This window comes from Odocoileus virginianus, chromosome 11, assembly GCF_023699985.2.
Source record: "Odocoileus virginianus isolate 20LAN1187 ecotype Illinois chromosome 11, Ovbor_1.2, whole genome shotgun sequence".
Classification (NCBI taxonomy): domain Eukaryota; kingdom Metazoa; phylum Chordata; class Mammalia; order Artiodactyla; family Cervidae; genus Odocoileus; species Odocoileus virginianus.
Genome location: NC_069684.1, coordinates 19,498,264 through 19,632,264, shown reverse-complemented (window position 1 = coordinate 19,632,264; position 134,001 = coordinate 19,498,264). Strand labels below are relative to the sequence as shown.

The window sequence follows — 134,001 nt, the reverse complement described above, 5'->3', positions numbered from 1 at the left end:
AGTTCAGCATCTGTCAGTAGCTGGTAAACATGTACTTAGTTTCACCTTTTGCTAATGTGTTGATAGAAATAGCCTTGGGATGGCTTTTTTTTTTTTTTTTTTTTTACTTTCTCCAAAGGAGACTGATACTGCAAGGTTTGTCTATTGTCCAAAGACTTGAACTTTAGAATCAGACTGAACTAATGAGTTGCTGGAAAGCAGTGTTGCATCCCCAAGTCTGAAAGATTTGAGTTTAAATCCTGGCTCTGCAACTTGTGAGCTATGCTGCCAGGCTCATAACTTTCTGACTCATACTTTTCTCACCTGAAAAATGGTGATAATAATAGTATAGTAGTAACAGTATAGCATTGTAGTAAAAGTAATAGCATTTCCCATAACATCTTATAGGAAAATCCAAACGAACTTTTTGGCCAACCCAATACTTCCCTTCTAGGACTTCCCAGGTTATCCAGTGGCTAAGACTCCTCAATCCCAATGCTGGCAGCCCAGGTTTGATCCCCGGTCAAGGAACTAGATCCCACATGCCACAACTAAGACCTAGTGCAACCAAATAAATAAATTGAAAAAAAAAGAAAAAGACTTCTCTTCCTCATAAGATCATGGAGTTGAAGACACGAGTTGGTGCCTGCATGGCTTAGCATAACAGCTGGCCCTCAGAAAGTGCCCAGCAGCTGTTTGAAACCTATGTCAAGAGGCACCAAGAAGGACACTGTGTCCACAAATAATAGAGGGAATTCCATCCTCGTTCCCTTGGCTTGTTTCAGTGGAGACCGCAAGACGGAGACCTATTTTAGTGCCCACTTGAGTCACAGGAGAAGAGGAAGGGAGACACAAGGAAACATACAATACTTGAGTTTCTCAGGCCAAAATAACAAGAGCTTGACGCGATCCTATAAAGTCATTCAGTTGCTTTCAGCCCTCAAACAAACCTGCTAAAGAATTTCATGTTCCCAGGTCTCCCCTGGCACAGAGATGGGTTCTTTTGAGCAACAGGGTTTCTGCAAGCTACCAAGTCAACGCCCCGGGAGCAGTTCCCAGGAGAGAGCAGTGATGTCAGAACAGCAGGCTGGCTTAGGCACCAGAGGTGCAGGAAAAACAGATGCTGGGCTTTCCAGGGAAATAATTCTTGGCCACTCAGGGAAATATAAAACCAGAGAGGTAAGACGGTGAAGGACACGTACTAACCAGAAAATGCAGGGTCGGGACAGGGCCCTGGGCAGGACTTCTGGCCCAGCAGGGTGTGGAGTGACTTACCCGGGTTGGTTTCCAGCCTTTCAGTGCATTCTAAGCCGTCTCCTGCTGGGCATGGGGACAAAGTCCCATCACCACCAGAAGACTGGCTTGTGTATTTTATAATCATCGTCAATAAGAATTTTTAAATGAAATTTAGGGTTCTAAAGTAAAGATTGTTTGTGATGGGGCACTGCCTTTTGAGAGTAAGAAACTGGAGTGTCAGGGAACATTCTCTGCCAGCCCGCCTGACCCTCCTGTCTGCCCTTTGCACACATCACTGCTGTCCTCGGTAACCAGCCTCATCCAGGGGCCAGCAGCCCGGTTTCCTGTTCCTGCAGGTTTCTGAGGCCAGGCTCAGCAGGCATCTTCCCGTTTTTCTGTTGGTCTTTTACCACCCTTTCCCCCAAAACAGAATTTGATGGAGCTGGGGGCAGGAGTGGCTTGTGAACACCCCGAGACATGGGTCATCTTTGGGGACTAGAGACCCCTTTAAAAGCCCTGAGGGCAGCACTTCTCTTTGCAGCCCAAAACAGTTTCCTCGCGGTTTAAAATTTTCTTTCAAGTCACCATTTCCAGTCCTGCTGACAAGTCTTTGGGGTCGGAAAGTGGCTCCGGCTGGGAGCAGCAGTTGGGGGAGCAGGCGGCCAGGCCTGGCCTGGGCGTCGACAGCTGGGAGCCTTCCCAGAGGCCAGGCGACCATTTCATGCTGAGAGGGACCACAGGCCAGCGCCCTCCTGCCACGCAGAAGGAAGCTCCAGGCCTCCGTGGTCAGGAGGGCGGCTTCTCGATCATTCTCTGCACCGTCAGCAGGCCCCGCTCAGCTGCCCTTCACCTCACCCCCTCCAGGGGGCTCCGGAGAATTTCCCCTCTAATTTCAAAGACAGCATCTCCCTCCACGCGGTCCCACCGTGACTCAGCAGCTGCAGAGAGGAGTCTTTTCCCCAGGAAGTGACGCTGGACTTGAATCTTGAAAAATGAAGCCAAGCCAGGGTAAGGGCGCAGCATTCGCAGAAATCCAGGGGACAGGAATAGTGGTCCGTTCGGCACTTCCGGTGTGTGAGCTGAGCCTGGAGAGAGGCCCGGAGCCAGACCGGAAGCGGCCATCTGAGTTATGTTTAACAAGCAGCTGGGGGAAGAGTTGGACAAGTTACTGATGTGTAACGTCTGCGCCAATTTCTGTGGTGTAAACACTTCCCTCTATGGCAGATTTCAATCTACCAGTGGTTTGACAACCACCTCACAAGAGTTGCTGAAATTTTAACAAATCAGTTTGCCAGCTGATAAAGGCTAGCTCCAACGCCCTAGTTTATCACAAGTCCCGTATAAACTCTACCCTCTCAAACTTGTTGGCTGCCACAAAATCCCTACAAAGTCCTCAGGTAGAGGGGCAACATTAGGTAACTCAGTCTCCCTCACCTTCCTGCTGATCGTTGTTCCTTCTCCCTACTCCATGGACACAGGCATTGAGCTTAGTCACTTTTCCTGGAGTTCCAAAAAAAATGCTCACTCACATAATGTAGCCAATTTGTGGAAATGGAGAAGGTCTACATCACAGAGATGCTAATTACATCCAAATAAATATTAAATTGTCCATTCTTAAATTTTTCCTTAGCCATTTCCACCATCCTGGGTTTGGTCTCCTTCCATAATTCTTTGTCCCTCTGTCTCCAACCTTGACTGACTCCGTCTGCCCTTACTTAACACCACACCACCCACTCCCCCATCAAATCCTATCACAGAGAGCAATTTGGTTTTTTTGCCACCTCTCACCCAGGCCTGCAACATTCGGTACATATTCAGTCTATCAGTGACTATTTCAACTCCAAAGGGCTTCTGAGAGGAACACTGACTACTCTTTACACCTGATTTAATGCCCATTGATTAATCTTATGAAAGTGTAACCGTCATCTTTCCTCAAACTATCAGAATTCCTTTGAATATTCACACACTACTAACACAGGTAATAAATTAAAAATTCTTTGCAAGCAAAAAGATACCACTACACATCAATCTGGATGGCCAAAATCCAGCACGATGACAGCCCTGAATGCTTGAAGGGTGTGGAGCAATGGGAACTCTCATTCTTTGCTGGTGGAAGTGTGAAATGGTTCAGCCACTTCAGAAAACAGCTTGACACTTTCTTACAAAACTAAATATAGTTTTACCACATGATCCAGCAACTGTACTCCTTGGTATTTACCCAGATGAGTTGAAGCTTTGGTCTAAACAAAAACCTGCACATGAAAATTTATAGCAGTTTTATTCATAATTGCCAAAACTTGGAGGCAGCCAGGATGTCCTTTGTAGATAAATGGATAAACAAGTTGTGGTACATCCAGATGATGGAATATTATTCAGCACTAAAAGAAAAATAATGAGTTATCAAGGTTTGAAAAGACATGGTGGTGGTTTAGTCTTTAAGTTGTGTCCGACTCTTATGACCCCATGGACAGTAGCCTGCCAGGCTTCTCTGTCCATGGGATTCTCCAGGCAAGAATGCTGGAGTGGGTTGCCATTTCCTTCTCCAGGAGATCTTCCCAACTCAGGAATCGAACCCGGGTCTCCTGCATTGTAGGCAGATTCTTTACCAACTGGGCTACAAAGCTTAAATGCATGTTACTAACTGAAAGAAGCCCAGCTGTAAAGGCTGCATACTGTATGATTTCAACTATATGACATTCAGGAAAAGGCAAAATTATAGAGGTATTGAAAGGGTCATGGATTGCCAAGGGCCGGCACAGGGGAAGAGATGAATAGACAGAGCACAGAGGTTTTTTTAGGGCAGCAAAGCTACTCTGTGTGGTGACACAATGGTGATACAGAGCCTTATACATTCGTCCAAACCCATACAGTACAATCCACCAAGAGTGAACCCTAATGTAAACACTGGGCTTTGGGTGATGATGCTGTGTCAGTGCTGGTTCACTGATTACAGTACCCCTACCTACTGCTGTGGTGGGGTGTGTGGACTGTGTGGGAGACTGCATCTATTTGGGGTACAAGGGGTAAATGGGAAGTCTCTACTTCCCACAGTTTTGCTGTGGACCTGAAACTGTTATGAAATTAAATTCTTTTTTTAAAAATTCATTAATTTAGGACTTCCTTGGAGGTCCAGTGGTTAGGAATCCACCTGCCAATGCAGGGGACATAGGTTCTATTCCTCATCTGGGAGGATTCCATGTCCCTCAGGGCAACTAAGTCCATGCACCACAACTACTGAAGCCCGTGTGCCCTAGAGCCCATGCTCTGCAACAAGGGAAGCCACCGCAATGAGAAGCCCAAGCACTGCCACTAGAGAGTGGCCCCCACTTGCCTAAACTAGAGGAAGTCCGCACAGCAGTGAAGACCCAGGGCAGCCAAAAGTAAAATAAATAAATAAAAATTCGTTAATTTAGCACATTGGATTTTCACAAACATTTAACACTGATTGCAAACTTAAAGTAATACCTCCAAACATTTAATTAAATTCACAAATTTAACATAGCAAATCCTCTTTAAAGCTCTCACTGTATTAAATACACAAAATATTACAATTCCAAAGCTGTTTAATACCCTTACATCAAAACCTGTTATAAAAGCACTAATATTTGTGGATTTCACTTGTTTCTTCTCCTGAATTCTGCACCTTCCTGGGGTGCCAGTTTTGACACTTTCCTAGGATTTCAGTGATTTTTACCAAGTACTATTTTTAGCTTTCTAAGGATTTTAACAATTTTACCAGACCACAAGAAAAAGAAAAAGCACCACCTCAAACTGCTGGAGTTGCAAAATCTGGGTGGTTGAACAATTCATTCTAAGTCAGGATGTCAGACTAGGGGTTGCAAAGGAGACGAAATCAGGTCAGGAAGCTTCCTTTTCATAACTGTTCTTTGTTTCTTCAATAAGACTTTTTAAGTTCACACCTTTGGGGAAGGTTTTCTGTTTGACGACACTGAATTTTCCCCCTCAAATGAGATGAATTCTCATCTTGCTTGGCCATCATTGACCTAACCCATTGTCCTGTCATCTTGATGAATTGGCCTGATCTGTTAGCATTATTAAAAATACCCATCTTCTTGCTGGTGTTGGGTTATAATTTATAGAAACCATCTCCAAGTTTCATTCCCTAGGGGAGCAGGCACTGGGTCTGCAGTTTCAGCTCCTCTCTAGGATGCTGTGGAACATGGGGTAACCACCTTTATTCAGTTTCCTGTGTCACCCCAAGGTGGAGAACCTGCAGCCTAGACATCGCCTACTTTTTCTTATACAAGTTGGCTAACTCAGTGTTCCCTGCATTTATTCTTTCCTGCTTTCACAGATAGAAACAAAAATATATCTATCCTCGGTAAACATATATAATTAACAGAAGAAAGAAAAGACCTGTTTACATGAAATGCCCCACTTACTAAAGTCAATCCAAAGCAACATATGCCATTACAGTCACTGCCCTTTTGTTCTCAAACCACTCCTCTATATGCTTAGAGAGTTTTGAGAATTATCTTGAACACATTCTTTCTCTGGCTTGACTTGTTTTAATTAATGCCCTGATGATCAAATCTTGGCCCCAAAACCCGTTTGTTTGGCTCCTTTGTCCTTGCAGCACTGCCCTTGACATTCTTGAAAGCATTCTTGATTTCTGGCAACAACAAGATGTTCCAGACCCATCCTAATTTTTTTCCAGCCTCGATACCTGGAAACAACTGCGTCCGTGGAATCCTCATTCGTGTGAGTGATATCAGAGATCACAGCGCGGGGGGCTTGAGATGCATGCGAGCACCGGGGGGAATGAGGAATGGGGGGATGAGGTGGCAAGAGTGTCATCTCCGGGGTAGCAGACAGAAAAATATTTCTTTTTAAGGTAATGTGTTTATATTACTTTTTCTGACTTAACGCAACACACCTTGTAGCTTCTACCTACTTTTCTCACAGTAGGAGTCGTCAGTGACCACTAAGGCTTTTTCTGCAGCTCTCAGCTGTTCTCCCCACCCCTTCCTGCAAGAGAAAGGGAGGTGGACAGAGATTTACTTCCCCACTGATAGAACCGATGCCCCTGCCTCCCTCACCCTTAGAAAGATGCTGCCCTGCGATGATTTGGTTTTCAATTATTTTCTCCATTGTGCATTCCAAGGGAGTGGGGTGGGGCACAAGATTGACTTTGAGTTTTGGATGAATTCCCCTTGTTTTGAGAATGGACAGGATAGAGGTAGGAAGATCATTGAAGAGTCCGTTGTGGCAGATCAGAAAGAGAGCCTTGAACCGAGGGAGCAGCAGGAGAAGTAAGGAGGAGGACAGGGAGTTGGGGGTTATTTGGTGTCTGGATAATAGAAGAGAAAAGGGTATAACCCGTGTGTCTGATTCTAGCCTCTGAGAGTACGGTGCTACCAGTCACTGAGAGAGAGAGAGAGAGATTGAACACCAGGGGTCTAGGGCGAGTTTGACTTTGACCTATTGAGTCTGAGATGTTTCCATTAAGATGGAAACCTCCAACAGTCAGTTTCAGCTGGACACGTGGGTCAGAATTTCTAACATGAACCTCAAGCAGAGAAAGCCTCCCAAGCTAAAACAGGTGGTTTGGGGCTGTCTGTTGCCAAAGAGTGTTCTCTGGGGGCCATCCACAGCTTGGGCTATTTTCTTGGGAAGACTTGGAAACTTGTCTGTTTTTCTAATTTTCATTTTGTCTGAGTCCTTGCCAGGAATCCCTGATGTTTTTACTTAACACCAGAGTTCCAAAACCAAAATAAGCAAACAGCCCAAGAGGCTGGGACCCAGAGAAGGGGCCAGCCACCTCTCCCCATTGCTAATCCTAGAGAAAAGGTAAGGGTGATGGAGACCTGGAACCAAGGTGGCAGAGGCTTATGGAGCAAATCCTGGCCGTTCCAGAAGCTGATCTTCCCATGTTTGCCTAGTAGGTTCTGGAGTCTCTGGAGGAACCGCAGAAGTGAGGACTAGAGGGGACTTTGCAGAGAAAGACCTTCTCCCATTGTCAAAGCATCCATTGTGGTGGTGCTTGGAACATCATGTGGCCTGAGCATCACCTGCCCCCAAGAGTCTGCCTTGGCTGAGACAAGACACTACAGCTTCTTTCCTGACTCTCTGCAGGACTGTGCTCATCTGAGAGTGTTGTGTGAGTTGAGACAGGCACTAGGCAGCCTGTTCTCCCTCAGGCTCTGGACATAGCAACTTGAATCTCAGCTGTTTGCCTAATCAAGTGTTAGGTTATATTTTCCCCTCTCCTGATTATAAGAAATTGCCACATGTAATCAACGCTCTCACCCTCATTACTGTTCTCTACTCTGAGCCAGAGAAACTCAGACCTGGAGAAGGATCACTCCCCAGGCTAACAGCTAGTCCAGGGGCCCTGTCTCCAGCCTCATTTCTTACCTTTCCCTAATACAAACCCAACCGAGTGAGTTCTGTCTCCTCACTGGCCCCTCACTCACTCCACACATTCCCTTCTCATGCCCATCTTCCTGCCTGAGTTTCCACCATCTCCTTGAGCAAGTTAACTTTCCCCCTTTATATCACCAAATGGGGTCTCACCCACCCTTTGGAGCTGAACTTAGCCCCCACTGCATCCAGCCACTGTGATGGGGACCTCATCACTTCTTCAGACCAAAGTACAGTCCAGACCCCTCCTTCCTACAGCTTCTCGCACAGTTAGAGGTACAACCTCAACTTTAAAAATGACAAATATGGGAATTCCCTGATGGTCCAGTGGTTAGGATTCAGGCCTTTACTGATGGGGACCCAGGTTCAGGTCTTCATTAGACAACTAAGATCCCACAAGCCATTCAGTGCAGCCAAAAGAAATAGATAAAATAATAATAAAATGACTACTACAGTTGGGAGGAGTAAGAAATTTCTCTCGGGTGTTTAGAGGAAAACCCCAAGTACACTTAGCCCTTTGCCTACTTTTTTTTTTTTAAGAAAGATTTTTTTAAAATATTATTTTTTAAATTTATTTGTCTGTGCCAGGTCTTAGTTGCAGCCTGCAGGATCTTTCATTGCAGCATGTGGTGTCTAGCTCCCCAACCTTTTTACAAACATAGGCAAGGAAGAGGGCCGAGTTTTCAGAGCCAGAGACAGTGCAGAAATCTCGAGATGCCTGTGACCTAGGGAAGATGGCTTCCCTGATGGCTCACTTGGTAAAGAATTCACCTGCAGTGCTGGAGACTAGGGTTTGATCCCCGGGTTGGGAAGATCTCATGGAGAAGGAAATGGCAACCCACTCCAGTATTCTTGCCTGGGAAATCCCATGGAGAGAGGAGCCTGGTGGGCTATAGTCTATGTGGCCACAAAGAGTCAGACACAATTTAGTGACTAAACCACTACCACTGTGACCTAACTGCCTATGTGATGATGACTGGGAAGCCAGCTTTGTGAGCTGGGCTGGTGCAGACAAAACTGAGGCAAAAGTTGACCTTCCTCCAGTTTCTGCCCCCCATTCCACCCACCCCTTCACATCTTGCTGCCACACAACAGTGCTGGCCTCTCTGCCCTTCCGAGAGAAATGTGTGGACAAAGATGTCCATCATACGATTATTTATAAAAATGAACATTAATCTTTAACTACGGGGGGACAACTTAACCATGCCTCAAAAATGTGATAGAAGACTCTACAGATGTTAGAATGGATCAGCATGAAGATGAGAGTATGGAAAGATGTCTGTAGGCTACTTCTAAGCAAAATAAGCAGAACACAAAATTGTAAACTCTGATTAGAACTAAGTAAAAAAACAAAGTGTGTATTTCTCTGGCTGAAGGTTAAAAAGATGCATAGACGAACTGTGTAAGAGTAGGTAGGATTGTGCCTTGGACTGTTGTCTCTTTAAATTCTTTCAATGTTACTGTAATGTTGTGTTAATAATAAAAATGTCGTATAAAGTTAAAGTGCCAGTCCACTGTCCCATTCCAAGTAAGTTCATGACAAGCTGATCATGGCCCATGTCTACCTTCCCCTCGTTACGAATTTGGATCAGAAAGAAGCCTCTTAGGAAGGAGAGGAGCCTTCTGAATTGAAGATGAGACACTGGCAAGTGAGGTCTTGGATGGGACAGAGTGCAGCAAGGTCTCTGCTGCCCTCACATGGGGTATGTCTCCTCACAGGGCTGGAGAATTCCGGGGCTCTGCCACCCATAGAGACCGCTGCTCTTTTCTGGGCTCCTCCCATGGGCGGGGTACCCTGGGGTCAAGAGGAATATGAGAGATGGCACCATGGAGGCTACAGACAGACCAGGCTCAATCCAGGCTCTGATAAGGGCTACAAAGGCAGGAAGAGAGTCCCTGCGTCCCAGAAGCTGAGGAGGATTTTGACAGATGAAGAAGAGCTCAGATTTGGCCGAACTGAAATAGGTGAGGCCCGCGCTGGGAGGCAGGTGCTCCAGGAGAGAAAGCACGGACTCTGCAGACTGACTTTAAATCCTAGCGCCATCACTACCCAGGTGATCTGGAGCAAGCTATTAACCTCCCCAAGCCTTAGTTTTCTTGTCTGTAAAATGGACATTAGTGATTCATACAGGATTAATTCTTCTAAGTATTAAGAGAGGCCAAAGAACATGAAAGTACAGTGCCTGCTCATGGGAGGCACCCAATAATATTGGTTTCCCACATACACTACCACGTGTAAAACAGATAGCCAATGGGAATTTGCTGGATGACTCAGGGAACTCAAATGTGGTGCTCCGTGACAGCCTAGAGGGGTGGGATAGGGTAGGAAGGAGATTCAAAAGGGAGGGGGATATATATACCTATGACTGATTCATGTTGATGTTTGGCAGAAATGAACACAATATTGTAAAGCAATTATCCTTCAATTAAAAATAAATTTTAAAAAATAATATTGGTCTCCAACTTCTATTGTTGGTACAGCTGGAGGGAAAACCAGGGCAGGCTGTCTCCAAATCCATGATGCTCCCACAGAACCACTTGATGGGAAGGACAGAAAGAGTCTGTGAATCAGGGCAAAAGGCATAGAAATGCCAGGCGGTTTCCAGGAGAGTGCAAGGTGAGAGCAACCCTGATAATAATCCCTCTAGGTAGGGTTCTTTCTTCTAGATTTTTACCCCACACTTGTTTCTGTTTTGTCACCACTATCTGTGTCATTCTGAGCATCACAAAATCTGTTTCCACTGAGTTGGGTGCTCTCTCCAAAGCGTTTTGCCCTCGGGTCTGACAAAGTCCAGGGAGAGGAGTGGTGGCCCCGCACAAGCTCTCTGATCAAAGTCAAGGGTGATCTTGCAACATCTTGACCAGCTGTGCCAACCCAGTGCCTATAAATGAATGCCAGAGGGAGTTCCCTCCCTGAGTGCTGGCTGCCCTGTGTGATAGGAAGGGCACTGGATTAGGATTCAGACCCTGGAACAGGGTTCATAGCCTAGTCCCATCCCCACCATTTATTACATGTCATCAGGCAAGTACCTTGCCCTTTCTGATTCTGATGAGCTAAATGAGGGCTTTGGGCTTCATCAAGTTTCTCAGCCCCCTGCACATTACTACCACCTGGAGACCTATCAAACCCAACCAGGCCAGGGACTTCCCTGGCAGTCCAGTGGTTAAGACTTCCCACTTCCACCGTGCTTCCCTGGTGCCTCAGACGGTAAAGAATCCTCCTGCCAAAGCAGGAGGCCCAGTTTTGATCCCTGGGTCAGGAAGAGCCTCTGGAGGAGGAAATGGCAACCCACTCCAGTATTCTTGCCTGGAAAATCCCATGGACAGAGGAGCCTGGTGGGCTACAGCCCACAGGGTTGCAAAGAGTTGGACACGACTGAGCAACTAACACACTTCCACTGCAGGGGCATAGGTTCGGTCCCTGCTTGGGAAACGAGAATCCCACATGCCCCGTAGCACAGCCACAATAAATAAATAAAAATTCTTATTCTTGAAAAATTTAAGACATTTAAAACAAAAACAAACACACCCAACCAAGTCATAGAACTCCCAGGCCCCCCAAACAGAGTCTAATTGCATTGTTCTGGGGCAGTCCGGGACATAGGGATTTTTTTTTTAAAGTTCCCTAGCCTTTCTTTCAAACTTGGCCACACCTGAGAGTCTCCTGGGGCATTATTTGTTTGTTTGTTCTTTATTGACATAGAGCTGATTTACAACATTGTGATAGTTTCAGTATACAGCATAGTGATTCAGTATTTTTGCAGATTAGATTCCATTATAGATTATTATAATATAATGAGTATAATTAATTCCCTGTGCTATGCCTTATATCCTTGTTGCTTATCTATTTTAAGTATAATCGCTTGTACCTGTTAATCACATCCCTCTACACCTCCTTCTCCTTTTTGGTAACCACAGGTTTTGTTTCCTATGTCTGTGAGTCTTTCTGTTTTGTATACACATATGTTTTATTTTTTTAAATTCCACGTACAACTGATATTATCATAGAGTATTTGTCTTTCTCTTTTTCTTTGACTAATTTCACTAAGCATGATGCTCTCTTGGTTCACCCACACTCCTGTCCCACCTCCAACAACTCTGCTATGAGATGAAGTCAGGCATTGCAGTTTTCGAAGCTCCCTCAGGTGATTTGAATGTGCAGCAAAACACATCTCACCTGGAGGCCTCTCCACAGGAGGCTGGCATCACACCGGCTGGTGATGCTTTTGGGGTTTTGTCAGATTTTCATTCCTCCTGAGCCTGTGAGGAAACAGAACCAGGAGTGACCAGCGAGGTGCAGCCCAGTGGCAGAGCTGAGATCTCTGTGACCGGCAGAGGGGCCCTGGCTGAGAGAGGGTACCGGTTGCCTTCTGCCTGCCTGCCCCAGGCAAGGTGAGTGCTGGCTGGACACAGGCGTCATGGGGCCATGTGTCTGTGGCCACCATCCCTCCAGCAGCAATTGCAGAAACCCAGAAGGGCCTGAGTACCACACGCAGCTGATGCTGGAGACTTGGGTCTCCAGACGGGTCATGGTTTGAATACTGGGGGAATCCCAGGTGAGTCCCCCACTCTTTCCACTCATTCATTTTTTCATACATGTTCTTGGCCATTTACCAAGCACTCTGCTGGGCCCAGCGAAAACAAGTGAATTGGTGTAAGTGATAGCCAGGCAGAAAGGAGAAAGTTCAGGCAGAGGCGCAAACCAGAGGCCAGGGACTGTAAGTGGTGAGATAAGGATGGTTTGAGGGAGGGAAAGGCAGGGGCCAATCAAGCCTCGGGCACCATGCTAAGGAGCTCAGGCTTTATCCTGGTGAGTCCCGCTTTCCAGGCACAGGAGCCTTGCACCAAGTAGTGTCAGGGTCACAGGACAAACCTCTCTGCCTCCAGCTGCTCTCACAAGATGCCTGCTTCAAGGAACCTTAATGCTGGGAGTCCCTGGGTCTGTCTCCAGGCCTACCAAGACAGCACTGAGGTGCCTGTCCCACCCCAAGGGTGCCTCTCTCCCAGCCTTTGTGAAGGCATCCTCTGTCTAGCACTCCCCAAAGCCCAAGAAGGGTCCCCTGGGCACCTGTGGGTGGCGGCCGAGGCTTCTCCAAGAGGGACCTCGCCACAGGGGCCTCAGCTGTGTGCAGGCCTCTCCTCCCAGGCTGAGTGAGCGCGTGGGGAAATCACAGCATCTCTTGTGTCTGTTGACCTTCCTCCTGGGACTCCCCAGAAGTACTCAAAGCCCCCCTCCCCTGCAGACAGCCACCCCAAGCCCTGCCTCTACCCTCCCCTCCCTCAGGATGAGCTCTCCCCTGAGGGGGATCCACAGCCTGTGCTAGCAGTGGGCACCAGCAGACCCCCCAGCACCCCGAATCCTGGGACCCCCCACGCACTGTTGGCCATTGGGAGCACTCACAACAGGAAGGTAAGCCAGAGGGTGACTTGTGTTTTCCTTTGTAAAAAAAAAAAAAAAATATATATATATATATGTTAAAATATATATACATATATATGTGTGTGTGTATATATATATGTGGGAAATTGAAGATGCTGTGTTACAATGTTATAAATTACAAGTTGCAATTTTTTTTAAGTGAAAAAAAATACAAACTTCAGCAAGTGAGATATGGTGGTATCAGCACCACAGCAACCACCTTCAGCTGTTAGCACTTTGCAGCTTGAAAGTGACTTTGCTGGCCTTTTATCACAAGATTCACAACTAGCCTATGAGACAGGAGTCAAGATTTCCCCCATTTCACAAGTGAGTAAATGGAGGCTCAGAGAGGTTGGGTGATTTGCCCAGGGTTGCACAGCTAGGACAAAGAATGGGAATCTAAACATTTTGGCTCCAACATACTGGCTATATCAAGCTGCTGACAGCCTTTTTAAAACTATGAACTGTTACACAAATGTCAGGCATTAATAATTATTATCACTTCCACCGTGTGGAGCTTGGCTTGAAGCCGCTGCGCAGCCCAACACTTGAGCTCTGCTACGAAGCATACACGCCTCTTTCCACTCGCCTGTCCCCAGCTGGCCCTCGATGAAAACGCGCCATCAGGAGTGGGTAGAGCTATCTTGAGATTCTTCTGGCCAAGGCTCCAGGCTCCCAACAAAATGTGAATCCCCGTCTGGTTTTACATAAGTCTTTGTGCTGTCTGGCTTTGTACTGTCCTGACTCCGAGTGTGTCCAGAAACACTGAGGTCTCGCAAGGTGTCTCCGCTGTTCCAAAGGCAACACTCATGGAGTGGGACACACAGAATGGGTGAGGGCAGCCTGTCTGATGCGGCGTGAGGCTCGGAGGTGACGGACCCTGGAGGATGCTCCCGTAGGCATCTCAGTGGCTCAGAGCCATTCCAGCTTCTCAGCACAGAGCCTTAATGTTTCCCCCATGGTTAGCTTTTGCTGGAACCTGAATTCCCTCTTCTAAAGTGTTGGGAGAGAGGCAGTAATGTAGAAGACAGGGAGAGGCAAGTGGGGGAAGGTTCTGCAGATTGGGGACGTCAAATACTCCCTCAGAAACATTTCTGTGTATAAAGGCTGAGAAACATATGGATTGAATTTTCCCAAAGAATACACAAAGAATTTAAAAATTAAAGGGCTAGGGTGGAGGTTGGATTTTTTTTTTTTTTTAGATGATTGGCTGTTTTTCCCCCAGAGCATATTTTGGGGAATTTTATTGGCAGCCATACCACTTACAGCATCCTGAGATATTAACCAGACATGGAGTCATCCAAGTGACCTATCACCCAGCTCGGCAGTTTAGCAAGCTGTCTGTCTCTCCCTGTTTCTGAGCACACATTCCTGCCTGCTCCACACCCAGAGGCTGAAGAGATACAAGGAGATGATGACTGCAGGTATTCCCACTGCCAGTTGGTACCCTTTGACCGTGGTCTGCAGGGGCTGGGGGTCACCCAGTGTGAGTTCCAGAATATTGGCTAATAAAAGTCAGGCGGTGATGGTGAATCTGGTCTGAACTTCTCCATGGTTCAGTTTCATCATCTGACAAATATGAATAATAAAAGCACTTATCTCATATTTAATTACTAAGAATTAAATGGACATGTAAAATGCTTAGTTCTGTGCCTTGCAAACTTTGGCACTCAAAAAGACTAATAAAAATAATAGCAATTATTATTATTACTATATGATAAGTACATATATATCAATACCTAGAGTGGAGTTCTTCCACTCTACACAACCAAAGGATTCACTGACTATTCATTAAATATTTATTGAAGGCCTGATGTATCAGTCAAGGTCAGTTAGGTTATTTTGCAATAACAAACATCCCCATCATCTCAGTGACTCAAAACAACAAGGTGTCTTTCTTGCCAACATTACTGTGTACCTCAGGTTGCAGGGGCTCTGCTCCACCCAGTCCTAAGGGGTGTGGGCAAACATACAGGATGAAGGGGGCAAGCCACACATTGACTCTGAAACGTCCCTTTTGGAGGCAGCACGTGTCACCTTTAATTCACATTTCAAGGGCCAAAACAAATCCAACGGCCATTTCAGAGGAGTAGCGAGAGTGTGGTTCTACTCTGAGCCAGAAGGGGCAGAACAGGAAGAGGCAGCAAAGACAGCGAAGGAATCTTGTCAACCAGCCGCTCCTCTCGGTGCTGGGGATGTAACAGTGACCAAAACCCTGCCTTCAGAGAGCTTATCATCCAGTGAAGGGAGAAAAAGAATAGACATAGTAAATTGAGGGCTACAGTTTGTTTTAGTTTTTTAATTTTTATTTATTGGAGCATAGTTGAATCATAATGTTGAGTTAATTTCAGGTATAGTATAGTACCTCTGTACACCTGTACAGATTCAGCTATGCATGCATGCATGCATGCTAAGTTGCTTCAGTCATGTCCAACTCTTGCAACCCCGTGGACTGTAGCCTGCCAGGCTCCTCTGTCCACGGGATTCTGCAGGCACAAATACTGGAGTGGGTTGCCATTTCCTTCTCCAGGGGATCTTCCCAACCCAAGGACCAAACTTGGGTCTCTTGCGTCTCCTGCATTGCAGGGGGATTCTTTACCACAGAGTCACCAGGGAAGCCCTATACATATACATATATTCATTCTTTTTCAGATACTTTTCCCATACAGGCTATTACAGAATATTGAGCTTCCTGTGCTATATAGTAGGTCTTTGTTGGTTATTTATTTTATACATAATAGTGTGTATGTTAATCCCAGTTTCCTAATTATTCCTCCCCACTCCCTGCCCCATTTTTCCCCTTTTGTAACCATAAGTTTGTTTTCAAAAACCGTGAGTCTGCTTTAGTTTTGTAAATAAGTTCATTTATATCATTTTTAAAATTAGATTCCACATCTGAATAATATCATGATATTTGTTTTCCTCTGTCTGACTTAGTATGATAATTTCTAGGTTCATTCATGCTGCTGCAAATGGCATTATTTCATTATTTTTAATGGCTGAGTAATATCAAACTATTTTAAGCTAGGCTTCAGCAGTATGTGAACTGAGAACTTCCAGCTGTGCAAGCTGGGTTTTGAAGAGGCAGAAGAACCAGAGATCAAATTGCCAACATTAATTGGATCATGGAGAAAGCAAAGGCATTCCAGAAAAACATCTACATCGTCTTCGTTGACTACGTATTAAGCACCAACTATGTACCAAGAAGCATGCTAGTTCATTTCAAGAACTTCTGCTGAATCAGCTACAAACCCATCTATATTAGTCAATCTGTTGTTCAGTCGTTAAGTCTTGTCTGACTCTTTTTGACTCCATGGATTGCAGCACACCAGGCTTCCTGTCCTTAGTCAACCTAGGCTGCCATAACAAAACACCATGGTCTGAGTGGCTGAAACAATGGAAATTTTATTTTCTCACAGCTTCTGTAGACTGGAAGTCCAAGATTAGAGTGCCATCAGAGTCAGATTCTGTTGAGGCTCCTCCTTCTGGCTTGCTGATAGCCACCTTCTCACTGTGCAGTGAAGAGGAAGAGAAAGAGGGTGTAGCTCATACAGCCAGCCGATGAGCTACCATCACATTGGTGGTTACAGCTTCAACCTATGGATTTGGCAGAGGGACACAGACATTCAGTCCATAACACCATCCAACCAGCTCATTGCCTGCAAGATCATTTTTAATGAGAGTCCTCGTTAAAGTCCATGCTTCAATTCAGAATGTATTATTTCACAGATCCTCCAGTCTGGTGACCACGCTATTAAAGAAATGAGACCATTTCTTTGCTGAAGTCTTACAGATTGTGTATTTAATAATCTTCTCAAAAGGTTTTGCCAAGTTTCAGGTAAGCTGGTATTGGAATCTACCTCTTGTCCCAGTTTTTAAAAACTGGTTTAAAATCTACCCATCTCCTGGCATCTCTTGCCTTTTCCAAGACTCCTCAAAGAGGACCAATCAGAGTTTGGGGATATTCTTTGCAGGTTCTGTCCACGCTCTGGGTGTATCTGAACTAGATTAAAGGTGCCAGGAACTCCCTTCCTTGTGTAACTGGATAATCTCGTAAAAATTTCTCCTTTAAATGTCCTAATTCCAAGATTGGTGAAGGTAGCTGCATCCTTATGTGTTCCTTTCTATGGGAGTTTTGTACAATGAGGCCAACAATAGAAGTACTTACTTGGCTGTCTAGTCCAGAATTGGTTGGAGAGATTATGATAAATACTTTTTTTTTTTTTCAATTTTTGGCTGTACCGTGTGGCCTGTGGGATCTTAGTTCCTGGACCAGGGATTGAACGTGCACCCCCTGTGTTGGACGCACAGAGTCTTCACCACTGGACTGCCAGGGAAGTCCCATGATAAATACTTTTAATCACAATTGGAAGAGTAGGGGACAGAATTCCCTGAGGCACAAAAAAGAATCATCAATCAAGGTTCAAGGTAACAGGACTGAGCAGTGAGGAGGAAGTGATAAGTCCTGGGTGGTTGGCTGCATGGTACCCTTGGAGAGGCTAGGGCACAAATACACAGGTGCCCCAACTCATCAATGAATCCACACCCCACATGTGGCATTACAACAGAGAAAACCAGGCTTCCCTGATGGTCCAGTGGTTGACAGTCCACCTTGCCATGCAAGCACCAGCTTGATCCCTTGTCTGGGAGGATCCCACGTGCTCCAGGGCAACTGAACCCCTGTGCCACACTAACAAGCCCTCGCTGTGCAAGATGCAGCTTCTGAGCCCATGCGCCACAACTACCAAAGCCCGTGCATCCTAGAGCCTGTGCCCTACAACTAGAAAGTAGTCCCACTCGCTGCAACTAGAGAAAAGCAATGAAGACCCAGCACAGCCAAAAATAAAGAAATAACTGTTTTTAAAAAAAACACAACAGAAAACCTTCAAGGGATCACTCTGAGTTCAGACAAGGAGGATATCAGCCACAACCATAATGACCTAGAGTTGTGTGACTTTGAACAAGTTCCTACACCTCTCTGGGTCTCAGTTTCTTCATCTGTGACATGGAGGTGTTAGTATTATTTGTCTCAGGTTTTGTTATGAGGATTAAATGAGTTCCTATGTGCAAATACTTAGAGCAGTGCCTGGTATCTCCCCCAGACTGCCAGACATGAGACTGAGCTCCATCCAAGCCCCATATGACTGCAGACCCAGTAGACATCACATGGAGAAAAAGTACCTCTCAGGCAGGCCCAGTGAGCCCACAGAATCATGAGATAATACAATGGGCTTTGGTGGTGGTTTTTTGGTTTGAGGAGTGGAGGTTAGTATATTAACTTTTTTTTTAATGGAGTCAAAAAATATACTGGGCTGCCCTGGCAGCTGGGTGGTAGAGAATCTGCATCTCCCAGTGCAGGAGATGAAGCTTCCATCCCTGGATCTGGAAGATCCCCTGGAGAAGGAATGGCAACCCCACTCCAGTATTCCTGCCTGGAGAATCCCATGGACAGAGGAACCTGGTGGGCCTCAGTCTATGGGGTCACAAAAGAGTCAGACATGACTTAACAACTAAGCAACAACAACAAAACATACATTATCAACAACAAAAATATACATTACATACAATTTATCATCTTAACCTTTTTAAAGGTACCGGTCAATGGCGTTAACTGCATTCACATTGTTATGCTACCATCACCACCATCCAGCGACTGAATTCTTCTCATCTTCCTAAACTAAAACTCTCTCCTCATTAAACAGTAACTCTCTGTTGCCCCAGCCCTTGGCACCCACCATTCGACTTCGTGTCTATGAATTCTACTACTCTTAAGTACCTCATTCAAGTAGAATCATATAGTATTTGTCCCTTCATGACTAGATTATTTCACCAAGCATAATGTCTTTAAGTATCATCCATGGTATAGCATGTGTCAGAATTTCCTTCCTTTTTAAAGCTAAATAATATTCTCTTGTATGTGTGTGTATACCACATTTCATTTATCCATTCATCCATTGATGGACACTTGGATTGCTTCCACCTGTAGGATATTACTTTAGAATCATACTGCCAGGAACATGTGTGTACAAATATCTCTTCAAGTTTTCAAAGTTCCAGAGTAGAAACCCAGAAGCAGGATTGCTGTATCATACAGTATAATAATTCTATTTTTAATTTTTTGAGAAACTGCCATACTGTTTACCGTAGCAGCAGCACCATTTTACATTTCCACCAACAGTGCACAAGTGTTTCAATTTCTCCACATCCTCACCAACACATGCTGTTTTCTGTTTTTCAGGTTTTTGTTTGTTTTGATAGTAGGCATCTCAGTGGCTGTGAGGTGTTGGGTTGGTTTGTTACGCAGCAGTAGATAACCAAGACATTGCATTTGCTTCCCTAGCTGTCTAGTTACCGTAGGCTCTAACATAGCACACTGACCTCCCCACACAGTCTGCCATCTATTTCCAATTTTTCTTGCTGCCTGAGAAGTCTAGAGTAGGTGGTCCCTGAAGAGACCATTGGAGAAGCATATTGAGAATTTCCCAACACTTTTTTCTGAAGAATTAGACACCCTGCCTCTCTTTACGTGTTCACATATAAATCTAACTTTTCACTGATTCCCACATTCACATGTTCAGATACAAGGTCAGACCCTTATGACACAATTACAGCGAAGTTCAGCCAAGGTCAATCTGTCTAGCCGCCCTGGAGCCCTCAGCAGACCTACAGGCTGGAAAAGATGCCAGCCCCATGGAAATAGAAGGGAAAGTCCTGGGTGCTGGGATCTCTTGAACAGCTTTCATAAAGCTCTATGTTCAGGCCTCTTCCCTGCTGATTAAACCAGAATGTCTGAGTGTGGGACCCAGGAATCCATATCAGTGGGTGACTCCTACGTATACCAGCCAAGTTTGAAGACCAAAAAATATTCATCCATCATCAAACATCTGGGGCAAAATTCACATGACATAAAATTAACCATTTTAAAGTGTACAATACAGTGGCGTTTACTACATTCACCATGTTGTGCAGCTACCACATCTATCCAGCTCATTTTCATCACCTCAAAAGGAAAGCCTGTACACATCAAGCTGGCATTCCCCCCAGCCCCTGGCAATGGCTAGTCTGCTATTTCTACCCATGCCGTGTCCTTCACTTGGAGAGAGCTTCTGCACATGTTTACCAGGTGATTTTGAAGATCAGTCAAATTGCCCAGTCTTCAGAGTGGAATGAATCACTCATCTGATTTCCCATGAAACCTTGTGCACACATTCTGCTATTTGTCTTATTTATTGGGGCTTCTTCGTGGCTTTGTCTTTTCACATTCACATTGGAAATTCCTTTACAGAAGAGTCAGATCTGCACCAGAAACAGTAATAATAACAGAGGCACCACTAAAATTATTTGCCAGCCATCACAGACTTAGAGAACGAACTTATGGTTGCCAGGGGGGAAGGATTGGGGGTGGGGGGAAGAGTTAGAAAGTTTGGGATTGACATGTACATACTGATATATTTAAAATAGATAATAATGAGATCCTACTGTATAGCAAAGGGGAAAAAATTACTTACCAACCAAAAAAAATATCTGTTTCTGTGGAACCTAATCTGGATATTTCATATAAATGGAACCATTTGATGTGACCTTTTGTTTTCAACTTTTTTCACTTAGCATATGTTTAGCATGTTGTAGCATGTATCAGAACTTCATTCCTTCTTATAGCTGAATAATATTCTATTGGGTAGATAGATGACATTTTGTTTATCCACTCATCAGTGGAAGGATATTTAGGTTTTCTACCTTTTAGCTACTAGGAATAATGTGGCTATGAACATTCATGCACAAGTTTTTGATTATCTGTTTTTTATTATTTGGGGGTCTATATCTAAGAGTGGAATTCCTGGATCATATGGTAATTCTATGTTTAACTTTTTGATGATCCGCTAAACCATCTTCCACAACAGCTGCGCTATTTTATATTCCCACCAACAACCTACGAGGTTTCCAATTTCTTCACATCCTCGTCAACACTTGTTATTTTTCATTTTTCTTTTTTTTATTATTACAGCAACTCTAGTAGGTGTGGAGTGGTATCTCATTGTGGCTTTAATTTTCATTTCCCTAATGACCAATGATATCGAGCCTCTTTTCACATGCTTGTTGACCATTTTTATATCTTTGGAGAAAGATTTATTCAAGACCCAAATATTTCATATTCCCCAGTCCTCACAACTGAAAGAAAAGGATTGTGCATGCTTTTAATAGATGAAGAAAAAGAGACTAAGAGAAGTTAGGTTGCCCCAAATCCAACTGGTGGTGGAAAGGGAGGTCTACCTGACCCTGAAATTCACACCACACACATGCCGCAAACATCCGAGTGTGTGGATGCTAGTGCCAAGTGAGAAGCTGCAGGGTGTGGAGGAGGGGTGAGCACACAGCCCTGGCGCCCCCACGGAGATCTTAAGGTGGGAAAGTGGAGAGAAGGTTCCACATGGATTTGCAGTGGCAGAGAAAGACACAGTGTAAGGCGCAGGGCACGCTGAGGAGGACCCCTGTGGCCAGGTCTGTGTCTGCAGCAAAGAAAGACACGGCTGATGTGCACCACTGTCAGCTACTTGAGTTTAATGCTCTGGGCTCCCTTGGGCCCCAGCAACTCTTCGAGCTTGGCCATACTCTGCTCCAGTTCCGGATTCTGGGGTGGACTCAGACAGACCCAGCCGATTCCAGGGTCACACAATTGGAAGCAGTAAGTCAGAGCCCGGCACAAGCCGCCACTGCAGCTGCAGGAAGCCTGGAGGTGTGAGCCGACATTTCTGTTAAACTTCCAGCTTCATCAGAAGCCAGTGCCAGAAAATGGCTTTGCAGCCGCGCGTGTGTGTGTGTGTGTGTGTGTATGTGTACATGGACTCCAACATGGGCCCTTTAAGAATCCAACCTCCACCTCTAAGAGGTGCAAATTGAAATTGGGATGAGGGTCCATGAGGTGTGAGGAGTTCCGACAATCTGAGGCTGAGGAGAAATAAGGACCAGAACTGCCCTCAGGCCCTGGCAGGCAGCCTTCAACTCTGGAAATGATGCTCAAATATTTAAGCCTCTCTCTCCTGGGGCTTCCTGTTTCCTATTTGGTCTCTGGTTTCCAAGCAACACATGAATACCCTGCCCCAACTCCTGAAACGTTCAGGTCTCCAAGTGTCCCTCTTAACACTGAAGCGCACATCTGTAATGAGTTTCCGATCTGCGGGGTCTCCATCCATTTTGCTGTCTCCGGAGGATAATAGCAACCAAAGATGCCTTGTGGTTTGAGTGCGTGTGTGTGTGTGGGTCTGTGTGTGTGTGTGTTTCCCCCTTTGTAAGTTCCTTCAGTTTAATAAATCCTGCAAAGTCAGTTTGGCTGGATCTGGTGTGGGGGTGAGACAGGAGATTTAGGGTTTGATTTAGTAAAGAATCGAGTCTTGGCAGGAGCCCAGCAGCGCAGGGAGAAGGTGAGGGAATAAGTAAGTGGAGTCGACCGGCTGCTGCGCTGTTGGCTGGAAGGAGAGAGGAGCTGCTTTTGCTTTGGGTGACTCTGATGGGCTTCATGGGACATGAAGCCCTTTTATAGGCGCATGGAGAACCTGGTTTCTGAGTCCAGAGCAGCTGGCAGGGTTGCAGTATAAAAGTTAGGGCAATAGAAATTTGGGGAATTGCCTTAGTTTTTGTTTTGAGCACAAGAATACAAGATATATAGTTTTCAAAGTTGAATAGCATCTCAGGGGCTTATCACAAAAAACAAGCAAGAGTCCTCTTAGCCACTTCTATCCCCTTCTAAGCCCCTAACCCCAGGGACAGCCACCTTTATTTCCTATAGCTATTTTTTAATGACCCTCCATATTGAAAAGATTATCTCTTCATTTATTTTTCGTTTTAGACATACTTTATTGACTTCAACCAGAAAAGATAAAGATTTATCTCTCTACATACCCCCTCCACACACATGCACACACTTCTACTCTATCACTTGACAGTAACTTTTGGTTTTTTGGTTTTTTAAATTTTTACAATGTTGTGTTGGTTTCTGTCATACAACAACGCACATCAGCCATAACTACACAGTAAGTTTTATGGCAATATTTGAAAATCAATATTCAATATTTGTATTATTACTAGGTAAATACTGTTCCCAGCTGAGGCTCCTGGCCCCAGATTATATTTTCCCATATATACAGCTTCCTCACATCTGCCCCACCCCTACATTAACAACTGCCTTTTTTGTTTCCTTCTCTACTTATCTATTATTAATTTTTCTCCAAAATGCATTGTGAGCAGCCCTTGGACAATGGGCCACTTCTGTGTTTTCTCTGAATACAGCGGCCTTGACTCTGACCTGGGCCTGAAGGAATACGAGGGGCTGTCATCCAGGGCTTGGCTTCAACCTTACCCTGGAGGCCCCTGTCACCTCCCTCCCAAGAACCTTATACACCCAACATTTCCTTTCTCAGCTTCCTCCCTCATTTTGCTGGAACTCCTGCTCCTGTAGCTTCCTGAGACCAGGGTGCCTGGGAGCTATATTGTCTTAAAGCCTACAGGTTTGAAACGCCTTTAGTCTGTCCTTCCGAGTTTAAGAGTTTGGCTGGAAATAAAAGCTGTGACTGGAAGGCATTTCTCCCATTATTTTGACTATATCACTTTCTTGTCTGCTGGTTCTCAGTGCTGCTGGGAGAAACCTCATCCCTTTCTCACTATTGATCTTTGCTGTGAGTTTATTCCTCAACTTCACAAGCTGATAGGATCCATCTCTTTACTCTGGATGTTCTGATGATTCAAGATTAAGTACCTCGGGGTAGCTCTATTTTCATTCTTGCTGGTGCCCTGTGGGACCTTTCAAGCTGATAATTTATGGCCTCAGATGCTGAAAATGTTTCTTGTATTAGTTTATTGGTAACATCCTCCTCAATTTCCCCTGGTCTCTCCCACTGAAGCTTCTCTAGTATATGATGTTTAACCACCCTGTTTTCCATCTCTGTCTTTTTGTTCTACTTTCTGAGAGATGTCCATGAATTTACACTGTATTCCTCCTACTGAGTTTGACTATCATATTTCCAGAAACTATTTCTTATTCTCTGGATGTATATGTTGTCCTCTCTTTTGTGGACCCTGATCTTTCTGAGGATCATTATAATCATTTAAGTTTTCTTCTGCACCTTATATTATCTTTGTTTCCTTAATTCCTTTCCTGAATTTCTGTTTGTTTTTGTTTGCTTGTTTTGTCTCCATCTTTAAACATTGGGGGTTGTCTGGTATGGATAAAAATACATAAGCTAAAAGAGCAAAACATAAATAAGCCTCCCTTTAGAAGCAAAATATAATAAAATATATATATATATAAGCTCCCCTCTTAAGGAAAAAATTAGGTTTTATTTCAATAAAATACTTTGCTTGGTAAACTCACTAGTGTAAAATTTAAAATCCAAATGAGATTGCATTTTTCTACACACTATATTTTCTGTTCTTAAAAAGTCCTGACACTCAAGGAATAAAAAAAGGAAACCTTGTGTTAAAACTTTGTTTTTTATTTAAGAAACACATAGAAAATACCTCTTATTCTCAAATTAGTCATCAAATTTGTGAAACCTTATTTTGATAATTATATTATTATAAATTTATGACCACATGAACACTATACGTGGTTCAAAATTCATGTAAGCCTTTTTTCATAAAAAGCGTGGTTTTCAAAACTCAATGTAAATTCCTAGCAGATAAGGATAATTCTACTTGTCTTCTGCAGTAAAGTGATAGTTATTTTAAATATGCACAGGCATGCCTCACTTTATGGCACTTTGTAGATACTGAGGTTTTTAAAAATTGAAGATTTGTGGCAACCCTGCATTTTTCAGTGATATATTTTTTATTAAGGTGTGTACATTTTTTTTTTGACATTATGCTATTGCACACTGGATAGACTACAATGTAGTATAAACATAACTATTACATGCACCAAGAAACCAAAAAATTGGTTTTTTGTACCAAGTGACTTGCTTTATTGTAATATTTGCTTTATTGTGGTGGTCTGGAAATGCCCTATCTCTGAGGTATGCCTGAATAGTGTTTTCCAAGCATTTTTCCTAGAATTTGAACTTAAGGCAAAGTTTGTATTTGTTGGTTCCCTAGTGATTTTCTCCTGCTCTGGTAGCCCTGGGCTGCCTGGGAGTGACTAAGTGGGTCTTCTCTGAGTATTGGGACCGGGCATAGGGCCTGCAGGAGCTCTCCACAGATGACCAGGTTGAGATCTGCTCATCTTGTTGGGAAGACCCAAATTTCAGTAGCTGTAGGTCTTTTCTCTCAGGCTCATCAGTTTTTCCAGAGAAGAACTCTCCGGTTGCTGGCCTGGAAGTACCTTAAATTGCTGGACTGCTCAGATCATGGTGGAAAAAAGGCCCTGGTGCCCGAACAGCGTGGGGCCTTGCAGGCAATTGTCTTGACTTCAGCGGGTGCCTTTCTCCCAGTCTGCTGGGCCTTGTGAAGTGGAAGGTAGTCTGCTGGCCTGTTTCTATAGTGAGTAAACTTCTCATCACCCACAGGGGTGAGGACAGGAGAGGTGGGTTCTGACTCTCCCTGTGTGTTCCGCTGCCGCTAGTCTCCTTTTTAAAGTTGTCGACATCTCTAATCTTTGTCTTTGGGAGTTTACACATTTTGTATTTCTTTCTTTCTTTCTTTTTTTTTTTGGTAGCCACACCATGGCATGCCGGATCTTAGTTTCCTGACCAGGGATTGGACCCACGCCCTCTGCAGTGGAAGCTCTGAGTTTTAACCACTGGACCACCAGGGAAGCCCCAGTATTCCTTGATGAAACTTCTTAAATAGAGTTTGAGGAGAGAAGAGCAATATACATATGTTTCCAATCCATCTTGTTTAACCCAAAGTTCTCATTTTTCTTTGGGGATGACCAGAGATTGTGCCTATCATACTCCAGCTCCTTCATGAATGCCTTCCCAACTACTCATTTATTCACTTATCTATTCATTTATTTAACCACTATTATTTCAGTGCCCCAACTTCAGAGCCTAGTGGAACACTCATGTAAACAGACAGTTAGAAGCCAGTGTGACAAGGCTCATACTTCACAGATATGGGACTCAAATCTGGGTTTCTGAATCAGACCCAGAGCTCTTTCCATATGAGAATCCAAGTTAAAGAGTCATATATACAGTGGGCTGTCCGTACTCACATGTTCCACATCTGCAGATTCAACCGACTGCGGATAAGAAGTTGTGCTGTTTTTTAATTTCCAGAAAGTTCCAAAAAGCAAAACTTGAATTTGCAGTGTCCTGGCAACTCTCTGCATAGCATTTACATTGTATTAACAACTAATATACCTAGCATTTACACTGTATTAAGTATGATAACTAATCCAGAGATGATCTAAAGTACATAGGAGGGGCTTCCCTGGTGGTCTGGTGGTTAAGAATCCACCTGCCAGTGCAGGGGACACGGGTTCGATCTCTGGTCTGGGAAGATCTCATATGCCACGAAGCAACTAGCCCTGTGTGCCACAGCTGCTAAGCCTACGCCCCCTAGAGGCTGTGTTCTCCACAAGGGAAGCCACCGCGGTGAGAAGCCCATACACCACAGCTAGAGAGCAGCCCCTGCTCACCACTAGAGAAAGCCCACACACAGCAACAAAGATCCAGCACAGCCTAAATAAATATATCAATAAATCTTTAAATAAAGTGCATATGATGTGCATAGTTTATATGCAAATATTACACCACTTTATATAAGGGACTTGATCAAGGGATTTGGGGATCCTGGGGGTCCTGGAACCAATCCCCAATCCCCAGTAGATACTGAGGAGTGGAGGTGATTGTACTGCCTTCCAAAGCCCTGAACTGGGCAACGCAAAAGAAGCTTTCTTTCCTCTGGAGAAGGTGAGCACTCCGCTCTGCAGGGCGGGAGGCAGTGGGGAGCTTGGGGGTCATAAGGAAACTGATTATAGGTTCATCTGTCGTGGGTGCTCTAGTGCCAGGTCATTGGACAAGCCCCTACATCCCTTCCAATTCTCAATTTCTTACTTCAGGGCAACCCATCGACCCAAACTTGAATCATGTGCCCTGAGCTCAGATTTCTGCTTGGAATGACGTCTACCAGGAGACACTAGGTGACCCTAGCAGCCCCCCAGCAGTGTCCTAGCCCATAAAAGTTGATTCTTTCAGTCCCCTGACTTGAAACTGGATCCTCACTGAGGCTGGAATACTGTTTTCCAAATTCTTGATAGGTATTTAACTTCAGCATTCAGGAAGAAGAAGTTGAATTCCTGGGAATTCTTGGAAATTTGCCAAATCGCATTATTCTTGAAATATTTTCAACATTCTTCATGTTGTTGTTTAGTCACTCAGTCATGTCTGACTCTGAGACCCCATGGACCACAGCACGCCAGGCTTCCCTGTCCTTCATTTCCTATGCTCTTTACTTATTATCATGCATACCTAAAATTTTTTGTTTGATATATAAGAACTGTTAAGTTCAATGGTATTCACAAAGAATCACTGCCTATATAGTGAATATTCAAACACAGGAAAACGAGCACTTGTTTTGGTCTGTGCTGTATTTGGATAATGTAACATTCAGATCGTCTAGCAAAGTGAACAGTGCTACACAAAACTATGTTAAAATTGCCAATTTAGGGGACTTATTTTTCCTTTCAAAACTTATTATTTCTTGGAATACTACTCATAGGATTTGAAAAAAGTGTACAAACTATATACACCTATTTATTTATTTAGTTTGCAACAATAACTCAAGCGCTAGACAGGGCCACAAACACACACTCATATCATAACAGCTTTAAGCAAGACAGACTATATAGTGACCACATCTCTCCTATGGGTTCCCATCCCTGCTCCCCGAAACATCGACCTTTACCATCAACTCAGCGTTATCAGCACTTTCTACTTCTGATTTCGCTAAATGTCGGTGGAATCCTTCACACCAGTCACGTCTCTGTGTTGGTTGTTAAGCTTCAATTCTCACAGGAGAAATGTGATACTTTTTCCTGTTTTTCAGATTGATTTTTCTCAGGATTCAGGATTTGGAAAAGCATACTAATTTCCCAAGAAATGCCCAGAAGAAATGTCTGCAAAGAAACAGTAGGCTGCAGTTGGTTTTTGCCTGATTTCTAAAGGAAGCACCCTGTTAAACATAATAATGTCAGGTGAGAACGTAGGCAAGGGAAAGGAAGGTGGCAGGTTTGGCCCCAGTTACCCGGTCACTGTCCATTATGGGCAGTCCCCTGGGTGCATGGCCACTCAGGCACAAGCAGCCTTTGTTATTCCCTCAAAGGCCTCCTGGGAGCAGTCAGATCCCCAACCCCATTCTACTCTTCAGATTCAGCATTCATGGGGCAACAACTATGTACTGAGAAGCATGCTAGGTGCAGTGGACATGTAGATTAGTAAAACACAGCTTCTGTCCTCAGGAGATCTGGTCTCCTCTAAGGACAACTCACAGTAGGGTCTGGTGGGGTCAAGGGGGGCCGTGGCAGTGACCCTGCCTCTATCTCATCCTGTCATCAGCGAGCTTCACCTCTCACTCTGGGGAGATCCCAGACATGTTTTCCCCTGGTCACAGCTGAAGTTGCAGCATCAACCCCTGTGTGTGCTTTTGTCTCTCTGGGGCACCCAAGTGGAGAGACGTTAAAGGTAAATTGAAAAGATCTGTTTTATTCCCTATGTCTATTGTCTCTACTTGTCAAATCAGTGGAAAGTTTAGAAGGGCCTTATGTTTACTGGAAGGAAGGGCAAGAGAGGCTTGGGACGCTGTGTGTGCTCTGGTTTCCACCTGGGAGGGGAAGAAATTCCTCCACCAGAAGCAACACAAGTTGGGTGGTGGAGAGTAAAGAAGGCAAGCCAATTATTCCTGGAAGAAGGAGGAAGTAGGGAGAGAGTGAGAGGTTCCAGGCAAGGGTGGATTTAGCATGAAGCTAATAAAGCACAAGCTTCGGGACACCTCACTGGCACGAACACGGGAGAGCCTTTAGCAATTGCTTAAAATGTATAAAACTTGAAAAAAGGTATATTAACCATTATCAATTAAGAATATCACCTTAGAGGATTGATATGTATACACTGGGAAGAGTTTCCCTCTTTGAGTTAATTAAAACATCCATACCTAAAAAAATAAAAACTATAGTCTTTTCCCACTTTGACAACTCTTGGTCACACTTCGTTTCATGGTGGATGGTGTGCTATGGGCTGGCTTTGGAATGCTATGGGCATTTTTAGTATCTAAGGGAAAATGGAGCCAAGAGTGCATTGTATATACGTGATTTGCAGTGACTTCCTAGTATAGTTAAATAATTTCTAGCACTTTTCCTAGTGTAGGAATGGCTTGTAGGCATGTTCCTACTGTCTACTCATGACAAATGACCAAAGGCCATATTACAATATGAATGTGACCTCAGTACCCAGTACCGGAAGTAGGTGGGAAGTGTGAGAGAAACTAGGTTCAAAATGTAGAGAATCAGAAGCTAGTTTGTGGAAAAATCCCTTCAGTCATCATAAATCTACAAGACAGAGTTTGGTTGTTAGTAATGCAGTTCGATCCCTGGGTCGGGAAGATCCCCTGGAGGAGGAAATGGCAATGCATTCCAGTATTCTTGCCGGGGAAAACCCATGGACAGAGGAGCCTGGTGGGCTGCAGTCCATGGGATCACAAAGAGTCAGACACAACACGGCAACTGAGCACACACACACAATATCCAGTCAAAGTTTTCTTCTGTCAGGAGATTCTCTCTTGTCAAGAATATACTTAATATTGTAGCATATCACAATTCTAAGCACACCACATGTTTTCCATCTTTGTTGGGATTGACAAAATAGAATACATGAATTCCTGAGTTTGTAAGCATAAACCTGTAGCAATATTACATAAAATGCTGATCAACTGTAGTAAAGACTGAATTATCTTTCTGTTCTCCCTATAGAAAATGATATTACAAAATTGTTGGCAAATGAAGTGCTTGTCAAAGAGTAAGCAGTCAAAAAACACCTGGAAAAATACTGTAGAGGTGTGGTGGGCAATTAACAAAAAGGTTATTTTTCTGGATTTTGTGATACTTGTGCCATCTGTTGGCTTTTTAAAATTTATAATTTGATGTCATCTGTTTTCTCATTCCAAGTAAATATTTATTTCTCATTCTAAGTAAAATATCTCATTCTAAGTAAATATTTATAAAATTGGGTTTATAAATATGATTTTGTGTTTGTAATTTTATATTATTTTTTCTTAAAATGAGCCCCAAATGGTAAAAGCTTCAGACCCACAAAGTCTAGATCTGGGCCTGGGCCTGGGTTTGAGGGTCAGTCTTGGCCCTCAGAGTTCCCTGGGATCACTAGCTTACTCCTCCCCCAAGGTCTCCATCCCAGCCTTCATCTCCTAGGCTGCGGGAAGTGAAAAAAAAGTGGAAGTCAGTCAGTCGTGTCTGACTCTTTGTGACCCCATGGACTATACAGTCCATGGAGTTCTCCAGGCCAGAATACTGGAGTGGGTAGCCTTTCCCTTCTCCAGGAGATCTTCCCAATCCAGGGATCAAACCCAGGTCTCCCTCATTGCAGGCAGATTCTTTACCAGCTGAGCCACAGGGGAAGCCCAAGAATACTGGAATGGGTAGCCTATCCCTTCTCCAGGGGATATTTCCAGCCCAGGAATCGAACTGGGGTCCCCTGCATTGCAGGCTCATTCTTTACCAACAACTTGAGGCCGAGGAACCCCTTATCCTCCGGGAGCAGCAGGGTCTGCCAGCCAGTGAGACCTGTCTTTGCCATATTAGGACGGCCTCTGGGGACTTTCCTTCAGAAAGCCCCCTCTGGCGGGGTGTTTGGCCGTCGTGTGAGCACACGCCATCCCCCTGGTGTAGAGTGAGCCCCACCCCCAGACCCCATGGCCTGGCCAGAGGCCCCCGCCAACACTACCTGAGACTAGGCCTGCAGTTGTTAAAATCAGGGCCAGCAGAGGTGGGCTGGCTGCCGCTGACCAGAACCCCCATGTTGCTAAGGGGGATGACACTCCATCCTCCTAAACTTGCATACTTCAGGATTTTCCCCTTTTCTGGCATGTCTTCCTGCCAACTCCACGGTGCCCGAGTGAGTACCCAGTGTTTTTAAATTAGCATGGAGCCAACCTGCGCAGGGCATCTGGGCAGAGCCCTATGGCTCCTGTCATTGCAACAACGTGACTGTTGTCTTCTTCCTCACCCGGACCATCAGGTCCCCTCGGCCACACTGCTCCAAACCATAGGGGAGTTTTGTTTTTTTTTTCGCAATTAGCCAGAACTCTCTGCAGAAAGATGCAACAGAGAGCTGCGGGGTCCAAGGCGGTCCCCACTCAGCTGTGCCGATCCAGGCATGAAAGGACACTGACCCCGTGTGGCCACTTGTGGGCGTGCAGCACCAGGAGGGAAAGGAGAGGCAGCGAGGCACTTGTGAGGTCTTTCAGTCCTTTGACCTCAGGCAAACGACCCTTCCAGGCCCTCCCGCATCAGCTGAGCGTGGACCCTACCCATGGCACAGGACCCCCGACTCAGAGCCAGCTGTTCACCTCTGATGACACGTCCCCATCAGACACTCAACTCTTGTTAATATTGGGCTGTAGCTTCACAGGCCATTTGAGCTCAGTATGGCCCAGAGAGGTGCTGTGGAGGGCTGGGCGTGGGCCACTCAAGAAGGGTTTTGACAGACGGAGGGGAGAGTTCTGCTCCCCATCCTCAGGTCCCCAAAGCCCAGACCACAATGTCCAAAGCATAGTGGCTTACTTAGTGAGGAATCTGCAGACGTCCGCACACCTGCACTCCAGGTGAGGGGACTGGCTTGAGCCCAGGCAGGCGGGTGGGGAGCAGGCATAGGAGGCTGGCCAGGGGAGCTGCCTCTCAGCAAAGGTTCCAGAATAGGTGCGGCACTGAACTGACTTCTCTAGAAGCTGAGTCTCCAGCCCCAGTTCTGTGCTCCTTCCCTCACCATAGGGCTCTCTGAAAGTGAAGAGGCCTGAGGGCCACCGTCTGGGCTAGGGGAGGAGAGGGTGTAGAGAGAGGCAGTTGGAGCATTCTGATGCTATCTGAATCCTGAACATATCAAAATCAGGCTCTGTTTCCAAATATTCACTTTTTGTTTGATGCTGTGATCAAGGTCCTATGAAAACAAAGTGCCATGCTTGGGAGAGATGAGGAAAGAGGCTCAGAAAAGTCAAATAGCTGTGTCTCGAGTCAAGACCACTCTGTAAGAAGCCACGCAGGGGGTTGAACAATATAATGAAAATACAACCTAGGCAGGGCTGTTTGGCTCCAGAATCCATGCCCAGCTGCTGCCCCCTGTAGCTTCTAAGGAAGAAAAGCCTGACTGGTTTTCGGAGCTCCCTCCTCCCCAGTCTCAATCCACTCTCCCCTTGCAGTAGAGTTATTGACTCACAGTCAAATCTGATCGCCTTGCTGCCTGCTCGACACTGTCAGCAGTTCTCCTTTGGTGTCAGGGTAAAAGCTCCAGCCTTTGCCTTAACTTCAGAGGCCTTCCTGACCTCTCCCCTTGCTCCAACCACATAGTTCCCCTCTAATTTCCAGCTGCACTGAGCCGCAGGCAGTCGCCTAACCCACTACCTCTCAGACCTGATGGACTTTGATAAAACGCAGATTCTGGTTCCCTAGACCTGGGGTGGGGCTCTGGATTCTAACGAACCTCCAGGTGATGTTAATTCTGCTGGTCCACAGACCAAAGGTGAGTGTCAAAGTGGTAAACATGTCATATTCCCCTCAACTCTGACCCCTGCACAAACTATTCCTTTGGTCTGAAACATTTCCCCTTCCTGTCTTCTTCCTCCTGCTCTATCACTTTTGTTGTTCTGTCGTTAAGAGACCTCCATGGACTACAGCAGGCCAGGCTCCGCTGTCCTCAACTATCTCCTAGAGCTTGCTCAAATTCATGTCCATTGAGTCAATGATGTTTTCTAACCATTGGATCCTTTGCCGCCCACTTCTCTTTTTGCCTTCGATCTTTCCCAGCATCAGGGTCTTTTCCAATGAAATGGCTCTTCGTATCAGGTGGCCAAAGTATTGGAGCTTCAGCTTCAGCATTCAGTCCTTCCAATGAATATTCAGGGTTGATTTCCTTTAGGATTGACTGGCTTGATCTCCTGCTAATCCTACTCCTCCATACCTCAGGTTAGATGCCACTGCCTCTAGGAAGCTTTCCTGCCCACTTTGAGACTAGTTAGGGCATGCCTCATCTGTTAGAGTTGCAAACAGATAACTGAAATGGGATCTGGGGTTGGTTTTTAAAAATACTCAAGAAAAAAAGTGGGATCAGGAGATAGATGAAATAAGGATGACAGAATATTGATCCCTGTTGAAGCTGGGTGATGGATACTTGAGGATTCATTGTGCTCTCAACATTTCTACATTTGGAAGTTTCCCCCCAAAAAAAACTGAAAAAGAAAAAAAACCAAAGCCTAGGTTAGGAGCCTTTCCCATGTGCCTCCTTAGTTTGTGTCCCTGCCTGTCCCCAACCCCACTCTAGCATTGACCCCACTGCACTGTGAGTTGCAAAATTTTTTAAGGGCCAAGATTATACTGTGTTTCGTTCAATTTTGTACCCTGGCTTTTGACACAGTCATCAACACAGAGTAAATACTCAATATATTTTTGTTAAATGATTGAATGAAAATCTTGCCAAGGTGACAGAAAGCAAATTGTTGAAAACACATGTTGAAACGAAACAATGCACTATTGTTCTGCCTTATGTAAAGCTGGTCTGTGTCTGCTCCTGGAATTCTCTGTGAAGTCCAGTGAGTCTTGGGAGAATCAATTTAAATGATGAAGCAGAAAGAAAATTTAGACCCAGGACCTCTTTAGTGTATAAGGGAGAAGAGTAAATATGGTATGATTCAAAGCTGTTGAAACAGAAATAATATAGATTCATTCATTCAGTTACCAAATATTTGTTCAGTGTCTGAGCCTAAGATTTGTCTGTCATGTTAGAGACACCTCTTCTCCAGGGTAGCTATTTGCATGAGCTTATATCTTTCCTGGGGAATCCCAGGGATGGGGTCGCACAGAGTCGGACACGACTGAAGTGACTTAGCAGCATAGGAAGAGAAGTTTTTTAAAAAGCAAAACTCGGCTGAGTGCATTTTAAAGATCTCATTGGCTTTATTCAGTGATTCATGAATCAGACAGTATCCAATCTAGCAGATAGAAAGGAACTCAAAGGGGTTTGCCAAATGAGTTTTATAGGAGAAGGGAACAGGAGAAAGGAAGTTACACTAGGTTTTTTTTATTTTAAAGTGAGTTAGTTATTGCAAAGTTACTTTCCTTTAGTGAACGGCAGGATCTATCAGGCAGATTACCTAAATAATGCTGATTAGGCCTGCTTGACTGGTTTAAGATTCCATTTCCAGGAGAGCCGAAACCATAATAATGTCTCAGTTTGGTGACATAGGCTGAGCATAAAGAACTCCATTTTGGGTCTGTTGTCTTGTTTTTAACAGAAGCTTGTGTTTGTTGGCCAAATGAAAGAGGCGGAAGGATTTTCTTGGCATGGGGAGGGGTATTCTTTTGGTTTGTGAAAGGAAGGACAGCGATGGGATGATGAGATCTCTGGGTCCCATCCCAGAGGAACTAAAACGAGTAAGTTAGGGTTAGAGGTTAAAGAGCAGTCTTTGGAGGACCCTAGGCATCAACACAAGCCAATAAACCACCTCTGCACTTCATTTCCTACACCCATCTGCTTGAACCCAGGGCAGCCTTTACTCTCAGATTGCATGGTGGCCAGGAGCATTGGGGGTGGGGAGAGAGAGCATCATCTCAGTTTTCTGTCTTGAAGAATGAGGTGAATGGTGATGGCTTTCAAAGACATGAGAAATATGGTGGGAAGAGCAACACTGAAAGAAACACAGTGAGTTCACATGTGAGACTCTTCACTAGGGGATCCCCTTTAATGTGTGAGAGATAGTCTTGTGCAAACCAAAAGAAGGGACCACCTGGTTCCCCCAAATGGAAACAAGCTTCCAGGACTCATTACCCTATGAGGCAGGATCAGAGGCTGGAGTTACAGACAGAATCACAAAAGACAGGTGGATCCAGGAGTCAGGAGAGACAGAGCATAGAGGAACTACCACGCATCATGGCAAGTTCAAAACTTTTGAGGTTAACTATAAGAAGGGAAATGGGGTTTTTTAAATTTTATTTTTGTATTATTTATTTTTGTCTGCACTGTGTGTCTTCTGTGCTGCACATGGGCTTTCTCTAGTTGCGGCAAGTGGGGGCTGCTCTCTAGTTGTAGCGTGCAGGCTTCTCATTGCAGTGGATTCTCCTGTGGCAGAGCCTGGGCTCTAGGGTGTGCAGGCGTCAATAGTTGTTGCACACGGGCTTAATTGCTCCCCGGGATGTGGAATCTTCCCAGACCAGGGATTGAACCCTTGTGCCCTGCATTGGTAGGTGGATTCTTAGCCACTGGACCACTAGAGAAGTCCCACGATGGAGTCCTTTGACCGTGGCAGAACTTGGGCCTGTATAATCTCATGTGCAGAGGTTGGCTGACTTCCACTAAACCATACACTCTGGGGACAGACCCAACATCTTGTTCATGTCTATACCACGAGCCTTAGAACAATGTCTAACTCAAAGTAGGTGCTGAACCAGTGTTTAAAAAAATCAATGAACTAAATGAATGTTCTTGGAATAGTGTTGATTTTTGCTCTGCCCCCAGGCTGGAATGATTAATCTAGCTCACTCACACTCCATTTTGTTATTCTTATCTCAGTTACTGTGTTTATACAGCGTTTTATAACTCCCCTGTCCTCCCAACTTCAGGGAAATTGAAGCTTCGATAATGAGGGAAATTTTCACTTAATTGTTTTCTGTGGGAAGTCAACCTCAGCTAACATCTGGTGGCCTCCACGACATGCTCACGCTGAAGAGATTTTATATTTTCCTTCAGCCTGCTGGATCCAGACCTTAGAGAAACAAACCTCCCTGTCTTTCCATTAAGAGGAAGTTTAGTCTCATCTAGACTCTGTCTGCCTAGGGCCTGATTTTAGATGAGCAGACCAGACTTTAGCAAAATAAGCAGAGCAGAGAGGGAATTCTGATGTTCGGGTTAGGCTATTTTCTTTCTTTTTTTTTTTTTAAGGAAATAAGTCTTTATATAGATACATAATTTTATTTACTTATTATTGACTCTGCTGGGTCTTCATTGCTATGTGGGCTTTTCTCTAGTTGCAGTGTGTGGGCTTCATTGTGGCGGTTTCTCTTATTGCCGAGCACAGGCTCTAGGGCTCACAGACTTCAGTAGTTACAGCTCCCAGCCTCTTGAGCACAGGTTCAGCAGTTGTGGTGCATAGGCTTCCCAGGTGGCTCAGTGGTAAAGACTTCGTCTGCCAAGCAGGAGATGAGGGTTCGATTCCTGGGTCGGGAAGATCCCCTGGACGAAGGAAATGGCAACCCACTCCAGTATTCTTGCCTGGGAAATCCTATGGACAGAGGAGCTTGGCGGGTTACATACAGTCTGTGGGAATGCACAGAGTCAGACACGACTTAGCAGCTAAACTAACAGTAGTTACTTTCAAGAAAGACAAACAAGGCAGCAACTGGGAGAAGGTAAGTAGGGCATCCTGGGATGCTAGAAATATTCTATTTCTTGACCTAGGTGGCTGTTAGATGGATGTATTCACATCTATAAATAAAATTTATTTATCTGTTAGCTTATGATTTTTAAACTTTAATATAAACATATTTCACTTCAATAAAAAAAAATTGCTTTACTGATTAGATTATAACCCAAAAGAAGAGTGGTGTAGATATAACTTACACAGTCAGATCTGGCCACGCAACCCAGGGGTGTGGGCAGTAAAGCCCTCCCGCTGTCCTGCAAGCCCCCTAGGACACAGTGCCGGGGGACCAAGGTGACCCCTCCCTCGGGGTATCTCCCTTGATAGAGGAGCACTGCCCAGCGCCCTGTGTCACTCTGCCCCCCAGAAAGGTCCTCACTCCATCAAGAACCAGTGGGTTATGCAGAGCAGTCAACACTGTGATCCAGCAGGGAAGGCCAATCCTTTCCCCAGACCTCCCAGTATTTACCAAAGGGGCTGGTGAGAAGGACCAGGCATGGGACTGGGGCTTTCAAGATCTTTGAGGTCAGTGGGCCAACTACACAGAACTGCCCCAGGCTGTGCAAGAGCTCAGAGGAGACAGCTCACCTCTCCCCTCTTCCCACTCAGCACAAAAAGCAATTTTGTCCCAGGGCCTATGTCAGCTTTCTATCTCTGATTTGATCACTAGCTAAGTTTAGATACTTCCCACAGCCTCCATCCTCTTGCAAAGAAAGAGCAACAAGATAACTCAGTCCTAAAAATGAACAAGGGACTTACCTGGCGGTCCAGTGGTGAAGACTTCAAGCTTCCAGTGCAAGGGGCACTGGTTTGATCCCTGGTCAGGGAACTAAGATCCCACATGCCTCAAGACGTGGCCCAAAAAATATTTTTTTAAAAAAAGGACAAAACATTTAAACAGGCTCCTCACATAAGAGGATATACAAATGGCCAAGAAATATATAAAATGATGCTCAATATCATTGGTTATTGGAGAAATGAGAATTAAAACCACAATGAGATAAGACTATACTTACATCAGAATGGTTACAATGATAAGACCTGATAATACTATGTCAGGAAACAGGGCGGGTGTCTGTCTACCTTGCTGCTGGGACTGTAAACTGGCCTCCCTCTTGGAAAACTGTTCTGCACTTTCTACTAATGCTAAACGAGCCCAGTAATTCTCTCCTGGGTGTGTACCCAACAGAAATGAGCGCTTGTGGCCACCCCAAACATACAGAAACACACAAGAATCTTCAGAGCAGCTCTGTCCCTAACAGCCACAATATTGGATCCAACCCAAATATTTGTCACAGGAGAGCGAATATTGGGGTTTTCCCAGCAGTCCACTGGTTGGGACTCCACGAGTCTACTGCACGGGGCACAGGTTGAATCCCTAGTGGAGGAACTGGGATTCCCGAATGCCAAGAGGAGGAGACAAAAAAAATTATTTTTAAAAAGAGGAGAGTGAATGTTGAGGCATAGTCATTTACCACAACACTACTCAGCAAATGCAAAAAAGACCAAAATGCTGCTGGATGGACTTCACATGATGCTGAGGAAAAAGAAGACAGACACAAGATTACATACTGTACGATTCCATATAAATGCAGCTCTAAAACAGGCAACACTAATCTATGGTGCTAGAACTCAGGATAGCAATTCCACTGCTGGATTGTGGGGTTTTTACTGGGATGAAGTGCCGGGACCACCCACGTCTTGATACAGGTGGTAGTTACATGGGAATACATACAAATGAAAGTCCATCTAGTGTTATACTTTCTTCAATTCAGATGACATATAAGCTCTACTTCAATAAAAATTTAAAAGAAAGATGAAACAAAAAAAGGAAGGGAAAAATGAAAGAAAGAGAAACAACAAAACTCTCTCATAGGCAAAATGGTACGATCACCCTGGAAGATAGGCAATTTCTTAAAAAGTTAAACTTTCACCTCCCTGGGAGCCAACAATCCACTTTTGGGTATTTATCCTAGAGAAATGAAAGTGTATTTCACACTAAAACCTATATATAAATGTTTATATTAGCATTATTGATAACAGCCCCAAACTGGAAATAAACCAATGCCTTTCAACAGCCAGTGGATAAACTGTCACACATATACATGGAAAACTACTGGGCAATGAAAATGAAAAGATTATGACGTTTGTATCAGCATAGATGGATCTCAGATACACTGTGCTAAGTAAAAACTCAATCTCAAGAAAGTACATATTGTATGATTCTATTTCTATGACAGTCTGGATAAGACAAAAATATAATAATGGAGAACAAAGCAGCAGTAGCTAGGGTTTAGAGACAGAAGAAAGGTCTGAATACAAAAGAGGCAGCACAAGAGAAATCTTTGGGGTGTTGGAATTGTTTAATATCCTATCTGAGATCACAAGAATCTATAGGTGTGTAAAAATGCATACATTATACACCCAAAAAGTGACTTTTACTCTATACTCTATTTTTAAAAAATGATTTGGTAAAAGCAAAAGGACATACAGTTGCAATCATTTCACATGCTAGCAAGTTTATGCTCAAAATCCTTCAAGCGAGGCTTCAGCAGTATGTGAATCAAGAACTTCCAGATGTACAAGCTAATTTGCAAGAGGCAGAGGAACCAGAGAACTGTCAACATTCATTCTATCATGGAGAAAGCAAGGAAATTCCAGAAAACATCTGCTTCTGCCTCATTGACTATGCCAAAGTCTTGATTGTGTGGATCACAAAAAACTAGAAACTTCTTAAAGAGATGGGAGTATAAGACCACCTTACCTGTCTCCTGAGAAACCTTTATTTGGGCCAAGAAGTAACAGTTAGAACTGGACATGGAACAACAGACTGGTTCCAAATCAGGAAAGGAGTATGACAAGGCTATATATTGTCACCCTTATTTAACTTGCATACAGAGTACATTATATAAAATGCCAGGCTGGATGAATCACACGCTGGAATCAAGATTTCCAGGAGAAATATTAACAACATCAGATATGCAGATGATACCACTCTAATGCAGAAAGTAAAGAGGAACCAAAGGGCTTTTGATGAGGGTGAAAGAGAGAAAAAGCTGGCTTAAAACTCAATATTAAAAACCTAAGAGCATGGCATGTGGTTCCATCACTTCATGGCAAATAGAAGGGGAAAAAGTGGAAGCAGTGACAGATTTTACCTTTCTGGGCTCCAAAATAACTGTGGATGTGACTATAGCTGTGAAATTAAAAGATGCTTGCTCCTAGGGAGGAAAGCGTTGACAAATCTAGGCAGCACATTAAAAAGCAGAGACATCACTTTGCCGATAAAGGTCCATCCAGTCAAAGCTGTGGTTTTTCCAGTTATCATGTATGAATGTGAGAGTTGGACCAAAGAGAGGGCTGAGCACATGAGAATTGATGCTTTTGAATCGTGGTGCTGGAGAACCCTTGGATTGCAAAATCAAATCAGTGAATCCTAAAGGAAATCAACCCTGAAGATTCATTGGAAGGATTGATGCTGAAGCTGAAGCTCCAGTACTTTGGCCACCTAATGCGAAGGGCCAACTCATTGAAAAAAAAGACCCTGATGCCAGCAAAGATTGAAGACAAAAAGAAAAGGGGTCCACAGAGGATGAGATGGTTAGATAGGATCACCAGCTCAGTGGACATGAATCTGAGCAAACTCCAGGAGACAGTGGAGGGCAGAGAAGCCTGGTGTGCTGCAGTCCATGATTTTGCAAAGAGTGGGACATGACTTAGCAACTGAACAACAACAAAAGCAAAAGACAAGATGGGAGTTCCCTGGTGGCCTAGTGGTTAATGTCCCATACTTCCCTTGCTTTGGCTCGGGTTCAGTCGCTTGTCAGGGAACTGAGATCCTGTAAGCCATGTGGCATGGCCAAAATACAAATAAGTAAATAACAATTTTTTAATAATAAAAAAGGATAAAATTATATCTAAAAAACAAAAAAACAGGGGGCTTCCCTGGTGACTCAGTGGTAAAGAGTCTGCCTGCTATTGAAGGAGACAGGGGTGTGCTCGCTTCGGCAGCACATATACTAAAATTGGAACGATACAGAGAAGATTAGCATGGCCCCTGCGCAAGGATGACACGCAAATTCATGAAGCGTTCCATATTTTTGATCCTCTATGACCCACCTCCCAGAATATTGGAAATAAAAGCAAAAATAAACAAATGGGACCTAATGAAACTTAAAAGCTTTTGCACAACAAAGGAAACTATAAGCAAGGTGAAAAGACAGCCCTCAGATTGGGAGAAAATAATAGCAAATGAAGCAACAGACAAAGGATTAATCTCAAAAATATACAAGCAACTCCTGCAGCTCAATTCCAGAAAAATAAATCACCCAATCAAAAAATGGGCCAAAGAACTAAACAGACATTTCTCCAAAGAAGACATACAGATGGCTAACAAATATATGAAAAGATGCTCAACATCACTCATTATCAGAGGAATGCAAATCAAAACCACAATGAGGTACCATTACACGCCAGTCAGGATGGCTGCTATCCAAAAGTCTACAAGCAATAAATGCTGGAGAGGGTGTGGAGAAAAGGGAACCCTCTTACACTGTTGGTGGGAATGCAAACTAGTACAGCCACTATGGAGAACAGTGTGGAGATTCCTTAAAAAAATGGAAACAGAACTGCCATATGACCTAGCAATCCCACTTCTGGGCATACACACCGAGGAAACCAGATCTGAAAGAGACACGTGCACCCCAATGTTCATCACAGCACTGTTTATAATAGCCAGGACATGGAAGCAACCTAGATGCCCATCAGCAGACGAATGGATAAGGAAGCTGTGGTACATATACACCATGGAATATTACTCAGCTATTAAAAAGAATTCATTTGAATCAGTTCTAATGAGATGGATGAAACTGGAGCCCATTATACAGAGTGAAGTAAGCCAGAAAGATAAAGAACATTACAGCATACTAACACATATATATATGGAATTTAGAAAGATGGTTAACGGTAACCCTATATGCAAAACAGAAAAAGAGACACAGATGTACAGAACAGACTTTTGGACTCTGTGGGAGAAGGCGAGGGTGGGATGTTTCGAGAGAACAGCATCGAAACATGTATATTAGCTAGGGTGAAACAGATCACCAGCCCAGGCTGGATGCATGAGACAAGTGCTCGGGCCTGGTGCACTGGGAAGACCCAGAGGGATTGGGTAGAGAGGGAGGTGGGAGGGGTGATCGGGATGGGGAATACATGTAAAACCATGCATGGCTGATTCATGTCAATGTATGACAAAACCCACTACAACATTGTAAGGTAATTAGCCTCCAACTAATAAAAATAAATGAAAAATAAATAAAATTAAATTTAAAAAAGGAGACAGGGGTGGGATCCCTGATTCAGGAGTATCCCATGACTAAGTCTGTGTGCCACAACTACTGAGCCTGTGTTCTAGAGCCCAGGAGCTGCAACTACTGAAGCCCTAGAGCCCGTGATCCACCAGAGAAGCCACCACAATGAGAAGCTCACACACTGCAACTAAAGAGTAGCTCCCACTTCACTGCAACTAGAGAAAAGCTTGTGTGGTAATGAAGACCTAACATAGCCATAAATAAATAAATAAAATAAAATTATTAAAAATAAAACAAAGATCCAAAATAAAACTCAACCCTCTCTTCACCTATCCTGGCCTTCACTCCTCTGAGCCCAAGCTGGAGGGGCAGACGGCAGAGACCTCAAGGACTAGGGCAGGGCCTGGCTCAGAGCGGAAATTCATGAGCTTGATTTCCTATCCGACCGTTCACATGGCTTTGGAATCATCATCATCCTGTGAAAAGGCATCAGCTCACTGTCTATCTCTGTGTGTTTGCTTTTTAATCCTCAGAACTCACCACTCAGAGACAGCTGAGCGGCCCACATGACTCCCCAAGGAAGAATTTGTTCTCTGAGGTCCTGGCCAACGCAGAGTCCCTTTGGGGGCACAGAGGGAAACTTATCACCCACTAGACCCATCTTACCCGTAACTCAGGACTCCTCCCAGCTGGTGGGTCCAGGGTGTGAGCTGTTATCCACGTGGGGAGAACTGCAGGTCAGTTGGCCTTGGTTACACAGAGTGCCTACCATGTCCCCTTGCTCCTCTGTGCATGTGCTCATGGTGGTTGTTCTGCCTACAATTCTTTCTTCCCAACCCAAGACTTGGCCCCTATACTCCTGGACTGCTCAGGACCCTGCTTAAATGTCACCCTCCCTCTCCCAACAGAGGCAGAATCTAGCACTTGCATACTCAAGTCCTGTTGATTCTTCCCCTAAGCACCCACCAATGGTCCCCTCCTTTCCACCAGCACCATCCTGGCCTCAGTTCAGACCTCTCACCCGGATCCTTGTGAGGATGAACTGGCCTCCAGGCCACCTTCTCTGCTTTGACCTCGGACTGCTCCAATCCTCCCTTAAACCTTAAAACCTCTGTTGGTTCCCCTCCGTGGGGGTGGGCACATGAGAACCTGCCTGGCTAGACCCCTGCCACTTTTTCCACTCCCACCTCCTTCCCAGACACATCCCCTACATGCCCATAAGATCTGGCCACCTTCTCTCCTGCTTCTTGGCATCCCTGCTCACCCTGGTCCCCCTGCCTGGAATGTCCTTCCTACTCCTCTATTTAGTGAAGACCTACAGCAGTGCCACCTCCCCTGGGCACCATGCCTTCTTCCCACCTCACCAGGCACACTCATCCACTCAACAAGTATTTCCAGAACACCTACTTGCTGGAAATCAGAACAGTGAGTAGGACAGTTGAGGATGCTGCCCCGGGGGAGCTCCCACTGGCCTGGGTGAGACAATGACAGACACGCCCATGTGTACTGTAATTTCAGAGTCTCAAAGGTGCAGGGCCGGTCCCAGTGGCCTCGCTGAGGACGTGCCACATAGGTGGTAACCTGAAAGAAACCCTCCCTCTGCGTTCCTCAGCACTTTGCCTTCTTTATGGAGTCTCCCATTGACTGCCTGACTTAGAGATCAGAATATTGCGTGAAGCACACTTACGCTAAAAAATTGTGCTTTGTTTCTCTGAAATTCCAGTTTAGCTGGCTGTCCTGTATTGAATCAGACAAGCGTACTCCTAGGTTCTCCCTGCCCTGTGAGATCGGGGAACGGGAACTCCCGTACCCTCAGGCCCAGCACTGTGACTGGCTTGTGTTAATAGTAGACACTCAATAAACAGTGAAAGAACCCGCAGCAGCACTCCTGACCCTTGATGGCCTGTTTTACTGGCATAGAGAGTATCCTGACACAGTAACCTTCTCTGCAATGGGGGCGATACTGGATACTGTCCTCTGTGCCTAGTGCAGGGCCTGGCTAGACACAGCCCAAGGGACCTGGGGGCCTTTAGCTGCCCTCCTACCGTCTCCACCCATGGCTCCTTCCCTCTTCTTGCATAATAACAAAATAAGAAAAACATTTTAAAATGTGGTGAAATATGTAATGTGGAAAACCGACATCTCAATCTAATGTTCATGAATAAAAGCACCTTTGTAACACACATATGTGGAATCTAGAAAAGTGGTACTGATGAACCTATTTGCAGGGAAGGAATAAAGACGCAGATGTAGAGAACGAACACGTGGACAGAGGGAGGGAGCAAGGGGAGAGGAGGATGAACTGGAGAGTAGCACTGACATATACACTGCTGGATGTAAAACAGCTAGCCAGGGGAAGCTGCTCTATAACAGGGCCCCCGGCCCAGTGCTCTGTGATGACCTAGAGAGGTGGGAAGGGGGAGTGGGAGGCAGGCTCAAGACGGAGTGGATACATGTATACAAATAGCTGGTTCATCTTGTTGTACAGCAGAAACTAACTCCACAATGAAAAGCAATTACACACCAACAATAAGTAAGGAAAAGCGTGTTTGGAAAACTTTGCCATATATATGGGGCTTCCCATATGTATTGACGTGCAATGTACAGTCTAAGAAGAAACTATTCTGTCCAGTTTCCTTACCACCTGCCTCCAACCAGACAGGCTCCTTTAAGCTTCTCTTCTATTGAAACTGTGGAGCTGGCCCCTATAGCTGGCAGGTCAGTTCAGTTCATTCGCTCAGTTGTATCCGACTCTTTGCAACCCCATGCACCGCAGTACACCAGGCCTCCCTTGTCCATCATCAACTCCCAGAGTCTACCCAAACCCATATCCATTGTGGCAGTGATGCCATCCAAACATCTCATCCTCTGTCATCCCCTTCTCCTCCTGTCCTCAATCTTTCCCGGCATCAGGGTCTTTTCAAATGAGTCAGCTGTCCGCATCAGGTGGCCAAAGTATTGGAGTTTCAGCTTCAACATCAGTCCCTCCAATGAACAGGAGTTCGTTATCTGAGCAAGGGGCGTGAAAAGGCAGTCTTGTGATTCTGGCTGTACGTGTCTATCACCCCACCGGACGGGCACTCTATATTGTTCCCAGGGCCCTGCACATGCATGAAGCTCAGGAAACGCAAGTTAGAAGGAAGCCTGACTGTGGAGAGCAACGATTGGATCTGACAGTAAAGACCTTCCCTTCCCCAGGCAGCTTCCGAAGCGAAGCGAAGCGACAAGACAAGAGCAGAGCAGGCTGCTTCAGAAGCAGACCCTATGTCGCCCCCTGGAGGTCAGCGATGCCATCAAGGCTCAGCCTACACCACCGAACGGTTCACAGGCAGCAGCCCAGGAAGACTGTGGTCTGACTGCCCAGCAAGTTCTATGAATAAGCCCAGTCTTCGCTCACAGTTCATGAAAGGAACACTGTCCCAGAGCAGCCTCAGCCCCTGTGGGTTTCAGCTCAGAAGGAGAATGTTGTTGCCTGAGCCTCTTTCGAGTTTTAAAAAGGACAAGGAAAGGCACTGTGTACAGTGTTTTACTTCGGGCTTTTTTTTTCATTACTCCAAACTGTTGGATGTTGAAAACCTTGCATTTACTTGTGAATTGCCTGTCTGTGTTTATGTATGGAGGAGGGTAAAGACTTGAAGAGTCAAAATCACTTTTATTTTCCTTGTAAGTTTCTCCACAACTTAGTTTTTCATCGAGCATCCCATATTTATTTCTGTGTAATTATGTCATTATTTGGTGCATTTTATAACCAGAGATGCTAAAAATTGTTCTATCCCACCCTTCTGTCAGATGAGCCACAGTGGCGGCACAGAATCCAGAGCCACCCAGCAGTTAGACGGGGCCTCACTTATCCATGGAAAACAGTCCTGGATGAGCACATCAATTTATCCAGGAGAATAAGCATTGAAACACTATAGGTAATAGGATCGAATACTAACTCAAAAGACAGAAATTTAATTAGGACCACACTATTTACTTATATGTAAGGGAAGCCAATAGCAGATGTTTCGTATATCAAAGGCAAATTAGGAGTTAAATGGGAGAAGGAAAAACTGAAGACAAGTTGGAAATAAAGAACAGCTTGTCATGTTCTTGCCCTTTTCTTGGTCAAGCTGTTGATTAGCAGGCAGCTAGCTAAGAAAGTCACTTCATGGCAAATAGATGGGGAAAAAATGGCAACAGTGATGGACTTTATTTTCTTGGGCTCCAAAATCACTGCAGATGGTGATTGCAGCCATGAAATTAAAAGACACTTGCTCCTTGAAAGAAAAGCTATGACCAACCTAGACAGTATATTAAAAAGCAGAGACATTACTTGGCCAACAAAGGTCCATCTAGTCAAGGCTATGGCTTTTCTAGTAGTCATGTATGGATGTGAGAATTGGACCATAAAGAAACCTGATTGCTGAAGAATTGATGCTTTTGAACTGTGGTGTTGGAGAAGACTTTTGAGACTCCCTTGGACAGCAAGGAGCTCAAACCAGTCAATCCTAAAGGAAATCAGTCCCCTGAATATTCACTGAAAGGACAGATGCTAAAGCTGAAGCTCCAATACTTTGGCCACCTAATTCGAAGAACTGACTCACTGGAAAAGACCCTGATGCTGGGAAAGAATGAAGGCAGGAGGAGAAGGGGATGACAGAGGATAAAATGGTTGGATGGCATTGCCAAATCGATGGACATGAGATTGAGCAAGCTCCAGTAGTTTGTGGTGGACAGGGAAGCCTGGTGTGCTACGGTCCATGGGGTTGCAGAGTCAGACACGACTAAGTGACTGGATTGAACTGAGCGAAGAGGGTGGCTCAGCAGTTAAAAACTCTGCCTGCAAAGCAGGAGATGCGGTTTCAGTCCCTGGGTTAGGAAAATCCCCTGGAGAAGGAAAAAAAATGGCAACTCACTCCAGTATTCTTGCCTGGGAAATCCCATGGACAGAGGAGCCTAGTGGCCTAGACTCCATGAGGTCACAAAAGAGTCAGACATGACCAAGTGACTAAACAATAAGAACAAGTGAAGAGGGTGGTCTGCATGTTCTGCCCTTGGCAGTGGGATGGGTGGTCAAAGAAGACAATTCCAGTCATTTATGAGTTCTCCAAAGGCCCTGGGAATATACCTGTGCTGTGGACATGACAAACTGCCTCTGGGTTAGGACTGCCAGGGTACCGTGTAAGCACCCCCATCTCTGCTATGCAGCTCTGCACCACAACCCTTATACAAATTTCTCAGGAGCAAACAAATGCCAACAACCTAAGTGTCTGTCACAGGGAAACCTGCTAAATAAATTATTGCATACCATCAGCAGAGGATACAAAAGATATTTTTAAATGTTTTAGTAATTTAAGAAAATTTAATAAAGGAATATATAATAGTGTGAAAAGTTGTTCATGATATACTGTTAAGTTAAAAATAAAAAGTGGATTTCAAAAGAATATATACAGGGGATTCTGGGTAAAGACGGCAGAAATAAACACATGTATATGCTATTTTGGCTCCTCTCCAAACCCTGCTAAAACAACAATAAAAGGGTTTTTTTTCCCCTAAATGAAGTCAGCTCTTTACTAGAAACTTAGCAATAACATTAATAAGTACAAAGTCTCTAAAAAGGATAACACATAAATGAAAATTTGCTTTAAGACTAAACCTGGCTCGGTAACGGGACCTCAAAGGGTATTTTAAAAGGTATACCCTTGCAAAGATAGGGGGAAAAAAAGAAAATGACAAAATTTGGAAGAATGTGGATGAGTGATCCCCCCTTGGGAGTCCAGGGAGTTTCCCAAGCTGATGTTGAAGGAGACCAAGTAAAAAGTCTGTGTAGGAGTGAATCAGAAGGCTCCAAGGAAAGACTGCTTAAAGACGGTGAAACTGTTGAAATAACGAATACGTCTGTGCTTACAGAGAGGAGATATAAGCAACTGGCAGAGGTTTTTGGACTGAAATAATAATAATGACAACTAAACAAAAAATAAAAAGTCATTGACTCTACACATGGACATCACCAGATGGCCAACACCGAAATCAGATGATGATTGTATTCTTTGCAGCCAAAGATGGAGAAGCTCTATATAGTCAGCAAAAACAAGACCGGGAGCTGACTGTGGCTCAGATCATTAACTCCTTGTTGCCAAATTCAGACTTAAACTGAAGAGAGTAGGGATAACCACTAGACCATACAGGTATGACCTAAATCAAATCCCTTATCAATATACAGTGGAAGTGAGAAATAGATTTAAGGGACTAGATCTGATAGACAGAGAGCCTGATGAACTATGGACAGAGGTTCATGACACTGTACAGGAGACAGGGATCAAGACCATCCCCATGGAAAAGAAATGCAAAAAGCCAAAATGGTTGTCTGAAGTGGCCTTACAAATAGCTGTGAAAAGAAGAGAAGCAAAAAGCAAAGGAGAAAAGGAAAGATATTCCCATTTGAATGCAGACTTCCAAAGAATAGCCAGGAGAGATAAGAAAGACTTCCTCAGCGATCAATGCAAAGAAATAGAGGAAAACAACAGAATGGGAAAGACTAGAGATCTCTTCAAGAAAATTAGAGATACCAAGGGAATATTTCATGCAAAAATGGGCTCAATAAAGGACAGAAATGGTATGGACCTAACAGAAGCAGAAGATATTAAGAAGAGGTGGCAAGAACACACAGAAGAACTGTACAAAAAAGATCTTCCCGACCCAGATAATCACAATGGTGTGATCACTAACCTAGAGCCAGACATCCTGGAATGTGAAGTCAAGTGGGCCTTAGAAAGCATCACTACAAACAAAGCTAGTGGATGTGATGGAATTCCAGTTGAGCTATTTCAAATCCTGAAAGATGATGCTGTGAAAGTGCTGCACTCAATATGCCAGCAAATTTGGAAAACTCAGCAGTGGCCACAGGACTGGAAAAGGTCCGTTTTCATTCCAATCTCTAAGAAAGGCAATCCCAAAGAATGCTCAATCTACTGCACAATTGCACTCATCTCACACGCTAGTAAAGTAATGCTCAAAATTCTCCAAGCCAGGCTTCAGCAATATGTGAACCGAGAACTTCCAGATGTTCAAGCTGGTTTTAGAAAAGGCAGAGAAACCAGAGATCAAATTGCCAATATCCGCTGGATCATCAAAAAAGCAAGAGAGTTCCAAAATAACATCTATTTCTGCTTTATTGACTATGCCAAAGCCTTCGACTGTGTGGATCACAATAAACTGTGGAAAATTCTGAAAGAGATGGGAATACCAGACCACCTGACCTGCCTCTTGAGAAACCTGTATGCAGGTCAGCAAGCAACAGTTAGAACTGGACATGGAACAACAGACTGGTTCCAAATAGGAAAAGGAGTACGTCAAGGCTGTACATTGTCACCCTGCTTATTTAACTTCTATGCAGAGTACATCATGAGAAACGCTGGGCTGGAGGAAGCACAAGCTGGAATCAAGATTGCCAGGAGAAATATCAATAACCTCAGATATGCAGATGACACCACCCTTATGGCAGAAAGTGAAGAGGAACTAAAAAGCCTCTTGATGAAAGTGAAAGAGGATAGTGAAAAAATTGGCTTAAAGCTCAACATTCAGAAAACTAAGATCATGGCATCTGGTCCCATCACTTCATGGCAAATAGATGGGGAGACAGTGGAAACAGTGTCAGACTTTATTTTTCTGGGCTCCAAAATCCCTGCAGATGGTGACTGCAGCCATGAAATTAAAAGACGCTTACTCCTTGGAAGGAAAGTTAAGACCAACCTAGACAGCATATTAAAAAGCAGAGACATTACTTGGCCAACAAAGGTCCATCTGGTCAAGGCTATGGTTTTTCCAGTGGTCATGTATGGATGTGAGAGTTGAACTGTGAAGAAAGCTGAGCACCGAAAAATTGATGCTTTTGAACTGTGGTGTTGGAGAAGACTCTTGAGACTCCCTTGGACAGCAAGGAGATCCAACCAGTCCATCCTAAAGGAGATCAGTCCTGGGTGTTCATTGGAAGGACTGATGCTGCAGCTGAAACTCCAATACTTTGGCCACCTCATGCGAAGAACTGACTGATTGGAAAAGACCCTGATGCTGGGAGGGATTGGGGGCAGTAGGAGAAGGGGACAACAGAGGATGAGATGGCTGGATGGCATCACCGACTCGATGGGCATGAGTTTGAGTAAACTCAGGGAGTTTGTGATGGACAGGGAAGACTGGCATGCTGCGATTCATGGGGTCGCAAAGAGTCGGACACGACTGGGCGACTGAACTGAACTGAAATGAACCTTTAAAAAGGAGGGGGGCCGGTAATCAGAAAAGCACTATATCCATCAGGGTCCAGTCAGGAAATAGAAACACACAGTAATTTGAAAGACTTATTAACTATAGAAATGGGTTGGACTAAGGAAGGACCGGCTAGTATAAAGTGAAGACAACTCTGTAAAATGCAAAAATAGCAGCCACCACCCTCTCCGGCTGAGATAAAGAACCAAGGAAGCAGGGACTTGCTTGAACGCCACCCCCACTTCCACCACTCCCCTGCCAGGATGCTAGAAAAAAGACGTTTATGGAAAAGGGTCTCACTAGAGACACCAGAAGGGGTACTGGGGGAAGCCCCTGGCTGCTCTGCACTGCCGGAGCCTGGCCATCTGCCAGGGGCACATTAGAACAGAGAAGGAAAGCCCCCTCCTCCTTGCAGTGTCTCTCTGGCGCCCTCTACTGACAGGGCTTAACATGCTGCCTCCATGTTAAAGGAAAAATGTTTAAAAGGTGAAATATGATTTTCAGAGCAGGCAATGAAGGGTATATTGGAGCTGAGGAGCCATAAACCGATAACTGGCACAAAGGTCTTTTTAAAGATTATTGTGAGGAAAAAAGTGAGGTAATATCTGGGATGCCCTTAGCACGGGGCTTGGCGGACAAAATGAGTTCTCAATAACGGCAGTTACTCTACTGGGTGATTAGTTGGCTGTTAGCAAAGAATCCTTTCCTTGTATTCTTGGATAGTTAAGTGGATTATTAAAAAAAAAAAAACAATTACAGTTGTTTTTAGACTATCCAAGAGACCTCAGGAGGTATATGTGGCAATATATGAGGATATACTGGAGTAGGGAGATACTCAGATGAGAGAATCCATTAGCAGAGTATTGCAGTAGTCTAGGAAAGAAATAAGGAGGGTCTGGGTGGGCGGTGTCACTCCCTAAAGAAACAATAAGGCCCTGCTCCAACTGGCCTCAGCCAGGGCAGTGGGTGACCCACCAGGTCAGAAAGTGGTTGGCCTTTAAGGAAAGATGCCTTTCAGAGCAAAGCACAGGATCTACCCTTGTAGAGTGCCTTAGTTGGAAAGTTCTGGACTGCATATAACAGAGAGTTGACTGGTCACTGCTCAGACACTCTCAGTTGGAAGCAGACAGTTCAGGTCAGGCCAATTCAGTGGCTCAGAAAGGTTCCAGGTGGCAAGAATGTGCAGCTATTACCATTCATGCATTGCTGGTGTGCATTTAAACTGATACCATGCCTTTGGAAAACCGGCACTAAGTCTGACATAAGCATACCTGATAACCCAGTGGGTCCACTCCTAGGTAACCCAAGTGTTCTTCTTGACAGAAGAATGCTTATGGCAGCATTACTTACAACAGTTAAAATCTGGAAACTATCCCCATGTCTACCAAGAGTAAAAATGGATAAATAAATTGTAGCATATTCTCCCAATGGAATTCTATTCAGCAGTGAGAGTGAACAACCTGTAACCACACACATCATGGATGAATCTCACAAACTGTTAAATGAAGTACACCAGACACAGAAGAATACCGTGCATTCAAAAAAGGACTTATCTGGGGAAAGAAATGGCAACCCATTCCAATATTCTTGCCTGGGAAATCCCACGGACAAAGGAACCTGGCAGGCTATAGTCCACGGGGTGGCAAAAAGTCTGACACAGCTGAGCAACCAAGCATGTTCCAGTGTCATATCCTGGAATGGAATACAACCAGGGCTTTGGGTTTCCAAGAGACAAAGTCATATTAGCTTAAGGGAAGAACTTATCCCAGAGAAAGCATACCACATACCAGTTCATAGAATTTAAGAAGGTAGAGGTTGCTAATTCTGATGCCCTGAAAACATTTCAGACTTCATGGCTGGTTCTGTGAGTGGCTGAATTGATTTAATATTTTGATTGCATCTGGTGGATTTCTGATGAGTCAGAAATCCAAACCACACCATTTTATATACACATTAAATCCAGAGCAGCCAACAAAGGACATATCAGTCAGGATCCAATCAGGTTCCATCTACACAAGGCACAAAAGTAGGTAAACTTGTCTATGATGTTAGAGATCAGGATAGTGTCTAACTTTGTGGGAGACAGTGATTAGAAGATGCTGCTTAAACAGGTATGTTCAGTGTGTGAAATTTCATGGAGCTATATGCCTATAATCTTCTACTTATATGATATCTTTAGGACTTTAAAAATAGGGGAGAAAAGCATCTGGCACTTTTCTATGCTTCCTTTCTGCCTTCTTCAGATGGTTGGCCCTGTTCTTAGGCTTCTACCCTCATGGTTATAAAGTTGCTGCCAGGTTGCATACTAACCTCTATAGAGACACACATCCCAAGGCCGGAAGTTGGGCATTTTTCCTTGTCATTCTCCTTTTAGTAAGGAGGATAATCTCTAGGAACCCTCCAGATAATTTCTCTTCAGGTCCCATCAGTTGGGATTGGACATATGTCCCTGTTCTAGCAGCATGGGAAGCTGGGAAAACAACTTTGGGCATGTCCAGCCCCCGCCAGAGGCTGAAAGCAGCGGGAAGCATGAAAGAATGACTATAGAATGGAAAGCCAGTAGTGTCCACCCTACTGTATAGTAAGAGTCACACATGTAGGTGAAAGACGCCACTAGCCAGATCCAGAGAGCTATAGCTCTTTCCTGATCGGGAGGACTAGGCGAGGTGAGAAGGTGGTCCTAATTAACCAGACAGCTCCATCCATTGGTACCAGGAGGGAGAACTGGTGTTGAAATCCAACCTCTAGTTCCAATTCTACTCTAACCAGTTGTGTTACTGTGGGCAACTTACCCCAACTCCAGACCTGTTTCTACATCAGTAACATGAGGAGACTGGACCAAATCCAAAGTCAGTACATTCTTGCATGAAGCTTCATTACTTCAAGGTCCCTGAAAGGACATTGAACTGCTCTATTGCTGACATTAGGTAATGTTGCCCAACTGTTATTATGAAAGGTTTTCCCTTTTGAGGTTGCTTTGCTTCCCTCTGTAAGCACTTTTTTGAAGCAACATTCTCAAAGCGGTTCTTCATCCTTCTGACACCCTCTCTCCTCCCTTCCTCTCCCTCTCCTCCCCTCTCTCTCTCCCTCTCCTGCCCTCCCACCTGACTGACCTAGCCAGGGAGTAATCCATCTGCACTACCCTCCCAACCCAGGACATGAGCACCAAGCAGATGCTAAGAAGGGCCACCCACAATCACTTCTCTATATGGAACCACTCCTTCATAGGGCTTCCCTGGCGGCTCAGACAGTAAAGAATCTGCCTGCCATGCAGAAGACCTGGGTTTGAGCCCAGGGTTAGGAAGATCCCCTGGAGAAGGAAATGGCAACCCACTCCAGTATTCATGCCTGGAGAATCCCATGGACAGAGGAGCCTGGCTGACTACAGTCCACGAGGTTGAAAAGAATTGGACATGACTGAGTGACTAACACACAACAAAATGCAATACTTTCTGAGAGCTAAACAAATGGAACTGCCTGAGAATAACTTAATAATAAGTGACTTTCCTAAACATTATACAAACATCATAATTAATGATGATGTGACTTTAGTTCAACCTATGCATCCTTATTCAGTGATCTTGTAAAAGTTCTATAGTCTCAGTTTACATATTCAGTGTTTCATTCACTTTATTTTCAGTCAACATATATTTATTGAGCAACTACTGTGTACCAGACACTCTACCAGTTTCTAGGTATACAAATAGAGTAAGACATAGCCCATACCCTCAAAGAGCTTTCAGTCAGTGTGAGAAATAGATGATTTCAATATAAGAAGAAGAAAGAAATGATTATAAATATGTACTGATTGACACGCAATGCATAAAGATTTAGCTTATATAACAAAAGAGCACAGAGGAAAGGAGAAGCTATATAGGTGCAAAGCTTCACGTACTATATTACAGTTGGCATTAATTTGAACTACACTGTTATAAATTTGGGGGCTCCAAAATCACTGCAGATGGTGATTACAGCCATGAAATTAAAAGACGCTTATTCCTCTGAAGGAAAGTTAAGACCAACCTAGACAGCATATTAAAAAGCAGAGACATTACTTTGCCAACAGAGGTCCATCTAGTCAAGGCCATGGTTTTTCCAGTGATCATGTATGGATGTGAGAGTTGAACTGTGAAGAAAGCTGAGCGCCGAAAAATTGATGCTTTTGAACTGTGGTGTTGGAGAAGACTCTGAGACTCCCTTGGACAGCAAGGAGATCCAACCAGTCCATCCTAAAGGAGATCAGTCCTGGGTGTTGATTGGAAGGACTGATGCTGCAGCTGAAACTCCAATACTTTGGCCACCTCATGGGAAGAACGGACTGATTGGAAAAGACCCTGATGCTGGGAGGGATTGGGGGCAGTAGGAGAAGGGGACAACAGAGGATGAGATGGCTGGATGGCATCACCGACTCAATGGGCATGAGTTTGAGTAAACTCAGGGAGTTGGTGATGGACAGGGAGGCCTGGCGTGCTGCGATTCATGGGGTCGCAAAGAGTCAGACATGACTGAGCGACTGAACTGAACTGAACTGTTATAAATTAAGATGGTAATTGTAATCACCAGGGAAATCACAAAGAAAATGGCTCAAAAATACATAGTAAAAGAAACAAGGAAATTAAAAAATGGTATGCTAGAAAATACTGATTTAACACAAAAGAAGGCATTAATGGATGAGTAAAGGAACAAAGTCACAAGACACAGAGATAACAAATATCAAAATAGCAAACAAATCCTACCTTATTTGTACATTAATTGGGTTAAATATTCTAATTAAAAGGTAAATACTGACAGGATGGATTTAAAAGAGAGAAAGGGTGGTAAAAGATATTCCATACAAAGAGTAATCAAAAAGAGCTTGGGTAGCTACACTAATATCAGACAAAACAGACTTTAAAAAAAAAATGTTGCTAGAGACAAAGAAGGACATTTTAGAAAAATAAAGGATCAAGTCATCCAGAAGATATAACTATTAAAATCACACATGCACCTAATAATGGTGCTGCAAAATACATAAAGCAAAAACTGACAGAACTGAAAGAAAAACAGACAATTCAACAAGAATAGTGACTTTAATCCATGTGTGCCTGTGTGCTCAGCTGCATTAGTTGTGTTCGATTCCTAGAGACCCCAGGGACCATAGTCTGCCGGGCTACTCTGTCCATGGGCTTCTCCAGGCAAGAATACGGGTGTGGATTGCCATGCCCCTCTTCAGGGGATCTTCCCGACCCAGAGATCAAACCTGCATCTCCTGCATTGTAGGTGGGTCCTTTACTGCTGAGCCACCGGGGAAGCCACAACTTTAATACATACCTATTTTCAATAATGGATAAAGTAACTATGCAGAATATCAACAAGAAAATAGAAAACTTGAACAACTCTAAAAACCAACTAGAAGTAGAGACCTGTAGAACACACCACCCAACAAAAAGCAGAACATGCATTCTCTTCAAGTGCAGTAGAAGCATTCCAGGACTGCTCATGTGTTAGACTATAATACAGGCCTCAGAGATTTAAATAAACTAAAGTCACACAAAGTGTGTTTTATAACCGCGATGGAATGAAATTAGAAATCAATAACAGAAGGAAATTTGGGAAATTCACAAACATGTGGAAATTAAACAACGCACTCCTAAAAAACCAGTAGATCAAAGAAGTAATCACAAGGGGAATTAGAAAGTGAAAACAAAATGCAAGATACCAAAATTTACAGGAGTATCCAAAGTTCAGAGGGAAATGTACAGTAAATCCCTATATTTTAAACAGAAGAAAGGCCTTCAGTCACTATAATATAGAGGGATGTGCAGAGGCCTAGGCGAGCTGAGTGATGGGGTACTGAGCTTTTCCCTAAAGATGACATTTTATGGATGAGTAAGGCTGTAGGAAGGCAGGAAGGGAATTCCAGATGGAGAACAATTTGAACAAAAGCACATAGGCATGAACTAGCAGGGGGTATGCAGGAGAGCTTTACACAGTTCTGCATTTCTAGAACATAAAATGTGTGGCCAAGAAGGCTGATGAGTCTGTGCAAGAAGGCTGTGACTCCCAGCCCTGAGGTTCTGTATGCTCTGCTGAGAACCTTGGACTTTCATCTTCAGGTCACTTCAGGTCACTTCAGGTTTATAAGCAGGTAGGTATATAATTTGTTTTGTTTTGTTTTAAAATATTTATTTATTTGGCTGTGTGGGTCTCAGATGCAGCACATGGGATCTTTGCTCTTAGTTGCAACACGTGGGATCTAGTTCCCTGACCAGGGATCGAACCCAGGACCCCCAGGATTGGATGCATGGAGTCTTAGCCACCGGACCACCAGAGAGGTCCCCAGATTTCCTTTCAGAAAGATCTTTCCAGATGGGGCTTTCAATATGGATATTCTGGAACAGATAGCAAGGGGTTAAGGTGGAAAGATTAGAGACAGAGAGGTTGGAAAGGATTATGCTGCCATAATCCAGCAGGGAGAAAACGGAGCCTGAACAGGAGCTGCAGGGGTGAGGCTGGAGGGAAGGAGCTGGATTTGAGGAGTCTTTAGGAAACCCGGGTTGGCAAAACTTAGTACTGACTGGAGGTGGGTGAGAATAACGCTTCTAGGAGAGTGGGTACTTCAGGCTTGGGTGAGTGGTCACCACAATGAACAAAGACCAGAATGCCAAAGGAGAAGCAGGTCAGAGAGTGTCTTTTTTTTTTTTTTTTTTTTTCATTTATTTTTATTAGTTGGAGGCTAATTACTTTACATCATTGCAGTGGTTTTTGTCATACATTGAAATGAATTAGCCATGGATTTACATGTATTCCCCATCCCGGTCCCCCCTCCCACCTCCCTCTCCACCCGATCCCTCTGGGTCTTCCCAGTGCACCAGGCCTGAGCACTTGTCTCATGCACCCAACCTGGGCTGGTGAAGAGAGTGTCTTAAACTGTTTTTCCTTCCCCCCCTTTTCTTGTGCATGGCCATAGAAAAAAATGCTATCCCGGTAGTACCACATATGCCAGCAGTTTGCTAACCTCTCTGAGAATGCTTGCACAGTCCTCTCATGGGTCCCCTGTGCTCCCTCCCCCAAGAGGTCCCCTGTGCCAACATGTCTTGCCTCCCCATTTCTCCTACAGGGTCCCCTGGGGCATACCAGTGAGCTGCTGCCTGCTTTCTCCCTGGGATCCTAGGCGCGCTGCGTCCAGTATCTTGTCCTCCTCTGTCCTGGGCCACCTCTCTCTCCCATGAACATCTGCCTTCCAGGACAGGGTCACAAAAACTGCAGGCCTGAGCACCAGATTTCCCCCATCCATGTGTTTTATTTGGCCTGCCCTGTACTGAAAATATATCTTTTTAGACTTCCCTGGTGGTGCAATCGACTAAGAATCCACCTGCCAATGCAGGGGACACAAGTTCAATCCCTGGTCCAGAAAGGTTCCACATGCCATGGAGCATTGAGTTCACACTCTAGGGCCCACGAGCTGCACTGCTGAGCCGGCATGACCTAGAGCCTGCGCTCTGCAATGAGATGTCACTGCAGTGAGAAGCCTTTGCGCTGTAACAAAGAGTGGCCCCTGCTCGCTGCAACTAGAGAAAGCCCAGGAGTAGCAACACAGACCCAATGCAACCAAAAACAAATAAATAAATAAAAGAAATTACAAAACAGTAAAAAAAAAAAAAATATTCTTAAACACAAATGACTTTAAAGGAGGGACAAAGTCTTTCTCTCATGTTCCCTAGAAACCGCTGGTTGTCTTAACCTCAGCCTACTTTGCTCATTTCCCTTCATGCCTGGCAGCACCAGGCTTCTGAAAGACTTAACTTCACTGGAAGAGGATATGTGGGGGTCTGGTCCATCAAGGGGCAGCATCTTGACAGAAGAGGTCATTGGCTTCCGAGCCACATCTTTATTACCTTCAGGATGGGGGTTGGAGAGAAATGACTGGTTTTCCGTGAATGCTTTTGGAATGACAGTCCTACCTCCCTGTAGAAAATAAAAACCTGTCGCATATATATATTAGACTAAATTGTATGAAATTGCCGATATTGAGCTGGTTTTGCTGCCCTGAAGATGGCAATTTCAGTAAAGTAATTAGCCTCCAACTAATAAAAATAAATGAAAAAACAAAAGATGGCAATTTCATACAGTTCAGTTGATTAATAGGATCCTGGCTTAGTCACTAGTAGAACAGTGGTTCTCAGACTGGGTTGCAAATTAAAGTAAGCCAGGAACTTTTTAAAACTACCCTTGCTAGGACCTCCTCCTAAGATAATTAAATTCAAATCTTTGAAGATGGGGGCAGGCACAGCGATATTTTCAAAATTCGTGTGTGGCCAGATTGAGGACTGCAGCTTTAGGACGTCCCCGAGTTAGTCCTGAGAGAGGCTCAGAGAGTCTCAGCTTAACTTCTTAGCACATTACCTGTGGGTGATGGGAGCTGAGTTTGAGGAGCTCAGAGCTTCCATGTGGCTGCAATTACTTCATGCAGTAATTAATGCAATTACTTCATGCATTAAATTGAGTTAGTGAAAATAAAAGAGCCTGCATCACAGCAAAAAAAAAAAAAAAAAAGCTGGGGGTGTTAAATATCCCTGTGCATGTGGTAGCATCCTAAGCACGTTACAAAATGCCTACCTTGTGGGAATTAACAATTTGGAATCTGCAATGTTATCTCTGCCAAACCCACTGGAGTGCCCACTGGCATTAGAAAAAGGCCCAAAGAACTGGAAAACATTCCAAAACATGGCCCTGGACATGCACTCAAGAGCTCACACTACAACAAAGTATGGATTTTTGGCCTGGGTAATTCAATGATTTCAGCCATGCTGTTGTTTTGTCACTGAGTTGTATCTATTTTGTGGGCACATGGACTGTAGCCCACCAGGCTCCTCTGTCCATGGGATTTCCCAGGCAAGAATACTGGAGTGGGTTTCCATTTGTTTCTCCAGAGGATCTTACCGACCCAGGGATCAAACTTGCACCTTTTGCCTTGGTAGACAGATTCTTTACCCCTGAGCCACCAGGGAAGCCAGGTTTCAGCCACACACGGCAGTTAAGTGAAATGCTCTTTGTGAGCTGTAACCCCTTTGCATTCTCGATAATTCTAGGAATTTCACTTTGTCCATAATGGTTTTTTTTATTTTTGCTTTTAATGAGCAGATTAAAAAAACCAAAATGAAATATATTTTTAGTTTAGATAAATATTTGTATTTAGATAAATATATTTTTAGGACAAAAGAGAAAATAGCACATATTAGTTTCAGGGTGATGAAAATATTCTAAAATTAGATTATATAATGGTTGCTCAACTCTGTAACTGTAATAAAAACCACTGCATGCTTTGTACAGGTGAGTTTTACGGTATGTAACCTATAGCTCAATAAAGCTGCTCTTTAATAAAAACCATAATACTAGTGTAGAAAGAAAATAAACAAAGACACAGTTCATATGCATTCTGAATTTCTAGACAATGAAGGGGCGTGTGTGTGTGTGCATGTGTGTGTGTGTGTGTGTGTGTGTGTGTGTGTGTGTGTGATGCTGTCCCTGGGACTTGAGTGGGTCTGGGCATGACCCAGGTGCCACAGGATGGATTAAATGAGCAGTCCTGATGCTGCTAAGGGTGGGCTAGAAATAGTACTGCAAAGCTGGTGGCAAAATGAGACTCAGTACTTTGTACCTCTCTTGTGGTATGGTTGTACTGATGTCTTTGCCCAGCTGGGAAAGAAATGCAGAAGCAGCGTCCACAGAGAGCCCTATGCAGGGAACAAACCTAGCCTGCAGGCAGCAAGGCAGAGCATGCACGCTCCTTCACTCACTCACCCTTCCACCACCTCCTCCCAGGCTCCAAGCGCTTTGGACCCGAGTGAGTTCTCTCCGACTGCTCCCTTCAAATTTCTTGGTACAGAATTGACCTAGTAAGTTTCAGCAGGATCCATCACAGTGGGTGTACACTCTGAAAAGGAGGAGTGTGTGTGCTGTGTTCGTGTGTACAGGAGCCTTGAGACAGTATTCCCCTTATACCCTGGGATTGCTGGGCGGTAATTGGAGTCCTAGGGCTTGACAAATTGTCAGATACTTGGAAATTCTAAAAGAGTTGAAGGGAAATGCTTACAACGATGAAGGGGCCAAGAAAGAAACCTCCAGTGCTCCCAATCCTCCATGTCTGCAGGACTTGCTCTCCTAAAACTCTTTCAAATGTTGAGGAGCTACCATGCGTCGTGTACTATGGGAGATACAGATGTGAATAAAACACTGTTTTCAGCTTCAAAGGGTTTACCCGTCAGGGGACGAGGTCAGCCATATCCCCCAAAGACATCATTAATACAAACCATATCACAGGAGAGGTACAAAGGACTGAGACTCAGAAGCCCAGGAAAACATGCACAGTTAGAAAAATCATGAAAGTCTTCCGGAGTAAGCAGCATCTGAGAGATAAGTTAACATTTTCAGGGATGAAGATGGGGGTGGGGTGGGCATCCTGCAGGAAGTGCACTGCCCTAGGCTGGAGGGGGACAGCCTCACCCCCGCTCTGATTTCAACCCAATCTCACTTCCACACACCAATGCAGAGATGCTACCCTGTGTGAGGCAGAACCACAGATGGAAATAAAGATGAAATAAAGACAGTCTGTGTCTTTAAAAGCCTTGCAGTTCAAGGACAGGGGAGAGAGAGGCAAAGGGGGTGATCAGACAAAGATACCTAGAACCACAAGATACCAAGTGAGTTGTGAAAAAAGCATCACAGAAGCCTTGGCAAAGCGCTCAGACCTAACTAACGGGGGCTCTGCCTGCCCTTCCAGTCTGTTTCTCCGTAATGGACGGTAAGCTTCTCGAGGATGAGGACCTGGACTTCTTGGTCCTTGCATGGCCTGGGTCTAGTTCAGTGTCTGGCACTTGGTAGACATTTGTTGAAGGAGGGAGGAAGGAAGAAAAAGGAGGGGGGCAGGGAAGGATGCAGGAGGAAAGGAAGGGAGGAAGGAACAAACAATTCTCCCAATGGTGAATCATCTAAGGATGTCTGTCTTTAAATTCACATAGCACTGCCTAACTTCAGTTCTTATTGTCCCTTTCTTCTCCCACTGTATTTTGCTCACCTCAATCTTCCCTCCCTGGCAATACCAGCCCACACTATCTTCCTGGGCCTCGATTCTTGCAGTGATCACAGAGCCTGTGCTGCATAATTTAAGTACTCCGCATTCCTTGCAGCTGCTTCCTGTGCACTAGTTGTGTAAACTCTGAAGGCAGAGTCCCCTTCCTAAATGACTGCATCCTCCACAGTCCTAGAACATATTGACTGTTGATCGGCTGGGCAGTAAGGCCCATTACAGGAGGAGGGCAGAAACACAACCTGGGGTGCTCGTGCTATACATACATGCACAAGGAGCCTGGATAATGGGGCCTAGTGGAGAGAAAACTGGGGGACAGAACAGTTTTACATCTAACATAGAGGCCCCAAACCCAGGACAGAAGAGGAGAAAGTGTGTATGTCCTGCAGCACAGCGGGGTGGATGGAAGGATTTGATAGATGTGAAATTAAGCCCTGGAGTGGGTTGCCTGGAGAAGTCACAAACCCTTCTCTCTGAATGTCCCTAAAGACATTAGAGAACTTAGACTGCTGGATGCACTGAGCTTCTCCCGAGTGCCAGTTGGACAGTCCATCCTTGCTGTTTTTATCAGCATTACAGGTAAGAAAGAGTTCTTTGGGGACAAAGTTTCTTAGAGGAAACATTGATTTGCCCTTTGCTTTATGATCTCCTGATATAATGAACAAGGTTCAGGAGGATTAGCTGACTGCAGGCAGACCAATGTTCCTGTGTAGAGAAATCAGGTAGACTCTCATTAACACCCAGCTCATTTCCATGGTCAGAAAACGACCTCCAAACATTTTCCAATACATCCAGTACAAGGCTGATACAACTCCTCCGGCATTTGACCGTGTACTCATTCTTGCACTGATTTCATGCTTTCTGCAAAGGGGCTCCCTCTGTAACTAGATTGTCTGGGACAGGTATAAAGACCAATTTTTCCTCTAAGATCTCCCAATACTAAGTGCTTAATAAATATACATATGAATAATATTATGCAATAATCTTCAAGTCCTCTCTCCACACATTTCCTTATGTAGTTCTCACAACAACCCTGTGAGGTAGGTCCCTTGATTAACTCCCATTTTCCAGATAAAGAAATCAATATTCTGAAAGATCAAGTGGCACGCCCAATATCACACAACCAGTAAGGGGTTCTTTCCCTTGCTTAAATGAACTCTAAAGCCGGAAGAAGAAAAATTATGACTAACCTAAACAGCATATTAAAAAGCAGAGACGTTACTTTACCAACAAAAGTCCATCTAGTCAAAGCTATGGTTTTTCCAGTAGTCGTGTGTGGATGTGAGAGTTGGACTATAAAGAAAGCTGAGAGCCAAAGAATTGGTGCTTTTGAACTGTGGTGTTGGAGAAGACTCTTGAGAGTCCCTTGGACAACAAGGAGATACAACCAGTCCATCTTAGAGGAAATCAGTCCTGAATATTCATTGGCAGGACTAATGCTGAAGCTGAAACTCCAATACTTCAATCACCTGATGCGAAGAACTGACTCATTTGAAAAGACCCTGATGCTGGGAGGGATTGGGGGCAGGAGGAGAAGGGGATGACAGAGGATGAGATGGTTGAATGGCATCACCGACTCGATGGACATGAGTTTGAGTAAACTCCTGAATTTGGTGATGGACAGGGAAGCCTGGCGTGAGTCGGACACACCTCAGCAACTGAACTCAACTGAAATCCGGAAGAGTCAGCCGCGTCTCTCCCATCACACACCTTTTCACACGGATCAATATGCATTACAGTATTTCAGGGATGGGAACACTGAAGTCCAAGCTTAATATATGATGAATAAACGAATAGATACATTATACAGTGGATGCACTGTATGGAGTCAGTGGAAAGGAGACAATTTAAGAAAAGGAAGAATCTTTAGTTCAGATTGTTTACAAGGAGGGAGTTCCCTGACAGTCCAGTGGTTAAGACTTGGTGCTTTCAATCTCACAAGTCGGGCAGCAAGGTCAAAACATAACAAAATTATACATACATAGGGAGTCTACTGAGTGTCAGGCATTGGAAACCCAGGCACAACTGCCCTGCCCTCGTGGGCCTTACAGTCCTTTGCAAAAGACAGACGTTCAGAAACTATTACAGCAAACTAGTCACACTTTTTGTTAAATGCTGCAAAATGTTTGCGGGGAGCTCTGGTCTGGTCCAAAGGAAGAGCTCTCATGATGGGAAGGTTGGCCTCTTTTGGGTAGGAGGTTACTTTTGCACAGGCAGAAGCAGTGAAGTGGAGGCAAAATGGGTAAAAGGAGGAGGGAAACTATTTCTCACAAATAGAACTTAGGGACCGCGGCTTCCAGTCCCGCTGCCTGGCTGCCTATCTGCTTTACGAAAACCAGGACAGAAAAAGCGAAGGCTAGTGAGAGGTCAATTTATGTAAGCGGGGTGGGGCGGCAGGGAGAAACAGGAGAGGCGTGAGTCGGCGTCGAGAGAGTTAAGCTGGGCCGGCCCGGGACGCAAAGGGTTAAGCAGGGCGGTCCGGAGTGAGTCCAGTAGACCCGCCCACCGGGGCGGGGGGGCGGAGCCTCGCGGAAGAAGCCCTTGGATTGGCCGCAGGAAAGGCGTTAGGCTAGGACGGTACCAACAGTCGCGAGCCGCGGAGGCGGGGGGTGGGTGTGGGACCGCCGGCTTAGCGCCGGGAGAGGTGGCCAGGGAATGGCCGGGCCAGGGGTGGGCGGGAGCCGCAGTAGCGGCGGCTGGGGGCGGTGAGCGCGGCGTGGGGCTGCCCCTCCCCGGAGGCGGCGGGGGCGGCCGGGGCCGCGCCGCACCGCACCGCGCGGGCGGCCATGGAGCGAGCCTAGGGCCCTGCAGGTGAGCACCGGGGGGGCTTGGGAGGGCGCGCGACCCCCGCCCCTGGCGAGGTGAGGCGAGGCGGGAAAGTGCGGGCTGGCCCGCGGGCGGGGCGCGGTGCGTGGCGCGCGCCGGGCGGGGGCTGTCTGAGGGCGGGGCGCCTCCCTGAGGGGCTGGGCACCGGTGCCCCGAGCGGTCCCCGAGCGGCGGCTGCCTTAGAGACCGGCCCGGGCCGGGCGCCCCACCTCGTTGGCCCTGAGCGGGCTCCCGCCGGTCGTAAAAGCGGCTGAAGGGACGCGACCGAGGCCGCCGCCTCCTCGGCCCGCCTGAGGCGCGGGCCTTACCTGGGGGCGCCTCGGGAAGCCGGGGGTCTGTCGAGTTGACCCACCCTTGCGCCCGGACGCCGTCCCCAGAGCCAACTGGCCCCGGTGCCGCCCTAGTGTCCTGCCGAGCGCCCGTTGCGGCGGCCCGGGGTGGGGGGATCGCGCGCCCGCGGGCCCACCTCGTGGCCGTGAGGCGCAAGTGACCTCCAGGCCCGAGGCGGCAGGCAGGGTAACCGTGCCTAGGGGTCCGCGGTCCCCTCGGGGTCGTGCACCCCGCGCTCGCAGTAGGGCACAACTTACGGAAACGATACGGTTGTGCAAAGTGCATTGCGCTTGAGATTTCATTTCCGGGTGCTGTGGCCCCCCAAATTAAAAGAGAACCGAAACGTTGCCATTGATCAGCGTGAGCAGTTGTCAAGTTGCGTCCTTGATTGTGAAATCTGATAAGAGTTTCATTCTAATCAGGCTTCTGTTACCTGCAGGTCTCCTGGATAGGACGAGAAACGGTAGAGGATGTTGGAGGGAAAGTGGAGGGGACAAGACATGATTGGTCATTAAGGATTTTTTAGCCTTTTAAACGGCCATATCGTCGGTTGGAGGAGTGAGGATTTATAATTCTGGGAAATGAGAAATGCTTGATACAGCAACTTGAGTCTAGGGCCAAGTATCAGTATCATCCCCACCCAGCCAAGGTTTGATTTCTCACCTTGAAAAGAAGGAATAGGAATGTGGGATCTTTTAGCTTTCAAATGGCAGGACTTTATGTAGAACTGTAACTATGATTACTGTTTATTAACAGTTTCTATCCTCCTTGTGTTGTAAGTTAATGTGTAAATTTCATTGGGGTTATTTTAAATTGGGCTGGAGACCTCAGTGTCTTGAATTTATGCAGGACTCTTGAGCCAAGCCTTAAAGCACTTCTACATATATTGTTATTTATCATCAAAACGTATCCTTGAGAATCTGAGATACAGATGTTAAAGATGCTAAATTATTTGCCTAGCCTTAAAGCCAGTCTAAGGTCGATTTATGTTAAATTAATAACTTCTGAAGTTTGTGAAGATGATGGAGTTTGGCCCCTAGAACCTTTCAGTGCAGTCAGTCAGCTGGAGGTCCTTCCACCTTTGAAAGTGCTTGTCAAAAGAGAATTAAGAGGCACAGACAAGCAATTCAGAGTCTCTGCCTCACATTAAAGTGCAATGATAGAAATGAATGGCGGTAAAAGATGATCAGGAAATCTTGGAGCTCACAGCTTTTCTTCAGTTTGACTGATAAAAATGCAACATTGGTTTGTCCTATTTTTCTGGAACTAGTTAGGAAAGTAGCCATAATTTAGTTAAAGAATGAAAATTGGAAAACATGCCCAGGATACTTTGAAATAGGGAACAAACAGATCACTGTTCGTATCATTTACTCCTTTATGTAATAGTTACTTTATGCTGAGTTGATAATTTCTTGACTTTTAGTCCATTATCTTGATTTCTCTTTGTAGACTCCAGTTCTTTCACACAGCGTTAAAGCTTCTGCTTTTTATCTTTTCTGAATTTTGAATTTCTAAATGAAATTTTCTGTTTCTTCTGCTCACGGGGCAGTCTTCAGCTTCCTTCACTTTGTGTGCCCATCGTTTTAATGGCGTAAACCCTGAAGCCAGATGCTTCAACTCTTGAATTGATAACTTTTAAAAATAGCAGCCACGGTGGTTGTCTCTTGGCAATTGCTACAATCTCTTTATAGAATTAAGAGGCTGCTCTTTGTATTCTCTGGCCACAGTTGAAAATAGTAAAAAGGAGACTGTCTTTTGAAGCTGATGTCAGGCCACTCTGGGACTAAGTGCCAGGTAGTTTGGGGCAGAGAAGCATGGTTACAATGTGTTTCGTTGCTAAGTGTGTCTGCTTTCTGCAACTCCTTGAACTATAGCTTGCCAGGCTTCTCTGTCCATGGGATTTTCCAGGCAAAAGTACTGGAGTGAGTTGCTGTTTCCTTCTCCAGGGAATCTTCCCGACCCAGACATTGAACCTTCATCTCCTGCTTTGGTGGGTGGATTCTTTACCACTGAGCCACCTGGTTGGAAGTACAGTTATAATGAGAAACTACAGTTTGGTGTTGTAGTGATAATGATTGATGTGCTTTGTTTTTTGTACCTGAGAGTGTATAATGCATAGTAGGTGTGGAGTAAATATTTGGTGGTTGAATGAATGAATGGAAAACAGTATGAGGGAGGAGGACACATCCTTGTGCAGATATTAAATTGTTTAGTTCCTCTTTACAAGAAAAAAAAAAACCAAGAAAATTGTTTTGGATTCATGTTGAAAATAGTTCAGTTGAGATGGGTATCTGTAATGGGTGTCACTTGCTGGAGCTGCCCTGAGATCTGATTGTGTGATTGGGTGGTGTTCTCGCCACCAGCAACCTGGGTGCAGCTTCATAGACTTGCTCCTGCAGCCTGCTCTGACTCAGCTCACCTAGCAGTTGGTCTGGTAGACACTATTTTTGCACTAGTAGAACTCGAGCTCTTGGTGTTGACCATGCCAGTATCACTGACCCTGACTGTCCATCTTCTGGTCCTTCGTATTGGGGATGGGGGAGGGGATTTATCCTTCCCTGAAGTGCTTGTCATCCCACACCTGTAAATCTCTCCCTCTTTTCCTTCCTTAGACTGCCTCTGTGACCCTCAAGGACTGACGAATTCATTGGCACAGACCTTGGGTACTAAACAGAAGACCTTACTTTGCAACTGAAACCAGCTTTTGACCAACTTATAATGTCAACATGACTGCTAGAGCCATCTAGGAGAGAATGTAATACAAAGCTCTCACTTGTGATTTTGTTGTTCATATCCAGAATCAGGAGAGGGAAGGCCCAGCTCTGGACATGGTCAGTCTGAGGGGTGTATCTGTCATACTAGTATGAGATATGAAATGAAGGCTGACGCAGAAAAGAGACACTGAGCTTTGGCGTGTGTGTTTGGGAGTCTGCTTTCTGGCAAGGTAACTACCCTGTGGAGGGGATGGTGTTATTTGGGTACATTTTGAAAGGAGGTCAAGGAATATGAAATTATGAATGTGGAACAGAACCAAGAACAGGGTGAGGCAGTGAAGTCTATCATTTCCATCATTCTTTGCTCTTGAATGCTGACTCTGCTTTATATATCGATACCAGCATGGGAATATGATATTATCAGTGTGGGAATAGGATATTGTGTGCAAAAATCTTTTTTTTTTTTATGTTTCGTTTGCTTTTTAAACAATGTAGTTTAACCTTTGTTAATTTGAGATTATGGTTACAGACAGTAATCCTGCAGGGCTCGGAGGTGATTGACATATGTAGGTTGTTTGCCCCTTCCGCTTTTTGAATTCTTGAATTTGCTTTCAGAAGTTAGTTTGTCTCTTCTTTCAGAGGTGAAAAGGCTATGCTTTTGCTGCTGTTAGTGTCCCTGCTGCCCTTTTTAAAATTTTTTGCAGCTTCTAGTCTTCTGTGGAGGAGCAACCCAGATAACTCTGCTTCCTGAAATTGAATGTAAAACAGCTGAATAAGCTCAGTGAGGGTCTGCCTGGCTTTTCTTTATTAGTGGATGAATTTTGTGACCATTATTTTGGCTGCCCAAAGACCTTTTGTTCTCTTGTTTCTTATCGTTAGTTTAGATAATGAACTTGCACTCTATACAGGTGCGTTTATGTCCCTGTAGTTCTTTCTATGTAAAAAAGAAAGTGATATGGAAATAGCAGTGTTGGTTCTCATTTCAGAAAGTATTGCCAATAACACTTGAAAGCTTGGTTCCAGCCCTGTCATGTATCATTCTTGGACAATGTCTTGAACCATCTTCCTCTTAGCATTTCCAAATCATCTTTACTCCCAGTCCCAACCAACACCAGACACCAGCTTGGCAATATCAATGGCCGTGAAAGGTGGAAGCAAGGTATATAGAAGGAAGCAGTTTAAAATTGAGTGTATAAAAAAATAAATAAAATAGAGTGTATAAAATTGGTATTAATATTTGATATTTCAACATTTTTACTGTATGTGTATTTGAATTCATTACAGGACTTAGTTTCCCTATATTGGTTAAAAAAAGAGGTCACCTTTAAACCAAAGAGCTGAAGAAATTCTTAAAACCATAAGGGTCTCTACTTTGCTCACTCTTCATTCCTTTTATTCAGTAAGTGTTTATCTCATGTGTCCTGAACTGTACTAGCTTACTTCTGACTACAAAGAAAGTAAAATATCCCCTGTCCTTGAGGAATACACAGTAGGGTAGAGGAGACAGGCTGCCAAAAAATATATGTGTGTATGTATGTGTGCATATGTATTTATATTCATATATAACAAGGGAGAAGGCAATGGCAACCCACTCCAGTGTTCTTGCCTGGAAAATCCCATGGACGGAGGAGCCTGGTGGGCTGCCGTCTATGGGGTCGCGCAGAGTCGACACGACTGAAGTGACTTAGCAGCTGCAGCATAACAAGGGATCGTGCCGGGAGCCACTCAGCCATAATTCAGCACAGACCTGCTTAGGGTTCCTATTTCTAAAGTGAACTGTAGCCTGTGAGCTTGACTGACCCTAGAACATAAGGTTAAAAGTGTGAGGTGTTACTGTTGAATGAAGTTTACATACTTTTTCATACATGCAACTTTTTACTGTTGAATGAAGTTTACATACCTTTTCAAGAACAGTAAAGATGGAAAACATGAAATTTGAAGTAAATTCTTTTGTTATTTGAAATTCCATATTTCTACAGTATATAGGAATCACATTCTGTATAGCCTTAAATGATTGTTAGATCTGAAAATTGAGCAGTGAAATACCTAGAACTTAGCAAAGTTCATTATACCTGGCTCATTTGAAACAACGCAAATTCTTAGGAATTTCCACAGAGTTTCTAGATGAGTGAACACTGCCTCTGTTGGTTTTTTAGAACAAATCTCACTGCTTCAGCTCAGCAGTATGAGCTGAAATTTTTTTCTTTTCACTTTTCAAAAAAAATCATTAGAGGATTCCCCTGGATCAAGATTTAAATGGGACAGGTTGCAGGAATTGAATTTTTTTCAATGAGGGAGGAAACACTCTGTTGCCTGTTCATTTTTACTCTCACACCCAGGAAAAAAGTCTACCTTATACTTCATTAATGTCTGGTGATCATTTTAGTTCCTTCCTTCACAGGGAACTGTTAGAGATTTTCACATAACACAAGTGTGTATATGTGAATAAATATTTAAGTGGAAGTGAAAACTGAGGAATATATAACACTTGAACCGACTTGGACTGTGTAGAAGTTCGATTTTCTGTACTCATAAGTTATTCCAGGGCTTATCTTAAAAGCTTTATTGTTCAGTCTGTCAGTCATGTCCGACTCTTTGTAACTCCATGGACTACAGCACGCCAGGCTTCCCTGTCTATCACCAACTCCCAGAACTTGCGCAAACTCATGTCCATTGAGTTGGTGATGCTGTCTAACCATCTCAACCTCTTCCACCCTCTTCTATTGCCTTTAGTCTTTCCCAGCCTCAGGGTCTTTTCCAGTGAGTCAGCTCTTTGCATCAGTATTGGAGCTTCAGCATCAGTCCTTCCAATGAATGTTCAGGAGTGATTTTCTTTAGGATTGACTGGTTTGATCTCCTTGCTGTCCAAGGGACTCTCAAGAGTCTTTTCCAGCACCACAGTTTGAAAGCATCAATTCTTCACTGTTCAGCCTTCTTTATGGTCCAACTCTCACAGCCATACATGACTATAAAAGCCGTAGCTTTGACTGTACAGACCTTTGTCAGCAAGGTGATATCTCTACTTTTTAATGTGCTGTCTAGGTTTGTTGTAGCTTTCCTTCTAAGGAGCAGGTGTCTTTTAATTTCATGGCTGCTCTAGGACATGCAAAGCTGTCACCTTTAAAACACAGATTTAATCTTCCAAACTGAAGAACATTGTGAAGGGCATTCTGTTCAGCCATTTTCGTGAAATAGAAAAAGTTCATGCTTCCCATCTGTTTCACTTACATTGAATGTGGTGTAATTGAACTTTGTAGACAAGAGAAAAACATTGGCTTAAGGTTGGCCAGATTAGTGACATAACCTCCTAGTTTTCTGCTTCACCTGGCATCCACTCTGACGATACCTCCTAGCTTACAGTCTTACCTACTCAAATTTTGGGAAGTCTTTGCTTCAGAAATATAAGGTTACTAGACTCTTGGTAATGCAACATATGTATTCAGCCCCTGACTGTGTAAACCCAGAAGACAGCATAACCAATGAGGGTTATTTTCTTTGCCATTCTTTCTTCTCAGGAATTCATCTTTGGGTTTTTGATATGGTAATAATGACCAACAAGCAACTACTATGAGTTGTCCAAGCACTAGTTTTAGCACAATACACCTGGTAGTACCATTCATTTTTAACAATTCTGTGAGTCAGGTAATAGTGTTTGTATTTCATTTTTCATATAAGGAAATGGAGGCCCAGGGAAGTTAGCAGAAAGAAGGTGAATTAACCTATTTAAGCGAAAAGGAAAACTATATGTAGATACTGATTAATAATATTGTTTGTTGCTAGGTTTTGTTTCAATTGAAGACTCCCAACTGAAGATGAGAAAGAATAATATTATGTTGCTGTAGTTGGTGGTGGCAGCACAGGAGTGGACTGGTTTTCTGAGGATATAGAGATTTATTTAAGTAGTGAACACTTGATACCACTTAGTATTGGAGGTTTTGACTTCTTAAGCTAGAGGCTAACAATGCTAAGCAGGAAGATTTCTGAATGCCCTTTATTTTACTTGTAAGAATTGTCACTAACCATCAGGAGAGGCTGCATTTATTTCTAGGAGGCAGCTAATAATAATGTAGCAAAGTGCTCTAAGGTCACTACCAATTGAACAGGGCATTATATCAGTCTTGCCCCAAGGTGGAAATACACTATTTTATTTTGGTACTAAAGGGTTATAATTTTTGCTATTATTTATGCTTTGACTGGAGTTTAAAGGTTAGAATTTATAACCTGGGTGTGTATAGTTCTGTGAATGTGTGGGGTTAGCCTTAATTGCTCTAAAGTGTATAAATGGACTTTAGTAAATGATCCATTTGAGGTGCTATTTTTTTCTTGTTACCTTTAAGAGACTTTATTTATTAATCCAATTTTTATTTGTGCTTAAATAGTTAATTAATATATATATCCCAGATAGTTGATATGGACAGAATAGACATGAAAATGTTAGGTTTACAAATTACCCCCAAATAAAGTAGCTTAAGACTAAATGATTTATTTCTCATACTTAGACAGATCAGCTGGGCCCAGCTGATTGGTTCTTCTACACACATGATATTGGCTGGAGTCACATGGGTGGCTGGATTTAGCTGAGACCTCAGCTGGAACTGGAATGCCCTAAATGGCTTCACTTATGTATCTGGCTCTCAGCTGGGGTGGCCAGAATAACTAGGGGCTGACCAGGCCTCTCATCATTCAGTAGTCTAGCCTGAGCAGCCGCTTTACATAGTAGCTTGGTCCCAAATGGAAGCTGCTAGGTCTCTTAAGACACCTAGCACTCGGCCGCTTCCACAGCATTCTGTGATCAAAGCAAGTTACAAAGCCAGACCATATTCTAGGGAAGGAAAAATAGATTCCACTTCTTGATGGGAAGAATTGTTGGTTTCTGTCTTTGTAGACAGTCACTTGGAAACTCATAATTAAATTCAGGTCTTGCCTCTTATGCTTACCAAACCTTCAGAGGTTTGCTGAAACCAGCAATGACCAAAGAAGAAGTTTGTGAAATTGTCCTTGTGATTTCCACTCAGGATGAAGGGCAAGGAGATTGTGTGAGTAAATATGATAATATGCTAGTTATATAATAAATCCTACCCCCTTCACCATCTTCTTTGTTAATTGCCCTCTATGTGAAATGTTCATATTGAATGTTTTCCTTCTGGTACCTGACACTCTCAGAATGTCTCGCATTCCCTTCGTGTGGTAAGAACTTGATTTGACCATTGAATTGAAAACACAGAAAACAAGTATTACTGAAGCTTTTGTTTTCGGTTGCTTTGAACAGAAGTTGGGATTTCTTCTTTGTGACCTCAGGTAAAGTAGTGTGAGGTCTCTTGATTAAAGGGACACTCAAGATGGCACAGCTACTAATGAGGTTTGGAACCTTCCTGGTGGCTTATAAGCAAGCCACCTTGCTGGTGGCCCCTGGTAAGGTAGTAAGTGTTGGGACCAGGTCTTTTCATGTTCCTCAGCAGTCACATACATTGAATTTTATCACACAGTGGCTTACAGATATTTGCACCAGTGTGTATTTCTGTATATGCTCCTTCAGACATCAGTCAGATTCTTGAACAGAGGGATCTAGTGTTTATACTATGACTTCACTTTTTTCTGTAAAACCTCTATTTTCTCTCCCAAAACAATTTACAATGTAGTCATAAGTTTATCCTTATAAAACACTTACCGTATATGTAGGAGTGTGTGTGTGTAAGAGAGAGAAGAATGACATACCAGCTTCCATATCAAGCCTCATTTCACTGGTAGAGCCAAGAGTGAAACCAGGGTTCAGTGTGAAGACTTCTTATAAACCTCTGTCTTCCACAACTCCAGTGTGGGAATTTATGCCAGCTTTTAGTGTGAAGACCACCATTAGCCCTGCCTTTTTTATATGGAACATTTTTTGTGTTATATTATTACCTTGAGTCTATTTGTTCTTTGAGGTAGGCTCTGTTCCGCATAACAGAAACATTAAAATAAATGACCATAATATAACTGGACAGTGTTACACTGTTGGAGGCATTTATATGAGGCGGTGCAGGCATGAAATAGAGCAGGCAGCCTCCTGAGAATGCAAGAGAAGTTTTCATGAATAATTTGGAATATACCCAGTGATCTTGCTTTCATTTCCTTAGTATCTGAAATGGGGGATCCTCTTAGAAACCCAGTTTGCAGAGTATATAGTATGCTGCTGTTTTAAAGAAGATAATACAGTATGGAAGCTCTGTCTTGGGTACCCTCCCCTCTCAAAGAAACAGGAGAGGAGGGGATCACTGTAAAGAGGAAACGAGTCTACCATCATTGGAGGATGGAATCATTCTATATTGCGTATCTAATACATTTTCCTGGAAAGGAATCTTGCAAACTCACAGACTTTTTTGTAGAAATTCCACTAAAAAACTCTATATTGTCAGTTTCTTGAATATCTTTGTGCTTGCCTTGTAGGCTGAAGGAGTAGCAGCTTTCCAACTAAAGGAAAACCTCTTTCTGAGCTGTCAGTATTTACTCAGAAAAAGACTGTCCTCCGAAACTACCAACTAAATTGACTAGTGTCAGTGGAGAAGTATATTGCCTAAAAATGGGTAGCTGATTAAAGATAGCTAAGTTAATGTGCCAGGTAATACACACTTATTTGATACCGAATACAGTACTGAAGGACATTAACAGCAGAGTCTTGAGATACTTGAAAAGCCTCATTTGCAGTGGTTTGTTCAGTTTAAGGGGAAAAGGCATCTGCCCTTACTATGCTGCGCACTGTAGGGAGTGCAGAAGTAGGTAAGATCAGTAAGGAGTCCGAGTTCTGAGAGGGGAATTAAGAACAATCTACAAGAAGACACTGGATACGGCAGAATGTAGTTAAGTACTGGCCCAAAGACGAGAGAGGTGACTGTAGTGAGGAGGGACCAGAAATGGCTTTGAAGATGGTCCTCGAAAGCTAGATCAGGCTTTAAACAGGAGAAGATGGAAAGAAAAGAGCAAGAGGAATTTTGAGAGCGCTCTAGTGAGCAGTGACACCTAGGGGACCATGTTCATGTTCTGTTTTGGCGGAAGCTGACAAGTGAGGAGGGAAGAGAGACAGTGGTGCCTAGCAACATAGACTGGCCGACGCCATCATCGCTTTGCTGAGGGGTTCATGGAGCTCACAAATGGTGTGTGATTGGAAAAATGATTTTGCTGCATTATCTATTCTGGATTGGAAGACATGCAGGTCCAACAGGCTGTTCTTTCAGGATTCAATAAAAGGTGCCCTCACTAAATGTAGTCAGTGGCTGTGGACATGCCAGGCAGTTGTTGAGCGGAGAGCCAAATTGCAGTCTTACTTGTCCTACCAGGATGTGGTGACTAATCACAAACGCAAAAACTTGTTCAGCCCCTTCTTCAAACCTACCCTCACAACCAATCTGCAGAGGTAAATAGTGAAGTGAGGTAACAGTTGAACCCTTCAGTCACTTAATAGCTCTTAGTTGAGTGGATGAAGTATTTGCAGCCCTGAACTGATGAGTGCCTTCTTCCGTGGCCCATCAAAAGGTAATGAGATTTCAGAACTTAAAAGCACACAGGCTCAGTTTGTTTTGTCTGAATTTTGGAGCTACTCAAACTTCTCATTGTATTGGTGATTAAAAAAAAAAGCCCTCACTGTCCCCAACCTTTGTGCTAAATGTTTAGATATGATATGTTTATATAACACAAGGGAGGAATTTCTTCATTCTAAATGAAATGAGCAGCATCATTAGGATCTCGGGTTAACCAGACTTTGGTCCTGAGGAGGGTTTTGTAGGACATGAAAGGCTGTTCAGCTGACCCCTTTATGCCAGGGTAGCGTTGCAGCTGGAGGGGCTAAGGAAAAGATTGCCGACACAGTGAGATTTCCACATTACATTTTACCACTGCAGGCAGAGATCTGTACTGTTGAACAAATAACCGAAGAATTTGTGTGGTTTGGGTCATGTTAGGACTAGCAGAAATCTCTGAAATCTGTTCTACTGGCATCGCTGTTATCAGTAATCATAGAGAACTATTTTACTGAGTTTTACACCAAATTTGATACCATCACAATTACATTTTGGATACACTTGAATTGCCTGTGTTTCAGCTAATAGTGTTATATACTCCCTGGGAGATGATGATGCAACGGAACAGGTGGCTGGAGATAATTAGAATTTGAATTCGACTCTCACTTTGCCATCTTCCTGAAAATAAAATGGGAGTGGTTAATCACCAAGAATAAACTGTGTCAGCAAGCTCTCAGCAAGGCGCTGCCCTTAGAACACACTGCTGCTCTAGTATACTGTTTTGGGATGTGTTTCCAGCTGTTAATAGGGGAGCAGTCTCCAGTTTGACTGGGAGTGGCTCAGCCTGAATCGTTTGCCCCATCTTTTGTATTGGTTTTATTTCTCCAATTAATAGTTTGAGTTGTTAAATGAATTGGAGAGTGAAGCAACACCCTGTTGTCTTCTTGTCATCTTTGCCTTAGCCCAGCACAGTGCTGCCTGTAGGCATATAGCAGAGCAAGCTTGTGCATGTTTTTAAATGGCCCTCTGGAGTGGAAAGCAGCCTGTCAGCATGCAAATGAGATTGAATTTTATGTTCTTGACACCTTGGCAAAAAATCTTGTATTTGGACTCTTTCAGCTTGAGAACTGACCAGTGTGGTGGGCCCCACACAGGAAGCACTTCTTTAGGTCTATAGCATGAGTATCTTTGTTATGTGCCTGACCAGTCCAGATTTAGTCATGTTGCTATAGTACCAGGTTTCATTAATTTTCTGGTCATGTTCTTCTAATAGCCAGATGGTATAGGGATATGTTTTTTCTTTGCTTAATTTATCCAGATCTGATTATCTGTATTTTACAGGGTTTTTAATTTTGAAAAATAATCAGTAGAAGACTGATAAGTAGAGATACATGTCTGGGTGTTGCATTTCAGTATGTGAGCAGCAGATATGACATGTTTAGGCTTGCTGGGTATTTGAATTCAGAGAGTGAGTTATTACTCTCCTCTGTACCCTCTTGGCATTTTTGAAGAGTTCTTGTCTTATAATATGTCATAATACTTGTATTTGGAGACAATAACTGGAAAGTTACCAAATACCAGTGGTTTTGGATAATCAAAAGTCATTTATGGGTTTTGAAAGATAAATGAAAGTTAAGGAGTTATACATATCTTAGTGTTTAACTTTTTTGTGCTTTTTCTCATTGTTTTGGTTTCTAAGAATTGGTGGCCATCCAAGTGGCTCCGGAATGGCTCTGCACCCTACTAAAACAGGAGTATTTGCTTTAAAATTTTCAGTGTACCTAGTTCTTAACTGTTACATCTTTCCTTGGACCAGTTCATTCAAAATTATTGGGTCTTCTCAGACATAGGATTAGTCCAGTTAAAAGGGTGAGCAATCTCTTTGAGGCTTGCAAAAGATTTAGGGGTGGAAGGATAGAATTTCTGAATGAACTGTGCTTTATACTTGGGCTTGCAGGAATTGTGGGAGGCGCCTCAGTGAAGAGATGGACCAGTGTGTATAATCATGGAGTCTCCTTGCTGACCATCACCACCTGCTCTCCTTGATAAGTGAGAGTGGTCGGGGAGAAGGAAAAGAGGTCAACATGAAGCTAAAGCAGCGAGTCGTGCTGTTAGCAATTCTCCTTGTCATCTTTATCTTCACCAAAGTTTTCCTGATTGACAACTTAGATACATCAGCTGCCAACCGGGAGGACCAGAGGGCCTTTCACCGAATGATGGCGGGCTTGCGGGTGGAGCTGGTGCCCAAGCTGGACCACACCTTGCAGTCTCCCTGGCAGATTGCAGCGCAGTGGGTGGTTCCCCGGGAAGTGTACCCTGAAGAGACACCAGAGCTGGGAGCAATCTTGCATGCCATGGCCACCAAGAAAATCATTAAAGCTGATGTGGGCTATAAAGGGACGCAACTGAAAGCCTTACTGATACTTGAAGGAGGACAGAAAGTTGTCTTCAAACCTAAGCGGTAAGTTTTCACCTTGGAAGTTATCTGTGCTGTTTGGTTCTCACCTGGAATTTGTTTGAGTGCTCATCCCCACCTCCTACTATTCTCTTCAGTAAAATGGGAGGGAGAGATGTGAAGGTCTCTGAAGTCTTTTCTAGCTCTTAATGTTCCATGATTCTTTGAGTAAGGGAAACTTGCAGGAATATGTTTTGGTACTATATTAGATTGAACACTTTACAGTGAGAGCTCTCCTTGATTTCTAAATTTATCAAGTACTATGTGCCAGATGTTAGAGATACAAAATGAATTGGTTAGGAAATAAGCAACTTGTCAATGTAAGTGTACAGTTAAAGACCAGATAACCATGTGTCAGAAATGCTGTGGAGTAGGAGCTACCCAGGGTTGGAGTGAGTTTTGGATGGGTAACGTAAGTCCTTTTTAGTGCTAAAGCTATGATTCTTTCACTTGAGCTTTGGTTTTGTTTTAATTAATAGGCTTTATTTTATTTTACTTTATTTTAGTAATTTTAGGTTTGCAGAAAAATCGAGGGGGAAGTACAGAGCGTTCCTATCTGCCCATGCTCTTCCTCCCCAGTCTCTCCTATAATTAACGTCTTCCATCAAATTAGTACCTTTGTTACAGTTGATGAGCCAATATTAATTTATTAACTAAAGTCCATAGTTTATGTTAAAGCTCACTCTTTGTGCTGTATATTCTGTGAGTTTTAGCACACTTACAATGACGAGTATTCACCGTTACACCATCGTAAAGGACAGCTTCCCTGACCTCAGAGCCCCCTGTGTCCTAGCTATTCATTCTTCCCTCCTCCCCCTGAATCCCTGCAACCACTAATCTCTTTAGTGTCTCCATAGTTTTGCCTTTTCCAGAATGTCATATAGCTGGAGTGATACCTTTTGTAACCTTTTCAGATTGGCTTCTCACCATGTTTTTTAAGGTTCCTTTGTGTCTTTTTGTGGCTTGATGGCTTTTTTTTTTTTTCCTGAATAATATTCCATTGTGTAGATGTACCACACTTGGTTTAGTCATTCACCTACTGAACGTTATCTTGGTTACTTCCAAGTTTCGGCAGTTGTGAATAAAGCTTCTGTAAACATTCATGTGCGGGTTTTTGTGTAGATGTAAGTTTTTAGCTCATTTGGGTAAATACCAAGGAGCATAGTTGCTGGACTATATAGTATGTTTAATTTTGTAATAAACTACCAATCTGTCTTCCAAAGTGGTTGTTTCAATTTACATTCCCATCAGCTATGAGTGAGAGTTCTTGTTATTCCACATCCTCATTAACATTTGGTGTTGTCTGTGGTTTGGATTTTGGTCATTCTAATGTGTGTGTAGTAATACCTTGTTTCTTTTGTCTGTTTTAAGCAGGGAACTGAGTCATTTTAGTTGCCTCAGTCCAAATTTGAACTGGAGAAAGAGCTAGTTCATATACTATTAAACAGTGATCCCTTTGGGCTTCTCTAAGGATCTACAGAGAGGATTTGTATGGCAATTCTATAGTATGACTATTTTTTAAGTTTTCTGTGTGTATATGAATTTGAAATAGGTTAACATGATGGTAATCTATATTCTTTTGACAGGAATTAGTTACCAGTGTATTTTCTCAAAATTTGCAAGGTCTGAAATTATCTGTGGGCTAAACATTTTTTTTCATTCCTCAGTGCAGCTTTGGAGAGAATTATAACAGATAACTTGGGGTCTCTTGCTGGAGTGGGAGAAGAAACATGGGGTGATGATGTGCAAAAACTTACTGTGACCAGAGTAGTTGGCTTAGCTCTCTTCATGATCCAAATACCAGTAGATAATAGGCAGCCAGAGAGCTAGTATGTTGGGATTCCAGAAACGGAAGAGATCTCCATTTGCCTGGAACTGGGAGGTATGGTGTGGAAGATGTGGAAATTAGGTAATGTGGAAAAAGCATGGTTATGTGGACCGTGAATCTAATCTCTGTTGCATGCACGCCGTTCGCCAGGTGTTACACTAAGGACTTTTGTATGTTAATGCTTTTAACCTTCATCACAACCGTGGACAGTTACGGTGCTTATTTCCAGACCCAGAAACTGAGACGCAGGAAGGGTAACTTGACAGGGCCACCCTGCAGTGACATGGAGCTGGCATTTGGATCTGCCAGGGTGAGAGCAGCTGGGGTCCTGCCTCACACACGCGAGCCTCTCATGTTTGTTTGTCGTCCTGTAAGAGAGATGACATGGATCATCCATTTTCGAAAATTTGCTAGTTTTCTTTTGAAATGTGATCCCTGACCTCTTGATTTGTAGCTTGAGCGATCAGCAGCATAAGCAGACTGATGGAAAGAAAGCAAACTAAAAACAAGAATTAAGTTTGTGTAAAAAGAGATGAATTGCAGGCAGCTTGTGTTTAAATAAAAGGATATCCTTTTCACACCCACTGTTTATACACTGGTAAATTAAAGGTGAGATAGGACAGCAGGAAGTGTTAGAAGGCAGATATTACTGACAGTGTGCAATGTTAGTGTTAGTTCAGGCGTTTTGCAGATAGGTCTGCAGTGTTCAGACAAGATATAATATAAATGGAGGGTGGAAGAGGCCAGACTAGTGAGAAGGGGAAGTGGCAGCAGATAAATGCATAAGCTAACGTTAGTCACTGATGTTTCATCTCCTCTCTCTTAGTACCACTGCAGCCTTCTCATTACTTTCCTCTTCCAGACCATCCTGAAAACTACTTTCATTCTTCTCCCAAATACCCATATTATCACTGTGCTCCCCAGCTTTAAAACTTCCAGGGATTCCCATTACTCACCAGTGAAACCCAGCCTCCACAGCCTAATGGCCAAGCCTCCAACATCCTGGTCCTCCTCTCTCCACCCAGCTCTTTATTCTTGTCAAGGCAGCCCCTTCATCTCCCATCATCTCCCAAATAGCCCTTGTCTATGCTCGGCTCCAGGGTTGTTCCTCTCCTACCCCCTGCAAGCTGTTGAGGCCCCTCCAGTGGGTGGTAGCACCCTAGTCACTGCACACACTGACCTGGGCTGATTATACCTGGCACTCTCGCAGGCTGGGGAAAGTGGGTGCACATATAAGTGCTTGTAGAAATTGACTCCAGTCTGAAAACACCCAGCAAATTGCTATTCTGACCCCAGGGGCCTCTGAGACTATTTAGTCCTAGTGTAAGTGCAAATTAATGTCCTTGTTCACATTCTGATGTCCTTCACCAGGAGGGTAGGAGTGATTTATCGGCAGTTACTGTATGAATTTCGTTGTTCTGTCAGTGACTTAAGATGGATTGCTCTGTTGAGAGGAGGATCTAAGTCCTTCCTGCTGAGTTGAGACATGCACCTTTCTTTAACAGCCACTTGTGGTTCAGCATTTCTGAAGCCTGGTTGTCCATGTCCTCCTGTCAGAGATGGAAGATTTGTATAGTGCATGAAATATACAGGAATACAGTCATGCCTTTATTTACACATTTTGCCTTACATTATTATAAAAGTAATTTTGTTTTTTAATGTAGCTGTATCTTTTCTGGAAGTACATTGGTTTTCATAGGCAAAAACTGCAGTTATGGTGGGACAAGAACAAGCTGTCCAGGGCCCAGAGCTTGGGAGAGGTGAAGGATCATGGGAAGTGCTGAGAGGGCCCGTGGTGATCAACTAGTCTTAACTAGTTTTACTTCTGGGGAAAGTGAGATCCAAGGTTCTGACTTCCATGTTTCACAAAAACCAAACCATGAACTAAGGATTCAGACCTTTGGACTCCAGTGCAGTTCTTTCATTTTGATTCCTCTTCCTTTCCCATTTCCTTCCCTTGCTGTTTCTCCAGCCCACTCCCAAAGTTTCTGAATTTTTCTAGGGTTTTACATTTCACTCTGTGCAGCCTTTCCATGTTCTGGAAAGTTCTCTAACATTTCACTGAAAGGAGTGGACTGCGTATCACCACAATCTTCTGTGACTCCACTGGAGTCCTGAGAAATAAAGTATTCCAGGCCTGTCACCTGCAGCTGTAGTGGAGAGAGAAATGCTTGAATAGTGTCAGCTTTCGCTGCAGTCCTATTTAAAAACTGAGACTTTTAATTTGGAGGTAGCAGGTGTAATCCTGGGCAGCCTAAATGATGCTTTGACACCAGAGACAAAAAAATTCATGAGTATATTGACCAGGCTAAGAAGAAACTGGTGTCCAACCAGGTGTTGAGGCACATCTCTCTCCTAACATAAATATTTCATTGCTTTGACTTGAAAATGTGTTTTATGAATATGGTTTCACTTTATATTCTGTGGTCATTTATGTTGAAGGTCACTGCCTTATAGTACTGTTTCTCACTTCCCCATGGCCTTTTCAGCATTGGAGATCCAAGTGACCTTAGTGAAGTGGCTCCTCTTCACATCATTCTCAACTTATTTCTGTCTTGTAATGCCTACTAGGTCTCCTTTTGATTCAGGAAAAGCAAGTGAACAGTAGAAGTCATAGGTGAATTGTGTTCAGTTCTTCCCATTAACAAGTTTAAGTTGTTTCTTTTTATATAATTAATAGAAAGAAATATGCCAGTTTTCATTATCATTCATTTATGTGATGCATGTGATATAAATCATCAGAATGGAGTTTGAGATGAAAGACATCTTCGTTGTTGTTGTTTAGTCACTAAATTGTGTCTGACTCTTTGCAACCCCATGGACTGCAGTGCACCAGGCTCCCCTGCTCTTCACCATCTCCTGGAGTTTGTTTAAACTCATGCCCATTGAGTCGGTGATGCCATCCAACCATCTCATCCTCTGTCGCCCCCTTCTCCTCCTGCCCTTAATCTTTCCCAGCATCAGGGTCTTTTCCAATGAGTCAGCTCTTCACAAAGACATCTTAGAACTTGCTTTTTGATCCAGCCCCTAATATTATAGATAAGAAATCTAAGACCCAAAGAAAAGAAGGGTTTTACTCAAGGTTATCCAGGCAGGTAATGACAGAGCTTTACCTAACTCTCACTGCAGTATTCCTTTCACTGCATCATCATAAACTTAGAATAGTTATTCAGATAACTTTTTAAAATTTTTCCTTTTCCTATTTATTTAACAAAACCTGAAGCATATCAGGACCATTGTTTTCCCCAAGAAATTTAAACTTCTTTAATAAGCCTTACCATAGCCATTCTGGTAAGCAAACCTTTTAATTACATATTTGTCTTCATTATTTCAGTTTAGTCTAATAGACATTTCAGTAGACATTTATTAAGCACCAACTATAGACTTAGCACTGTGCTAAAGATACAAAGAGTTCAGAAAAGTACCTTATAGTTTTACTTAAGCTCCATTGAAAGTCTTTAGGAGGGGTAGAAATAACATCTGTGTTTTATTCATAGAGTGATTGCAGAAGTAGATGTATAATTCTAGTTTTCTTCTCCACTTCATCTTCACGTCATCTACTAGTGATCCCTGCTAACCCATGACTGTTCTCAGGGTTGACAGAGAAGGTTACTAGAACGAAATCAGGCTTGCAGAGTTTCTGTCCTGCCTCTTGTACTGTCACCGCTGGTACTGATGTAATTCATGTCTACATCTGTGCTTCCCGTTCACTCTGCAGGTATAACCGGGACTATGTGGTAGAAGGGGAGCCATATGCTGGTTATGATAGACACAATGCAGAGGTAGCAGCCTTTCATTTGGACAGGTATGTGTAATCGCAGTGGGCTCCATTCGTTTTATTTCGTTTTAAAAATACCTTGGAGAGGACTTGTGGACTCCTTTCAAAGGAGTGTAGTTTTTAAAAAAAAGTCTAATAACTTTGACTTGTTAACTTACTTTAGATAACTGATTGCTTCCACTAAATTTGTATGAGTGCCTCATTATTAGGGTAAATAAAATGGCAAGAAGAAAACCAAAGTTTGACTTCAAATCCCTAAATTGAACTGGTCATTAATTGGGCCTGGCAGTCCTGGTTTTTGTTTTGTTTTGATTTTGTTTTTAAGTAATACTCATTTATCCTCATATGCTGGAAACATAACATGACATATATGTAAATATTATTTTCTTTCATACAAAATATGCACAGCTTCAATAACCAGGATATTGTAAATGTGTAAGTTAGTGAGGAAAACTTTTTAAGCCGGTGATTAGTCAGGATTCTTGTAACTGAATTGTCTAGTGTCCCAGTTGCTCCTTTTGATAAGCTCTTTAATCAGGGCATGTTGATAGACTTTAAAAGAAATTATTCACTATATTTTTTTTAATGAATCTATAAGGAAACTAGAAGAAAATAAAGATGAATTTTTGTCTTTTTTCAGGATTAGGAAGGATTTTCTAGGTATAAAAGCAATAATTTAAAAATCACAAAGAGGGACTTTCCTCGTGGTCCAGTGGTTGACTCTGTGCTTCCATTGCAGGAGAGCATGGGTGTGATCCCTGTTCAGGGAACTAGGATCCCGCATACTGCAGCCAATAAATAAATTTTCAAAAATTCAGTAGATTCAACTAAAAAAAAATTAACTCATATGTCAAAAAATGTAAAAATTTAAAAGCAAACTAACTTGGGAGGAAAATACCTGAATCTAATATATAATCTAAGCATTAATAGCCTTAATATATAAGTTTATAAAATCTTATACATACTCTAAAACACTAGTAGAAAATGGACTAAGAACACAGTTGGCTGAATAGAAACTATTGATTGCTGATAAATATGACAGAGGGAGTTCATCTTCACCAGTAAATAAAAAAAAAAAATCCAGATAATTCCCTGGTTGTCCATCGGTTAGGACACCACACTTTTGGAAGGCTCAGGTTCAGTCCTGGTTAGGAAACTGAGATTCCACAAGCCACACAATGCGACCAAAAAAAATTCAGTGAAATAATGGGATACTGTTTTCTCCTACTGAAAGTGACAAAGATTAGAAAAAAGACAGTACTTTATTGGCAGGGATAGATTGGCATCCATATGCTGCTTGTGTCATTGTTAATTGGTTCCATCTTTAAGAACTCTGGCACCATGTATCCAGAATCTTCATGTTCATACCCTTTGAATGAATAGCTACCTTTTTATGCAAACATCTAAGACATTTCTCGGAAGATATTTCTAGAAAGTACTCTAGAGAATCAGACATTCAAAGATACATATAGCAAGATCTTAGCTAGTAGCATTTTCAGTACTGAAAATCTGAAAGCAACCTAAACATCTAATGACAGGGAACATTAAATGAATGTTCATTCATAATACCATGAATTTTCACTGCCCCTATTAAGACCTAGTGGGAAAGAGTTGTATAAATCCTACTCATCACTTAACTGCACATTAGAATCAGTCTTTGTAAGACCTTATTTGTTTCCTTATTTTCTTCATCCCTAATCCCTTTCCTATTTCTCTGTTGATGACACAAGCAGTGCCTGAAGATCTTTTTCCTATAACCATACCAATATTTCATATTACCCAACATACTAATTTTTGTTAATCTGATATATGTATAGTGGTATCTCATTGTTCCTTTATATTCCACCAGTTATTGGCAGAGATACCTCCTCATCTTTTCACAACGCAGCACCTATTTGTTAACTTGGAGTGAAGTAGTCTTTGTACAGAAATTATTACTTTGGATATTAATTAAATAAATAATGTTTCAATTTATGACCTGTGCTTTGGTGTCTTGTATTTAAAAGCCCTTCCCTCCCTCTGAAAGTTATTCTCTGACCAGACCCCTATCCCTTTTGTTAACTGCCCCAGCCAGGCTCAGGTGCCACTGAATATGACTTCCCAGCATTAAATGGATGCTCTTCTTTGGTCTGACAGTGGTCAGTGGGGAGAAAAGATACTTCCCCACTTTCTTTCCCACCCCGTGCTCCTTACACTTTTTTGCTCTGAGTTGCTTTTTCTCCATTACATTAGGATTTAACCCCCTCCTCTGGCCTCAGAAGGTTCTCTCAATTTTTATGTTATTTCGATAGATCTGTTGATCTCCTTGCTTTTGTAGCTTTTTTAAGAATGAGTTTAGGATAGAGAGTCAGTCAGCAGCCCTGAACAATGGATTGTTTATTGCATCGTCATTTGTAATTGTAGAAACCTTAAGACAACTTTCTAAGAGAGTCAGAAAAGGCTCCTGATGCAATGATGAGTGAAAAGCAGGAGGCAAAATTGCACATAGTATAATTTCAATTATGTATATACACACAAGAGTGAGTATGTATCTGTATATACATGTCTGAAAAATATGGTCGAATGCCAAATTGTCACTAGTTATTTCTGGATTGTGGAATTATGGATGATTTTAGTTTTTTTCCATAAATGTTCTGTGTATTCTGAATTCTGCCCCTCCAACTTTTCTTCAGGGAGTGTGTGTTTTTTTAGCAAGAAAATTTCCTTTTTTAAAAAAATGATGGTGCTTGACCATAAGGCTGCACTTTGAGACCATTAGAAGTATCTTAAAATGTATCTGTATTTAAGTTGTCCTATGAGTGTATCCTTTTAGGTTAATTTGTATAGTTTTTTATCAGTATTCTGTTTTATGCAAAGATTTGAAACTGTGTGTGGGTTTAGGCCCAATCTTTTTTTAATGCTTTGTTAAATTTATTTTAAAATCTTATTATGAAAAATTTCTAACAAACATAGAACATTATAATGAACCCATAGACCCACTGCCTAGGTTTAACAGTTGCTCACATTTTGCCAGATTTATCTTCAGTCAATTACATCTCGGTATTAAATTCATAAATATATGTACCTCTGAAAAATATTTACCAGCAATCAACAGTATCTTTTGGAGAAGGGCATGGTAACCCACTCTAGTATTCTTGCCTGGAGAATCCCCATGGACAGAGGAGCCTGCTGGGCTCCAGTCCATGGGGTTGCAGAGAGTCAGACATGACTGAGTGACTAACACACACAACAGTACCTTTACACACCTAACACGATTAACTGTGATTTTTAAGATTTCTGTCTGGGGAATTCCCTAGTCAAGGAACTAAGATCCTATAAGCTGTTCAATTCGCCCAAAAAAAAAACCCCTACTGTTTAAAGTACATCACCATAGATATACAACAAGCAACAAAGATTTACTGTACAGTACAGGGAACTATAGTCAATATCTTGTAATAACCTATAATGGAAAATAATATGAAAAATAATATATGCGTATTCTGGTTTAGTTGCTAAGTAGTGTCCAATTCTTGCAACCCCATGGACTGTAACCTGCCAGGCTCCTCTGTCCATGGGATTTCCCAGGCAAGAATTCTAGAGTAGGTTGCCATTTCCATCTCCAAATATATGCATATATGTATAACTAAATCACCTTGCTATGCATCTGAAACTTTGTAAGTCAAATATACTTCAATAAAATATATATATATTTTAAATTTTTTAATAAATAAAAATAAAATATATCCCCAAAGATTTTTCTCTTCTGTTCAACCTTCCAAACCAGGATTCTAGGTTTCCGCCGAGCTCCCTTGGTGGTTGGCAGATTTGTTAATCTGCGGACAGAGATCAAGCCTGTTGCCACGGAGCAGCTCTTGAGCACCTTCCTAACCGTAGGTAAGAAGGTTATAGAGGACGTTTAGATAAGGCAATAGTTAATAAATCATCATAGAGCAAGCTTGTTCATGACTTTTAGGAATTGAAGAACTCAAGGGAATGCAAAAGCAAAGCAGGCAACTTGTTCTCAGGTTCCTGGGGGAAATAGATCTAAAGGTAGATGGCAGGAAATGGGAAGTTTTCCCTAATGTGCACTTTGTGCATGAAGTTGGAACTGAGATCATTTATGCTAGTGTAGTTAGGGAATAATTTTATTTCCTTCTGCTTGATCTTAAATCTCAAAATCAAATTTTGGCCTAAATCAATTATTGTCTGTATATCATTGCTTTGATGGTTTCTTTCATACCCCTGTACTTCCCTGGAAACTGTGTCCTGTTTCCTGAAAATTGAGCAAACCTTAAGGCGGCTCTGTAAAAGGGTCAGAAATTCCCTTGTAGGGTTGTACTTGGGCCTGGAAGATCACCACTGCCGCCTCCTACTCTGCGAAGGTCAGCCTGTAGCTCATTGTGTGTGGAACTGACTGCCACCCTTCTGGCCTCTGTTCTCCACTGTCACGCTCTGAGTTGAGGGGTCTACGTAGAACTCTCACTCTTGTTCTCCTTGCAGACACAGTGAGGATAGGAGGAATTCAAAGGTGCTGTGGTCTCCAGTCTGAGCCTCCTCATGGTGACATTTTCAATAACACAGTGCTCTGCATTGATATGACTGTTGAAATAGACATTGCAAGATGAACTTCACCTTGCTTTGCTAGAGTGAATGTATTTACATTTATAATGAGATGAAACTGAATATTTAAAGCACTTGTGACAGATTCATCGTTCAGAATTTACACTTACAGGCTACGGCTCTGCCGTTCTTAGAAATAATCAGAAGCATACAGTGTCACTGATTTGTTTCATATATTTTCTAATCACTTTTGCTTGTCCAATTTTATGCTCAGGCAAACATGCATTCCTGATGGGTGAGAGGAGGTCAAGAATAGGCCCGCTCTCTAGAGACTAATGGAGGTTAATTCTCCTATACTGACTGTGCAAGGTGTGGGGAGAAGGGAGAGGCCCGAAATAGGAGTGTAGAGGAGGTTATTAACACTTTGACTAAGTATTGAAGAATCTGTATATGCTATCCAGGCAGCGTAGAAGGTTGGGCATTGGGCAAAATAGCAAGAGGTAAATAGAGACAAGGGCACAGACCTGAAGTACACAGAACCGTTACGTTTAGGGAGAGCTTCTGCATACACCCTGCAGCATAGGGCAGTGTCTTAGTGTGGCTGCTGTAACAAAGTATCTTGGACTATGCGGCTTAAAGAATAGGGATTTATTGTTTTTACAGTTTTGGATGTTGGAAGTCCAAGACCAGGATGCCTGTAAAGTTGGGGTCTGGTGAGAGACCTCTTTGTGATTCACAGGCAGCAATCTTCTTTTGTATCCTTACATGACAGAGATAGAATGAAAGAGAAATCAGCTCTCTCATGTCTCTTCTTATTGAATATTAAAGACACTAATCCTATCATGAGGCCTCCTCCCCAAAATTCCAGCTCCCAGTACTATCATACTGGGGCTTCACTGTGTGAATTTTAGGATGGACATGAGCTTTCACTCCATTGCAGGCCATTCAAGGGATTAGCTGGAGACAGGTTTTTAAATAATAATGACCTTAGCACAGTATAACTAAATTTTGGGTAGCCTTTGCAGTTTGACAAAGCACTTTCACACAGTTACCTTATTTAATCCTCTTGATAAAGAGTTCAATAAATAGGGGAGATTTATCCACAGTTTAGACATGAAAAAGAAGTTTAAAAAAATTAAAAGACTTTCTCCAAGTCACAGATCTACTAATTGTTAACCAGGATTTAGACCCAGATTTTAAGACTCTAAAATATTTGATCTGCTTATATTTTTATATTCATTCATTTATTCATTGAACAAAATTTCGTTTCACTTCTGTATGGCAGACTCCAGACCAGGTGTTGAATATACAAAAATGAATGACACCTTCCTGCATTTAAGGAGCTTTGTCTAAAGGAGGAGGAGCCAGACATGTACAGAGAGCCTGTGGGACTGTGGAAGAGGAGAGGGTCTAGAAGTTAGGGTCAGGGTGATAGTTTTAACCAAGTTAATGAGAGAATAGAAGTCCTGCAGGAAGATACAATGGAAAAGAACACTCCAGGTTTGGGAAAGAACTCTTACTAAAGTTCTTTGGGCAAGTGATTCCTTTGGCACCCTAAAGCAGCTTTTCTGTCCGTTCTTAAAATAATATTTTTAAATACATAAAATACACAGATTTATAAATAAAACCAACAATATTGAAGTATATATTTTTGACCTAAAATTACAAAAAGCAGTTTTGTGATAGAGTAACATGGGCTTTGTTATTTTACACATTAAGTAACAAGATTTAGAGTGATCCAGTAACTGCCATGATTTCAGACCACAAGTATAATGGATAGTTTGCAGTATCTGCAACAATGCTAACATGATAGGAAAATCTGTTGATTTCTTCTGGTGAAAAAAAAATCACAGCTAATGCTAATACTATGGTTTGCTCCCTACCATCATAATTGAAGGAAATGCTAAGCTTTAGATAGAAGTTAATGAAAAGAAAAATATAGTTTTGTTTCCATCCAGTTCACAGGCTCTCTGAGTTAACCTTGTTCCAGGTGGAAGGCAGAACAGACACAACAGTGACAAGAAATGAGAGAGGAACATTGAATGCTCAGGAAACTGCATAGTTTAGCTGAAGTAAAGCCTTTCTCCTTAGACACTGGGAGGCCACTGAAAGAGTTTGAATATGGAAAGATGAGATTTGAGTTTTAGAAGATTAGTTGTAGCCACACTGTGGTGGATGAGTTGGGAAGAGGCAAGATGAGATGAGAGCCTTTGGAGGCTATTGTAGTAGATTCACATGCAGTGAGTCAGAACTAAAACAAGGACCAGGTATGGAATGATTTAGGAGATACTCAAGAATTAGTATCTGGGCTTTCCTGGTAGCTCAGCTGGTAAAGAATCCGCCTGCAACGCAAGAGAGCCTGGTTTAATTCCTGGGTCGGGAAGATCCCCCCGAGAAGGGACAGGCTACCCACTCCAGTATTCTTGGGCTTCCCTGGTGGCTCAGCTGGTAAAGAATCCACCTGCAATGCGGGAGACCTGGGTTCAACCCCTGGGCTGGGAGTATCCCCTGAGAAGGGAACGGCTACCCACTCCAGTATTCTTGCCTGAAGAATTCCATGGATAGAGGAGCCTGGCAGACCCCAGTCCATGGGGTTGCAAAGAGTTGGACATGACTGAGCAACTTTTACTTCACTTTAAGAATTAGAATGGGAAGAATTTGGTAAACATTTGAGTTAAGTGCGACAACTGAGAGAAGAAAAAGTTTTAAGAATGACTCTAAAATTTTTGGATTGGATGACTAGATAATGAAGCTGTTAGCTATTTTAGGAATGTACAGAAAGGAACAGACTTAGGGAGATAGAGCAGAGGAAGATAATGAATTTAATTTGGGGTATTTTGTTTCATTGTATAAAATGATAGGAAATAGATATACTGGTTTCTGTCCCCAGTTCCTGATACATGGCTCCTGAAACCCTTATAAATTCCTACCTAAGGACACTGGGATCATACCTTATTCTATTGAGATGATTCTGGGTGGGTTCCTGGATGCCTCCTGGATGGAAGCTGTGAACGATCAGGCCATAATTCAAAGCTTGGAGTTTTTAGCACTGCAACCTTGCAGTTTCTCCAGAGAGGGGGCAAAGGGCTGGAAATAATCGATCATAGCTGGATTTAGTAATTGATCATGTCTAGGTAAGGAAGTGTCTATAAAAATCCAGCAGTACAGAGTTTGGGGTATTTTACCGGTTGGTGAACTAGAAGTTTCCTTGTGCCCTTATGCCAGGTCCCAGACAAGGACAGAAGCATCTTTGTTCAGGACTTCCCCTGTATATCTCTTCATCTGGCTGCTGATTGCTCTCCATTGTAATAAGCCAGTAATCTAGGGAGTAAACTGGTTTCTCGAGACCTAGGAGCTGTCCTAGCAAAAACTTTTTTAATTGAGGCATAATTGACATACAACATTATGTTAGTTTCAGATGTACAGCATAATTATTCAATATTTGTATATATTGTGAAATGATTGCCACAAAAGTCTAGTTAACAAATGTCACCATACATAGGTACAGAATTTTTGTTTGTTTCTTGTGAGGAGAACTTTTGAGATCTGTTCACTTAGCAACTTTCAAATATGCAGTACAGTATTATTTACTATAATCACCATGCTGTATATTATATCCTGATGACTTATTTATTTTATAACTGGAAGTTTGTGTCCTTCACTCACTTCTCCCACCCCCCATCCCCAACCTCTGGCAACCATCCATCTGTCCTAACTATCCATGAGCTTGTTTTTCTTGTTTTGTTTTGTTTTGTTTTAGATTCTGTAAGTGAGATCATACAGGATTTATTTTTCTCTACTTATTTCACTTAGCGTAATGCCCTCAGGGGTCATCATTGTTGTTGCAAATGGCAAGATTTTATTCTTTTTTATGGCTTAATAATATAATATTCCATTACACACACTCACACATATATATACATTTCTTTTCTTTATCCATTCATATGTTGATGAGTACTTAGGCTGTTTCCATATCTTAGGTATTGTAAATAATGCTGCAGATTGTTTTTTGAATGAGTGTTTTTGTTCTCTTCAGATACTAAGTACCTAGAAGTAGAATTGCTGGATCATATGGTAGTTCTATTAATTTTTTGAGGAACCTCTATACTGTTTTCCATAGTAGTTGTACCAGTTTACATTCCCACCAGTGATGCAGAAAGATTTTCTCTACAGCCTTACCAACACTGGTTATTTCTGGTCTCTCTGACGATAGCCATTCTAACAGGTATGAGTTGGTATCTCATTGTGGTTTTTGTTTTCATTCCCCTCATGGTTAGTAATGTTGGGCATCTTTTCATGTCTCTATTGGCTGCTTGTTTGTCTTCTTCGGAAAAATGTCTATTCAGAGCTTCTGCTCCTTTTTTCGTTCGATTATTTTTTGCTGTTGAGTTATAACCCCTAGTCAGATACATGACTTGCAAATCTTTTCTCCCATTCAGTAGGTTGCCTATTTGTTTTGTTGATGGTTTCCTTTGCTGTACAGAAGCTTTTTGGTTTGATGTAGTCCGCTTGTTTATTTTTACTTTCGTTGCCTTTGCTTTTGGTGTGAAATTGAAAAAATAATTGCTAAGACCAGTGTCAAGGAGCTTACCGCTTGTTTTTTTTCTAGGAGTTTTATAGTTTCAGATCTTAAGTTCAAGTCTTTAATCCATTTGGAGTTAATTTTTGTGTATGTTATAAAATAGTTGTCCAGCTTCATTCTTTTGCATCTGGCTTTCCAGTTTTCCCAACACCATTTATTGAAGAGACTGTCTTCTCCCCATTATATATTCTTTACCCTAGCAAATTAAACCCTAACAGGGGCTAATAGGAACCCCTGATTTATAGCCAGTTGGTAAGAAGCACAGGTGACAACGTAGACTTGTGATTGTCATCTGAAGTGGAAGACTTATGGGACCGAGCCCTTAACCTGTGAAGTCTGATGCTATCTCTGGGTAGATAATGTTAAAATTAAGTTAACTTGTGGGACTCCTCACCAGTGTCCAGGAATTGCTTGGTGATGGGGGAAAACCCACACTCAGTGAAATTGGATGCAGAATCTTACCTTGACAGGAACATCCAGGAGTAAACGTTAACTAATCACTTAGAACCTAAAGTCTACAGCTTAGGAAAGAAATGTGGCTGGAAGTACAGATTTTACCATCGTAAGTAGTAGTTCATCCCAGGAGAGCATGGAGATCAAAGTCATCAGAAAACTAGTTTTTTAAAATTGGTGCATCCAGGAATAATGAAAGATTGAGAACCTCAGGTTCATGGCCATAAAACCAGAATATTGAAATCTGGAAAGATATTATTCATAATAAAGAGCTGGCGTTGACTGGTCTCTGACAGTGTATCAGGCACTGTGCTGAGCACCACTGGAGATTATCTCATTCACTCACAGCCCAGTGGTGGCTTGAAGAACTATTATCTCTGTTTTATGGAGGAAGCTTAGAGAAGTCAAATTACATGCCTAATGTCTTGCAGTCTAATGACTATTTATAGTCTATATTTTGTACCCGAAAACCTGACCTTAGATTACACTCTTAGCCTGTACACCCAACTCCATTCGGTTACAAAGGGTCTTATTTACCAAGCTCAGGAGTTTGGATTTGTCAGGCGAGTGTCTGCTCCTCAGCTCTTGTCTTGTCACACCAAAGATTTGGAGTGACGGGCATTAAAGCCCCCTCGTCGTGTCATAGCTTTTGGGTCTTGGACAGACTGTGTTATAGCTCTCGCGTCTCGAGCAGACCGTGTTATAGCTCTTAGACAAATCAGTGTTACAGCTCTACTTTATTTAGAAGATAGCAGGCCAATCCATCTTCAAGGCATGAGGACATGTCGATTAAGAGAAGAGCGCCTCAGCGCGCAGGAAAGAGAGAGAGAGAGCCCTTGGCTCCTCTTTTTGTATGTTTTTTCCTTCCCCCTGGGCCCGTCCTATGCAAACTGGGCTTAGGCAGGAGCTCTTCTACCTGAAGTCCTCACCCCGGTCCTCAGACCTTCCTTTGACCTTCCTCTGTTCTATTTTCGTGGGCTTTTCCCTTCCTTGTCTTTTAGCCACTGCCATTTTGGACTCCTTTTCCCTATTCTAACTACCTAACAGATTTCATCACATAGATAGCAAGTTTCCTACACCAAGCAATGTTTTGTTTTATTTTGTATGTTTTTTTAATCAATAATATATTCCCACAACTCACATTTTTTTTAAACTACCAAAGGAGTACAATGAAAAAACTTTCATCCAACAATTCCTTCTCCCTACTCCCAGTGGCAATGTCTATTAGTAATTTCTTTATGTCTTTTTTGTATGAAATATGGATATATATTTTTATTTAACTCTACCATTTTATACGTGTCACACTGTATATGGTTCTGCATCTTATTCTTTTATGTAATACATCTTAGAAATCTTTCTATTGTCTCATATAAAGAGCTTTTTCATTCTTTTTTTGTTTTACCAGTTACATTGTGCTCCATTGCATGGATGTACCAGAGTTCATTTAACCAGTCCCCTGTTGGACCTAAAAGTTACAATTTTTTGTTTTTACAGCCAGTTTCCCAGAATTACCTTGTACATATTTTATTTCATGCATGATCAACTGTATCTGGAAGTGGAAGTGCTGGGTCAAAGGCACATGTATTTTTACATAGATATTTAACCAGTTTACCTTCTCAGCAGTGATGCATGAGAATGCCTCTCCCCTAGCTTCACCAATAATATATTACCAAACTTGGGGTTTTGTTTGTTTCACATGTAGCATCTTTTTATTTATTTAAGAGCCATTTGTATTTTCTTTATCTTTGCATAAATCGGTCATTTTTAACTCTGTCATTGGTCCTCCTGATTTATAAGAGTTCATACTTAGGAAGGATAATAGCTCTTTGTGATATGAGATGTAAATATTTTTCCCAATTCTTTAATTTCTTTTGACTTTGCTTAGTTTTCTCTCTCTCTCTTTTTTTTTTTTGCTTTATAGAATTTTTAAATTTTATTTTTTTAATTGAAGGATAATTACTCTACAGATGCTTTATAGAAATTTTTTGTTTTTAGTGTATCCATCTTTTCTGATAGATTTTCTGATTTTGAATCATAGTTACACCTTGCTCACTCCAACATTATGGAAAAATTCTTTTTTTTTTCTTTTTAGTACTTCTGTAGTTTTATTTTTCACATTAAGGTTTTGATATTGTTGGAGCTATAATGAAGTATGGCTCCACTGTTGTTATTTTTTCCCTTAGATGGCTATCAGTTGCCCCAGTAGTGTTCATTAAAGAGTCACTTGTTTTTCCCCTGTAATAAATTTTCTTCAGCTTATTTAGCTTTAGTTTCTAGACTTTCTGTTCTGTTCCATCAGACATTATATCTGTTCATCAGCTGGTCTATGTTTTAATTATGAGGCATTATACTATGTTTTGATATCTGATAAATCTAGTCCCTTCTCTTTGCAGTTATTTTAACAGTTTTCTAGCAGTTGTTATTTATATTTTTTCTTGTGACCTTTAAAATTGTCATATCTAGTTACCCCTTAAAAGACCCATTGGTGTTTTTGATGGATCAAATTAAACTTTTAAGTTTATATGTTTATAATTATAAACACTATAAAGATGGTGTATCTTTCAATTAGTGTTCAAATCTCTTTTTATCTGGAAAAGTTTGTGAAGTAATAGAGAGTGATCAAGTCAACTTTAGGGGAGGGGTGTGTATAGTGGATTAGTTTCTATTTAGTGTGTACTAGGCCAGAGGGTGGAAATACTAATAAGTCTCTTCAAGGACCCCTATACATGTTTATGTTTTAACAACACAAACAGTTGTTAAAATAGTATGTGAGGTTTTATAGGTGTAGGAAATTAACTTATTTGATGGTTATATTTCATAGAGGTGGAGGGCAAAGAAAACATTACCTAAAGTTTTTATTTTGAAATAATTTTATGTTTACATAAAAGTTGCAGAAAATGATCTAGAGTCCACCCGCAGATTCCTCAATTGTTAATACTTCTGAATTGGTTGAGAACAGGTTGCAGACATGAATATCCATTACTGCATTATATGCTCCCTTAAGACTTGAGTATATTGCAACTTCCAGGGCACTCTTGTACACAACATCATTCACCCATCAAAATCAAGAGATTAACACTGATCCAATATCACTAATCACATAGACCCTATTCAGATTTTGCCACATGTCTATGTAATGGCCTGTGTACATCCAGGATTTAAACTAGGATATTGTATTCATTTGCATTCACTTATCATGTCTTTTTAGCCTCCATCAGGCTGAAACAGTTTCTCACTCTTCTTGTTTTTCAAGACCTTGATGTTTTTGAAGAGTGCAGGCTGGTTACTTTCTGGCACATCTTTGATGTTCGTGTTTCATTGTGATTTAAAGACTTTAGTGAAAATGCCAGCAGAGTGCTATTGTTCACTTCTCAGTGCATAGTATCAGGAGGCGCATGATGTTGGTCCCATTATTTGTGATGTTAACTCATCACTTGATTAAGGTGGTGAGGTCTGCAAGGTTCCTCCAGTGTTTTATACTTACTAAAAAGTAATCACTGAGTACTTTGTAGGGAGAAACTCAAAACTGTATAAACATCATATCCTCATCAGACTTTTGCCCGGCAGTTTGAGCATTCATTGAAAATTCTTGCCCACACCAGTTACTACTGTGATAGTTGTCAAATGGTGATTTGCTAATTCTTTTAGACTTACTGGTTGCCATTCTGTTGAGTAGGCCTCCCCTCGCCCTGCCCCACTTTTATTTACTTATTTATTTATGAAACTATGAGCATGCAGGCTCTTAATTTATTCAGTAACAATGTTACTATTATTATTTATTTTGATACTCAAACTGTCACAGATTTGGCGAGGGGGAACCCCTATAAATTGTCACGTGTCATTTGGAATGTTCCCATCGTTCTCTGAGTGCTTCCTTATGGCTGGCATAGCAATATGACCCAGACTTCATTTTATACTTTCTCTGCTCCTGCCCTCGGGTCATCTGTTTCTCCAGGGAACCCTGGTTACTTTTAATATAGCACTAAAACAATATTTAGAAACTAATAGATGAGTGCTAGGTGTGTTCATTACTGCCTGAGTGTCACTGTTTCTAGATTTTCTAGAGGGGCAGAGGTAGAAAACCTATGTGATATATATACATGTATGTGTATATATATATGCATAGATATACACACACAAACATTCGTATTTTGTCTTCTTCTATATCTCTGTGTATTAAACCATCTATTCAAACCAGTACCGCCAGTTATAATTCAACAGCGAAGGATTTACTCTGGCCTTCTCCCTTTGTGTGTGTTAAACTCCCTTATCTGTCTATTAGAAAACTGGTTCCCATTATCCTCAGTCTGTTGACTCATTTGCTCAAGACCCCACTCCCCAACCAGTATATGAACAAAGTCCTGGGCCATTGTGCCCTCTCTCCCTCCCCTGGGCATTCTGGCCAAAATTTAGTCCTGTCAAAGGAGAAGAGGCCGTTACTTAAAGTGAGTTCAAAAAGATACTTGTGATAGTAGTTGACTTCTGAGAGGGGATTGGGTAGACAGGGCAGAGAGGGAAAAGGAGAGTTACCTTTGTGATATATATCCTTTTGAATTTTTTTTTAACACCATGTGCTTTTATCTCCTATACAGAAAATAAAGATTTTAAAATGAATTCAGGATCTTTGTTTTCACATAAAGCTGCTCTCTTCTGCATTGTTTGGGGAGAATTTGGACTCGTCCTTTTTCTCTAAAAGTATTTGGTTCCATTCTCTGCTTTAGGAAATAATACTTGTTTCTATGGGAAGTGTTATTACTGCCGAGAAACAGAGCCAGCCTGTGCTGACGGAGACACGATGGAGGGGTCTGTCACACTTTGGCTTCCAGATGTGTGGCCTCTACAGAAACACCGACACCCGTGGGGCAGGACTTACCGAGAGGGCAAATTGGCCAGGTAAATGCTCCTGTGAGCCATTACTTTATTCTCTCCTGTACCTAGTCAGGTGCTGACCCTGTGTAGGAGCCCGGGGTTCAGTCCACAAATAAAAAGGACTGTGGAGGGTTCGGGGGAAACCTGCTAGTCTGGGACTTTCTCCTCTCTGTATTTTAAACAATGCTACATGCGGTGCAGACACTCAGTAAACAGCCCCGTGCTGCTTGCCTCCAGGTGGGAGTATGATGAGAGCTACTGCGATGCTGTGAAGAAAACGTCTCCTTATGACTCCGGCCCGCGCCTCTTGGACATCATTGATACAGCTGTCTTTGATTACCTGATTGGCAATGCTGACCGCCATCACTATGAGAGTTTCCAAGACGATGAAGGCGCTAGTATGCTCATCCTTCTCGATAATGCCAAAAGGTGGGGCCAGCAGGACTCTCCCTCTCCGTTAGGGGTCGGTATATACAAGGAGGATGCTGTCTAGGATGTCCTGGGAAACCTCCAAAACAGACTCGACAGAGGGCGTCCTTCCTGTGTCCACTCAGGGTCTTTGCCATGGGCACCCATCCTTCCAGCTTGTTTAGAGCTTATACTCCTTTCACCCCCAGGGATCTAAGACTTTAATAAAAATGGAAAAGTCATTTTTTCCAAGGAGTCAAAGATTCTCATTCTCTTCACAGACAACTGGAAACCAAAGTCTTATATTTATTGCTACTTATATCATTCTTTCTTGACTAGGATTTTTAGAATCTTGAGAAATACATAGTTAACATAAAATTTCAGTTCAGATCAGTTGCTCAGTCATGTCTGACTCTTTGCGACCCCATGAATCGCAGTACGCCAGGCCTCCCTGTCCATCACCAACTCCCGAAGTTTACTCAAACTCATGTCCATTGTGTCGGTGACACCATCCAAACATCTCATCCTCTGTCGTCCCCTTCTCTTCCTGCCCCCAATCCCTCCCAGCATCAGGGTCTTTTCCAATGAGTCAACTCTTCGCATGAGGTGGCCCAAGTATTGGAGTTTCAGCTTTAGCATCAGTCCTTCCAATGAACACCCAGGACTGATCTCCTTTAGGATGGACTGGTTGGATCTCCTTGCAGTCCAAGAGACTCTCAAGAGTCTTTTCCAGCATCACAGTTTAAAAGCATCAATTCTTCAGTGCTCAGCTTTCTTCACAGTCCAACTCTCACATCCATACATGACCACTGGAAAAAACCATAGCCTTGACTAGATGGACCTTTGTTGGCAAAGTAATGTCTCTGCTTTTTAATATGCTATCTAGGTTGGTCATAACTTTCCTCCCAAGGAGTAAGCGTCTTTTAATTTCATGGCTGCAGTCACCATCTGCAGTGATTTTGGAGCCCAGGAAAATAAAGTCTGACACTGTTTCCACTGTCTCCCCATCTATTTGCCATGAAGTGATGGGACCAGATGCCATGATCTTAGTTTTCTGAATGTTGAGCTTTAAGCCAATTTTTTCACTCTCCTCTTTCACTTTCATCAGGGGGCTTTTTAGTTCCTCTTCACTTTCTGCCATAAGGGTGGTGTCATCTGCATATCTGAGGTTATTGATATTTCTCCCAGCAATCTTGATTCCAGCTTGTGCTTCTTTCAGCCCAGCGTTTCTCATGATGTACTCTGCATATAAGTTAAATAAGCAGGGTGACAATATACAGCCTTGACATACTCCTTTTCCTATTTGGAACCAGTCTGTTGTTCCATGTCCAGTTCTAACTGTTGCTTGCTGACCTGCATACAGGTTTCTCAAGAGGCAGGTGAGGTGGTCTGGTATTCCCATCTCTTTCAGAATTTTCCACAGTTTATTGTGATCCGCATAGTCAAAGGTTTTGACATAGTCAGTAAAGCAGAAATAGATGTTTTCTGGAACTCTCTTGCTTTTTTGATGATCCAGCAGATATTGGCAATTTGATCTCTGGTTCCTCTGCCTTTTCTAAAACCAGCTTGAACATCTGGAATTTCATGGTTCACATATTGCTGAACCTGGCTTGGAGAATTTTGAGCATTACTTTACTAGCGTGTGAGATGAATGCAATTGTGCAGTAGTTTGAGCATTCTTTGGCATTGCCTTTCTTTGTGATTGGAATGAAAACTGACCTTTACAGTCCTGTGGCCACTGCTGAGTTTTCCAAATTTGCTGGCATATTGAGTACAGCACTTTCACAGCATCATCTTTCAGGATTTGAAATAGCTCAACTGGAATTCCATCACCTCCACTAGCTTTGTTCATAGTGATGCCTTCTAAGGCCCACTTGACTTCACATTCCAGGATGTCTGGCTCTAGGTGAGTGACCACAACTTCATGATTATCTGGATCATGAAAATCTTTTTTGTACAGTTCTTCTGTGCTTTCTTGTCACCTCTTCTTAGTATCTTCTGCTTCTGTTAGGTCCATACCGTTTCTGTCCTTTATCGAACCCATCTTTGCATGAAATGTTCCCTTGGTATTTCTAATTTAGTTACTGTTAAATATATAGTATCCAAAGGTTCATGCAGTTTAAAAAATTAATTTACTTGATAGGGTGTTTTTGCTATTTTTATGGCAATCTAGGCCCAGATTTTTTCTACTATGAGTAGGAGAGCAATTGCTTAGTGATTATAAAGACAAGTCACTATCTTGACTAAGACAGTTTTACTAATTTTGAATAAATGAAACGTCCTTATTTAGATCTGAGCTATTTGAAGAGCACACTGTATTTTCAGTTTGCACTCTGCATTCCCTATGGTACCCAGTTAAGTGCCAGACTTTTAGTTACACTTAATAAATGTTTTCTAAATAGAATATTTCCTTGGAGCCAGAACTGTCCAGACTCTAGGTCACTAACTGTTAATGTCTGTTGCTGAGAATCAGCTGAGCCATGGGTCCTCAGCAGAGAATACTTGGGCAGCATTTGCTAAGCAGGCCACCGCCTTATACTGAGCACCAGGCCCCTCATATCCCATGTAAGGTGGTGACAGTTACAGAGAGCGTGAGGCCAGCAGGAACTGGCCAGTGCCGTGTGTTTCATTTATCCTATGTTTTCAGTTCCTGAATATCTTTATCCTTACTTGTAAAAGTGATCATGTGTGCTGTGGAAATACACATGGAAATAATTGCCTTTGCTATTTTTTCTTCGAGGGCCTATACTGTGCTGAGGGCTACCAGACCCTCCAGCTATTAAGGTGAGCTTCTGAAGAGTGGAAGGTTGACAGTTATTCCAGAATCAGTTCTTTTCTAATTCTGAATTACTGCTTAAAGCATTTTTATATCTGCTTCCAATCACCATTTTGTCAGCCTCTGAGAGCAGTTTTTTCCAGTTTAAATCTGATCATATTCTTTGTTATAGGGAATAGGATAATCTAAGTCTTTTCTTATTGGTAATTTTGGAGTAGAACAAGTATAACTTCTTTTTACAGGAAACGAGTTTCTACTTGTTTGTGAGAACCTAATGTGAATAGCCTTTATTTCTCTGTGCACCTGTAAAACTTTCTCAAGTTTCGGAGTCTTCAGATTCTCCCTCTGTCTGTGGACTTCATACTTTGTCACAATGGGCATGCTTCAGCACCTTGCAGTGTCTCAGCAGGAGAAAGGACCCTTGTAAAGGAGTATATCTATTGTTCAACGCTGCAGTGTGGGCTGTTAGGAGTCCTGTGTCTAATTGGTCATACCCTGTTTATTTCTAATTTAAGTGATTTGAGCTGTGGGAGCATAAAATTATCTAGGATCACATTCGGGTTTCTTACAGAATTTGTTCTTACTTTGATGCCAAGAAAGGAACTGGTGCTTTATCTAATTCACTAAGTTTCATTTAATTTTCAGCTTTGGGAACCCTTCACTGGATGAGAGAAGCATTCTCGCCCCCCTCTATCAGTGTTGCATGTAAGTTACTTGATCAAATGCATTTGCCTGCAGTGCTTTTCATACTTTTCTAACCCAGAACCCCCTGGAGAACCTGATATGTAGGCGATCAGGGAAGGATTTCTACAGCAAGGCTTAGACAGCATTTTGAGTTTTATATGAATAGAAATTACCAGTTTCTTTAATAATGTATATCAGTTTGTTTTACTGTCAGAATACAGTCCCTGCTCCCCTACAGAATCTAGTGCCGTCCATGCCCCTAGTTGCCCTGCTGTGTTTACCTTCCTCTCACCACCACACCACCTGTGGTTTGCTTATCTCAGTCAGAGGTTATGTAAACCAAAAATAACTATCTCCCTAGGTGGTTAGTAAGTGATTTTTTTGAAAGTCTGTGTTAGAGAACAAAGAAATTAAAAAGTAAATCAAGGAAACAGGTAAAGACTGGGCTCTGAGGAGCTCCTTTTCAGATCATCATTGCCAGTATGACTAAAGTGTGAGCACTAAGAATCAGCTTGGACCCACCTTGCTTGGATACTACTGGTCAACTCCCAGAGAGACACTGATCGCATAAGACTGCCCCTTCTGGCAGCTGATCTGTTTTACTTTTCTTTTCTTTCTCTCTCTTTTTTTTTTTTTAAATAACAACAGGATTCTGCAGAAAGTATTACCTAGGCTACCCTAAATTATCTTCATTAATACTGGGAAGCAGTGATACATCCAGTCAAAACCTGCATCTGTGAAGAAAGATGTCTTTGTGTTAATCAGTACTATCAGTCTGGTCCAGTCAGAGGATAGAAAAGACATGGTGGGTTCAACAGGAAAGTTTAATATAAAGGAAGTTTAAACTCTTTGATACACAAGTAGGGCTGAGGGAGAGTAACCAATTTGGAAGAGACCCCACCCCCCGCCCCAAGGCTGGGTTTGGTCCTCAGTGGAGAAGGTGTAGTCCAGCCCACTTGATAGCAGAGAAGTGCACGAGTTTGCAGATGCTGGGCGTGCAGGAAGCAACCCTCCGTAGTGCAGGCAAGGCACAGGCCATCTCATGGTCGTGGCCTGAACAGAGAGAGCCATGACCCAGTAGAAGCCCTCCAAGCTACAGGCAAGGCTTATTTGTGGGCCTACGGAGGGAATATGGATACCAGCGTGGGTGGGTGGCCTTGGGGCTCTGGTTTCCATGTCAAGAGGGCCTTAGGAAAGTTACCACCAAGCCAGGCTGAAGCTGCAGTGTCACGGAGGACCTGCCTGCTCTGGGAATGTGGCCAGGGCAGAGCTTCACTTGATGACCTTCCCCAGACACTCCTGCCTTGTACAGCAGCCAGAAGCATCTCTCTCCAGCATCCTCTGCTGAGAAAGCCTAAGAGGAGAGATGATTAGAGGACCTCTGTCCACGAGAGCAGGGCATACATGAAGAGTGGATTTGGAGCTGAAAGGAAGTCAAGTGATACTTTTGTCATGCAGGAGAAATTCTGATGCTCTAGGCACTCATATTTTTCAGAATTGGAAAACTGCACTGCCTCTGTGCTTGTCCATCCCGTCCACGCTTTAGCCAAAGACCCTTGCTTTCTTACTTCTCAAATGGGTGCAGAACAGGTTGCCTGCCTCACGCAGAGTCAGACCTTAATGCGTACCTAGTAGTTCCCTCATTGCCTACAGGGGGATCTGTACTTTTCTTCTAAAATAAACAACAGATCCTCTTTAGGCAAAAAATAATTAAGAAAAATAGATACCCTTAAAATAAACTTTCTCTATTTATAAGATTAATGGTAGAATTTTTAATTCAGGAACATAAAAAGAAGGAAATTTAAATTACTTGCTAAAATGTAAGGATACCTTCTGTTAACACTCTAGTGACTTCATTCTAACCATGTGTGTATGTGTGTGTGTGCTTGTACACACATTTTATTTCCCCACAGATTTGGAGTAAAACAGTTTTTCCCTCCAACTTTCCCCCCAATTGAATATTATATTATATTATATTATATTATGGGCAATTCCTCATGCCACTGAATTTTCGTAACTGCTTTAAACGGCTGCATGGTTTTTCATTGAATGGATGAACCATAGTTTATTTAACTATTTCTCAGTCGTCGGACATTCAGATTCACATTTTTCCTTTAAAAAGAGCACTGCAGTGAACATGTGTAAATGTTGTGTGTATCTCTTATTAGTTACTAAGAAGGAAATATCAAAACGTGGTAATGTCACTCATAATGTAGAGCTGCTTCTAAAGCAGAAATGGCTTTTCTAGTTGAGATATTTTACATAATTATTTATTTACATTTGTCTGCCAGGCAGGCTTCAGTCTCCCATTTGACAGTGAGAGGCTTTATGTAACCTGTTCTAAAACTTACTTCTCCCAGCATTCGTGTTTCCACCTGGAACAGACTGAACTCTTTGAAGAATGGTGTGCTGAAGTCTGCCTTAAAGTCCGCCATGGCCCACGACCCCATCTCCCCAGTGCTCGCTGACCCTCACCTGGACGCTGCGGCCCAGCGGCTCCTGAGTGTCCTGGCCACCGTCAAGCAGTGCACTGACCAGTTTGGGATGGACTCTGTGTTGGTGGAAGACAGGATGCCTCTCTCGCACTTGTGATTCTCCACAAAATAAGTGAAACTGCTTTTTACAAAGATAGAGAAACAGCACAATCAGTTCCAGATGGTATGAGATGGATTGGAAATGGCCAGCAGTGCGTTCTGGTAATAGGGGATAGGGTGGCCTTGGATTTCTTTGGTGTTTGCTGTAGTAGAAGCTAAAGCAAAGACTTACAAGCTTCAGACCACAGAACCGTACCTGCTGAACCACCTTCAGACTTCCTCGGCACTTGCCCATCCTAGCAGTGGGGGGCACATTGGTCAGTCTTAATTTCTCATGCCAAAGGATGAAGAGAGGTGTGACATTCAACTAGGTTAATGCTGGGGTTGGTTCTGGAGTGTGTATTTAGAGTTCATCCTTATAGTCCTTTCTCCACAGTTGTGGATCTTCCAAAAACACTTTGCAATCTCTTGAGTCTCTTTTTCCAGGATTAGTCAAATTGGGGATTTTACTGCTTCCTGGGGAGTGGCAGCAAGGAACCCTGCATTCTGTTGAGCCAAAGTAGTATGCTCTGTTGGAGGGACTTTGCTTTTAAGGTAGAATTAGAGGGAAGGACAAGAGCAGAAAGGATGCTTGGGCTTTTAAGTGAGAAGGTGGTAGTGCTTTTGATGATTCTTAAAGGAGGGAAGAAGAGAGGGAGACCTGCTTGCCAGGACCAAAATCAAGGAGGTGATTGAATTAGTGAAAAACAGGTTCCCCTGTATTTAAGTTCTTAACATATATAAAAGCAAGCATGACTTGTACCCAAGTAAGATTTTCTTTCTCGTGGTTATGTCCAAATCAATCCAAAAAAATTGTCCATAGAGAACCTACTGTTACAACCCAAGCACAATTCTGTTATGGAGGCTTACTTTCTTTTTTGCCCCAAACAGGCAAATCCTTTGCAGATTAACAAAGCAAACTGAAAATAACACCTTGAGTAAGAGTTAGGTTGCCTGCAACCTCTGCCATCCTGATTTCCAAAATGAATTTTCACTTCTGTCTTCAAGGTATTCAGTTGTTAAAGCTGTTGTTCCCGAGAGACTGGCGATCCTATTTGTGCCTTTCTTAGGAGAAAAGCCAGCTCACTTCTATAGCTAATAGTTCACATCCTGCTGGTTGCTGGACCTGTCTAGTGATTTGGGCCACGCAGAAGGCCAGAAACAAAGGTTTTAAGCCTTCTGAGCCTTAAAATTAAGGTGGTTACCAGGAAGAGCCTTAAGATTTTTATTTATGTCATACCCTATTTTCATCATTTAATCTTGTTCTGAACCCACAAGGTAGTATTGTTCTTCTGCCTTCTATTAGCACTTTCAAATATCAGGTTGCTAAAACAGGCTTAGTTGTGTGTTCTGGCAAAGTGATTTTGACATGTAACCAGTTGCATTAAAATATAGGGCGAGGAGAGCTGGCCTGGTGAATCCACTTGTGTGGATTCCAGCTTCCTCAGAGCTGGAAGCTTCTCTCCTGCATTTTGTCTAGGGACTCTTCCGGTTTTGACTTCTGTGAAGCAAAGACTAATATTTAAACAATGTGGTTGAACAAATTTACTGCCAGCCACTGGAGATCAATTTTCGGTTATCACCCTTTCAAAAACAGTTTAGAATTTATGCTCCAATTTTCTCAGATTGAAAGTCAACTGAGTACCCAGTAACTACTTTAAAGTAACATGAAATTAGGATACTTTTGTGCTTAGTTTGTACATTTGAAGATGTACACAGAATGGTTTTGGATTTAAGAAGATATATCAGCACAAAACACTGAGCTAGTGTTAACAGGAGGAGGCACTGATTCCAGTTTTAAACTCATGTACTGTGTGCATCCAGGGAAGTACACATTTGAGCTTCAGAATACCTTGGATGGTGCTCACCTCAAAGCATCAGGGAGCCAGTAAGAAGGTAGTCAGTGTTGCTTTGCTTGGTAAATGTTAGTTGAACTAATTCTTTCAAACACATGATATTGTTCTTTGGTATGCCCCAGTGGAATGAGTAAGAACTGTTCTCAAACTCGGGAACTTTATTCATAATGCTGAAGGCAGAAGATTCTGTTGAGGAAAAATGGAGGAGGGAAAGCTGCTTTGAAAACATGTTATTATTTTTTCCAAACACTGCTTCATTCTCCTTCCCTATTTTAATATGATCTTAAAAGGTGTTCAGATGTATAGTGGTTAAAGTTAGAATTGTGCTAAGAGAGTGGTGTAAACTGATGCTTAGAATATAAATTTATGTTCTAAATCAATATTGGATTAAGCTGGGAAAAGTGTGTTTAGGTAAATCTCGGAGAAAACCAACCATAAGCTCTTAGTCCTAAAGTTCATAAACACTATATTCTGATTCAAAAGAAGAGGTAGATATTGTTTTTTAAAGTTTTGTAACACTGTCCTTTTTATGGTTTATCTTTTAGATTTGAGGGTTGTTATAATCAGGTCATTGGAAGGGTTTTTGGTTAGTCTTAAGTTGGGTATGCCTAGCTAACATCTAAAGATAGACATGGATACATTTCACTATTCTAAAACTAAGAAAATCAGAACTGGGTAGCATTTCTGCACTCCTCCTACTTTTTAAATACATTTATTCCAGAGTTTGGGGGATATGGGTATAGAGGTTTCATTCTAAAATTGTTCTTTAATATGAAGCTGTATTATTAGTTTGGGGTAAATAATTTTCTGTGCAAAACAAATTAATAGGATCTGACTTGCTCAGAGTATTGCTTAATAATATATTAATAATGCATTTCTCCGTATTTGCTCTCAGGATTAATAAGTCAAATGAAATGTAATAAGGAAATGGGAGAATTCAGGTACATCCATTGTATATTGTTTTGGGAAAGATGAGTCCTCTATATGGCAAAATTTCAGTATCACCTGAAAGCCACATGTTCTTCCAAAGAAATCCATCTTTTCTTTTCTTAAAAAAAAAAACAAAAAAGAGGCTTTTGGCCTTCCCCTCCTATCCACCATGTTCCTTCACCCTCTCTTCTCCACGGCTTCCATATTCTTGTTTGACCAGTCCATGACCACTCCTCAAATAATGGTAAACAGCATCTGTCGTTTTGTGAGCTTGGGCTTCAGGAAACATGAGTCAAGGTATATGTATGTATATAGTCATATATGTATTCTAACAAGAAAAAAAATATTTATTTTCACACAGGGAAACACTGACTTATGTTGCTGAAGAACCTGAAGCTAGTAAAAGGTTCTCAGTCTCTGAGCGTGAACCTCAGTGACATAAAGACCAACCCTTCAGGAAACACCTACTGTGCTAGCCAGGGCCGGTGCCCGAGGCAGATGGACCAGCCTCGAGAGACGGCTCTGCAGCAGGGGAGGGCCAGTTTTCCTGCCCTCCACTCCTCAAGTCTGGGTTGAAAAGGTGGGGGCTGGATACTATACTGCCACAGGTTTTTAAGGAACTAAGGTGTTACTCAAAAATACAAAATGTTTAGGGGGGGAATCTGGGAATTACTTACCAGGAAGTAATTTATTTGCTTAAGAGGGAGGTGTAAGAACCACGACCCTCGGTTCTGATCTGCCAAGGATTTCCTCTCAGAGCTCTTGCACAAATAGAGGTTGTGCTTGGTAAGACATCAAACAAGACAGATATGCACCTAAATTTCTAATGTGTTCTATGAGTTTCAATTCTGAAAAAAAGACAATAAAGATTTTAATAAGTACCAACGTATCATCTTTTCCTCTTGTTATCCCCCCACCCCGCCTGCTGGTTCAGGGTATTTCTGTTGTTTTCAATTCAGATTTCCCTTTTTGTTCGGGGACAGAAGATTACATCTTCTGCATCTGCATAAACTTCCACAGGGGTTGTTTCACAGAATCAATGGCAGATAAGACCTTTACACTTCTCATTAGTCTTCAGAAGTTGCCTATTAGGTTGTGACAGAACCAAGATTTTCAGTAGGATAACTCTTAGGTGCTTTTTATTTATTACTTCTTTCTCGCAGCTTCTTCAAAGAATTATGAATCCCAAAGAACTTGTCAGCACATTACCATAGAGGCCTAGAAGACAAGACCAGGTCCTGAGAATGATTCTTGGGACATCCAGACTTTTAAATTTTGCAGCGGAAATGCAACATCATAAACCTCACCCAGACAACTGAGGAGAGTTCTCAAGATTTTGACTTGATTTGTAGCACTTTCGTTTGTGCCAGTTTTAGTCACTTGCGCTTGAATACAAAAGGGAGGCTGAAGCCTAGAACATGTTCCTCACAGACTCACCTTATACGATCCTTTTCTAGGTGAGATTTCAGGCTTAGTTTTCTTCTCAAGCATTCCAGAAAGACCAGTATTGAAGCCTAAAAAGGCAGTTGGGAGCAGTGAGGGAATGGTTCTGTTAATATTATGGGCTTATTTTTACCCAGTGTATTTCTTATAAAAACGATTTTTAGCAGCTCTCATTCTATAAAATAGAGACAAGTATGGTCATAACCACTGATTTAGCATGGGTGAGTTTTGTAAGATAAGCTGCTTTATAAGTCCCAGGAAATAAGAGAATGAAGTAAACAGTTGTAAAGACTGTTTTCAAGGCAGATATTACTCTTGACGGCAGGCAGCAGGTGGGGAGGTTGTCTATTGCAAAGCTAGGTTTCATCCAGATGAACTTAGTAAAGGTGCTATGTGCCCATTTGCCCTTTGAAAGTCTTTGCTAAAATGCATATTCTGATTGAGTAGGTTTGGGGCCTGAGTTTGCATTTCTAACAAGCGTCAGGGCGGTGCCAAAGCCAGTGGTTCTTGGGCTATTCTAGAGTAGGATTGAGTTTGCTTGGTAAGGAAACACAGCTGCCTGTAGTTTTCACCAGAGCCACTAGAGGTCTCCATCATCCATGAGATGTTGCTCCTAGCTTTACAACCAGGGGTCTCCAAGCCCTGAGAATGAAATAGCAAATTTACTGAAAATAGAGGCTTATCTGCGAACTGGTGTTCGGAGTCATTGTTTCTACCTGAGACTGACTTTGGTTGAAAAAAAAAGTTGAGTCTTTTAGGGAAAAGATGTCTTGAAATCAAATTATCCAAGAACTTTCAAGCGACCTGCTTTATTTATACTGTGAAATGTAAAATCAAAATCCAATCTCAAATATTATCAGTTAACCCTCCATGAAAGTTACCAGTAGAGAATTATTTCCACAGTCTTAAAACTTGAATTTTTTTTTAAGAAACCAGGGTAAATACTAGTCATTTTATCAGCATGAATTCACCAATTTCTTCCTAGGACAAGATGGCTCTTAGGTCAGTGGCTTCAATAACTCAGGTGATCTTTGAAAAAAAATGCAGTAAGTACTTGGGAAATCTAGCAAGCTTATTACATGCTCATGTTATGGAGAAAAGAGGCCCAGAGGTTTTCTGCCAGCGGTGTCTTGAGAAGCTGTTCAGTCACAAGCATTTCAAAGTTGCAAATTTAAGCCCAGAAAGTGCATCCAATACTCAGCCTAGCTTGTTTTCAACAGGCTGTGATTACATTGACGTGAGACCTCGTGATTTCTCCATAATTCTCGGGGAGTTTCCAAAATCGAAATATCTCCAGTCCGAGCCCATTAGCTTCCCCAGCTGTGGAAACCTGCTGATGGCTTGCTGCTGTTTCATTTCCCTCAGTAGCGAAGCCAGGCCCAAGGCTGACTTCCCCTGGCTAAATCAAGCTCCCGGTGAGATGGTTGCCCGGTTTCATCTAACAGGTTGGTAGGAAGTTGATCTGCAGACACCCGACAGGGCACTAGTGGGTACCCGTATTTCGTAGCCCTCAGGTGGGCCACCGGAGCCGAACGAAAGTAACTGGGTGATTGACAGTGGCCATTTCTAGGCCTGACTTCAACTTTGCAACCACGATCACCCAGAATAGACTGCTGCCGGGCAGCGAGGCCCCAGTCGGCTGGGCGGCGCCTGCAAGTGGCCTCGGGTTGCAGTCTCAAGAACCATTCGGTTTCGGTTCCGGCGGGAACCGGGGTCGCCCTGGGTCACCAGGGAAACGAGCTCGGCCCGCCTGCGGTTCCCATAGCAACGCCAATCCCTGGCCAATCCGGGCCTCGGAAGTGCCGGCGCCCGCCCTCAGGCCCGGACCCTGAAAGGGCCGGGAAGGCCCAGCGGCGGAGGGACCTGCTGCCGGCCTGGCCATGCTTGGGGGCACAGAGCGTCTGCTCTGGCTCCTGCTTCTGTTGCTGCTGCCGCCCCCGAGTGCGTGGGGATACGGCGACCAGGCGAGGCCGAGGAAGGGGACCGAGGAGGCAGGCTCGGCCAGGGCTTGGCTGGCCTTTCAGGGCCTGCGGGAGCGACTGAGGGCGGCCGGCGCGCTTTCCAGACACTACTGGACTCGCTTCAGCTGCCGCGTTTGGCCTCAGGACTGTGGGGAGGATGAGGGGCCGTCGGCGCGGTCTCCGGGTAAGACCGTGGGGCTCAGAAGGGCGGGAGCGGGCAGGCGGGATGCGCGAGGCCCGCTGGGATCCAGACGCGGCGTTCAGAGCCTCGTGCCCGTCTTGAGCCGTCGCGATCGGGGTCACCAGACAAGCGCCTTAGCCGCCGGCTCTGCTGTTCCGCCCAGCCTTTTGGCCGAGCTAAAAGCAGGGCAGCCTCTGCGGAACCGGGAACCCTCATCACTGCTGCCGCCGCCGCCGCCGCCCCCAGCGCTGGCTCACTGCGTCCTTCTGCAGACGAGCGGTCCTGGCTCCTCCAGACACGGCTTACACTTCCCTGCTGTCTCCGAACTTGCCCTGTCATTATTCCAAGGAGCTGCTCTTGCTCACATTCTTGATGACTTTAAGGAAAACCCCCAGTTGGGCACTCCCCTCAAGTACCTTGTCCTCCTCCTCTGCTGCTTACAGAAGCCGAAGCTGGGCTACGAGTCCCCCAAACCTGACTTCTGATTTATTCTCTGTCACTGATAAATTTTGAGGCAGGGTTGTCACATAAAGGTCCTGGCCCTGGTGGTCTCTGAGGCTCCTTGCAGTGGATGTCCTTAACTCTAGGCTCTGTGGTGGTAATCCTACAGTGGTGCTAGAAACATCTTTCATGTAAATTAAAAGTTCTTTTTTGGCGGGGAGGGGAGCAGGGCCTCCAGACATGAGGGATCTTAGTTCCCCAACCAGGGATCCATCCTATGCTCCCTGCATTGGAAATACAGAGTCTTAACCACTGGACCACCAAGGGAAGTCCCTAAATCAAAAGTTCTAAATTCCAGTGAATGGTTTTTTTTTCGTTTTTGCTAATGCTCAGTATATTCAAATTGACATCTGATAGAAGAATGGAGCCTGGCTGGCTACTGTCCATGGGGTCAGTAGCGACTGAACAACAGCAGCAAAAGAACTGAGACACTTGGGGTTGGCTGTGATCAAATGATTCTGCAATCCAGAGCAAGTAGGAAGCATGGCAATCACCAGTTACTGTTTGTCTCCCTCGGAGACCACAAATTCCTTGCAGGCAGGGCCTGGGTAACTTACACTTTGGCACAAAATAAGATTTATTGTTGAGTAAATTGAGCTTTTGCTGCAACAAGAGATGCATCTATAGCAAGGCCATCAACTTCCTCATACTGGAGATTCCCACCTGAGTCTATTCCCAGGTGCCATGAGTGGAAGGCCCGGGGCAGAGCGGTGGGGAGTGGTTCCGGAGAGAGGACGGAAGAACTGCTCTGGTGGTTTGAAGGGAGGCAGTGTTCAGCCCGCCCTGGGCCCGGCTCCATTCCTGTCTCACAGCTCCTCCTTTTCCAGGCTGGAGCCTTGCCCTGCTGGGCCAGCAGTGCCTGGATATCTTGAGCACGTGGTCCTGCAGCTTGTGGGACTGCTGCGACAGAGGGGACTGCAGGATCATCAACAACTTCACAGGTTAGACCTCACATGGCCCTCAGGGCCAGGAATCTGTGGGGGGAGGAGGGGCGGGCGGGGAGGCAATTCAGAACGCCAGGGTGTAGGGACCCAACCTCAGCCTGCCCATAGCTATCATCATGGTAGAGACCCTCCCTGTCTCCACCATGGCTCCCATACTCTGCACCCTCATGGCTGAAAGGAAGGAAGGCCCTGGCAGAGGGCTTTGCCCTTGCAAAGCTTCAGTAGATGTTGGCTGAATTGAATTGAAATGAATAAAATAAGGGGGACTCCATAAAATATTTAGGGGGTCCTGAAACTTCCAGGCAGGAGCAACTTCATGGTAATGAGGGGCTGGTTTCCTCCTCCAGAGAGGACTCTGCCAACCCTGGTAGGGGAGTGTCTTCAGAACCTTCAGAAAGGGTGAAATCAATGTGGATTTCTCAAACTCTTCAGAAAGTAGCACCAAATCTCTTCTGCTGCAAGGTCTGCCCAGTGGCTTCTTGTCATGAGGACTCCAGACAGGATGGCTCCCACCTCAGAGGTGCTCAGCGGTGTTCGGTCTCTTGGCCATCACCAAGCCTGGGGGGATGCACCTGTGTGCCCTCCTCAGCGTGGCCTCTTCCCCATCCCTAGGCCTCGAGGCGGACCTGCGCGTGCGCCTGCACGGCCAGCACCTGGCCCGGGATCTGGTCCTGACAGCGGTGAGGGGCTACTTAGAGATGCCCCGGCCAGACAAGGCCCTGGCTCTGTCGTTCCACGGCTGGTCTGGCACAGGCAAGAACTTCGTGGCACGGATGCTGGCGGAAAACCTGTACCAGGACGGGCTGAGGAGCAACTGTGTCAAGATGTTCATCTCCACGTTGCACTTCCCTCACCTCAAGAATGTGGACCTATACGAGGTGAGGCCGGCCGTGCTGAGGAGCTAGGGTGAGGGCTTGGGCCCGGTGGAGGCTGGGCAGCCGAGACACAGGCCTGTGTGCTGGGAGGGAGGCTGAAGCCAGCCCTTGGTATGGGGGTTGGAGGACAGCGGAGTGGAGGGGACGATGCAGTGAAACCTGTTACCCACAGAGACAGCTACTCAACAGGTGAGGCCCAAGAGGGCACTTAGCTTAATCAGAGAATCCATGTGTTTAATTTGTCAACAGAAGTAGTGGAAGTGCCTCAGGAAGTGTGAAACGGAGCAAGCAGAAGCTTTATCGTAATCTCCCCACACGGACACAGCCAGTTAGCATTTTGGTGTACTTCCTTCAAGCTGTTCCCCTGCGCTCTTTAATGTCTTTATAATTATATTGGACAGAAAGTTGCATGTTCCACAATTTTTTTTAAAGAGGCTTCTCATATGTGATTTTTCCATGGCTTCCCAAAAGTACTCACTTCATGCCAACAGGTGGACTCATCACATACAAAAAGTTTCCACTGCTCTGCTATTTTGGGTTTCATTCATTCAGACATGTTAGCCATGCAATGACCAAAGCCCTCTGCAGCCTGACAGAGGGGACTGTGTCTATCTTTGGCTTTTAGTTTCAATATTTGGAGTGTGTTAACCTGGGAAGATTATGTAAGCCTTTGAGGGCAGATTGCCCGTCACCCGACAGTTTCAGTGTGGCCTGGCAGGGCAGGCTGCTGGTCAGGCCTCCCGAGAAAGAGCTAGCTGGCTTTGCAGGAAAATACCTGCGACTCTCAGCTTCCCCACTGTGGAAATCGACACGTACACACTCTCACACCCACACACTGGGGAGATGGGGCTGAAGTCAAAAACCAGGAAGGCTAGAGGTAGATGGAGATTGTGGGCTCTGCTCAAACACCTCTCCCTCGGGGAGGGAGGTGGGAGGGAATTTCAAGTGGGAGGGGACGTGGGTAAACCTATGGCTAATTCATGTTTGGTAGAAACTAACACAATACTGTAAATCAATTATCCTACAGTTAAAAATTGACTAATTAAAAAAAAACAAAGCACCTCTCCCCGGGGCAGGACATGGCCGTGTTTTCCCGGGGAACCCTGCAGAGCAGCATCTTTTCAGTCCAGGGCTTACTGTCCTTCCTGGGGTGGTGAATCCCAGTTTTGAGTTGGGTCCCTCGGGCACCAGGCTGGACTGAGATCCCAGGGAAGAAGCTGGTGGGCTCTCTGCTCCTGGGAGTCCAAGACAGGGCTGCCTCTGGGCACCTGAGCCTGCCTCTACTGCGACTCTGCAGTCGTCCCTGTGTGACAGCCTGACTTCTACCCCTGGGGAGGGTGAGTTAGCAGTTACTTCTGGGATGGAACCTCATCCGGGAGGGGAGGAAGAGGGCTGGGGCCATTTCCCAGGGCCGTTTCCCCAGGCTGGCTCCACTAGTTGGCTTTTAAATCTCAGGGTGCAGGAGAATCACCGGGAGGCTTGTTAAAGGAGGATGCCCTAGCTCCATCCCCACAGGTTTAGATTGGTGGTTCTGTGGTGGAAACCAGGTCCAGGTGATCCATTGTAGACACCCTGGGGAAACCAGCGCCTGACTAGGGCCCTCGGGGCCAGGAGGTGCCTTCCACTGCTCGCCAGCAGCTCCCCGTATTCTGCGCAGGAGAAGCTGACGGACCAGATCAGGAGGATGCAGGAGCACTGTCGCCAGACCCTGTTCATTTTAGACGAGGCTGAGAAGCTGCACCCAGGACTGCTGGAGGCCCTCAGGCCACACCTGGAACGCCAGGCCCCCAGCAACCACAGAGCCGCGTCCAAGAGAACCATCTTTCTTTTTCTCAGGTGAGGCCTGAGAAACAAAAGTCAGAAGGACTGGGTGAGGGGAGAAAGAACCCTGTCTGGGCAGTGTGTGTGCCAGGCCTGGGAGCTGAGGGGGGTGGGGGGCAGGGGTTTCCATGCTCTCCTAGGCTGCCTCCCCTTTACCGCAAGGGAAACCAACACCAACTCCAGGAGAGGAAACAAGCCCAGCCGCTCGGGTGGCGGCGAGGGTGGGGAGCTTTAGGTCTCCTGCCTTGGTTCTGCCAAACACTTCTGAAGGAGTCTGACCCCACGCCCACCGCCAGCACAGGCCAGCTAACTGCCGGGACCAGCCTGCGGAAGACCCAGCCGTCCTTATCTGGCCTCCTCCCTGGTTCTCAGGATGGGGAGGCTCCCTCAGACTCCCCAGGTAGTACGCGCTCTCCTGAGGGAGGGACTCTGGGAGTCCCCTCTTAGACAGACATTAAGTGGTTTTTTAAAAAATTGAGGTAATACTGACATATTAGTTTCAGGTGTATAATGTGATCTGCTGTTTGTTTATATTGTGAGCTGATCACAATAAGTTTAGTTAACATTTGTCACCATGCATAGTTACAAAACCTTTTTATTCTTGTGATGAGAACTTTTAAGGTATACTCTTCTCAGCAACTTCTAAATATGCAATGCAGTATTATTTACTAAAGCCACCATGCTGTATGTTATATCCCCATGACTTACTACTTGAAATTTGTGCAGTATTCATCTTATTTTTTTCTCTTTCTGACCTTTTTCACTCAGCATAATACCTTCAGGGTCCACCCATGTTGTTGCAAATAGCAAGATTTCCTTCTTTTTAATGGTTGAATAATATTCCACTATATATGCATTTTTTTCCTTATCCATTCATCTGTTGATGGACACACATCATTTCTTACCTTGGCCATTGTAAATAAATGCTACAGTGAACATGGGGGTGCAGATATCTCCTTGAGTATTTTCATTCTTTTCCTATAAATATCTGGAAGTATAATTGCTGGATCATGTGGTAGTCCTATTTTTAATTTCTTAAGGAACCTCCATACTGTTTTTCATAGTGGCTGCACCAGTTTACATTCCCACCAGTGATGCACAGAGGTTCCCTTTTCTCCACAGCCTTACCAACATTGGTTATTTCTGATCTCTTTGATGATAGGCATTCTAACAGGTATGAGGTGGTATCTCATTGTAGTTTTTTATTTGCATTTCCCTCATGATTCCTGATGTTGAGTACGTTTTCATGTCTTTGTTGACCACTTGTATGTCTTCTTTGGGAAGCTGTCTGTTCAGAGCTTTGTTCATTTTTCCATTGGATTAGTTTTTGCTATTGAGTTGTATGAGGTCTTTATAGATTTTGAATACTAACCCCTTATCAGGTATATAGTTTGCAAAGATTTTCTCCCATTTGGTAGATTTCCTTTTTGTTTTGTTGATGGTTTCCTTTGCTATGCAGAAGCTTTTGGTTTGATATAGTCCACTTGTTTATTTTTGCTTTTGTTGCCTTTGCGTTTAGTGTGAAATCCAAAAAATAATTGCCAAGACCACTGTCAAGGAAATTACCACTTATGCTTTCTTCTAGGAGTTTTATGGTTTCAGGTCTTAAGTTCAAGTCTTTAATCCACTTTTTTTCTTCATTTTATATTGGAGTATAATTGAAAACAACATTGTGTTAGTTTCAGGTGTTCAGCAAAGTAATTCAGTTATACATGTATCCTTTTTCAAATTCTTTTCCTATTTAGGTTATTACAGAGTATTGAGCATAGTACCCTGTGTTATACAATAAGTCCTTGTTGATTATCTATTTTAAATATAGTAGTGTGTGCATGTAAATCTCAAACTTCTAATTTATTCTGCCCCTCCCCCACCTTTCCCCTTCAGTAACCTTAAGTTTGTTTTCTAAGTCTGTGAGTCTGTTTCTGTTTTGTAATAAATTCATTTGTATCATTTTTTAATTCCACATATAAGCAATATCATATGATATTTGTCTTCATCTGACTAATATCCAGATCCATCCAAGTTGCTGCAAATGGCATTATTTCATTATGGAATGGATGAGTAATATTCCGTGGTATATATGTATCAGTCTTCTTTATCCATTCTTCTGTCAATGGACATTTAGGTGCATGGATTTATTTCTGGGGTTTCTATCCTCTTTCACTGATCTATATTTCTGTTTTTGTGCCAGTACCATACTGTCTTGATTACTGTAGCTTTGTAGTATAGTCTGAAGGCAGAGAGCCTAATTCCTCCAGCTGTTTTTCTTTTTCAAAATTGTTTTGGATATCCGGAGTCTTTTGTTGTGTCTCCATACAAATTTTTTAAATTTTAATTCTATTTCTGTGAAAAATATCATTGGTAATTGGATATGGATTGCATTGAATCTGTAGCTTGCCTTGAGTAGTACAGTTATTTTGACAGTATTTATTCTTCCAATGTAAAAACATGATATATCTTCCATCTGTGTCATCTTTACTTTCTTTCATCAGTGTCTTATAATTTTTGGAGTACAGGTCTTTTGCCTCCTTAGATAGGTTTATTCCTATTTTATTCTTTCTGATATAATGGTAAATGGTGTTGTTTAATTTCCCTTTCTGATCTTTCTTTGTTAGTATATAGAAATGCAACAGATTTCTGTGTATTTATTTTGTATCCTGCTACTTTACTGAATTCATTAATGAACTCTAGTAGTTTTCTGGTAGGATCTTTAGGGTTTTCAGTGTATAGTATGTCATCTGCAAAGAGTGACAGTTTTACTTCCTTTCCAATTTTAATTCCATTTATTTCTTTTTATATCTTTTTCTTCTCTGATTACCGTGGGTAGGACTTCCAAAATTATGTTGATTAAAAGTGGCAAGAGAGGACATCCTTGTCTTGCTCCTCATCTCAGAGGAAACACTTTCAGCTTTTCATCATTGAGTATGTTACCTATAGCTTTGTCATATATGGCCTTATTATTATGTTGAGGTATGTTCCCTCTTTGCCCACTTTCTGGAGAGTTTTTATCATAAATGAGTGTTGAATTTTGTCAGAAACATTTTCTGCAACTATTAAGATGATCATATGGTTTTTATGCTTCAATTTGTTCATGTGGTATATCACACTGATGTGCAGATATTAAAAAGTCCTTGCATCCCTGGGATAAATACCCCTTGATCATTTTAATGTACTGTTAGGCTTGATTTGCTGGTGTTTTGTTGAGGATTTTTGTGACTGTGTTCATCAGTGATATTGGCCTGTAATTCCTTTTTTGTGGTATCTTTGGTTTTGCTATCAGGTGATGCAGCCTCATAATGAGTTTGTGAGTGTTCTTTTCTCTGTGATTTTTTTTTGGAATAGTTTCAGAAACTATTCTCTAAATGTTTGATAGAATTTGCCTGTGCACCATCTGATCCTGGACTTTGGTTTCTTGGGAGTTTCAATCTCAGTACTTGTGACTGGTTCAAATTTTCTGTTTCTTCCTGAGTCAGTCTTGGGAGATTGTCCCTTTCTAAGATTTTCTCTATTTCTTCTAGGTTGTCCATTTTATTAGCATATAGTTATTTGTAGTAATCTCTTATTTTCATTTATCTCTGCTCTGATCTTTATGATTTATTTCCTTCTACTAACTTTGGATTTTGTTCTCTAGCTTTAGGTGTGAGGTTAGGTTGTTTGTGGTTTTTCTTATTTCCTGAGGTAAGATTGTATTGCTATAAACTTTTTTTTTTTTTTTTTTTTGCTCCTTTGCTACATCCTCTAGGTTTTGGATTATAGTGCTTTCATTTTCATTTTTCTCTAAGTATTTTTTCATTTCCTCTTTGATTTCTTCAGTGATTCATTGGTTGTTTAGTAGCATATATTGTTTAGCCTCCATGTGTTTGTGGGTTTTTTTTTTTAACAGTTTTTTTTCTTGTAGTTGATTTCTAATTTCATAGCATTGTTTAGAAAAGAGGTTTCACATGGTTTCAGTTTTCTTAAATTTACTGGGGGTCACTTTGTAGCCCAGCATGTGATCAGCCCTAGAGAATGTTCCATGTGCACTTGAGAAAAATGCTGCTTTTATATGGAATGCTCGATGAATATCAATTAAATCCAACTGGTCCAATGTATCATTTAAAGCCTATATTTCCTTATTGATTTTCTGTCTGGATGATATGTCCATTGAAAGTGGGGCTTTAAAGTCCCCCACTATTATTGTGTTATTGTCAGTTTCTCTTTTTATGGCTGTTAGTATTTTCCTTATATAGTGAAGTATTTGCCTTATATTTTGAAGCCTCTATGTTGGGTGTGTCAGTTCAGTCGCTTGGTCATGTCCAACTCTTTGCAACACCATGTACTGCAGCACGCCACACTTCCCTGTCCATCATCAAGTCCCTGAGTTTACTCAAACTCATGTCCATCAAGTCAGTGATTCCATCCAGCCATCTCATCCTCTGTCATCCCCTTCTCCTCCCACGTTCAGTCTTTCCCAGCATCAGAGTCTTTTCAGATGAGTCGGTTTTTCACATCAGGTGGCCAAAGTATTGAAGTTTCAGCTTCAGCATCAGTCCTTTCAATGAGTATTCAGGATTTATTTCCTTCAGGATGGACTGATTGGACCTCCTTGCAGTCCAAGGGACTCTCAAGAGTCTTTTCCAACAACACAGTTCAAAAGCATCAATTCTTTGGCACTCAGCTTTCTTTATACTTCAACTCTCACATCCATACATGACTACTGGAAAAAACCATAGCTTTGACTAGACAGACCTTTGTTGGCAAAGTAATGTCTCTGCTTTTTAATATGCTGTCTAGGTTGGTCATAACTTTTCTTCCAAGGAGCAAGTGTCTTTTAATTTCATGTCTGCAGTCACCATATGCAGTGATTTTAGAGCCCAAGAAAATAAAATCAGCCACTGTTTCCATTGTTTCCCTATCTGTTTGCCATGAAGTGATGGGACCAGATGCCATGATCTTAGTTTCCTGAATGTTGAGTTTTTAAGCCAACGTTTTCACTCTCCTCTTTCACTTTTGTTAAGAGGCTCTTTAGTTCTTCGCTGCTCTCTGCTATAAGGGTGGTATCATCTGCGTATCTGAGGTTATTGATATTTCTCCCAGCAATCTTGATTTCAGCTTGTGCTTCATCCAGTCCAGTATTTGACATGACGTACTCTGCATATAAGTTAAATAAGCAGGGTGACAATATACAGCCTGGACATACTCCTTTCCTGATTTGGAACCAGTCTGTTGTTCCATGTCCAGTTCTAACTGTTGCTTCTTGACCAGCATACAGATTTCTCAGGAGCCGGGTCAGGTGGTCTGGTATTCCCATCTCTTGAAGAATTTTTCCACGGTTTATTGTGATCCACACAGTCAAAGGCTTTGGCATAGTCAATAAAGCAGAAGTAGGTTTTTCTGGAACTCTCTCGCTTTTTCAATGATCCAACAGATGTTGGCAATTTGATCTCTGGTTCCTCTGCCTTTTCTAAATCCAGTTTGAACATCTGGAAGTTTACAATTCATAAACTGTTGAAGCCTGGCTTAGAGAATTTTGAGCATTACTTTGTTAGCATGTGAGATGAGTGTAATTGTGGGGTAGTCTGAGCATTCTTTGGCATTGCCTTTCTTTGGGATTGGAATAAAAACTGACCTTTTCCAGTCTTGTGGCCACTGCTGAGTTTTCCGAATTTGCTGGCATATTGAATGCAGCACATTCACAACATCATCTTTTAGGATTCAAAATAGCTCAGCTGGAATTCCATCACCTCCACTAGCTTTGTTGTAGTGATGCTTCCTAAGGCCCACCTGACTTCTCACTCCAGGATGTCTGGCTGTAGGTGAGTGATGACACCATCGTGGTTATCTGCATCATGAAGATCTTTTTTGTATAGTTCTTTTGTGTATTCTTGCCACTTCTTAATATCTTCTGCTTCTGTTAGGTCCATACGACTTCTGTCCTTTATTGTGCCCATCTTAGAATGAAATATTCCCTTGGTATCTCTAATTTTCTTGAAGAGCTCGATAATCTTTCCCATTCAATTGTTTTCCTCTATTTCTTTGCACTGATCAGTGAGGAAGGCTTTCTTATCTCTCCTTGCTGTTCTTTGGAACTCTGCATTCAAATGGGTATATCTTTCCTTTTCTCCTTTGTCTTTTGCTTCTCTTCTTTTCACAGCTATTTGTAAGGCCTCCTCAGGCAACCATTTTGCCTTTTTGCATTTCTTTTTCTTGGGGATGGTCTTGTTCCCTGCCTCTTGTACAATGTCATGAACCTCTGTCCATAGTTCTTCAGGCACTCTATCTATCAGATCTAATCCCTTCAATCTATGTGTCACTTCCACTGTATAATCGTAAGGGATTTGATTTAGGTCATACCTGAATGGTCTAGTGGTTTTCCCTACTTTCTTCAATTTAAGTCTGAATTTGGCAATAAGGAGTTCATGATCTGAGCCACAGTCAGCTCCTGGTCTTGTTTTTGCTGACTGTATAGAGCTTCTCCATCTTTGGTTGCAAAGAATATAATCAGTCTGATTTTGATATTGACCATCTGGTGATGTCCATGTGTAGAGTCTTCTCTTGTGTTGTTGGAAGAATGTGTTTGCTATGACCAGTGCATTCTCTTGCAAAACTCTATTAGCCTTTGCCCTGCTTCATTCTGTACTCCAAGGCCAAATTTGCCTGTTACTCCAGGTGTTTCTTGACTTCCTACTTTTGCATTCCAGTCCCCTATAATGAAAAGGACATCTTTTTAGGGTGTTAGTTCTACAAGGTCTTGTAGGTCTTCATAGAACCATTTTAGGAATGTTGGATGCATATATGTTTACAATTGTGATATGATCTTCATAGATCTATCATTCATCTTTATGTAGTGTCTTTCTTTGCTCTTGTAACAGTCTTTATTTTAAAGTCTATTTTGTCTGATATGAGTATTACTACTCCAGCTTTCTTTTGATTTACATTTGCATGGTATACCTTTTTCTATACCCTCATTTTTAGTCTGTATGTTTCCCCAGATCTGAAATGGGTCTCTTGTAGACAGCATGTGTATGAGTCTTGTTTTGTATTCATTCAGTCTCTTGGTTGAAGCATTTAATCCATTCATGTTTAATTTGGTTATTGATGTATATGTTCTTATATTTGTTAATTGTTTTGGATTTGTTTTGTAGGTCTTTTTTTCTTCCTTTCCTCTTTTGTTCTCTTGTGATTTGGTGACTAACTTTAGTGTTGTGCTTGGATTTCTTTTTCCTTCCCTGCGTATCTATTGTAGATTTTCAGTTTGTGGTTACTATGAGGTTTTGGTATATTTACAAACAAGAGTGTTTTAAGTGTTCCTGGTCTTTTAGCTTTTATATGCATTTCCAATATCCTGCATTTGTACTCACCTCTTCCCATGATTGATAGTTTTGGTATCATATATTTGTGTGTGAGTGATTTCCTACCTTTATTGTATGTTTGCCTTTACCAATGAATTTTTTCCATTTGTAATTTTCTTGTTTCTAGTGTCACCTTTTCTTTTCTGTTAGAGAAGTTCCTTTAGTATTAGTTACAAAGCTAGTCTGGTGGACTGAATTCTCTTAGGTTTTGCTTGTCTGTAAAGCTTTTGATTTCTCCATTGAATTTGAATGAGCTGCTTGTTGGGTAGAGTATTCTCGGTTGTAGGTTCTTCCCTTTGGTACTTTAAATACATTGTTTCACTCCCTTCTGGCCTGCAGAATTTTTGCTGAGAAATCAGCTGATAACCTTTTGGGAATTCCCTTGTATGTAATTTGTTACTTTTCTCTTCTTGGTTTTAATATTTTTCATTGTCTTTAATTTTTGTTTGATTACTGTGTTTCTCAGCATGTTCCTCCTTGGGTTTATCCTGCCTGGGGCTCTCTGCACTTCCTGGAATTGGGTGACTATTTCCTTTCCTCTCTTAGAGAAGCTTTCAGCTATTAATATTATCTCTTCAAATATCTTCTCAGGTCCCTTCTCTCCCTCTTATCCTTCTGGGGCCCCTATAATGCAAATGTTGCTGCATTTAATGTTGTCCCAGAGGTCTCTTAGACTGTCCTCTTTTCATTCTTTTTTCTTTATTCTGTTCCATGGCAGTGATTTCCACCATCCCGTCTTACAGCTCATTTATCTGTTCTTCTGCCTCAGTTATTCTATTGATTTCTTCTAGTGTATTTTTATTTCAGTAATTGTATTGTTCATTAGTTTATCATTTTTTAAATTTTATTCATTTATTTTAAGCTGCACTAGGTCTTTGTTGCTGTGCACAGGCTTTCTTTAGTTGCAGTGAGCAGGGGCTACTCTTCATTGCAGTGCACAGGCTCCTCATTGCAGTGGCTTCTCGTTGCATAGCAAGGGCTCTAGATGCGGGGGCTTCAGTAGCTGGGGCATGTGGGACCTTCCTGGACCAGGGATCAAACCTATGTTCCCTACATTGGCAGGTGGATTCCCAACCACTGGACCACTGGGGAAGTGCTGTTTATTCTTTAATTCTCCTAGGTCTTTGCTAAACATTTCCTGTATCTTCTAGATCTGTGACTCCATTCTCTTTCTAATGATTCTTTTTCTTGGATCATCTTTACTATCATTCCTCTGAATTCTTTTTCAGATAGGTTGCCTCTCTTCACATGACTTAGTTGTTGTTCTGGGGTTTTATCATGTTCCGTCATCTGGGACACATTCCTCTGTCATCTCATCTTGTCTAACTTTCTGGAATTGCAGTTTCTATCCACAGACTGCAGGGCTGTAGTTCTTGCTTCTGTTGTCTGGCCCCTGGTGGCCGAGGCTAATAGGCTTGTGTAGGTTTGAAGCTTGTGCCCTACTCTTGGAGGTCACGCACAAGGTTTCATGTGCACCAGGATCCAAGGAAAAAAGCAGGGACCTCATAAAAGCCTGGGCAAGACCTCTTAGCTGATATTGGAGGGCCTCCTGCAGAGGCAGAAGGTGGCTGTGGCTCACTACAGGGACAAAGACCATTACAGTGGTAGTTCTGGGGAGTGTTCATTGGTGTGAGCCCTGCTGGAGGCTGCCATTTTCTCACCAAGACCTGACTCCACCCAACCGGATGTAGGCTCTAATGCTGGGACACCTCAGGCTGATAGGGTGGGAACACAGCCCCACCCGTCAGCAGACAGACTGCTTAAAGTCTTCCTGAGCATAGAGCTACCTGCTAAACACCTTGACACTTTGACATGGCCCTGCCCACCAGAGGGATAAGACCCAGTTTCTCTTTCCCTCAGTCCTATGAAATTCTTGTGCCCAAATGCCACCGGCTTCCAAAGACAGATTATCTGGTGTCTCCTTGTCCCCAGGCAAGGGAGCCTGACCTGAGGCTCAGAACTTTCCTGTGGGAGAACTTCAGTGATATAATTATTTTCCAGTTTATGGGTCACCCATTCAGCCAGTATGAGGTTTGATTTTATCACAGTTTTGCTCCTCCTACCATCTCATTGTGCCTTCATCTCTGGATGTAGGATACCTTTTTTGGTAGGTTCCGGCATTTTTCATCAATGGTTGTTCAGCAGTTAGTTGTAATAAGTGAGCTCATGTCCTTCTACTCTACCATCTTATCTCCATCTTTAATCCATTTTGAGTTAATTTTTGTGTATGGTATAAGACAGTGGTCCAGTTCCATTCTTTTACATGTGGTTTCTTAATAAATCTATTGAAGAGACTGTCCTTTCCCCACTGCATATTCTTAGCTCCTCTTTTTAAAATTAATTGACCATATATGCATGGATTTATTTCTAGGCTGTCCACTCTGTTCCATTTATCTGTGTGTCTATTTATATGCCAGTACCATACTGCTTTGATTGCTAAAGCTCTGTAATATAGTTGGAAATGTAATTCACATGCTGGGAGTCCCCTCTTAAAGTGCATTAAGTTTTCAAGTCAGCTTATTAGTTGAAATTTAACTACAAACTACCCTTAAAAATTCCCAAGTTATAACCAGTTGGAGGATAGTTTCCCATGAAGTCCAACATGGCCAATTCTTTCTCCAGCCTTGGAAAGTCTGTTTCTTCACTGAACATGAGAGGAAGTCACTGGCCTGGAAGTCAGGGTATAATGTCAATGAAAAGCTTTCCAGCTCCTGGGTTGAGATTTGCAACCTCACCATGCAGGACTGATCACTTATAAACACTGCACTCCATTTCCTGTTTTGCTCTACTGTATGCCACAGGTTCTGGAAATGGCTTTGCAGAAAGTGAATTTTGAAATCAAGTGTCCAACTGTATCTTTTAATGGCAGCTTCAACAGAAAGTCCTGCCCAAGGTCTATTAGCAGTCAAGTTTGGGTCCCTGTTGCCCCAACTTGAATGCATCACAAGCAGCTTCTTTTTTTAAAAATTATTTTTAATTGAAGGATGCTTGCTTTACAGTATTGTGTTGGTTTCTACCAAACATCAACATGAATCAACCATAGGTTTACCCATGTCCCCTTCCACTTGAACATCGCTTACACCTCCCTCCCCATCCCACCCCTCTATGTTGTTACCGAGCCCGGGTTTGAGTTCCCTCAGTCATAGAGCAAATTCCCATTGGTAATCTATTTTACAGATGGCAATGTATGTTTCCATATTACCCTCTTCATACATCCCACCCTCTGCTTCCTCCCCTGCCAGCCGTGTCCAGAAGTCTGTTCTCTATGTCTGTGTCTCCATTGCTGCTTTTCAGATAGTTCATTGGCACCATCTTTCTAGATTCCGTATATATGCATTAGTATATGATATTTGTTTTTCTGACTTACTCCACTCTGTATAATAGACTTTATGTTCACCTACCTCATTAGGACTGACTCAAATGTGTTCCTTTTTATGGCTGAGTAATATTCCATTGTATATATGTGCCACATTTCCTTCTCCATTTATCTGTTGATGGACATCTAAGGTGCTTCCATGTCCTAGCTATTGTAAATAGAGCTGCAGGGAACATTGGGGTACATATGTCTTTATCATAAGCAGGTGTTGAATTTTGTCAAAAGTTTTTTCTGCACCTATTGATGTTATCATATGGTTTTTATCTTTCAGTGTTAGTATGGTATATCACACTGATTTGTATATATTGAAGAATCCTTGCATCCCTGGGATACACCTGACTTGATCATGGTTTTGGTCTTTTTAATGTGTTGAATTGTGTTTGCTAGAATTTTGTTGGGGATTTTTGCATGTTATCAGTGATACTGGCCTGTAATTTTCTTTTTTTGTGTTGTCTTTGTCTGGTTTTGGTATCCGGGTGATGGTGGCCCCATAGAATGAGTTTGAAAGTGTTCCTTCCTGTGCAATTTTTTGGAAGAGTTTTAGAAGGATAGGCATTAGCCCTTGTCTAAATGTTTGCTCGAATTCACCTGTGAGGCCATCTGGCCCTGGGCTTTTGTTTTGGGGGAAATTTTTGATCACAGTTTCGATTTCAGTGCCACAAGCAGCATCTTGCCTTCAGTGGAAGCCAAACCCATCCTCCCTGCCATCACCCTCCCCCTCAACCCTCGCCGTAGGCCCATATATGCTCACTTAGGGATTTTCCCCAGTTTTAGGGTACCTGACTGGTGACTCAGCTGGTAAAGAATCCACCTGCAATGCAGGAGACCTGGGTTTGATCCCTGGGTTGGGAAGATCCCCTGGAGAAGGGACCAGCTACCCCCTCCAGTATTCTGGCCTGGAGTACCCCATGGATATAGTCCATGGGGTCACAAAGAGTCAGACACAACTGAGCGACTTTCACTGTGAAGAGAATTAGGGGGTCTGGTTTTCCCTCGAGGCTTGGCAAGTGTGAAGGCATGAGCTGGCATTTTGGTCTGTAGTAAGGCTGACAGGACACTGCAGTGCATTGTGAAGGAGGGTGGAGGAGCCTCCAAGGTTATTTTAAGAGGAAAGCAGGGAAAGATTTTCTGCTGTGATTTGAGTGGTTCAGAATTGGGAGGCAAGGACAGTAAATTCTTTGAATTAGCTCTCCTCCTCAGCTGTGTATTACTCATCCCCTTTTGAGGCACCCTGGAAGTATGGATCTTTTCCTGTTGTGGTGAATTAGGTGGGGGCTCCAAAATGCAGGGACAATAAGGAGTCATCTTGGTTCCCCAAGGCTTCTACCCCCAAGCCCTGACAGGGATGGGGACCCGGAACCAGTGTTGAAGGAAGTCCTTCCTTCAGCATGGAAGGGAGCCTGGAGCCCGGCCACCTCGGGTGCCCTTTCCTAGTGCAGGGATCCCTGGCCTTTGTGCATGGCTTCTTCCCTCTCCACTGCCTGGTTCCTGCCTCCTCCTCGGCCAAGCCCAGTCCTGCCTCCTGGCAATGGCCATGGCCAACCTTTCCCCAACTTGGCCCGACGTGCCCAGGGGCTGACTTTCCCACCAGTTCTCGGCATAGAAAACCTCACCCTCACTGGTGGCAGGATTTCCTAATGTGACCCAGGTGACCCTGCTATCTCTAGGCAGATGTATTTTAGTCACAGACCCGCCAGCACTCTCTTGTCTAACCCACTGCCTGCCCTTCCTCCGTTAGCCTGGCCTCTGTTCCCTGAGGCCAGAGGGTCCCAATGAGCAGAGTGTGGGCAGGGTCTGGGGAGAAGCTGCCCCTCTGGGCCTACTCTGGCAGGGAATGCAGAGACCCTGCTGGCCCTGGAGGAGCCTCTGAGCCCCGTGGGGAGGAGGACGCACACTGGTGACTGGAGGCGAGGACATGGCCTCCAGTTCCATTGACTCCGATGTGGGCCCAGCCTGTGAGAGCCACTGGCGCCCAACAGGCCTGGGTGGACTTCTGGAGCCCGAGGGCCAGCCAGACTGACCCTGTGGCGCAGCACCGCCAGACCCCATCAGGTGTTCCGGTGATGTCTCTGGACTTGATTTCTCCAGTGACCTTGCCTATGTGGTGAGGACTCTTACATGTGAAAGGAAAGCACTGATGGTACAAACAAATCGCTAGTTTAAGGTCCGTGGTTCAATCCTGAAACAAATCCTGAACGTGCTATTTGAAGTCAAGTGCTAGTGGCTCTGCTGGCCCCCTGCAACGTGGTGGTGTCTGATCGTAGAAAAGCAGGGAGTGTAGTGGGGAGTCGGGGAGCAGTTAGTCACCCCAACCCTCAGAACCAGTCCTGCCTCTGGGTCTGAGGAAATCAGGGCCCCTGGCTGGGTACCAGAAAACCAACATTGACTACGTTTGCCCATTTCTACCAAGTACAGAAGCTCTGGGAATGGTGTCACAGGGCTGGATGGGCACACGGAACTCTGGAGATCAGAGCCATGGTCCTCCCATTGAAGCTGTAAACTGAAGAGAGAATTAATATACCTGTTCTCTTTGGGCTGTGGTCAGGAGAATGGATAGAAAGGGCTTTAAAAATTAAAAGAACTATACAAGTGTAAGTTGTTCATGCAATCAAAGGCCTTGTACCCCAGCACACAGAAAGTACTCATGGAAATGTCTATTTGTTGACTGACCATCGAACCTAAGGTGACCTAAGGAGGGCTTCTTAAATTGTCTGCTTCAGGTCATTTTACAAATTAGGAAACAAAGGCTTGGGGAGATGACGCTAGAGTCAAGTTTGTGGTTTCTTTAGGGAAGACTTAGCAGTCCAGGCTGGGGTTGGTGAGCACGGTTCTGGAGAGGTTTTTGAGTCCCTGTCCTCTGTGATCCTAGGACTGGTAAGACCACATGCTGTCCCCTCCCAGAGCCTGGGCAGAGGGTGCCTCACTAGGGGGGCCTTCTGTCCCCTGTCCCTTCAGACCTCCCAGTCCGCAGGTGACCTGAGAGGATGTGCAAGGGAACGGGAAGCATCTGCAAGGGCAAGCTCTGTTAAAAGGTAGAATGTTGGGGTTGGGTTGGAATAGAAAAGGGGCCCCAGTTATGTACTGGTGGGTGAGATAAAGCCTGAAACATGGAGGAAGAAGAGACACCTTTGGCTGTGGGACTAGAGGAGAAAAGTCAGAAGGGAGGTGGAGATCTCAGACGTCACGTCAAGTGGCCTTCTGGGTGCAAATGGGGAAGACACTGGAGTCTGTACCCCTGGCGCTGAATGAGTGAATCCTAGTCCTCTCCCCTTAACCCTGGATCCCCTCCCTGCAGCCCGCACATGTGTAGACCTGCCTGAGTTATGCAGGATGGGCAGGTCTTGGCTCAGCTGACGCAGTTGTGGTCTGGCATGTATACAGATGACCCGCCCAGTAGGCCTTCCTACAGGAAGAGAAGGACCGCGGTTTCAGGAAGTAGAAGAGAGTTGACGTAAGCAGCTTTCCCACCTGCAGAGGTCAGAGGAAGTCTGGCTGAGCAGGGGACAAGGGGTGGGGGCTCCCCTCGTCCGTGCCAGGCCCTCCGGCTGGGGGCTCCTGGCCTCAGGAGTGAAATGGAGCTGTGAGGGGCACACTGGCCCCTACAGGAAGGAAGACTATATCCCTTAGCAGGAAAGGATGCCTGCCCCAGGAGGTGTCCTCCTTGTCCATCCGTGGAGGCAGGCAGGCAGAGAACCACCCACCTCCTCCTCTGTGTCCCAAACCCACCCCCAGAACATACTCAACTGCTGAACGAGCAGACAGATGAGCTAATGTACCTGAGTCTCAGTCACTCAGAGCTTGATGAGGACAGACTGGAAATACTGGCTCTCTGCTCCTTCCCTTGCTTCCGTCACTTCATGCTCCCTCACTATACTGGGCTGGAGGAAAAAGCAGGGCAGAGCTCGGTTTGTTTAAGGAGCTAGCAGAAGGCCTGGGAGGGGACGTGAGTACTGTGAGACAGACAGGAGGACGCCAGGAGCGGGGAGCATGACCTGCAGCCCACTCCTGGCTCCACTTCCTCCTTCCCCACTCTAAGATTTCCTCTATCCCGCATCATTCTAACTCAGTCCTCTTTCCTGTGTTTTAGGCCCACAATTCCAGTGAAATTACAACCCCTGGTGAGGTCACAGGCAAGGGCACAACACTCAACCGTGTGTAAATCCAAGCTGGTGTCTCCACCCTTCTCTTAAATCGCACTTCCGCTGAGCGGGCTGCGGGCTGCTCCAGGCAGACACTTGTTTCTCTTTGGTGACCTCCTTTGTCTTCCTTCTCACGTCCATCAGTTACAGGGCCCTCTCAGTAGTGCCTCCTACATATCTTTAAACCCTTCTCCATTGCCTTTATCATCTCTAAACATGGACTATGGCACTAAGCTCCCTGACTAGCTTTCTCATCAATGCAACCACTGTGGCCCAAGAAAATCTTATTAGAAAGATAGCCGATCAGACCACCTTACTACCCTGTACTCCCAAATTCACAACCCTTCAACGTCTCTCTGTGGCCTATAAGCTAAAATCCACGTGAATGGCTGACAAAGGCCTCATGCCAGCCTCAGCCTGCCTTCCATGCCCCTGCTCTGCCAGCCTCTCCAAGCAGCTTGCAGCTCCTGACCCCCACAAGCCCTCTGACCACCCATGCCTGGGTATGTGCCCTTCCTGCCTCATGTCTAATGAGCACTGTGCAGTCTGCATTTGCCCAGAACCCTCCTCTTCCCTCTTAAGTCTTATCCCCAGGCCCCAGCTGCCCTGGAATCATACACATGGGCCTCTCCTTCCATATAGAAGTCAAGGGAAAGACCGAAATCCTACCGTCTTTGTGCACTCTGCATATAGTACAGTGTCAGTGTTGGTCAAAAGACAGCAAGGCAGGGAGAGTGGAGGACAAAGCAGGACAGTGCCTTTTCTGTACAGACCTGTGTTGTGACAAGATTTCCTGGAAGACAGGAGGCCCAGGCCCCTCAACCTCCTTTCTTCCAGTCACCAATGGCTTCAGTGGTCAGACTGTGCATTTAGAAGCCAAATATAAAAATAATGAAATCTAAGACATGAGACCATGAAACTCCTTGAAGAGAACATAGGCAAAACGTTTTCCAACATAAATTGTGGCAATGTTTTCTTGGATCAGTCTCCCAAGGCAAAAGAAGTAGAAGCAAAAATAAACACATGGGACCTAATCAAACTTAAAAGCTTTTGCACAGCAAAGGAACCCATCAACAAAATGAAGAGACAACCTGCTACAGAAAAGAAGAAAATAATTTTTGTAAACAATGTAACAAGGGGTTAATTTCCAAAATATATGAACAGTTCATACAACTCAATAATTCCCCCATCAAAAACTTAAAAATTGGCATGTGTGCATGATCAGTTGTGTCCAACTCTTTGCAACCCCATGGACTATAGCCTGCCAGGCTCCTCTGTCCATGGGATTTCCCAGGCCAGAATACTAGAGTGGGCTGCCAAGTCCTCCTCCAGGGGATCTTCCCGACCCAGGGATCAAATCTGCATCTCCTGCATTCCAGGGGAGTTCTTTGTCACTGAGCCTCCTGGGAAGCCCCCCCAAAACGGGCAGAATACCTAAATTGACCTTTCTCCAAAGACATACAGATGGCCAACAAACACATGAAAAGATGCTCAACATCACTAATTATTAGAAAAATGCAAATCAAAACCACAATGAGATATCACCTCATACTGGTCAGAATGGCTATCATTAAAAAGTCTACAAATAAAAAATGCAGGAGAGGGTATGGAAAGTACGAACCTTCCTACACTGCTGGTAGGAATGTAAATTGGAGCAGTCATTATGGAAAAGTCTGGAGGTTCCTCATAAAACTAAAAATAAATCTACCATCTGATCCAGCAGTCCCACTCCTAGGCACATATCCAGAAATGATGAAAACTGTAATTAAAAAAGACACATGCACACATGCATGTAAAGCAGCAGTCTTTACAAAAGCCAAGATATGGAAACAACCCAAATGCTCATCAACAGAGGATTGTTTTAAGAAGATGTGAGAAACACACACACAATGGAACATTACTCACCCATAATGAAGAAATATTGCCATTTGCTGGATGGACCTAGAGAATATCACACTCAGTCAGAGAAAGACAAATATCATATCACTTACATATGGAATCTAAAAGAATTATTCATATTATTCTATATACAAAACAAACAGATCCATAGATGGAGAAAATAAAGTTGTGGTTACCAAAGGGGAAGTGGGAGGTGGGGAATAAATTAGGAGTATAGGATTTATAGATACACACTTGTATATATAAAATAGTTAAGCAACAAGGCCTCACTGTATAACACAAGAGTCGATATTCAGTGTCTTATAATAACCAAAATGGACAATCTGAACATATATCTATATAACTGAATCACTGTTATTCAAAGTGATTAGTTTGAACCACTTAGTTTCACCTGAAACTAACCCAACATTGTTTATTAACTAACTCCAATTTTTAAAAAACCACCACCAAAGAATCTATTAACAGGATTTGTCTCTTTCAGTAACCTTGGGGGCAATATCATCAATGAGGTGGTCCTGAACCTGCTTAAGGCTGGGCAGTCCCGGGAAGAAATCAGGATGGAACACTTAGAGTCCCGCCTCCAAGCTGAGATTGCGGCATCCACAGGTAAGTGACTCCCAGCCTTGCAGAACATAAGCCTCTGGTGAGAGGGGAGGTAGGGAAAAACGTGTATGTGCTGGAAGTTGTGTTCATGAGATAAGATGGTACTCAGGACCACAGAGGAGATGCCATATAATATTCCTGTTGTTAGTTTGAGGTAGGCATGAGAAAAGTCCTTTTCTGAAAACTATTCCTTAAAAATGGAATAGTTGGCCTTGGCCATACAGACTCTTGAGGAAGAAAGTCTATGTGAATCTGAGTGGCTCAGCCTCCAGTCATAGGTAGGGTCGCTGCACCTCTGCCATCAAATGAAGCCATAACCTGACTGTCTCTCCCTCTCTCACACGTCTTGTTCCTCTCGGCCCCCTCTCCCTAAAGGGAGACACAGTTGCATAGTTCTTAAGACAGCCTTCCCCAAGTTGGCATATGAGATCAAACCTCACCCAGGCCTTAGGGTGGGGGAACACCTCGACTCCGGCTGGGCTCAGCCTCAGGTCAGACCCCATGTAATGCTGCTCTTGATTTCAGACAGTGGCTTTGGGCACAGCCGTCTTGTGAAGGAAAACCTGATTGACCTCTTCATCCCCTTCCTGCCACTGGAGTTCCGTCACGTGAGGCTGTGCGCACGCGATGCTTTCCTGAGCCAGGACCTCCTGTATACGGAAGAGGCCCTCGACGAAATTGCTAGGATGATGGTGTACATCCCCAAGGAGGAACAGCTCTTCTCATCTCAGGGATGCAAATCTATTTCCCAGAGAATTAGCTATGTCCTGCCTGAGGGCTAGATGAAAACTTCCCGAAGCTGCCTTCCTTCCCCCAATGGACCCTGGGCTGTCGTGGCAGCACACTGTCCAGGACATAACGGGTTGGAAGGGCAGGCTGGCAGCCAGCAGTCACGAGCACACGAGCGGTGTGTAGAGGGGAGGCCTTAGATCAGAGACAGAGCCAATGCTTAAAATCACTTGGTGCCTTAAAGAGCCACATTCCGAAATGTGAGCCAGCTGGTTGGGGAAGGTCATGCGGGAGAGACATCCCAAGGACTTATTAGCATCTGCCCACAGATCCCTGGCTTTGGTGTTGGGCCTGAGGCTGCAGTATGCTCGGTTACAGAGAAGGGAAAGACGAACTTCTGCTTACCAGTGGCAGGGGCTGACCTCACATTTGCAGGCTGGGTGGGTGAGCTTTCAAGTTGTTATTCCTAGAGGGAGGCTGAGCAGCTTCTATCTGTGAGCTCAGGCAAGAGCTTCAGGCTAAAGGGCACAGAGGAAGTTTGTTTTTTTTAATCAGTATAGGTGAATTCTTCTGCTCTGCAGATTTTTAAGATTTAAATTAGTGAACATATGTAAAAATTAAAATTTTGTATTTTTTTCTAAAACCCTCGGCTTACTTACCTTCTTACTAAGCCCTAGTAATCATGCTCCCAGAGCAAAATTCCACACACCAGGTGGTATGGGTGGGGACTGGTGGAGATGGGGTGTGTGCTGGCACTGAGCTGACTGGGGGTCACCTGCTCTGCCAATTTACCTCCGTTTGCTTCGGGCCCACATCAACTGAGCCAGGCTATTTCCACCTCTTAGTGAAGAGGCCTCCACAGCATCTTGCCCTTATATATGGAAACAGCACTCCTATGCTCCCAGCTTTAAAGTCATCCTGGAGGACTGAATGGCCACATGCAGATGTGGGCACTGTGCCTCTGGATACACAGGAGGTGCTCGCCGTTTTGCCCCTTCCCTTGGTTCTTCCCTTCTGCCACACTTGTGGAATCACACACGGCTCTGCTTTCGCGTCCTCCCCGCAGGTGGTCCTTTTATTTACAGTCCACCCCGCCCTCTCACCGGCAGTGCTAGTAAAAGGTAGACGCTTCCGCTTCTCTCCCGTTTAACCATTCATTCATTCATTCACTCCACAGCTGCCCGCGCCACATCAGATACCCAGTCAATACGCAAGCGAATGAAAGGAGCTTAGTTTCGCACCACCCATGACGGAAGTAAACTTGGCCCAACTGCAGAATGAAATGGGGGTCAGTCTTAGGTGCCTGTCTCAGTCTAGAGCATCTCGGGAACAGTCTGCAGCCCCCCAGTCCTGTAACATACCTGGATCTAAACTGTAGAGACACACTTTAAAAGGTACGTTGTACAGCTTTAGGTCTCAGAGCCACGGGACAGCTGACTTGCTTACAGCACAGGTCAGCCATATCTGACGTCATAAATTCTGGGTCTGAACCTCATACCTCGAGACCAGAATAAGCAGCAGTAATTGCAGACACTCCTCTGGGGCCAGAAACGGCTCAGCTACTTACCGCCCGCTGGTGAGACCACAGGAAAGCTGCTAACTTCAGTTTAACCTTGGTAATGACTGTGCTTACCTCACAGGGTTGTGAGAATTCAGTGAGTTAGTATTTATCAAGTACTCAGGACACAGAAGGTTGGCACCATACTCAAAGCCTAGGAAGGGCCTTTCCCTCCATTCTCTCAGACCCCTGGTTTGAGGTAACGTAACGTTTGCAAACACGTCATGTGCCACATGTGCTGCCTAACCTCATGTAATTCTTAATGCTGCGGATTAAACTACCTCATGTAATCCTTAACATTATGACTTAGGGGTCAGTGTAATCACCATTCAATGACTGAGAAAA

At 43.4% G+C, this 134,001-nt stretch overlaps 2 protein-coding genes, 1 long non-coding RNA gene and 1 other non-coding gene across 7 annotated transcripts; all 4 read left to right on the top strand.

Annotated features, from left to right (window-relative positions):
- The first annotated feature begins 8,279 nt into the window (after positions 1-8,279).
- On the top strand, positions 8,280-13,003 carry LOC110121587 (uncharacterized). The gene is made up of 3 exons (XR_011490144.1): positions 8,280-9,653; positions 10,081-10,216; positions 12,884-13,003. It is a non-coding gene; the product is annotated as an uncharacterized lncRNA (long non-coding RNA).
- Positions 13,004-40,575: 27,572 nt separating this feature from the next.
- On the top strand, positions 40,576-40,682 carry LOC139037616 (U6 spliceosomal RNA). The gene has a single exon (XR_011490491.1). It is a non-coding gene; the product is annotated as a U6 spliceosomal RNA (small nuclear RNA).
- A 23,177-nt stretch (positions 40,683-63,859) lies between these two features.
- FAM20B (FAM20B glycosaminoglycan xylosylkinase) lies at positions 63,860-107,176 on the top strand. 4 transcript variants are annotated; one of them, XM_070474018.1, is made up of 9 exons: positions 63,860-64,012; positions 66,970-67,188; positions 76,522-77,025; positions 82,566-82,652; positions 86,389-86,498; positions 96,921-97,092; positions 97,306-97,497; positions 100,898-100,957; positions 103,297-107,176. In XM_070474018.1, exons 3-9 carry the CDS (start codon positions 76,649-76,651, stop codon positions 103,526-103,528), a joined length of 1,230 nt encoding a protein of 409 aa, XP_070330119.1. In that variant the 5' UTR covers positions 63,860-64,012; positions 66,970-67,188; positions 76,522-76,648; the 3' UTR covers positions 103,529-107,176. The 4 variants fall into 4 exon arrangements, with proteins under 4 accessions (XP_070330119.1, XP_070330115.1, XP_070330118.1 ...); XM_070474014.1 differs by having other exon boundaries at positions 66,970-67,301; XM_070474017.1 differs by lacking the exon at positions 66,970-67,188.
- A 2,034-nt stretch (positions 107,177-109,210) lies between these two features.
- TOR3A (torsin family 3 member A) lies at positions 109,211-132,741 on the top strand. The gene is made up of 6 exons (XM_020868822.2): positions 109,211-109,883; positions 111,209-111,322; positions 111,938-112,203; positions 113,858-114,036; positions 131,248-131,372; positions 131,895-132,741. The coding sequence occupies exons 1-6, from the start codon at positions 109,619-109,621 to the stop codon at positions 132,149-132,151; spliced, it is 1,206 nt and encodes a 401-aa protein (XP_020724481.2). The 5' UTR covers positions 109,211-109,618; the 3' UTR covers positions 132,152-132,741.
- The last annotated feature ends 1,260 nt before the right edge of the window (positions 132,742-134,001 follow it).

What these genes read in the sequence shown, in the direction of transcription:
- FAM20B (XM_070474017.1), top strand. Translation starts at nt 76,649, where the DNA reads ATGAAGCTAAAGCAGCGAGTCGTGCTGTTAGCAATTCTCCTTGTCATC. An exon ending in CGAGAGGGCAAATTGGCCAG is followed by an intron (nt 97,093 to 97,305) that starts GTAAATGCTCCT and finishes GCTTGCCTCCAG; the next exon opens with GTGGGAGTATGATGAGAGCT. An exon ending in CTTCTCGATAATGCCAAAAG is followed by an intron (nt 97,498 to 100,897) that starts GTGGGGCCAGCA and finishes TTTAATTTTCAG; the next exon opens with CTTTGGGAACCCTTCACTGG.
- TOR3A (XM_020868822.2), top strand. Translation starts at nt 109,619, where the DNA reads ATGCTTGGGGGCACAGAGCGTCTGCTCTGGCTCCTGCTTCTGTTGCTG. An exon ending in AGAATGTGGACCTATACGAG is followed by an intron (nt 112,204 to 113,857) that starts GTGAGGCCGGCC and finishes TATTCTGCGCAG; the next exon opens with GAGAAGCTGACGGACCAGAT. An exon ending in TGAGATTGCGGCATCCACAG is followed by an intron (nt 131,373 to 131,894) that starts GTAAGTGACTCC and finishes TCTTGATTTCAG; the next exon opens with ACAGTGGCTTTGGGCACAGC.